The 109714-nt window shown below is 29.6% G+C and overlaps 8 protein-coding genes and 1 long non-coding RNA gene across 11 annotated transcripts; 3 read left to right on the forward strand and 6 right to left on the reverse strand.

Moving 5' to 3' along the window:
- Window positions 1-633: 633 nt before the first annotated feature.
- On the reverse strand, window positions 634-1838 carry LOC124935964 (transcription termination factor MTEF1, chloroplastic). Its single transcript, XM_047476409.1, has one exon. The coding sequence runs from the start codon at window positions 1768-1770 to the stop codon at window positions 814-816; it is 957 nt and encodes a 318-aa protein (XP_047332365.1). The 5' UTR covers window positions 1771-1838; the 3' UTR covers window positions 634-813.
- A 10579-nt stretch (window positions 1839-12417) lies between these two features.
- Window positions 12418-13249, reverse strand: LOC124935882 (NDR1/HIN1-like protein 1). Its single transcript, XM_047476315.1, has one exon. It carries the CDS (start codon window positions 13183-13185, stop codon window positions 12550-12552), a length of 636 nt encoding a protein of 211 aa, XP_047332271.1. The 5' UTR covers window positions 13186-13249; the 3' UTR covers window positions 12418-12549.
- Window positions 13250-17580: 4331 nt separating this feature from the next.
- Window positions 17581-30873, forward strand: LOC124933653 (trafficking protein particle complex subunit 8). Of its 2 annotated transcripts, none has more exons than XM_047474087.1 (28): window positions 17581-17932; window positions 18018-18112; window positions 18617-18716; window positions 18866-18970; window positions 19110-19272; window positions 20114-20231; window positions 20345-20407; window positions 20514-20594; window positions 20743-20837; window positions 20930-21080; window positions 21735-21821; window positions 22214-22333; window positions 22408-22536; window positions 22619-22716; window positions 22806-22929; window positions 23397-23504; window positions 23774-23915; window positions 24360-24467; window positions 24610-24670; window positions 24781-24856; window positions 26117-26302; window positions 26424-26534; window positions 27107-27271; window positions 27422-27580; window positions 28113-28346; window positions 28844-29005; window positions 29408-29532; window positions 30102-30873. In XM_047474087.1, the coding sequence occupies exons 1-28, from the start codon at window positions 17770-17772 to the stop codon at window positions 30658-30660; spliced, it is 3888 nt and encodes a 1295-aa protein (XP_047330043.1). In that variant the 5' UTR covers window positions 17581-17769; the 3' UTR covers window positions 30661-30873. The 2 variants fall into 2 exon arrangements, with proteins under 2 accessions (XP_047330043.1, XP_047330044.1); XM_047474088.1 differs by having other exon boundaries at window positions 17582-17932; window positions 30105-30873.
- Window positions 30874-36509: 5636 nt separating this feature from the next.
- On the reverse strand, window positions 36510-37023 carry LOC124933630. Its single transcript, XR_007099022.1, has 2 exons — window positions 36916-37023; window positions 36510-36835 (listed from the first exon to the last, which is right to left on the reverse strand). It is a non-coding gene; the product is annotated as an uncharacterized LOC124933630 (long non-coding RNA).
- Window positions 37024-49219: 12196 nt separating this feature from the next.
- LOC124935691 (glutathione reductase, cytosolic-like) lies at window positions 49220-55899 on the reverse strand. Its single transcript, XM_047476109.1, has 18 exons — window positions 55821-55899; window positions 55640-55708; window positions 55298-55495; window positions 54693-54757; window positions 54204-54273; window positions 53674-53745; window positions 52800-53003; window positions 52493-52566; window positions 52321-52404; window positions 51635-51722; window positions 51425-51506; window positions 51193-51266; window positions 50768-50875; window positions 50604-50668; window positions 49878-49991; window positions 49682-49781; window positions 49545-49598; window positions 49220-49468 (listed from the first exon to the last, which is right to left on the reverse strand). The coding sequence occupies exons 3-18, from the start codon at window positions 55436-55438 to the stop codon at window positions 49382-49384; spliced, it is 1482 nt and encodes a 493-aa protein (XP_047332065.1). The 5' UTR covers window positions 55439-55495; window positions 55640-55708; window positions 55821-55899; the 3' UTR covers window positions 49220-49381.
- Window positions 55900-61850: 5951 nt separating this feature from the next.
- On the forward strand, window positions 61851-66339 carry LOC124933971 (folate-biopterin transporter 1, chloroplastic). The gene is made up of 9 exons (XM_047474425.1): window positions 61851-62129; window positions 62859-63097; window positions 63875-63939; window positions 64017-64179; window positions 64589-64737; window positions 64836-65078; window positions 65162-65330; window positions 65421-65513; window positions 65882-66339. The coding sequence occupies exons 1-9, from the start codon at window positions 61889-61891 to the stop codon at window positions 66179-66181; spliced, it is 1662 nt and encodes a 553-aa protein (XP_047330381.1). The 5' UTR covers window positions 61851-61888; the 3' UTR covers window positions 66182-66339.
- Window positions 66340-72928: 6589 nt separating this feature from the next.
- On the forward strand, window positions 72929-75391 carry LOC124934244 (pentatricopeptide repeat-containing protein At4g14850). Its single transcript, XM_047474745.1, has 2 exons — window positions 72929-74538; window positions 74874-75391. The coding sequence occupies exons 1-2, from the start codon at window positions 72959-72961 to the stop codon at window positions 75337-75339; spliced, it is 2046 nt and encodes a 681-aa protein (XP_047330701.1). The 5' UTR covers window positions 72929-72958; the 3' UTR covers window positions 75340-75391.
- A 1-nt stretch (window position 75392) lies between these two features.
- Window positions 75393-78551, reverse strand: LOC124934245 (probable serine/threonine-protein kinase WNK9). Its single transcript, XM_047474746.1, has 7 exons — window positions 78231-78551; window positions 78106-78143; window positions 77559-77786; window positions 77251-77471; window positions 76709-76866; window positions 76337-76631; window positions 75393-76237 (listed from the first exon to the last, which is right to left on the reverse strand). The coding sequence occupies exons 1-7, from the start codon at window positions 78294-78296 to the stop codon at window positions 75585-75587; spliced, it is 1659 nt and encodes a 552-aa protein (XP_047330702.1). The 5' UTR covers window positions 78297-78551; the 3' UTR covers window positions 75393-75584.
- A 12038-nt stretch (window positions 78552-90589) lies between these two features.
- Window positions 90590-96765, reverse strand: LOC124936643 (protein TIME FOR COFFEE-like). Of its 2 annotated transcripts, none has more exons than XM_047477155.1 (13): window positions 96628-96765; window positions 96392-96539; window positions 95856-96308; window positions 95575-95750; window positions 95209-95485; window positions 94752-95124; window positions 94620-94680; window positions 94438-94536; window positions 94017-94356; window positions 93871-93937; window positions 93716-93782; window positions 93246-93635; window positions 90590-93154 (listed from the first exon to the last, which is right to left on the reverse strand). In XM_047477155.1, exons 2-13 carry the CDS (start codon window positions 96489-96491, stop codon window positions 90842-90844), a joined length of 4716 nt encoding a protein of 1571 aa, XP_047333111.1. In that variant the 5' UTR covers window positions 96492-96539; window positions 96628-96765; the 3' UTR covers window positions 90590-90841. The 2 variants fall into 2 exon arrangements, with proteins under 2 accessions (XP_047333111.1, XP_047333112.1); XM_047477156.1 differs by having other exon boundaries at window positions 96392-96483; window positions 96628-96723.
- Window positions 96766-109714: the final 12949 nt, after the last annotated feature.

Below are 109714 nucleotides of genomic sequence, written 5' to 3' on the forward strand. Positions count from 1 at the left end.
AGATAAAATTTTGTAACCCAAATTTTCTGGTAAAAAAATATAATGATTCACTCAGAAAGACTTAGATAAAACTTTGTAACACCCTTTCATCATATAGCTAAAATCCTCTAGTAAAATTATGATGATTCATTGAGAATAGTCGAAACTCCAAAGTTTAGATAAAACTTTGAGATACCATTTTATCACATAGCCAAAATTCTCCGGTAAAATTATGATGATTCATCGGGAATAATCGAGAAAATTTAATACCGAAACTTCAAGGTCTAGATAAAATTTTCTGTTCCATCACATACCCCAAATCCTCATTGTGATGATTCATGGAGATAGCCATCACATACCCCCAAATCCTCATTGTGATGATTCATGGAGATAGCTTAGCTGGTAGAGCATAAAATCCTCATGTCATCGGTTCAAATCTGGTTCCTAATCCGAATTCTTTCAGGTTAAAGATTCTGAAAATAAGATATTACATTTTTGACGACAACATCATATTGGGTGACGATTATAACACAAACTAAACTTGGGATTTCATTATTATAAGCTCATTGGTTTAAACATTTTGTTATTTGAATTATATGTGATGTACAAAAAACAAACAGATTGTTAGGGTTTGGTATATAAAAATGAATGATCTAATATGCTTAAAATCCATCTTGAAAAAACAAGAAAAGGAGAAAAAAGAAGGATAAGATGAACACTACTATCTCTTCAATCAATCTTCATTCAAGAATTCATAACATATCACAATCCATTCTGATTCTTCTTCATAAAGATCAATCATTTCATCCTCAAAAAAAGGTTGATTTCTTTTCCTCACCGAAATTGATGAACCCTAGAAGAGCATGTCAGCAATCTACATTGAAATATCTCCTCCTTGGTCGTCAACATCACAGGCAAAGAAAGAACCACACCATGCTGAATACATTGTTGATGCCTAACCATGATTCTATTCTCTAAACTGAATGAGAAATACTGTGGAAACTCAACAAGTTCCTTCAATTCCCTTCCCATTTCAACAACAAGATAATCAAATTTCGGTTCTAGGTTAAACTCAATACTATAACAAAACAAAGCAGGAAATCTTCTAAACATCGACATAGCTTCCCTATAAGATATTCCAATTTTCAAAAGATAACTAATTCTCGGTACAAGTTTATCCTCCACAGAACATGAAAGTAGAGAAGTATGTTTACTAATTTCAGGTATACCAATGCTTTGAAGAAAGTAAAGCGTAGGTCTGAGCCGCGTATCAACGCCGCAAGCCAGTAGACGCGGTCGCCGGTGAATTACGCGGCGGATATCAGTTCGATTCACGCGGACTTCACGGAGGAGGAAAGTGAAGACGGTGAGGATGGAGGAAACCTCTCTGGATAAGATTTCTGGACACATTGAAGCGGCGCGGCGGAGATCTTGTCTTGTGAGACCGATTGATTGGAGGAAATCGACGGTTTCTCTTAGGTCGGAGATTGCGGTGGCGGCTATTTGTGGATGTGTGGAGATGAATGAAGCGAAATCTATGCCGATTGAATCGAGGAAGAGCATTTTTTCGGGGAAATCTGAACGGGCGTTGGGTGAAGATGGTGAAAGGGAGGGAATAGGTTTACGTTCGGATGGAATGGTGTTGGTTGTGGATAGGGATGGAAATTGAAGGTTTGTTGGACGTGGATTTGGTGTGAGAATTGGACGTTTAAGGGGGAAATCTGGATAATTTGGTAATGAAGATGGTGTTCTTGAGGTTGAAGATGATGATAGATGGAGTGCAATTTCCATTGTTACGTAGTAGAGAGAAATGAAACAAGTTCTTCAGCTTAGCTTGAAGATAAACAAAATCTGGGTTTAAAATAAATAAATAAAACGTCTCATGAAGTGCGAGTTATATACATAAACACACTTTGGGATGTGAGATATCTAACCTACTGAACTTAATTTCAACTCGAAAACAATACTTTAAAGAGGCTAGATATCTAACTCATTCAGCTTAATTTAAAGAGGAGTGGAAATTTGACGAAATGACCCTTATAACTTAGCCTCAAAATTTCTTGCAAAATGACCTTTTGTGCCTAACAAATGACATATTTGCCCTTAATGTTTTTTCTTCTTCCCCCTCCCCGCGACTATCCTCAACTCCTCGAGCAAGCAACATAGCAACTCAATGCAACTATCCCGACTCTCCAAGCAAGCAACGCCGGACGCTTCCCCTCCCCCGACGATGTCTTCAACATTCATCAGCATTCAACCGACGTCTTCAACGCATTCTATGCAGCAACTGTAGCAAGGCAATCTCTCCCCGATGACACCATCAAATCAGATCTCCAACAAACGCCGAATCAATCAATGAGTATGTTATTAAATGATATTACTTTGTTTGGTATAGCTGAAAATACAATGTATAATCAATTGAAATCGTTGAAAACATAATATAATGACGCAAACTGTATTTTGCGTTGACGCAAACGGTACATTGCGTTGAAACAAACAATAATTTGTGTCAACGCAATGTACTGTTTGTGTCAACGCAATTTACTGTTTGCTTCAACGCAATCTACAGATTCCAAACTATATATGTAAACACACTTGTTAGTACTTTCTACTCACTTTTGTGAATTTTTATCAATTGCAAATCACAATATATTTGTTAGTACTTTTGTCCTCTATGATGGAGAGTGGAAAATTAATGATGGTGTTAGTTTTTTTGTTTCAAGTTAATGCGAATGTGTGACTCTACCCTAAAATATTAAATATGCCGAATTAGTTGACATCGTAGATGATGCTATGGGTGTGGACAAATTGAGATATGATTTAGTGGTCAAAATGGCATATTAGTAAACCATGCAGAAGAAGGAGAACGAGGCCCATGTTTGCGTCTAAGTCATGGGGCTAGTGAATTGGTTGCTAGTACCGGAGTAACTCCTTCTCTTACACCCCGGGAACCAATCACTTCTCATACCAGGAAAATATCCAACCATACTAAGTGGCTTGGTTCATATGAACCAATCAAGATTGAAACACCTGTACAATTAACCCTTGAAAGCGGATTGGAATTGAGTACATTTTTTTAGATCAACAAAAAAAACTTCAATTGAGGTTGCATAGACATGCGATGACTAATTATTTTAAATTCAAAGTGGAGAAGTCAACAAAAGATCTTTGTTTTGTGAAATGTCTGGATGAGAACTGCAAATGGAGATTGCGTGCTTTGAAGGAAAATTCTCTAAGATGTTTAAGATTTAGAAATTAGTAAAAGAACACACATGCTCAATTTTGACGAGGCAAGAGGATGTGAGGCAAGCACCATCATGACTAATTGGAGAGTGCATCAAATATAATTACATGAACCATCTACCACATGCCTAAGAAAATAATAGAAGACATGCAGACAAGTTATGAGTTAAATCTGACATATAATAAGGCTTGGAGGTCCAGGGAAAAACCCTTAATGGCGGTGTGAGGAACTGTGGAGGATTCCTATGGTAAATTGTCATCATACCTGTTAATGTTGCAGAAGAATAACCCAGGTACCATAATTGACATCCAGACGGATGAACAAGGTCACTTCAGGTACAGGTACATGTTCATGTTCATGTCCCTAGGCATCTCAATTAGGGGTTTCAGAAGTTGTTGTCGTCATTTATTGTGCGTCGATGCTAGTTTTCTTAAGCACAATGTTGGAGATCAACTATAACATTGAATGCGAATGAACAATTATATCTCGTTGTTTTTAGCATCATTTTTTAGAGAATAATAACTACTGGACATATTTCATGCAACAACTAAGAGTGGCAATTGGATCATTCTCGGATCTCGTCTTCGTATCCGATAGACACCCAAGTATTGTCAATGCCTTATCCGCGGTTTTTCCAGAAGCACATCACAGTGCATTCACATAACACATCAAAATGAATATTATGACCAAATTTAAAACTGATAATGGTCACGTTGAGTTTGATTTTGCTTCTCGTGCATACATCGTGTCAAAGTTTCATTAACACTTTGACAAGATCGGGGCTAAAGACCTGCCTATTTGGATGAAATTGGGTTGAAAAGATGGAGTCGTGTTTTTTTCTCCGGTTTGCGATACAATCAATTGACAAACAATTACACCAAGAGCTTTAATAGTCAGAGCATGAATGCTAGAAAATATCTCATAACAACATTAACTGATTATTTAAGATTCACAATATAAGAATAGTTTCATAATAGAAGAGAAAAAACTTCCAATCACACATAATGTTTATCTTCATATTATGAAAAGTTCTTACGTGAGCAAGCTGAGAAGGCCAAATTCTACAATATTAATCCGCTTAACCGATTTCAATTCCATGTGCATGGCGGTGAATTTTATTTTCAAGTTGACTTTCAAGCTCGAACTTGCACTTGTAGGGTATTTGATGTATCTAGTCCTCCTTGTACGTATGCCCTGACTGTTGCCCATTCCCGGAAATCGGTTCCGTGTGAGTTTTGCGCAATGTTAGAGAATTTAACCAATTGATTGCATGTTGAATTTATATAACTTAAATTATATTTTTTTAAGTTTTACTCAAATGAAGCGTGGTGCGATGCATATACGGAGACATGTTCTCCAACTCTTCCTCATTAAGGATGTTCAATATTTTATCTGAACCGAATATCCGACCGAATTCGAATTCATCGAATTTGAATTTCATTTTCGGTTTTCGAATCGAATCAAACCAATTCGAATTCAAATATGGTTTTCAAATTGGTTTTCGAGTTGGGGTTCAACTTGAAAACTAAACTGAAAACCGAATTCATTTTTTATTATTTATTATATATAATATACAATTTATTATAATATATAATAATTTATTTATTTTATTATATATAATAATTACTCATTAATTCTCTAAACTTAATTTCTCAGTAGCACTTCACCTCGTCTATATTCTCTAACCCTAGCCGCAGTCCACCTTATCTTTATTCGCTAAACATAATTTCTCAGTCGCCCACCTCTTATATATTCTCTAAATCTAATCCATTTTTATTCTTTAACCTAATTAAATAATCTATCTAGTCTCCTTATCTCTATTCTCTTAACATAATCTGAAGTCGTCATCTCCCTCTTTCATCTCCATAGATGTCACTTCTCTCTTTCATCCTTATTCTCATATGAAAGAGCTTCAAGCTTCAACTGCATTTATTCTCCATTCTCATATGAAAGAGTCTTCAACTACATCTTTGAGCTTCAATCTATCTAATCTCGATATCTCTTAGCTTTTTCTTTGTCAAAACTCTTAAATCTTTATCTATCTCTATGTCGTTTAACACCTATTTCGAAGTCAAGATCTATCTCCGCCGTTCAACATCTTAATTAAAATTCTGTTTTGAATTAGAATAATCTGAATTAAGATTTTACAATAAAAGAAAAAAAGAAAAGTAAATTCAGTTCGAATTCAAATTATTCGAATCGAATATCAAATTCGAATTCGGTTCGATTTTATTAGAATTTATTCGAATTCGGTTTCGAATTTGCCAAAAACCGAACCGATGAACCCCTACTCCTCATCATCCTTCTTCTTAAACTCTAGCCTCTTCTTCTCCAACTCCTCATCCTCAGCCTCCGACTCCAGCCTCTCCACTAAATCAACATTCATATATTCTTTTATTTTCTCCAATAATGTGATTATTTGGTTGAACATAAGATGTTGATTCTTTTTGATGAGTTTCATTTCAGTTTTAAGCTCATTTACATCCCCTATCAGTTCTTTTACATCCTTTGTCAGCTCATCAAGTTTGGCATCAGTCTAGGCTTGAGTCACTCGATTAAGTGCACTAGATGGAGAAGAGGAGTCACCAGAATTGTCTTAGTTAGTTTGAGGAGTCGTCGTAGAAGGGACTCGCCGAGATGACCGAGAAGCGTATTGGCTAGTTTCATTAGTAAATGATCGAGAGGTATCTTGGCTAGTTTCATCAGTAAATGACTGAGAGGTCCTCTTGGCTAGTGCGGTTTTGGAGGGTTGGGGATTAAGTAGTCTCCTCTGGGCTGGTTTGGGAATCATTTCATCTTCATTTTTTCTCTTCCTCACATCCACTTCAAAGAATTCATCATAAATGTAGTCTCTCATATATATATTCAAAGTCCTCCCCAAAGTACTTTCTCTTCTCCTCCTTAGACTCATCAATCTTGGTGAAAACATTGCACTTAGGAGGACAGTGACTACCTCTTGGACGGAGTTATTCCTAGAGGTTCTATAGAGCAATATCCTTGGACATATAGGCTCTTGCCGCTCCGTCTTATCCGCAAATTTGGGGACAAATGTCTTCATAACCTCATAGGTCCACACTTGGAAGGCTAGTGTGAACTCATTTATAGTATAAATGACATGAAAATCGCTTTTCCCCTTCCAGGTTTCCCTCTTGGCCAAATATACCTCCCCGAGGTGTTTCATATTTTTGTCAATACCCTTCAGGGTTGCTCTGAAGGACACATTTCCCCATGGAAATTGAAGGAACATCTCCATGTCCTCCATCATATGGAAGATTTCCATAAATATCATCCTCTTATTATCAGTTGCGAAGAGATACTAGTAAATTAGGTATATGAGTCACATCTTCCATGCATCCTCCTTATTGGAGCATTGGAGGAAACTTGCCTCAACCTTTGTCACTAACCATTATTTTACCCCCAAAATATTTGCGGACTAGGGGTGGAGATTCTTCAACATCCCTGTTTTCCACCATAGGAAATTTGTCAAAGTTGAGGCCTATCACTAAGGCATAATCCTTCATGCCCCAACAGACCTCCTCGCCATTGACTAGGAAGCTTATCTCATTCGAATTTGAGCTACTTTTCCTGATCAACATTTGATGGAGTATTGTTCCTGAGAAAAATACGGTCGGGACTTTGAATAGATTTGGAATTGGGTCTGCAATCCCTATCCAAAAGATCAAGGTGAGTAAATCTCTCATTTATCCTTGTTAAGCTGGTGCTAATGGATTTCTATGAAACACGGCCAGAAAACTTCTCAATAATAATTTTAGTTTTGGTTGGTGTCATCTGCAAAGAAAATTTTTGTTAGATTAATGAAAACACAGAAGTGCACCAATGATTATATACACAGATTCAAATGTCATACGCAAACTGACGCAAAGTGCGCAAAGTGTAATTTGCGCAAATGCACAAGTGCGTAAAGTGCAGTTTGCGCCGATACAAAGTACGCAATGTGCAGTTTACGCCGACGCAAAGTGCGCAAAGTGCAGTTTGTGCCGACACAAAGTGCAGTTTGCGCCGACGTAATATACAGATTCATAGCATTTCAAATCATTCACACAAACTATTCTTCACCCTAAAATTCTAAAACCCTAAAACCATTCATACTTAGTATGCAAGAGGAAAACGATGAAAAAACAAAAATTCACCTAAATATAGGATGCATTGAAGACATCGGCTGAATGATGATGAATGTTGAAGACGTCGTCAGGGAAGGGGAATCGTCTAGCGTTGCTTGAGGAGTCGGGGAGGGGAAGCATTGCTTGGGGAGTTGGGGCTCGCGGGGAGGGGTATCGTCTAGCGTTGCTTGCTTGGGGAGTGGGGGATAGTCGCGGGAAGGGGAAGCCCAATGGTCGGGGAGAAGAAGAGCGAAGAATGGGGAAACGAAGAAAAAGAAAAATATATTAAGGGTAAATGGGTAATTTGATGGGCTCAAAATGTTATTTTGCAAATATTAATTGGCCTAGGTTATTTTTGCAATAATGGTTCTTTTGAGGGTCATTTCGTCAAATTCCCTACTGAAAAAAAAAAGATAAAATATAAAGAGAGAAGAGAAAAAAATTTTTGTTAATTTTCAGCGAATTATATTAGGAACGTAATTTTCTCTCCCAAATTTCATTTTCCAGATATTTCTCTAATTTAGATAATTTAAATGGGAAGTAAAGTTTAGTTTTTATTACAAAATATATTTATTATTATTAAATTAATTAATAATTATTAAGCTAGAACTAAAACAGTTAGATTATTAAAAAAAAAAAATTATATAAAAAGATAAAAGAATAAGTTTTAAAAATTAATTATTATTTTTTAAAATTGAAAAATAACAAAAAATTAATTAAATTTGTTTTTAAAAATAAAATGAATTAGAAATTAATAAATTATCATATTTATTTAAACTATTAAATTTTAAAGGTAATGAAGGATATATTTAAAAATATATATATTAATATAAATATTAAAATCAAAATTGAAGAAAAAAATATTATTGGACTCTAATATTGGGTCTATTTTTATTATTTTGAAAAAAAAAAATCGATCTGCTTGATGGCATAGGTCTTGGACTCTAATATTGGGCCTATTTATTAAACTTTTTAAAAGAAATTAATCCATCTGGAGAAAACAACTCATTTGCATTAATTCAGATCATTAAATAAATTATTAAATAGGATGTGTTTGGAACTATGAAATTAAAATTGGGAGCGTAATTTTAATTATTAAATTTGGTAGATCATTTAAGATTAAAATTTAATTGTGTTTTTTATAATTCTTAGTTTCACTTTTTTATAACTCGGAATTATAATCTTAAATATTTTTTTTTATATATTTTCTAAATAAAAATATCTTATTTTTTATTAATTATAAAAAAAAATTAACGTGTTGAATCGATAATTTGTTTTAATTTGGGAAGTTATAATTTTAAATAAATATTTTTTTTTAAAATTTAGTAATTTAACATTTAGAACTAATATATATATATATATATATATATATATATATATATATATATATATAATTTAAAAATTTTAATGTATGATATTTAATTTTTTTTAATTTGAAAAATTAATCTGCTGAATATTTTTTTTTATTTTGTAAATTAACCTCTAGACCGACATTTAGACAAAAATTCTTGACTGTTAATATTCTAATAGGTTTTGTCAAACCAATATTTTAATAATGAGGAGTGATAGAGTGAGGAAATTTAGTGAGAGAATTTGGTGAGGGAATGACAGTGGCATCTAGGGTTGTAAACGAATCGAATCGAAGCGAATATTACTATATTCGATTCGTATTCGTGAAACTATTCGAATATTAGTATCCGTATTCGAAATTTTTTCGAATAATTAATGTGATTCGTATTCGATTTGAAATTGATATACGTATTATTCGATCCGATTCGAGTATTCGATTCTATTTTTTTAAAACATATTTTACAATATGTACTAGGGTTTAGAATAAATAATATTTATAAAATTAAAATTAATAAAACGGTATATATATATATATATATATATAATATATATATATAATCGAATATTTAATCGAATATTAGCGAATACCGAATCGAATATCTTGATTTTGTATTCGTATTCGTTTATTAGTCGAATCGAATCGAATATTTTTATTCGAATTCGAATCACAAAATTACGAATACGAATATTAAAATTCGAATACGAATACCGAATCGAATCAAAAGTATTTGATTCATTTACAACCCTAGTGGCATCACCTTCATTGGTTGGAAAATGTAAAAGTGGGAGGAAAGAGAGAAAAGAGAGAAATTATTTAATTTTTTCAGCGAATAAGATTATGCCACATCATTCCCTCACCAAATTCCCTCACCTAATAATTTCTCTTTAATAATATAGATAATGTATATTTAAATTGTTTGGAGAATTTAAATTGAATTATAACTTTATCATTTTTCCAAATTAAATTATAATTTATTATCAATTATAGTGAAATTATATTTAAAATTTTAATATTAATTTTAATTTCACTTCTCCAAACATACCATAATATCACATAGTACAAGTTTTTAAAATGATTTTTTTTATACTATTCTAAAATAAGTCATATTAAATTAATTATCACTTTTTAAATAATTTAAATTATTAATTAAAATGTTTTTTTAACTCTAATTTGTAAATGTAAAACAATTATTGATATATTATCATGTAAGAGTGAGCATTCAAATCCTTAAACAACCTTTTCCATAAAAAAAGAAAGGACCGATAAAGGAATAGCAATTTAGAAAATATCAAATCCCTTCAATATAGAGTTAATAGAGTTTCATATAATAAAAAATAATATATTATAATAAGATATGTTTTATTTAAATAATGATCAAATTTGATTAACATTAGAAATATTTTAGTTAAATTTATTATGTATTAAAAAAAGTTATAAATATATCAACTTTATTTTATTAATGTTTTTATAATTGATTAACTGATATTCAAAACATTAGTAAATCTGACTTAATATTTGATACATCAAATCCGTTGAATATAAAATTAAATTTAAAATGATATGATAAAATATAACTAACATAATAGAACCTACTCTAAATATATTATAAAACCGACTTGGTTACATTTATTATTTATGATTTACCAATTGATATTAAAATTGATAAAATAATTGATTATGCAAATATTCCTTACCTAAAGTAAGTATTTGCATACATTGTCAAGAAAGTGACGAAACTACCATTTGTTACAAATTAAAAAGAAAAAAAAGGTTACACATCCGAAAACGAAACAAAGAAAATGACATTATAACTAACATATATTAGTATCATGCACACCCACATGGAATTTTCCACTCCAAACAAATAATTGTCCATTATCTCCATAAATATATATGGAAACAAACTTTACCAGTTTCTAAACTTATAACTTTTATATATTCATGGCTAAGAGTTATTTTTAAAACGTGTTTTTAAAATAAATATTGAATTATTTAAAAAAATTAATTGGTATTAATTTTGAAGATTCAATTTTAAAACAAATTTAAAAGTTATTAATATATAATGATTTTATAGTGTGTTTAAAAATAAAAGACATTTTAGTGTGTTTAAAATAAATTGAGATATAATATTAAACATTATAAAAATATTAATAGAATTTTAGTGTGTTAAAAAAAAAAACTTAGAGAGTCTTAGAGTCTGTATTCAAATTCACTAAGTAATTATTTTCTTAAAACAAATTGAAGAGGAATTGAGTTTCCATTTTAGCACGATTGAGAATTGTGACCATCCATTTTAAGATGATTTATTTTTTAAGAATATTAAAAATCTTAATTTGTAGTAATGTCTTTGTTGGTTTCTATTATTTGCATTATTTTGACAGTGCTTGTTCTCGACTTCTTCACCTTCCACCTGCTATGTGGTTAATTTGTGTTTGCGATGTTATTTAATATAAACAAATTATCAAATTATGGCTCATTATCGGTAGTTAACTGAATTTCAAACATATTTTTTCATCTACATAATTTGAGGTTTTTTTTGAACGATTTCAAACGTTGTTATCTTATTATCGACATGATATTTGTAAATAAATAAATAAATAAAAATAATTTAACTACGGAATTTCAGCAAATATAGAGTTTTAATTATTAATTCTTTGCAATTCCGTAGTCAAACTCATCATTATGCTGAAATTCGGTAGTTAAATTATTTATATTTATTTAATTATAAATGTCACATGATAATAAGTTAACGGTATTTGAAGTTGTTTAGATTTATTTTGTATATCGTAAAAAATTGAAAAATTGATATTCAAAATACTGATTGAGAATTCGATTTTTAATATATATGTTAATTTATTAAAAAAAATGGCCTTATTTTTATTTTAATGTTAGGAGTATTTAAGTTTTAACTATTTATTTTAGAAAAGTCAGAATCATATTATTTATTGCCACCTTGACCCGTCTATTTGAATATGTCGGATTTTATTTTGAAATAAAATCCTTAACTTAATTAAAATATTCAATTAATTATCATAGTACTCAGCAAACAAAGGGATTAACAGTGACAATAAGTTTTTTAAAATTTTGATATATCACTATAGATCCACCAATATTTTTTTAACAAAATTAAACATATAAACAAATCAATCAGTCTTAATATTTATTTTAACATATTGAGACTCAACCATAAAAAAAAAAACCTTTTCTCTTACTCTAATAAATTTATTTTCTGAAAAGATTTGTTGTTAATTTATTTATAAAAATTTATTTAAAATAATCAAATCAAAATAGAAAGTATTAACTATATAATATAAATATCTTACTGAAATCTAGGTAGGTAATTAATATTAAGTTATTTATAAGGTGTAACTGTGTAAGTAACTGTTTAAATCGTTTAAACCAAACTGAATTCATTAAGGTTTCTTTTTATCTAACCGAGCCGAGCATAATGGTTCGATTAGTCGGTTCAATGCCGTTGAGTCAAATCGTCCAAACCAACAGTTTGAAACTTAATAAATCGATGTAAATAATTTAGATGTTTATTTCGGTCAATAAACCAACCAAATCAAACCGCTTGCACATTTAGTTATGTGTATTATACCGAGATTTTGGTATTAAAAAAACAGTTACGATTTTTACCTACGAAAACATTCGGTAAAGTATACAGATAACAAAGTTATAATATAACGAACTGCACTAATCATATTATTTATTTTAAACTTACCCGTTTATTTGAATATATTGGATCATTATTTTCAAATAAAATCCTTAACTTAATTAAAATATACAATTAATAATCACGTATTAAGTAAAAGAAAGGAATTAACAGAACCACCGGAGAAACCAAATTCCGATCAAACGCCGACGCTGCATCTCCTCTGAATCTGATACTTCTCAACAGAGGAGACGAAGATTCCTTCATTAGCACTACTTCCGAAATTTATATACGCCAAACAACGAACATGAATATTATACTTCAACGTCGTGATTTCTCCAACTTTCCAACGAACACGTCCATCCAATTTAATCAAAAGTTCAATCCTACCTGTAGACTGATCCTCTTTAAGTGCAAATCCATTATTCTCATAGATCGGAACATCAACGCCATACAGAAACGGCGACCAAACATTCGTATCCTTATGACCTTGATAAACAGGAGAAATTGAACTGTAATAAGTAATTTGTTGATTCTGATACACAGCGTACGCATCTAGCTTATCGTAATAGATCCCGATCTTATCGTTAGGGTTATGAGATATAACCGTGATTTGAAGATTCGATGAGAGGAGATTCGGAGCAGAGACGTTGAAATTGAAGATCGTTGCATCTTGGATTATGAATTGAGGTTTATGAGGTTGAAGAACGGCTAATATGATGAGGAAGATTACGAGGATTATGAAACAGAAGATTAGGAAGCCGGAGAAGATTCGCCGGAATTTCTTGTTTCTGTTTCCTTTGTGGTGGCTGCACTCCTTCTCGCCGGCGGACATTTTTTGACGGTTATTTTTATTTTCCGGCGAGCGGTGGTGGTGGTGGTAGTGGTATTGGATTTTTGAGAGTTGTATTTAAAAGGGAGTGGATTAGAGTTTATGCATGTATGTAATCCTTTTTGGACGGCTAACGTAAATTTTGGTTTTGTTTTTTTAATTTTTTTGAAAATGACAATTATTCATGAAATGGCTATTGTTGACTTTGTTTGTTTGTAGAACTAACCATAGAGTATTAAAGTGGTAGGGTTAGGGTTATATCATTCACACACACAAATTAAAATCCGCGTTTATATGTTTTCCTTCGGAAGCGATATTTTGATGTTTCTTCGTAAGACGAATTGGACTCAAAACGAGTGATGTAATTCGATTAGGGTTTATTTTTCGTCGGCGACGCTTTGAGAAGTGACAAATTTTAGATTTATCGATAATGTTATCGAGTGTTGTGTTAATTTTATAAATTAAAATATATTATTTATTAATTATTTTTATAGTTAATTAATAATATTTTTCTTTTTTTATTTAAATATATAAAGTTAAACATTTCACATGATCTCGTCTAGTAAAGATTTTAAGATTTGGTTGCTTAAGTGGATTTTTTTATATATATTTTATGTTATATTAGATAAATATAATGAGTTTGTATTATTTTTAATAAACATAACATAATTTAGTAGGTTAAATGTTAATATAATTTTCTGGGAGAGCTGGCTCTGGCCTTACCTAGGGACAGCTTAATCTCGTTTAAATTTGATTTTTTTTAGTAAGTATTAGTAAGTCATTTCGATTGAAAATTGAACTCTCACTTTAACCTAAGGTTACCTTTAAATTTTTAGACACTTTTTTTCAATTTTTATCTTTTTTCAATCCTTTATTCGATTCTTGGAATATTTTTCACTTATATAATGAATTCACATTCATGCACTATGTTGTATTTGTAAAAGAAAACTTGTATAAACTAGCTAGTTATAATACTTATTTATTACCATGGTCCCAAAAATATATATTTAGACCAAGTGTGAAAGGTTGATATACTTTTACTCTATTACTAGTTATAGAAAAAAATGACCACTATTATTTATGCAATATTTAACTATAAAAAAATGTATTTTTTTTCTTACAAAATTGAGGAGAGTTTAGACGTCAATGGCATGATGCAGAAGGTAAGGTGGGGGTCCCATTAGAACTTGAAGTGTATTAATATTGGACGACACTTTATCTACCTTCTACATATTGAACATAGAAATTTGAAAGCATTGGTGCAAACTTTCCATTTCCTTGTACCTTTTTTTCTAGAATATATTGGTTTGGTATAGAAATTTTAAAGTGTGATTCATTGACCAAATGCTATTATTTTGTGTCCAACATACATTATACTAATATTGCAAATTAAGTAATATATTGATCAGAAACATGTCCACATTCACATTATAAGTTAGATCGGATTGAGGGTGAGGCGAGTTAGACATCCTCCTATAGCCTCTCCGACCCCCTAAAAAAACAATAGTAAAACTCACAACTTTAATAGCACTGTTAAAACATTTAACCAATTAAACTATATTAACTTGGTTTCAATATAACATAAAGTTAAACAAACAAAAAAAATAAGAATTTTACTTTTCGGACTAGGGCCCCAAATTTCGGTGTCGATCTTACTTACGAGACAATATTCTATAGATAACTTCGTAACACATTGAGATTTGAACCATGTTCTCCAAAGCAAGTGAGAATCAACACCAAAATGATCAATGTGATTAGTCAATCTATGTATATATGTTTTTTCTATTCATCACAAATAGTTGTGATCATTTTGAATGTTTATCTTGAGTTATATCAGACAATTTTTGACAAATTTTGTTGCAACTTAAAATGAATTATATATTTTTTTTAATGAAATTTTAGCGGTATTGTACCCTATTTTATATTTTAGAGAAATCAACTCTATTTCTTTCAACGATTCCCTCAAACACATGTTCTTGTGTAAACATTCTTTCCAACACAGAAACATTATATACAATAATCTCAAAAGAAAAATCTTATAATAAATATAATTAAAACTTAAAACAGAAAAAGTTTATAACTACATGTGTATTTTGTGGTGATTAATTACCTAACCACTTTATTTAGACACTTGTTTTCCACTAAGTACCTTATGATGGCCCTTACGTTTGTATCTTTTTCCATCCATGAAAACTACAATCACTAGAATCCATATTCATATCATCATCAATCAACTCATAGGAAATTTCTCCATTACAATACTACAGACAAAATATTATAGATGTGAAAAAAGAATAATGTTGTTACATTTTTCAATTTTATAATTATTCATAACCATTATATTAATAATTACGATTAAATTTTCACTGAAAATGTTTTAAATTAAAGTGAAAAACATTACTTTGAGATATTCTTTCTTTAAATGATAAAATTTTATTTTAAATATTCATAAACATAGCCCATGTTCAATGAAATTGAACCTAAAATCTTAAATTTTTTAAATGTAATAAAAACGTTGTGAGGTGTTTAACAATAATCTCAAAACTGATGAAGAAATATACAAAACTTTGTTGCAAAAATGGAACAATTTTTTTTATATGATGACTTAATTAGTTGTTTAATTTAAAAATTGAGATAACAATAATCGACTTCCAAGACTTTTAGAAGTAAAAATTAAGAAAATTGAAGATGGTTGATTGTCTATGTATGGTCTATTTTATATCAACATTTGTGTGTTTTAATCCAAACTTGAAGTCTTAATATTTAAATTAATGCTACCATTCATTAAAATTGAAAACCACATTAATTTTAAGCCTTTGATTGAATGTTAGACAAACAACAAATAATAATATTCCTTCTGATCGGAAATCTTAATAATAATATATAATTTAAATATATTCTTAAAATTATAATGATAGTTTAAGGGATAATATTCTTGTCTTGCTTAAGATACTTGTACAGATTTTGATTTTATTATTATAATTTATTAAAAATACCTTAAATTAAATTAAAATATGAGACCTATAAATTTGATGGAATTTTCTAAATAAAAATACCAATAACAAATTATATAGATATGAGATATAAATAGAGTATAAATTGTAAGAAATATAAGTAAATGATATAAATAAAAAGGTATTATAGAATAAATTATTGTTGATTGTTTTGAATTATAAAAATGATACAGTAGTATATGTTTTTATAATTGTGTGTCATATACTATATAATCTAAAAATGTAGAATAAGGATAAAAAATAATTTTAATTTTTTAATTACTTAAAAATAAAATTATGAATTTGATATTTTTAATATCATTAATATTTATTTATTATTTTAATTAATTTATTATTATAAATGATTGTATCATTATTTTTATTTAAAAATATTATATAAAAAAATCAATATTTTAATTATTATATTTAATAACTAATAAAATTTAAATTAAATTATAAAATTAATTATAATATAAACTTTTATGTGAATTATATTTATTTAGTTTAAATGTTATTTTTTTATATATTTATTTTAGTTTAAATGTTATTGATTGGTTGTAATAAAATAATTATATATATATATAAATACTATTATTTATAATTTAATTAAATTTTAGAAAAATGATAATAATTAATAAATTATTATATTATATATATAATAATATTAAATATATTTATATGTTTAATATATTAAAGTGTAAAATTAAAATATAAAAAAGTCTGGTATCTAAAGCCATATTTTTGATAAAGTTTTTGAATTTTGATTGGGCCTTCAAAGAGGCTAAGGCCACACCCATTCCTATTCCAAATCACCCTGGTATATTTTAGAAAGAATATTATTATAGTTAAAAAAAATATTATATATTTTCAATAAACAAATAAAATATAATAAATTAAATAAAAATAATTTTATTTAAATACGAACAATCCCTTAATATAAAAAAGATAGAAAATGTAACAAATTTACACATTGGAATAGATGAACACAACCAATTCTTCAATAAATCCATGATTTTTTTTTTTAATTATTGTGTAAAATTAACTAAAATAATAATTTATAAGTTATTCTTTTATAAAAAAAAGTTGTAATCCATTTTAAAATATTTAATTGGGTTTTCATTATCGGAAAAAATAAAGACCTGTTTGTTTTTTTATCATTTTTTTCTTAGAAGAACAACTAATATTATGATAAAATTTTAATTTTGATTTATCCTTTTATAATGAACAATTAATTTTTCAAATATAAAATCATGCTAAATTAATCTAAAAGTGTATACTTAAAAAAAAAAAAAAAAGTCGTTTCAAGAGTTAACAAAATTGAGACGTTAGTACTTAACGGCAAAGGAAACGGAAACGGAAACGCTTCGGGTTCGGATTCGGGTCGATCTTGTTCCTGAAAATGGTTATGTGAAAATACTGAGATTCAGAGAAGAGATTATCAGTAAATCTGCGATTGTTTGCTCTTCGGAGGTAGAAACTCCGATCGATTCTGAAAGTCTTCTAGTTGACCTTGTGATTGAGTGCGGTTCAGGCAGCTCTTGCTGTTCGCCGCCGCACGGAGGCGGCGTTGATTGTGCAATTGGAGATAGAAGAAATGATGGATCCGGCCAACTCGCCTCTAGGACAGATGCTATTGGACCAGATTACTCCGGTGGTTATGGTTCTTCGAACCGACCTTGTTGAAGAGAGCTTTCAAAAGAATGATCTCAGTTTAATCGAAACGCTTAGTCCTTTCTGTAATTTCAGTAACATTGATGGTAAATCATCTATTTCTATTGCTATGCCTAAAATCTTCATATTTCATTTAGATATCTTATTGACTTCTCCATTTTTTGAAATCAGTACCTGTGAGGACAGCGAATGATCAACCGTATAGACTTCATAAATTCAAACTGCGGCTGTTCTATGCCTCCGACATTCGTCAGCCTGATATAGAGGTATCTCTCTCGCTCTGTCTATCTGTGAGCATAGTGAATGATCGATTTAGGAGTGAATGATCAAGATGAACAATGTGGTAGTCAAATATTTTTCTCTGTTTGGAATTAAGATGATTGTCATGGATGGTGCACCAATTTGGAAATATATTTAAATTCCATGTTAAACTGTATGATAATCCTGTCAATAGTATTTTTCAACGAAATGAGCTAGATTTTAAGTGTTCCTTAGTAAGAGGGCATTACATAACCTATAACGACTTCTATATTAGCATGTCATAATTTCCTAGGAACTGTTCATGATAGGTTTCTCACAATCAGGCCTATAGAATTGTTACAATTGTATGCTTTTTCAAGTGAGATCGTTGAATTAGCAAGTGATAATAGAAGTAGATATGTTGTGTATACCAATGTGGATATAGAGATGATCTCTACATTCCACTGGGTCACATTGTTCTTTCTGTTGCAAACCAAGTTTCTTATTGCTGAAAAATGGTTTTGAATTAGGCGGCTAAAGAGCAATTGAGACAAACTATTACTAATGCCGGGGAAAAAGAATCTTCCAACTTGTTCTCAGATCCATTGCAACTTGAAACTATACTCACGAGTAAGTGACATGCCCGCTCCAGTTCAATATATATATATAATAGTAAGACAATGGTTCTAAGGAATTCACCCCTTTCATCTTGGAAGTGGAGGTGATGTAGTTTGTATATTTTGCATTACTGTGACCTCAAAAGTTTTGCTTCTATGCAGCCCCGGAAAATGATTTGATGCCAGCATGGTTTGAATTTTTCAATAAAGAGCTAGTACAGATTGTCTCTTTTTCTGACCACGAAGCTTTTGACTATCCTGTTGCATGTAAGCGCATATACTACTCCATTCTCTTGCTCTTTCTCAGGCCATCTACGTAACTTGGAGCTTGTTTCATAAAGCCTTGTTATAAGGTCCTTTTATTTTGTATAATCCCGTTGCATCACATTGTCAAATTGATTTGCAGGTCTTGTGGTTGTGTCTTCAAATGATAAAGATCCTATCAAAAAATTTGCTGACCTCTTTTCCTCCGATAAGTTGCCTTCTCTTCTTGGTAATGGTGCTATGGATCCAAGGATTCCGAAGCATTACGTATTACTGCATGATAACCAAGATGGCACACAAGAGAAGTATATTGACTAATTCCTTTCTTGTCATCTAATGATCATGCTATGATATAAACTAACAAGCTTGGGGAGTTTGATATATTTATATTCTTGAAAACACTGTCAATTAGTAAAATGACTCTAGATGTTAACTGCTAGTTTGAAGTTACATTGTCTTTCGGATTTGTTCCACAAATAACTCTTCCAAGGAATCAATGTCAGCAATGCTGGTAATGGAGGAGAATTTTTTGTAGGGGATGGAACATGTCCAGTTGATAATTTACCATGGGCCCAGTTCTAGCTTTGCAACAAAATTAATGTTTCAAGAATCATGTCATGTGAGCATTTTTGGGCATTATTTGAAGTACCCAAAGGTTCTCAAAATTAAAATTATATCTCTCACATATGTTAACATTAAGTAATAGCCGTTTTCATATTCAAATTAAAGCACTCACATACAAGTGTATCCTGCTGCACCACACTTTCTTGTATACCGTTATGGAATGGACTCACTGTATTCCCTGTTTTTAGTCTTGAACTATGTACTGTTTCTAATATGAGATTCAATTACAGTTCTTCCACAAATTATATTTTGTTGAGTTTTTGTCACTTTGGCAAACTGGCTACCATTTTGTTTTGATACCATCCTGTTGCCAGAAAGGTGGCAACCTGTATAAAATATGCAACAATTTATGAAAATATTAATTTCTAGATTCTTTGGAATAAATTTGAATGCATAAACAAAAAAAATATTTGTGTGGTCATTTCCCATAAGGTGATTGTGTATTTTGCTATCATATTTTTTTTTGTGCTTTATAATAGATCCATCTGCTGTTTGCTTGACCTATTTTTTTTCCATTTGCAGTGCTGTCAAAATTTTGGCAGAAATGAGGACTGCATTTGATTCTAATTATTGTAGATTGCTGTGCATTAACTCCTCCCAGGAAAAGTTACCAGTACAACAAAACCTTTGGCCATATAATGTAGACTGTCTTCTCCACCTTCCCTTTTTTATCCCTTCTCTCGCATGATCTTTAAACTTTTACATGTCTGCATTGCTAGATGACGTGAAAATTATTTATTTGTTGTATAACAGAAAGCAAATCCATCACCTGGTGAGGCTCATGCTTGCTTCCTCGGTCCTGAAGATATGGATGAGGTTCTTTGTTAACTTTTTCATGTTGGAGAAGAACTGAATCATATGCATGCTCATTTTCTAGCAAATGTTTGAGACCAATTTATTAACTTTATGTGGTTTGAAACAGTTAAGGAGTATGATGCACGACCTTTCATCGAAGCACATCATTCCTCAAATGGAGCAAACGATTCGTATACTTAATCAGCAGGTATTATTTTCTGGATTTGATGTTTCAGTTTTAACAATAGATACTGGCAAACCCTTGTAAAAGATAAAGAGAAAGTTAGTTGTGCACATCCATAAGAATGTTCACGTTCATTCCCATTTGTTATTCTAAATTGATATTGTTGTCTAAGGTCTCTACTACAAGGAGAGGTTTTAGAAATCAAATAAAAAATTTATGGTGGAGGAAAGGCAAAGATGAAACAGAAGACAACCTAAATGGTCCAATGTATGTTATTGCAACTGTATACATCTTAGTGTTGCTAATTAATATCTTTCTCCACTCTGTTTTTTTATTTATTTCTGCAATTATGATTGAAGGTACACTCCTAGCTCCACGGAATCTCAAATCAGAGTATTGGGTGATTACGCATTCATGTTACGGGATTATGAACTCGCTTTGTCAAACTACCGGCTACTCTCTACAGATTACAAGCTTGACAAAGCATGGAAACGTTATGCTGGTGTACAGGTTGGTTGATATGCATCTTCAATTGCTTTGTTAAAGCTTAACTTTTTTAGATTTCAGGATTTGTTTTGCATTTTTGTAGCTGGAGTGATTATGATGTTTATAGTAAATAACCTTTCCCAAACACTTATTCCTGACTAATGCTACCATAAACATGTTCTCTTTTCTAGAAATTCATTTTCCAGATTCTAATTGATACACATCTTACAAATGATGGGTTTCATTGAGCAGTGTCGAATATAGTAAGCAACTCTATTCTAAGAAATGTCTGATTATATCGAAATTCATTTTATGCAACATTTATCTAGGATGACCCTGCTTTTTCACCTCTAAGATAGCATAATGTCTTATGGAAGATCAGATAATGTGTGGAGTAAGTTAAAGTTTTCAAGTCAAAAGTATCTGTTTTTCCTTCATTTATGTGGGTGGTATTTGTGGAATGTGTACTGGATCTCCTTACAGATTCCTGGTGAAACTCAAAAGACTATATGCTAGTTTATAAGTATTTTATTGTAATCCTTTGTCACCATCTATGAAATCATGTTGTTCCACTGCATTTATTTGAGTATTACTACCCTTTTTCTTATTGATTTGTGCTATATTCCTGTGCTTATTACAATATTGTTAGCAACTTGCATGTCTTATTTTCTATTATAGGAAATGATGGGGCTTTCATACTTCATGTTGGATCAATCGAGAAAGGATGCAGAGTATTGCATGGAGACTGCGTTCAACACATACCTAGTAAGTGGTACTATTTTTTAGTAACTTTTGCGCATATCCTTTACCTCAGTACTTTTAAACATTTGGTCTATTCAGTAAATATTTATGTGAGCTCTAACATCTTTGTCAAATCCATTCCCGTGTCTTGGCATATGACTTGATTAAAGTTTGTCAGCTCTGCAGAACCTTTTGTGTGACTTCAGATAAAGATCCATGAATACGAACATGGTGACCAGTTCATTTTCTAACTAGCTGGACAATTGTCAGAAATTGAAAGAATATTCTTTTGTGTGATAAATAGTTTTGCACCCTAATTACTTGACTGCATCTTTTGTTTGTATCCTCCTCTTATATCCTATACTTGTCACAGTTGAATAGGTTATTCACCAAATTCTCATTTATTATTTATGCAGAAAATAGTTGTATCTGGTCACCGAAATGCTACCAGGTGTGGTATTTGGTGGATCGAGATGCTGAAGACAAGGGATCAGTATAAAGAGGCCGCTACCATTTATTTCCGTATTTCTGGTGATGTAATACCCTAGTTTTCTCTGTCATGCACAAATGAGCATCTCTTATTTTTTTCCTGACATTTGATTCCTCTTAGGAGCCTCTGCATTCTGCTGTGATGCTTGAGCAAGCATCTTATTGCTATTTGTTTGCAAAGCCACCCATGCTGCGGAAGTATGGATTTCATCTTGTTCTTTCAGGCGATCTGTATAAAAAATCTGACCAGGTACCTATCCCTTCTTAATTAAGAACACATTTCTCCACAGTTTCTGTCATCTTTGTAATCTTTTGTAAATCATTATCATCAGGTAAAACATGCAATTCGGACATATAGATGTGCTCTAACTGTACTCAGAGGAACTACTTGGAGCCATATAAGAGATCATATTTATTTTCATATTGGAAAGTAAGTAAAATATAACCTGCTGCAGAATGGGACAAATGATGAACATGTTGGCAATGTAGGTGCCTAAACATATGTAATACATGAAACAGGTGGTATGCATTCCTTGGGCTGTTTGATGCAGCAGTTGAACATATGCTGGAAGTCTTGGCATGTAGCCATCAGTCAAAGTCCACTCAAGAATTGATCCTGAGGGATTTTTTTCAAATTGTCCAGGTAAACCAGAATGACAGTTTTCTGCTCACCGTCCTTGTTTTCTTTGAACTGTCACGGGGGTTGAATGCAATTTATTACATTAAATGTTTTCTTTTGAATCCTACAGTAAGCAGAGTTATATATTCTGAACTTCCATGCAGTATCAATTGAGTGACATTGTCTTACACAAATGGATTACTGAAGATGTCCTGCTTTATTTCTTTTGAATCTCCTTGAAGAAGTTTTTTATGAGTAATTTATACAGAAAATGACTAATAAATAATTTACAACTAATTGAAGGACATTTCACTTTATAGATGAGGTAAAACTTGCAAATGAATTTAAATACCTTAGTGTATAATCAAACAAAGAACTCGAGATTTGAGCTTATGTATCATTTCATCTTGGAGCAGGACTTTGTTAATTTGTTATTTGATCAGTTGTGGTGCTGAATTAAAAACCTTTTTTCTTTTCTTTGTTTGACACAGAAAACAGGGAAAACTTTTAATGTACCAAGGCTTCAGTTGCCTGTCATTGATGTTACATCACTTAAGGTGGTTTTTGAGGATCACCGAACTTTTGCCTCACCTGATGCTGTAAGTTGAATTTATTTTAAATGGCATCTTCTGACAGCAGTTAGTGACACTTTGCTGCTTTAACTTTTACCTTGCAACATATTATGACTGCCCTTTGATTTTACTTTGGTATTTCCTTTTATTTCTTTGCAATATCTCTTGCTCTGTGGCATGTTTTGTTAAGTGGCTGTGTTTCCCTTCTCTACCATACTCAATATCTCATGTTTTTGGTTAATTGTGCGTCATGAAAGCTTTTGACTATGGATCCAATTTGATTCTGGAAATTCCAGGTCTCTGTGAAAGAGTCTATCTGGCAGTCTATGGAGGAGGCCCTTGTTCCATCATTGTCTACAACTAAAACTAATTGGCTTAACTTACAATCAAAGACCATATCAAAAAAGCTCAAGGAATCAAGCATCTGCGTAGTAGGGGGTATGAACTTGTTTGATTCATTTTATGGTTTAACTAGTTATATGTTCATTGGATGTCGTCTAATGTAAGCAACATTTTGTTTCATATCCTCATAATAGTCCTTTGAATATCAAACTGTAGGGATTCTTGTATAAGATATTTCATTATCATGACACAAATCAACCGCATCTGATACAGCAAACAAAAAACCCCACTGAAAAGATGAAACATCAAATTTCACATAGATGATGAGATCACAATTTGTCATACAAAACTGAAATCAGAACAGAACTATGAAAGTAGTATTACTAATTAATAGCAACACATGTTCATCTTGTTTCTAGGAAATTATTTGATGTTCACATGTTATTTATTTTGCATGTTCACACGCTCGAATTATCTTCTAACATTTTCATTGAGTGTATTATATAAGAGAGATTACATGCCTTTTTCATTCCCTTGCAGAACCAATCAAGGTCGTGATTAGATTAAGCAATCCACTTTTTATACCAATTTCCATCTCTAGTGTGTCCCTTATATGCAAGCATTTGTCATCTGAAGAAACAGAATCAGGTAAACTATTTAATTTTATTTTGAGTTGACATATTTTTTAGTTGCTCTTCTGATTCAAAAGCATTTTGTAGCCATGTTTGTGAATTTGTCATTTCTCTTTTTCACCATATTTCAATGTTTAATTTTCTTCTATGCTATGCAGATGATAAGACCTCAACTAATGAGCAGGAAAATGATAATTTTGGGCAGTCAGAGACTAGTGGGTGTGTAGTTTCCTTGATTAGATTCTTCATTAGTTTTAGAGATGTCTCTGTGTTGTGATTTCATATTTTACTTGCACATTTTTAAGAAGATAACTGATTTCAAATTTCAGGGAGCCCGGGTCAGGGAATCTTCCATTTACAGCATCTGAAGTTGACATTTTACTTGGGGAAGGTGAAACTACTGAGGTGAACACTAAGTTCTGCTTGATGTATATTTTAGTGTCATTCTTTTGTTGTGCACTTTATTTTTTGAAAAAATGTCAACTTTTCATTGAAATCGAGAGTGAAATGCAAGAAATGTTCCTAATCAGTTTGCAGAAAACAAAAGGGGTGAAGAATAAAAAAAGAAAATACAAGAAAGTTAGATTCCGATAAGCTCGAACTAGTTCCATCCGGTGCACATTCCCTTCTTCTTGATTATTTTGTTTTGCTCTTTTAAACATGAAGCTTCTTCTTTTAGCGTTTACATTGTCATTAGATTCACTTTCACTGGGAAACTGTAACAACCACTAGGAGAGCCACACCTTAAAAGCTAGCTGTAAAGGTGGGAGAACCCAAGAACTAGGATTCAAGTCCCATTCCTTAACCATTAGATCATTACAATCCTCCACGTTTAGCCGCCCGACGTCCACAATGCTATCTCTCATTAAGGTGGATAATATAACAGCTTATATCTAACCCCCACTCCTTACAAAGTAACCAATTGGGAAACTGTAACAACCACTAGGAGAGCCACACCTTAAAACCTAACTGTTAAGGTGGGAGAACCCAAGAACTAGGATTCAAGTCCCATTCCTTAACCATTAGATCATTACAATCCTTCACGTTTAGCCGCCCGACATCCACAATGCTATCTCTCATTAAGGTGTTAAGGTGGGAGAACCCAAGAACTAGGATTCAAGTCCCATTCCTTAACCATTAGATCGTTACAATCTTCCAAGTTTAGCCGCCCGACGTCCATGCAGGCAAGGTCCCCGGCAATCTCCAATATTCTGGGCAACTCCCCCGCTCAGATACCAATGTAACAACTCCTAGGAGATCCACACCTTAAAAGCTAGTTGTTAAGGTGGGAGAACCCAAGAGCTATTAAACCATACATAGGAACCCCATAATTCCAATGTGGGATTCAAGTCCCATTTCTTAACCATTAGATCGTTACAGAAACTTACCCCAAATTCCCACTCTGTAAATGGTAACAATAGATGACAACCTTCCAAACTTATTATCTTTTCTTCCCAAATAATGCATATGTTGAGCGACCCAATTGCCGAGTTTCTGTCATCATGTTCAAAAGACAGAACAGACCAAACTGGGAGATATGGTATAGTTGTGTAAGGACTTTGTGTTCAAGTTAAGTTGTAATTGAACACTAAGTAATATAGTCAATTGGTACATAGTGTCTAGGCTAATTGCACAAAATCTCATATCCTTGTTCTCTATTCTCAGGCAGAGCTTACTGTTACCCCAAAAGTTAGAGGCACCCTAAAAGTAATTGGCGTCAGGTGGAAACTCTCAGGTTCCGTAGTTGGCTATTATAACCTGGAAAATGAGTTAGCAAGGAAGAAACCTAAAAAGAGAAGAGGGAAATCTGGGCAGGCAACAGGCAATAACCTAGAGTTCCTAGTAATTAAGGTATGTGCTTTAACTTTTCTCTCTAGAATCTGGACCATGGTTTTTGATTTCCATAGTTTTATTTTATTTTTATATGTAATTTTGACAATTTTAATTATTATACATGTTATCCAATGTTCAGAGCCTACCCAAACTTGAGGGCTTCATTCGGAACCTACCTAAGACAGTTTACGCTGGAGACATAAGGCATCTTTCTTTGGTATTAACCAACACATCAGAAATTCCTGTTAAGGTACAAACTCTAAGCTATATAGACTAGTCATCATTGTCATTATCATCATACTGTAGCTTATTCAGACCACTATGGATCACAAGCTCATTTGGTTTCCATTTATGCGAACATCTGTTTTCTGGGTGAATAGGAGTATTTACCTTCTAGAAAACAAAGGCTTGTTCATGCATAATTAATCTGTTTTGTTTCCTATTTGGTGGTTGGCAACACATACGATTTTTTATTTCCAAGGAAATTTGTGACCATAATGCCGGAGGTTACTTGGTACTAGAATTAATAAAGGTTCAAATACCACTTAATCACCATACCCAGTCATTGATGCAAGCATAAGTTCTCCAATAACCTTAACAACACATTCTTTGTATGACACTACACTACAATAACACATCTACTATGAACAACCAATTTAGTCTAATACGTCTCATCTGACTATGGAACTCATTCCTCTTGTACTAACTTACATATGCATACACAAAACAAGTTTATTCATTCAAGATCTCATTTTAAAGCATGTAATGGTTAGAATGACCTGGTTGACATACTTATTGTCTTCTATTTCTTACCTTTGCCAGAGCTTGAAGGTGAAAATCAGTCATCCAAGATTTCTCATTGTAGGGAATCGGGAAGATATGGATGTGGAATACCCCGCTTGCCTAGAGAAGAATGCTGGTCCTGGTGAAAGTGATCCACCATCTAAAAGTAATAAGACATTGGATTCAGTGTTTGTGTTTCCTGAGGTTTGTACCAATTTTTGTTTGGAATTTTACTTTCAAAACTTAGCCTGCTGTAGATTAGGAATAAATATGTTTGATATTTGTGTGGATACAGAGAGAAGGAAGATACTAATGTTGTCAGATAATTATTATCTTCCTTTGATTACATATCAGGATTCAAAAATTTATGGGACGACTCCATTCCTATGGCCTATTTGGCTTCGGGCTGCTGCACCTGGGAAGATTTCCTTGTATATAACAATATATTATGAGACGGAGGATTCATCAAGTATCATGAGATATCGTACTTTACGCATGCATCATATTTTGGAGGTAATATTTATTTTTTCCTTTTAGATGTGGAATTATATATTACAGTACATAATTGTGTATAATATGCCATGATTTTGGGCTAAGATTTATTTTTTCCTTTTATTATTATTGTATTCTTGCTTTGAAAAACATTACTTTGCTTCCTCATTTACCATTGAACGTTTCTTGCGCACTTTTTATCTGATGAAAGTTGACCTTTTTTAAAATAAATTACTTTGCTTCCTCCTATGATTTCTTTTTTAACTGTTTAGTACTAATATGACAATTACTACTCTCCATTTTATTTATTTATTGTTACGTGTCTTGATTTTGTTTAGATGAATTATTTTAGCTTTTCTTTGCTTCATATACCTCATATATATATATATGTGTCTGTGTATGTATTTCTTAACGAAGGATGATTCACAATAATGGAGCTTTAAATAATATTGTTGATTTCAAAATTTTCAGTTGAAATGTAGAATTTTTCATGAACTGGAGTGTTAGCTTTGATATTGTATGCTTACCACTTTAACACATCTAACTTTGATAGGTATTACCTTCATTGGACCTATCATTCCAAATAAGCCCTTGCCCATCAAGGTTACAAGAACTTCTTGTTCGGATGGATGTTGTCAACAGGACCAGTTCACAGAGTTTTGGGTTTCATCAATTGTCATCAGTTGGAAATCAATGGGAGATCAATTTACTTCAACCGGTTGATAGAATCTTCCCATCAGAGACTTTATATGCTGGCCAAGCACTATCATGTTTTTTCAAGCTTAAGGTAAGTTTCAGGAACTGAACTTCCCAATATTGTATTCTCTTATTAGCAATGCCCTGGATCCTTAGTGAGATAACTCACATCTCTTTCCCCTTGTGTTATATAACCAGTCTTAATACTCTACATCTCACATGACTAGTTTTAGAAATAACCAATAAATTTTTTATTATTTTTTTCAAGGAAACAGATTATTTCAGAAATGTATCTGAAATAATATGCTTACGCGTTGAAATAGTAAACAAACAAAAAATAAAGTGTTTTCCAAACTTGGAGACACAAAAATAAAAGTGTTTCCAATGAGGCTAGTATTTTCTTTTCCTAGCATGACAATTTTCTTTTTTGCTTTTACGCTTTTAATTACCTCATCCAATCCATCAAGTGTTGAAAATGTTTTAGTTTCCATGGATACCTTTTTTTCTTTCTTTTATCTATAAAAGCTGTAAATTTCATAAGCTTTTTGCATTTTATACACGTCTGCTAAATATAGCTTTATGTTTCAGGATAGAAGGGGACCTGTTGACTCCAAAGAAATCTCTTCATCTGAAAAGGCTGATGTCAGATTAAGCCAAAGCAGCAACAAAGCTCTGTTCAACATTTCCAAGTCGCCATTACTTGATTTCCATCATCATGAGAGGATGCACCACCAGCAAATCTCTGATCAGGTTGATCATCACTTTTTTTTTTTTTTTTTTTATGTCATGTAGGTTTACTACCCCCATTTGATCCATTGCAAAGGAAACACCAGGCTTTGGATGATATGGGTTATTTGAGATTATTTCCAAATAATCCACTATCTAATCAACAATCACTCATCAATCACATTATTCAAATTATCAACCAATATACTTTTTATTTAAAAAAAATGAAAATGATTTATTCATGATACATTTATACCCTTAATGTCATTTCATTACTCAAATTAACCCTAGATCAAACAAGGCCCAACTCAGTCTACAGTTTTAACTAGTGATATTCTTTAACTTACTATGAAAGTCTTGCCATGACAAAGACTTTTCAAGTTTGTTTGTATTGGGGCTAATTTTCCTAACTTAATTCTTGGCCAGGATAAATCAAACGCGGTTGACTTCATATTGATCTCTTTGCCACAATGGAATGAAAGTGGTCCCAATGATCCCAATGAACCAGACTCATCATCCATTCTCTTCTCTCACCATGCATGTCATAGCAGGCAAGATCTGTTTTTTCTGCATAATTTAAAAATAAAAATAAAAATTAAATTGTTCTATTGGTCCGTTCTAGGTGATTTGGACATCTGCCCACACTCTTTCTAGGGGGTGGGTAGGTTTGAATCTGTTGGCCAGCATGCTAGGAAGTTTTTTAACTCTTTAATTTTATTTGTGACTTGTTTGTTATCAAAGGTTGTTTCATTGCACATTCTAACTTTTATTACATTTTGGTTTGGCAACAATATCTTAAGCTAGGAGCTCAGTCATAGGAAATTCAAGGCTTTCTAGTTTTCTTTCATTTAGAGCATGTTTGATCTAGGTTGTAGAAAATCTTGTTTGACGTAAAAAAAAAAGTGGTTTATTTGGATTATCTAGGACAAATCACCATTTCTTTTGCTAGGAAGATATTGATTTTATTTATTTATCAGCAACAAACAGGGAATACATGAATGGGGGTAAAAGAGATTCTGAAAGATCCCCGTAAACTTAGAAACCTGAGCTCTTTTATTACTTAATATTATAAAGAATAAAGTAAGGGTATTTGACAATGCCTTGATTTGTATGTTTACAGCAGTATGAATGATGCAAGCCCTATATGTTGGCTAATGGAAGGCCCTCGAACGATAACCCACAACTTCTTCTCATCATCGGGTTCCTTTTGTCAAATAGACCTAAAGATGACCATAAACAATTCCTCCACAGACGGTATTGCCTCAGTTCACATCAACACATTGGATGTGAACTCCAACAACACATTGGACGACGCAGCAAATTCCGGTTCTTCTACAGAAGGAGGGTGGCACGACATCTCCCTGGGTCTACTCAACGAAGCTAATAAAGTCACGAGTTCTGATGTTTTAGGAACCGTAGGTGTAGGAGGAGAAGGGAAACCGTTGCGAGAATGTGTTCCGCCTATACTCTGGTCAGGGACGAGTTCAACGTTGATAAAACTGGAACCGATGTCTCGATCTGAAGTGCCTCTTCAGGTGTGTGTGTTCTCTCCAGGGACGTATGATCTTTCAAACTATGTTTTGAGATGGAAGATATTGAAATCATCATCCGATGCTGAAGGTCCTTCCGGGACATGCCAAGGCTATCCTTATTATCTAACGGTATTGCAATCTTCTTGATATTCTTTTTGCTGTGTTATTTTCTATTTGATTTGTTTCTGTTTTGTTTAGTCATTTTGTGTTATTGAAGTCAGTCAGTGTGTGTGTTTTAAGACAAATATAAGAATTAGAAAAAATAAAAAAAGAAGGAAACTTTAAATATAGAAAACCTTGTTATTAGGAAAACAGATTAAATTATTATATCTATTATTTATGTTTCTTCTCTTATAAATAGTTATAATGACTTGAAAAATATTATCTTTATTGGGAACACTAAAGTGGAGACGTGATTGTTTATCATTTTTATTTAGATTTAAGTTCTGATTAAATTAAAATTAATCAAATAAAAATATATTTCAATTTTTTATATTAGATTTTACTTTAGTTTTTTTACATAAAATTAAAAGCTTTAAATTTAAAACTATATTTTTAATTAAGTATATATATATTTTTTTAAAAGAGTAAATAAAAAACAATCTAATGTATAATCATTATAGATACTAATAAATCATCATTTCTGTTAAAATAACTTTTTGTTTTATTTTTGTAAATGTTTAGAAATACTCATTAATATTTCTTTTAAATAGATTTTAAAATAATTAAACGAGTCAAAATATAATAAATTTATATTTACTAAAATTCTAGAAAATAAATATATAAAATATATACTATTAAGATATTTAATAAAAAATACATAATAAAATATTATATATATATATATTATATTATATTATATTATATTATATTATATTATATTATATTATATTATATTATATTATGTAAGGCACCAAATTAATAATTTTGGATATATTAATAATATTTTAGATAATATTATATACAAATATTTTAAATCAATTATAGCTTTAAAATTAATATTTTTTTAAAACATATTATTTAAAAACTTATAAATTAACAATATTAAATTTACTTCTTCTTTTTTTAATTACATTATTTTATTTATATATATTATTATATATTAAAGTTATAAATCTTTAAAAATATAATTATTATTTTTATAAAATGTTATTAATTTATTATCTTTTTAAACCTTAATTTTAATACTAATAAATAAATAAATATATTAATATTTTTAAATAATTTAAAAACATTTTAAATAATTTACATTTAAATATATGAAAGTAAAAAAATTATAAAAAATTAAATAAAATCATGTTTATAAATATTATTTTAATTAAAAATAATAATCAAATTATAATGTAAATACACATATTTATAAAAAAAAACTAAATTAAATTAAAAATAATTTTTTCAACCTAAAATTTATCTAAAACAAAAATATAAAAAGATTTTTAAAGTATAATTAATTTTTTTTTATATATTTATATAATAAATTTAAATTTAAGATTTTAAATATATAAGATAAAATTATTATTATATTAATATTTTTTTCATAAATAAATTTTAATATTTTTTTATAATATTTATATGTTTAATAAAAAAATTATTAATTTAAAAAAATTAAATAATTTAATATTAATAAAAAACAAATAAATTTATAAAATGTGTTAAATGATAAATCTTATAATTTAATATAATAAATATTTTAAATATAAATATTAATTTTATAATATAATTTAATTAATTTTAATATTATTTTATTTATTCTCGTATTTATTGTTATTTTATAATTATTAAATAAAATATTTCTTATTTATATTAGATTTATAATAGATTTATTTAAATATATATATATATATATATAATTATAATTTGAAATAATAAAAATATGCTGATTATTTTATATTTTTATTTTACATAAATATTTATTAATGTAATAGCTTAATTTATTCTAAATTAATCCGCTTTCACGTAATAACGTAGTCTTATCGCCTCCGCTTGTAGTCTCATCGCCTCCGCTTGTTTTCTACAGAGATCTTGATTATAAATCAGCCATTCTTAATAATAATTTTAAAATAAATTAAATAATATAAATAAATTTAAAAATAAAATAAAAATATTATATAAAATGATATTAAATACAAATTTATTTATAATTTATTTGAAATATAGAAATTAAAAAAATATGAATATATATAAATATTTATAAAAAATTTAAAATTAAATTAAAAATAAAATATTAAATAAATATATATCTTATAACCGATCTCCAATGAATCGTTAATATATATCTTATTTATTTTATTTGATAAATTAATATAAATTTTATAATTTATTTGAAATATTAAAAATAATATGAATTTACAAACAATTTTTCCATAATAAATTTACCAAAAACTTTTCAACAATTTAAAATTTTTTATTTAAAATTTTATTTTTAATTTTAATTTTTTTTAAAAAAAATTAATTAAGTAACACAATAATATTGAAAAATTATTTAAATAAAATAAATATATATGTTATGAAATATATCCAAAAAAAACATTTGAAAAATATTTAATATTTGATATATATATATATATATATATATTTATAATATTTTAATCCATATTTATTTTTTACATATATATTTTTTTATATATAAATTAAAAAAAATTAAAAAATTATTATTTAAAATTATTATTTTTTCAAAATAACTTGATATAATGCATATTAATAAGTATAATATATTTTCTTTTAAATTATATTAGTTATTTTTTATCATAAAAAGTTAATACAATGTATACACAATAAACTATAAACTTAGAACTTTAATCTAATCCCAAATAACTTATTTCTTTTTTTTTAATAAAATAAATCAAATTTCAGTTTAATATTTAATTTAATATTTTTTTCTATAGCATGTATTTTAAATATAATTGCTGTTAATTTTAATTTAATTTTATACATATAAAAAAAGTATTGTAAAATTTATTTATGTATAAAATAAATATTATATTTTATTAATTTCACATTTTCATATTATATTAAGTGTTAAGTAATGAATTAATAAAGATTACAGTAAAGTTATGATATAATATATATATATATATATATATATATATATATATATATATATATATATATATATATATATATATATATATATATATATATATATATATATATGAACAAAAATGCATGGTGCTTAATTTTTTCTAATTGAATAATAATAAAACATTTATGTCACAATTATCTATTTTATCACTTTCTGATATATAATAATAAATATTTATGCTTACTAACATTATAAGTCAAAGTTTTAAAATAAAGTTTAATTTTCAAGGAAAAAGCCAATTAAAAAATATCCTTAAATTTTTTAATTTACTAAAGCAGAAATTTACAATTTAAGTGTTCAATTTGTTTTAAAAATGATTTTATATAATAATATTATAAAAAATATATATAAGACAACCAGTAAAGTAAATAGAAATCTCTTCATTTTGAATTTTCTTATAAAAAAAAAGAAAAAAGAGAGAAGATGTTATATTTCCAAGATTGAATTTCCTTATGAAACTCATATATAATATATATATATATATATATATATATTTATTTATTTATTTATATTTAAATATAAAGTTAGATAAGATAAATATATTTAATTTTATAAAGTTTAAATAAATATAAGTATGTTTAATTATTTTAGACATGAAAACTTATTAGATGAAAATAAACAAATTAGTAGTCAAAACAAAATAAGTAAAAAGAATAAGAGACAAATATAATTTAAAGAAATTCAAGGTTTAAGATTATTATTTACCATTGAATATAGTTCACTCCTTAATTAACCAATAATAGATTTTGTTTTGTCATTTGTCATAGATAAACGAAATTCAGATAAGTCACAATTACCCAAAATTAAGATATGCCTAAAAGATGTTAAATAAATTTTGTTATATTTTTGCAAAAAAATGACTAAGTAAGAAATCAACTTATAAAAAATGATAACATGAAATATTGAAGAGTTTAATTAATAAAAAAAATATATGTTTTTATTTAATATATATATATATATATATAATAAATAATTTAAGAGTTTAAATTTAAAATATAATTTTCAAAATTTCTATATTAATAAATCTTATACTAAATTTATCTATTTTTTCAAAAGAACAAAAATTACAATTTGATTGTAATAATTTAATATTGAATTATTAAAACTAATATTGAATAAGATACAATTGTAAAGGAAAAGCATAGTTATTAGCCAAAAACAATATTATGATTTAATTTGAAAACAAACATTATTTATTTGCTATTAGTTAAAAAAATGGAATCTTAATAATTTTATTAATTTTAATATCAAGCTATAAACTTTGATTTCTTTAACTAAGATATTAAAAACATTATATATGTTTGAATTTAATTATCAACAATCAGATTATGAATAAAATAGTAACAATATTTGGAATAATAACTAATATAATTAGATTTTAAATTAGGGTTTGAACATATGACACTTTAATTAAATTGAATATATATATATATATATAAATAAATGTTTAATTTTTTTAATAATAATTTATTTTTATTTTTTTAATAAAATTTATTTACATATTTATAAATATAATTTTATATTTGACATTTGTTTTTTATTCTTTGATCCTTCGTGAGGCACAATGTTGTGTCAGGTCGGAAGTATTGAATGAAAGTTATTTATGTGTCAATTCCTTTATGGTTGACAGTTCGAATAGAAGACGAAGAAGACTCTTGTATTATACTTGTTTTCCCAACTTTAACGGGATCTGATTGTTAACAAAACGGAGTCTCAGAAACGAAATTGTCGTATTTAAAAAAAAAGGTCTTAAAAAAAACTGACTCTTCACGCTTGTCTTTTAAAGTTTTTACACGCAACTAAGCTAATATGCGCCGCCTAAATGGACTAGACAAACAGTCTCTAGTTATTCTTATTTTTTTCCGTAGAACTTGGAAGTGTGTCTGCGTCGTCATCTCGTAAGCTCATGATTATTTTTCAACTATAATTTATTTTATTTCAAAATTTAATTATATTATTATAATGTATCAACAATAATCTTAAATGAGCATGAAAGAACATTGTATAAAATAACATATATTAGATTGAGAACATTAGGGGAAATACCAACAACGTTTTTTAACTATTTATGGAAAAATCAGACAAAATCAAAAGATGAACTATAAAAAATTAAGACAAAAATTATACTTAAGTGTTGTTTAGTACATTTGCACCTAAAAATCATATGTACTAGGCATCAAATATTTTTAAGTGGGTTGGATTTTTTTTAACTTTTATATATATATATATATATATATATATATATATATATATATATATATATATATATATATATATATATATATATATATATATATATATATATATATATATATATATATATATATATATATATATATATATATATATATATATATATATATATATATATATTATTCATTTTACAAAAACAGACTTAACTTTCTTTATAATGAGTTAAAAGAGATAAAAGCTTTTCAAAGAAACTACAGTTGGTAAAAGAAAATTCGGTGGAGTTTGCAAAATATTGTTTGATGTAAAAATTAGTGGTTTATTTTTGGATAAAAAAAAATATTGTTAATATTTTAAAATGTTACAAAGAATAAAATGATTAATATTTTTAAAATATCCTTGAAATAAGAGTGATTCAAATAAATCTTAATCACTTAATATTTTTAAAATATCCTTGAAATAAGTGATTCAAAACAATTGGAGTGGGTAAATTTTAAAAAAAAATTATGAACGAAACATCTAAATTAGAGTAAGTTTTATTTTTTGAGAATTAAAAAAATAAATAGTGATTTATTTTTATTTATTTTTTTAAATAGAAAATTAAGTTATTGTATCACATTTTTAGCATTAATTTTTTTTTTGAGCTTAAATCCACCTTATCCCTAACTTATATCTGTCCATGGTTAGGTTATATAAATAAGATAATATAAAAAAGGTCTTTACCCAATTATAAGATATCTTTAAGAAATGTAAAATTAATACCGAATATAAGTCACAACCAATTCAAGAAGACCATTCTAGATATTACTATATATAATTGTATTATGAATTATTTAGGTTGTTTACTTACTATAGTCCTTGTCACATGTCACGTATAGTTACAAATTCCTCTGCCGCAGAAGGGTGAATTCCTCCTACCGCCTGTTACACAAATACAGATCATTATTCGACATCCATCCAATGGCCGAAAACCATAGTAAGAAAACATCTTACAATGCTATCAAATTGTCTATTTGTTGCTCCACACTTCAATATTGCAACAGCAATACCCTGCAAAATGTAATTTTGCAAACAAGAAAATATCCATTATTTGAACAAATTGAACAAAATCAATCAACATAAAAGCGTACCCGCATGATCTGAGAGGCATCTGGCCCGCACATTGATGCTTCAATAAGGCAATAACTTTATATGTCTCAGCATCAACTACCAGCTTCATAACTGTCCTCTTTTGTCGCCTTCACGTTCACGTGCAAGAACATTAGGTGTCAAAAAAATCATTTTTCCATAAACGAAAAAGAAAAAGAAAAGGGAGCTGCCAGCCTGCCACTGTTAGCTTTGAGATATGATTGCATGTCCTGAGATAGTGTTCTTTATAGGATTAAATGTTGATGTAAAAACCTTTATATCACCTTTTGTTTGCTCTTGTTCTTCGCTAAATCCGGATGAGTGTTTCTTACCGCTGTGATTGAGTTTTAACTTTTCGGTAAGTAAATGAGTCAAAGTTTTCTATTATGAAAACGGGTTAGGGGTATAAATACATCTTTTAGTATTTTTCTCTTAAGGCACGGTAAGGTTGAGAGATAGTGAATTATGAACAGATCTAGGATTTTTCTAGTTCCTTCTTGTTCTTTGGCTAATCTAGAGAGAGGTTGGGAGAGCTTTTGATAGTGGAGTATCTCAATCATTCCTAGTGTAATCACTTATTTTATTTGAGAGCAGAGTATGTAAGTTTCTACTGTTGTCATTTTTTTTATTTAGTAAAACTTATCCCTCCCATGTACGTAGATCGATTTTGACTGAACCACGTATATTGTGTTGTTATTGTTAATAAATATAATATAATATATCTTACAGATATATTATTTTTATATTATATTTCCAATATATTATATTATTTATATTTATTAATTGTTTTATGCTATTTCAGTATTGGTAAATCTGTTGTTCGTTATAGACAATTTGTAAATTGATTTGTTACATGTTTTATTTCTAAGAAGATTCGTGGTTTTGCAACAACAAAACCAAACAGTGGTAACAAAGCAATATTGATTGGTTACGTGATTTAACATTGGAGTACAGTGCTCTATTGGTTACCCAACGAAATTTAAAGTGGACATTAACTAGTTTCTTTGTTGGGGTTTTCGTTAGTTGTTAAGACAATAATAATGAGGAAATCTAGACCTGATATATTGAGAATGAATGGTACAAATTATAGGCAATGGAAACTGATGATTACTGATTTATTAGTTTCAGATGATTTGAATGAAGCAATTGAAAATGAGGGTGTTAGACCTGAGAGTACAAAAGAGGCTGATTGGAAAAAGACAAATAAAAATGCGTCTAGCTTTATTCGTTCGTGGGTTGATGTAACTGTTTTGCACCATGTTGAGAATGAGACTACGGTGTATGGTATGTGGAGCAAACTTGGAGCTCTCTACACCGGGAGGTCAGTAGAGAATAAAACAACACTAATATGAAGGCTGGTGAAGCTTAAATACATTGATAATAAATCAATTGCTGATCACTTGAATGAATTTCAAAATATTTTGATACAACTGAGTAATATGAAGATAAACGTTGATGATGAGGTGCAAGTACTTTTAGTCCTCGACTCTTTGCCAACAAGTTAGGAGACATCATCAACTCATCACCAATTGGTAAAGTCAACATGACATTTGTCACCAGTTCTTTATTTGATGAGGAAAATCGGAAGGGGATAAAACCTCTAACTTTAATATGTTGGTGATTGATAGGGGAAGATCAAAGGATAATATAAGTGATTCGAGTATGATCAAGTTTAGAGCTCTGAAGTATGATAGTTCTTGTCATTACTATGACAAAATGAGTTATTGAAAAAACGAGTGCTGGAAATTTAAAAATGATAAAGCAAAGGGTACGGTGAAGCCTGAGAAAAGGAAAAAAGTGCATATACATCTACTTATGCTTCGGATGGTGAACTAACATATGCTTCTAAATGTTAATACTCATGTCTTAGAACGTCTTCAAATGAAACAATATGGATTGTTAACACAGGTGTCTCATTCAATATTACTCCATACAAAGGTTACTTCTAGTCCTACAAAGTTAGTGATCATGGTGAGGTTCGAATGGGTAACAGTGGTGTGTCCAAGATAGTTGGTCTTGGTGATGTTAGAATCGAGACAAACATGAGTTGTTTCCTGACTTTGAGAGATGTAAGACATGTTCATGACTTGAGAATGAATTTGATTTCCGTAGGTAAGCTTGATGATGGAGGCTACCATAATGTTTTTAGTGGTGGAGCATGGAAGCTAAGAAAATGTTCATTAATTATTGCACGAGGTAATAAATGTTGTTCCTTATACAAGAAAAATTTGAAAATTGTCAATGATGCAACGTATTCAGTCGTGATGGGGTCATCTTGTGAGTTATGGCACAATAGACTAGGTCACATTAGTGAAAAAGGGCTGAATGTTTTGATCAAGAGAAATGATTTGTCGAATCTCAAGGATGCTCATCTTGAAAGTTGCGAACATTGCTTGAAGGGTAAAAAACACAGAGTATCCTTCACTAAGTTGAAGGTGGAACTAAAAAAGAATGTCCTGGAGCTGATCCATACAGATGTCTGTGGTCCTGTGAAGATTAAATTCATAGGTGATGCTTCTTAATTGTAACATTCATAGACGATGCATCTATAAAAAATTGTGATTATGCTATAAAGTCCAAGGATGAGATCACATCAAGATTCAAGGTCTTTCACAAGTTGATTGAAAGAAAGACAAACATAAAATTGATGAGGGTGTGGTTAGATAACGAGGAAGAGTACATATGCTCATTTGATGATTATTATAAAGACCAAGATATTCGACATGAACAGACTATGCCCAAGACTTCACATCAATATGGAGTGGCATAGAAGATGAACAAAACAATGTTAGAACGAATGAGGAGTATGCTCTCCCATGCCAAGTTGGCTAAACATATTACGGCTGAAGCCATGGGCATTGTAGTGTATGTGAGCAACCATTCTCCCTCCAATACAAAGCGTCTGGTTAGGTAAATATGTTAGTTATGACTATTTACGTGTTTTTGGTTGTAGATCCTTTGTGCATGTTCCAAAATATGAGAGGTCTAAGCTAGATGTAAAAACCAAGCAATGCATATTTTTGGGTTATGGTGATAAAAAGTGGGGATACAAGTGTTATAACCCAGTGGACAATAAGGTTTTGAGAAGCCGAGATGTGTTATTTCTTGAAGATTAAACTATTGAGAATTTTGAAAATGGTGACAAACTTGATGCGCACATACGTGATCATCCTAGTCTTGAGATGTCTCATAATATTGAGAAGACAATGCCACATTTAGCTTCAGACTCGGATAGTGATGATGATGTTCCTCAGGGTCAAGTTGTAGGCCATGAAAATGATATAGAAGATGATCTTGGTGATAATATTGAGGTTGACTTTGAAGTTCAACAAGAAGATGGAAATCAACAAACAGAGGTACTTAGGAGGTCTACTAGGGTGAAAATATCAAGTTCTAAGTACTCAGCTATAGAGTATGTCCTTCTAATTGATTGTGGAGAGCTTGTATGATATACAGAGGCTCTTGAGGATACTCACAAGGAATAATGACTAGCTATCATGGATTAAGAGATGAAGTCATTGCTGAAAAATGGCACATATGAACTGGTGGAAAGACCAAAAAACAGAAAAATATTACAAAATAAATGGGCGTACAAGATCAAACAAGATGGTGATGATAGTAAGCCAAAATACAGTACTAGACTAATTTTCAAAGGTTTTGGTCAGAGATATGGAATCGATTATGATGAGATTTTATCACCGGTAGTGAAGATGACTTATATTCAGGTAGTGTTAGGTGTAGTTGCTTGTATGTATCTTGAGGTTGAACAGCTAAATGTCAAGACTACATCTCTCTATGGTGATTTGAATGAAGATGTTTATATGGAGCACCCTGAAAGTTACAATAAAAAAGGTGAGGAAATTAAGGTATGCAAGTTTATCAAAAGTTTGTACGGTTTGAAGCAAACACCAATGTAGTGGTATCTTAAGTTTGAGTCATTCATGACCATTCATGGGTACATAAAGACGTCAACAGATCACAATCTGTATCTTTGTGCAAAAGTTTGTTTCATGATTTTATTATACTTCTCCTATATGTTGATGACATGCTAATTGTAGGGAGAGACAAGCTCAAGATTGTTTCATGATTTGACCAAGTCTTTTGAGATTAAAGAATTGGGTCAAGCAAGACAAATTCTTGGAATGCAGGTCATTCGTGATTGGGTGAAGAAAAGGTTATGACTGTCTTAAGAGAGATATATTGAGAAGATTCTAAAAAGATTTTGTATGGACAAGGAAAAGCCAATTGTTTGTTCATTGGTTACACACTTGAAAATAAACAAGACAATGTCTCTCAAGGATGACGAGAAAAGACAAAAATGTACAAGGTTCCATATGTTTCAGCAATAGGCAGTCTAATGTATGCAATGGTTTACACAAGACCGGATATAGCTAACGTGGTTGGAGTAGTTAGTCATTTATGTGTAATTGAGCATAGGGTTTTGATGCCCAATTTAGTGTGGCTCAATGTTAAGTACAAAAGAATGAAATAATTCATGTATATTATATTATAATGGAGAGAGAATGATATATATAGAGAGAGAATGATTATTTCATAATAATTAATTCTAAAAGTCTATATATATATTTACATTGTAAACGAGTTGTAGAGAGTGGTGAGACTAAAACCTACAAGATACAAAGAGTTAGAATTTGTAATTATAACTTTATTGAATTAATTCTCCGAAAGTAGGACGTAGGACATTGATGGTCCGAACCTGGGTAAAACTCTTGTGTCGTTATTTTGTTTATTCTTTACTTTTACATTATTGTTCTACATCTATTACGATTGTTATATTTCTTCTTTTCATTCTTCGGGTGATAGTTTTCACAACAAACTAGTATCAAAGCGAGGTTGATCTAAGGCGGTCGCGGTTCGATTTCTTTGACTTGAGATGGGGTCGACTTCTAAGGTGGATATCGAGAATTTTGATGGGACGGAGGATTTTGGGTTATGGAAGATGAAGATAAGGTACACCTAGGCAACATGGGAGTCGCTAAAGCACTCGTGAGGGAATTGAAATTACCAGCCTTGATGGACGCGGAGAAAAAAAGATGGAGGTGTTGGAAAAGGCCTATAACACCTTGATTCTTAGTCTCAGTGACAATGTACTGTCATTCCAAACTTCTTATAGTGTCTTGCATTCCAATTCCTTAGATGGAAAACGATTGATAAGATAAGTCGCATTATTAACCGCCTTACCCAAAACCGCTTTGGTAGACCAGCCTCACACAACATACACCGGACACGCTCAAGTAGCGTTATGTTCTTTTGCTCCGTCAAGCCATTCTCGTCCATACGTTGATGGTTCATAACGATTTTGTGAGAAGCAATTTCGATAGTTGTATCTATGTCAAGTGGGTTGATGGTTGCAGGGTCTTCCTATTGTTATATGTGGATGATGTGTTGATCGCATCAAGAAACAAGGCAGAGGTTCGCAAGGTCAAGAGTTTGTTAGGGAGTGAAGAGCAATTTCTATAGTTGTGTCTATGTCAAGTGGGTTGATGGTTGCAGGGCTTCCTATTGTTATATGTGGATGATATGTTGATCGCATCAAGAAACAAGGAAGAGGTTCGCAATGTTAAGAGTTTGTTAGGGAGTGAGTTTGAGATGAAGGATATGGGACCGACAAAGAAAATTTTGGGGATGGTGATTGAGTGGGATCGGAAGAAAGGCTCCATGTTCTTGTCTCAAAGTGACTACCTCCAAAAAGTGGTCGCCAAGTTCAGGATGTCTAATGCCAAGGCAGTTCAAACGCCGTTAGCTACTCATTTCAAACTCTCCTCAAAGATATCACCGAGTACCGAAGAGGAAAGGTGAGAATGACAAACACCCCATATGCGAGTGTCGTCTAGAGCCTAATGTATTCCATAGTATGTACGCGACCATTGTCACTGAGACTAAGAATCAAGATGTTATAGGCCCTTTCCAACACCTCCATCTTTTTCTCCGCGTTCATCAAGGATGGTAATTTCGATTCCCCCTCGAGTGTTTTAGCGACTCCTATGTTTCCTAGGTGTGCCCTCATCTTCATCTTCCATAACCCAAAATCCTTCGTCCCATCGAACTTCTCAATATCCACCCTAGAAGTCGACCCCATCTCAAGTCAAAGAAATTGAACCGCGACCGCCTTAAACCAACCTCGCTCTAATACCAGTTGTTGTGAAAACTACCACCCGAAGAATAAAAAACGGAAATATAATAATCGTAATGGATGTAGAACAATAACGTAAAAGTAAAGAATAAACAAAATAACGACACAAGAGTTTTACCCAGGTTCGGACCAATAACATCTTACGTCCTGCTTTCAGATAATCGATTCAATAAAGTTATAATTACAAATTATAACTCTCTATATGTTCTAAGTTTTAGTCTCATCACTCTCTACAACTCGTTTACAATGTAAATATATATAGGCTTTTAGAATTCATAATTATGAAAGAATCATTCTCTTATATATTATATTATATTATATGTATTCTTTTTTCCTTTTAGAATATATAATTCTTTCTCCATATAATATAATATATATGAATTTTTCCTTCTTTTTTACATAACATTGAAGCACACTAAATTGAGTCTCAAAACCCTAGGCCCAATTCCACAGTTTCTTTTCAAATCTCAGTAAGGCACACTTGGAAGCGGTTAAGTGGCTTATAAGATATTTTCGAGGGACTCCAAGTATGCTTTGTGTTATGGTACTGGAAAAAGCCACAAGTTGAAGGTTTACTGATTCATATATGAGTGGTGATATTGACACAATGAGATCAACTTCAGGGTACTTATTTACCTTTGGAGGAGGAGTTGTATCATGTCAGTCTCGTCTATAGAAATGTGTTGTTTTGTCTACTACAGAAGCTGAATATATTGTCATTACTGAATGTTGTAAGGAAATGAGATGTATGAATGAATTATTGAAATAAACGGGTATAGCACAAGACAATTTTTTGGTGTTTAGTGACTCACAAAGTTCTATACATGTGAGAAAGAATCCAAGTTTTCATTCACGTTCAAAACACATCAAAAGAAGGTAGCATTGAATATGTGAAGTGCTCGAGAAGAAAGAGTTACACTTAGAGAAAGTGCATACGGATGAGAACAGTTCATATATGATGACAAAGGGTTTACCAAGAGGCAAACATAAGATATGTTGTGCCAAATTCGGAATGGTTCTGGCTCACGATGATGAATGTTTATAACAACATTCTCTCATGGCTCGGAAGGGAGAGAATTGTTGAAGTGTTCCTTGCCATTTTGGTCGGGTTTTAACTTCTGGGTAAGTAAACGGGTCATGGTTTTCTATTATGAAAATAAGTTATGGGTATAAATATATTTTTTGGTATTTTTCTCTTAAGACACAGTAATATTGAGAGAGAGTGAACAAATTTAGAGTTTTTCTAGTTCCTTCTTGTTGTTTAGTTGATCTAGAGAGAGGTTGGGGGAGCTCTTTATTGTGGAGTATCCCAATAATTCCTATTATAATCACTTATTTCATTTAAGATCAGGGTATGTAAGTTTCTACTATTGACATTTCTTTGATTTAGTGAAACTTATCCCTCCCGTGAAAGTAGACCGATTTTGATCGAATCACGTATACTGTGTTGTTATTATTTTGTGCTATTTTACTTTTGATAAATTTGTTGTTCGTCATAGACAATTTGGAAACTAATTTGTCACAGGTTTAATTTTTAAGAAGATCCATGGTTTTGTTGTTGCAAAACCTAACAAGTCCCACAACAGAAAGAGGTGGTATGATGTCACAAAACAAAATATAAAGGATGTCATGGATCATCCTACTAAAAGAGTTTAAACTTTGAAGTTTCGTATACTACATTAGTAAAACGAATTATTGTCTATCAATAATATCAAAAGCAATAGTATATCTTGTCACATTATTTTCAAGAGTTGGAAGCATTCTTTCTTATACCAATAGTATTCATGCAACTTCTCATATTATTTACACATTTGGATTATGATGTAGAAAACGATTTGTATACCAAATGAAGTAGCAAAATATACATGGACCATTTTCAATATATATAGATCATTTTTTTTTTTAAAAAGGTTAACTTTAATTAAATAAAAGAGTAAAAAAAGCGTTCAATAGAAGATAACTGGAAGGAGGAGAAAAAGAAAACAGAACAAAACAAAAGACAAAACAAGGGGATAAATACCAATAAGGTCAAAAAATTCTCATCATGTATAAAAACATTTCTTCCGAATAGAGACAAACGCATGAAGCATAAACCATTTTAATCTTTCGGTGTCATAACTCCCTCTCTTTAAAGTTGTTTTGTTCTTTTCTTTCCAAATCGTCCACCACCAGATGAGGGGTATGGACTTCCATTCATCGTCAAATACTATTACTCTTTCCCCAACTAATCAATTTCTCCCAGAAGTTAGTAACTTTGAGATGATCATCCCATTGAATGTTGAGCAAGCTCGGTAAGAGGGTTCATATGTCTCTAGCAAGAATGTATTGGAGAAAGATGTGATTGATGGTTTCCTCACTCCTCCCGTAAATACAACACCTAATAGTTAGGTGCATCCCTTTCTTTTGAAACTTAATAGTAGTGAGAACCTCTCCGTGAAGTGCTTCCCAAGAAAGTGGAATATCTTAGTAGGGGTTTTAGTTTTTTACACATCTTTCCAAGGAAAACGTGTTGGGCCCCGAGAAGAATTGCGTGATAGATGGTGCTAGCTTTGAAATCAGTGAATCTTTTTTGAATAAACTTGTTATCCGACTCTAAATTGATATGAATATGTGCAAGTGAGTTAATAAGCGTATATAGTCTTCCCTCTTCTTCATCGTGAGAGAGTCTACGTTGAAAAGAATCTTTCAGTCAAGATTTTCATAGATGAATATGAAACAGTTCGCTACTCTAACTTTTTTTGTTGGCGAGTTTAAAGAGATCCCTACAAGAAACATCCAATTTTTTCGTTGGTAAACAAGGCTGGCTCCAAAATTCGTTTTTTTTTATTTTATTTTTTTTTATTGTTACCCTCCGAATGAATTAAAATTATTCAAATCAAAATACATTCTTCATTTTTTCATATTGGATTTTACTTTATCAAAACAATTTTTTTTTCTAAATTCTTTTCTTTTTTATTAGAGTTAAAAATATAAAAAAAAAAATACTTATAATTAATTTTTTTAATTAATACTATACTTTTCATTTTTGAATTAAGTGATTTTTAAAGGAAGAGAGTGTAAATAAAAAACAATATAATATGTCAATTTTAGAAATAAAATAAATATAAAAATAATCACCTTCTTCAAAAATAATTGTAAATTTTAGAAATAGTCATTAATATTTATTTTAAGAATATATTTCAAAATAATTAAATAAGTCAAAATATAATAAATTTATATTTACTAACCTTTTAAAAAATAAAAATAAATTATTATTATTATTATATATATATGAAATATGTATTAATTTTATAATAATTTAAAATACATAATTTATATCAAACTTTAATTAAATTTTAAAATTAAATAACATGTAAAATATATAATATATTATTATATATATATTATTAATTATTTTAATAAATTTTAATTTTTATATAAGATTTGTAATAAATAAATATATTTTTAAAATTTAATAGATATATACTATTTCATGTAACAAATTAATAATTTTAAAGATATTAATAAAATTTAAGATAATTTTATATAAAATTATTTATTTTTAATTAAAAATATATTTTAAATACATTATAACTTGAAAAATAAATATGTTTATAAAATATATTATATAAACAATTATAACTTAACAATATTAAATATTTTACTTGTTTTTTCTTTCTTTTTTTAATTACACCATTTTATTTATATATATTATTATATATTAAAGATTAAAAAAACTTAACACTATAATTATTATTTTTATAAAATATTATTAATTTATTATCTCTTTAAACATTATTTTTAATAATAATAAACAAAATAAAAAAACCCTATAAAATTTGATTATAACAGTTGTTTAAATATATTATATAAAATAATATTAATATAAATTTAATTTTTCAAATTTTATTATTTTTTTAAACAATTTGAAATTAAAATTTAAAAATATAAATGATATTACTAATAATAAATTTAATTACTATAATATAATTTAAAAATATAAATATTTAAATAAAATTTTATAATTTAAAAATATATATTTATATAATAAGTTTAAAGTTAAGATTTTAATAGATAAATATAAATATTATTCATATATTAATACTTTTTTATATTTCTTATTATATATATATATAATTGTTTTATATATAAAATTTTAAACCTATTTATTTATTTATATAATTTATATAATATTTATATTTTTAATAAAAACAATATTATTTTAAATATAATAAATAATTTAATATTAATAAAAACACAAATAAAATTATTTTAATTTTTAAAACAATTAATATTAATAAAATATGTGATTATTTAAGTTTAAATTTATTATAAATAAAATATAATTTTAATTATAAAAGGTGTTAAATGATAAATTTTATAATTTAAAACTTAAAATATTTTAAAAACAACTGTTAATTTTTATAATATAATTAAATTAATTTTTAATATTAAATATTTTTTCCCATTATTATTAAATAAAATTTTGTATTTATACTAAAGTTAAAATTAAATTTATTTAAATATACTAATTTTAAATGAAATTTGAAAATTTAAATAAAATAAAATACAATTGACACTACAAGAAGAGAGGAGAAAAGAGAGGTGATATAAAAAAAAATTTAAATAGATTTGATTGTTATAAAATATTTACAAATATAATATTCATGTAATAATTTTAATTACTAAATTATAATAGATAAATACTATTCATATTTATTATTATATATATAATTTATTATTTTTATTTTTACAAATAAAATTTTAAATTAATTTATTATATTTTAGTTTATTAAAAATTAAAATTAAATGTTTTATTTATTTAAAAAAATATTAATATCAATAAAAAACAAATAATTTTTTATTATATATTTGTAAAAAAATATTTATTATTTAAAACAAAATATAAAAAGAATTATATTTTTTTTGTTAAATATATTATAAAATTATTTTAACAGAAGAAAGGAAAAATATTATTCATAAATTAATATTTTTTTTAGATTTTTTATTATTAAATGTATATAATTTATTATTATTATTCTTATAAAAAAAATTAAATTATTTTAATATATTCTATTTTATTAAAATTTAAAAATTAAATGGTTTATTTATTTTTATAAAAATTATATTAATTTAATATTAATAAAAAAACAAATATATGTGTACATTTTTATATTTTTAATTTAATGAAAAATAATATAAAAATATTTGTTTATTAATAGAAATTTGATTATTATAATATAATTTTAAAATATATATATTTAAACAGTATTTTAAGATTTTAATATATGAAATAAATATTTATTATTTTTAAATGTATATAATTGTTTTATAATAAAAAAATTAATTAAATTATTTTATTTATTTTTATAATAAAAAATTATAGTATTTAAATATAATCAATAATTTAATATTAATAAAAAACAGATTCATTAAGATAATTTAAATTTATTATAATTTAGAAAAATAAATAAATATGGGATTATATGAGATTAAATTTATTTAAATTATAAAATTAAATTAAAAAATAATAAAGTTGAAAATTTTATTATAATCAACAATCATACAATATAATTTTTTTTAAAATTATAAAATGTGATAAATGATATATTTTAAAATTTAAAACTTTTAATAATTTTATATAAATATTAATTTTTATAATATAACATAATTAATTTTTAGTATTAGATATTTTTCTCATATAAACTCGTAATATTATTTTATAAATATTAAAATAAATTAAGTTTAAAAATAATATTACTGAAATCATTTATTATTAATATGAAATTTATAATTAAATTTATTTTAATATAGATATATAATTATAATTTAAAATTATAAAAATATACAAATTATTTTTATTTTCAGTTATTTGCTTCTCATTTTTTAGTATAATAGCTTAATTTATTATAAATTATTTACTTATAATCAAATTTATATTTTAAATTAAATATTTATATTTTTAATAATAATTATAATTAAAAATATAAGCTTATAAATTGAATTTATTAAAAAATACATTTTTTAATTTCATTTCAAACTATCTTAGTGTATATTTAATGAATACTCTTTAATGACCATTAACAATCTTATACCTATTTTCCATTAAGCTATCTTAAGAAAAGGGGTTAGGTCATGCTTTTCTCTTAATAAACTACAAATAAGATAAAAAAAATTAAAAAAAAGTCTTTACCCAACTATTAGGCATGTTTAAGAAATGTCAAATTAATACCAAATATATAAGTCACAACCAATTCAAGATATTACTATAATTGTTTTCAGGAAATATACCATCCATTCTTGATATGCAATCATATTATATTATGATTTATTCTTTAAAGCTTAGGTTGTTTACTTACTATAGTCCTTGTCACATCACGCATAGTTACAAATTCCTCGGCCGCAGAAGGGTGAATTCCCACCTGTTACACAAAAACAGATCATTTATTCGATAATCCATTCAATTGCCGAATTCGATCATAAGAAAATATCTCTTACAGTGCTATCAAATTGTCTCTTTGTTGCTCCACACTTCAATGCAACAGCAATACCCTGCAAAACGAAATTTTGCAAACAAAATAAAATGATCAATTTTTCGATCAAATTGGACAAAATCAATCAACAGAAAAGCATACCTGCATGATCTCAGGGGCATCTGGTCCGCACATTGATGCTCCAATAACCTTATCTGTCTCAGCATCAACCACCAGCTTCATAACTGTCTTCTCTTGTCGCCTTCACATCACATGCAAGAACATTAGGTGTCAAAAAAATCATTTTTCCATGAAAAAAAGGATCTGCCACTATTAGCTTTGAGATATGATTGCATACCCTGAGATAGTGTTCTTCATAGGATTAAATGTCGATGTAAAAACCTTTATATCACCTTTTGCTTGCTCTAGAGCTTGTTCTTCGCTAAGTCCCACCACAGAAAGAGGTGGTATGCTGTCAACGAAACAAAAGAGTTTAACTATTAAGTTTCATATGCTACAATAGAAGAACAGATTATATAGTCCATCCATAATATCAAAAGCAATAGTATTCATGTATCTTGCCATATTTTTTTCACGACTAAAACCAAAAGATGGAAGCATTCTCTCTTATACCAATAATATTCATGTAGCTTAACATATTATTTACACATTTGGATTATCATGTAGAAAACGATTTGTTTACCAAATCAAGCAACAAAAATCACAATATAGTATGGATCATGATCCAAATGTGTCATGAAAATTAATCTCTTGGTTTTTCTGATGTCATGCTTAGTTTCATTGTTAAACGACTCTCATTTTTCATAATTCATGGACCATTTTCAATATAAAAACATCATTTTCAATTTTAATTTTGGCAATTTTCTAATGATATCATGATAAAGATTATGACAAAAAAATAGTTTCCAAATATCTCAAACAAGAAAGTATCTAAACAAGTCTCTCACTACAAATAAAGGTCCGAGGAAGGTCCTGATACATGCAGCACTAAATGAAAAGGCCTATTTTATTATTGGATGCCCAACAACATCAATAATGTGATAGTTAGAAAAGAAAGACGTACCAGAAGACAGCAAAGGGTATGTTTGTGTAGTCCGGTTTGGTAGGATTCCCACCAAAAACAGTGTTCTAAATACAAAAGAAAACAAAACTCAAGTCATTTGACAACGCTAACAAGAACTTGAAATGAAAAACTACAAACTCATTTTTATCAGATGGGATACTTACTGCAAAAAACATTCCTTCCATCAAGGCCACAGGGGTAAGGTTCATTCTGTTTGTAACATCGCCAACAGCCCATATACTTGGAATGTTTGTTTGGGAGTATTCATCTACCTGAAATAAGAAAGTTTTTTCAAGCTTAAAGAATGATAAAATAAAAATAAAAATATTAAAAATCCTGGATATCTAAAGGAACTCTAAATTATTCACCTTAAGCAGTAACAAAAACTTATAAGTTTAAACGTAAGTTATCTCATCTTTGCAGATTGCTAGATGCTTCTACCAAGAAAATGTCTTTAACTGAACCAAGCTACAGTTTAGACAAAACTATGTGTATAACTGAAATTGTGTTTTCCTAAAATAAAATAGAAGTTTTTGTGGCGCTATAAAGAGAAAACAAGGCCTATTAAGGTGATAGGAAGTTCAGTGACCTTTATAGCTCCTGTATTGTCAAGCTCAACACCTGCAACTTTCAAGTTCAGCCTTTCTGTGTTGGGTTTTCTTCCTGCAATAAACCAAAAAACAAGAGTCAAAGTCAGTATCGAAAATGAAAATTAAGACAAATGAGGAAATAATAGAAAGACATGTTATTGTTGAGGTGCATTGACAAAATAATTATACATTTTTTCATTTTCTTTCTTTAGTTTACAGTTACAGAATTACCAGTGGCAAATAGTACAACATCTGCTGTCAATTCTTCACCATGGTCTGTGATAGCTTTTATCCCATCATCTGTTTTAATTAACTGAAGGCAAAAGCCAAGATTGTCATAAAAAAATATATAACACTGAAATTTGACAGAAAAAAAATAAAATACAATTTTGAATGGTCCTTTAGAAGGTATAAGAATCATTTCAAACTGTAAAATAATACCTCTGTCAAACTTGTCCTAGGATGCAAATTAATTCCCCTTCCTTCCAGGTTTCTTGCAACAACTGCTCTCATTTCATCATCAAAACCTCTGTATTTTAAAGTCATCATAACACGATGTTTAGTACACTCGGAGTTCAAAGAAAAAATGTATGTATGGCTAGCACACTTGTAATAGAATCTCCTTCTTATAACAATAAGAAGAAGATGGAAGATAACTCAAGGTTAACTCATTTCCACGTAGGCCCTTGGTGGAATTTCATATTCATGGACCTACAGATCTTCTCTAGATTTTAATAAACATGTTTAATGTTTAACATCATTAGCATTTTATAAAGACAAAATGTTGTTTGTGGAAAAGGGGAGCAGAGGTGTTATCTAGTTTCTGAACACGCGATTAAAAACATATTATTGCTTGCACCTCTGAAGTACCAATCATACCAGTGAAGGAAAACACGATTCCTTATTATTAGATTGGTCCATACCTTAGAAACTAGCTAGAATACACTGAAGCTTGTATCGCTATAACTTATCAAAACCGTTAATCAAGCACATTGATTTTTCTTTTATAATCCAGAAGAACTATTTGTTAGCACATTGATTTACTTTAACACAAATAAAATTCGATGACAAATATTTTTATACATCACTTTGAAGTTAAGAAAAGATTATTAGAACTCAAAGATTACCTTAATGGAAGTTCTTTTCTGAAACAGAGGTCAACTGTAGCACCCATGCCTCGCCATATAGAAGCAAATTCAACAGCAATGTATCTAAATAATAAGAGAACAATAGTTACTTCAGAATTCATATGAATGACATTCAAACAGCCAATGGAAATGGATGAGATAGATAGACAACCCTCCCCCAAGTATAACCACACGCTTTGGTAACTCGTCCAAGCTCAGAGCTTCATCCGAGGTAATAGCCAACTCCTAGTAACCGGACCGCCAGTGATAATATAAGATATAGTCAGAAGAAAAAACTTAGAAATGTCAAAAAAAAAAAAGAGAGAATAGTTGTGATATATTCATTTTAGAACAATAGCAAAACATAAAAAAAAATAATAATAATAATAATAAATAAATAAAATTCTACAAGATGATAGAGAGGCAGTTTTAAAAGATCAGACACTGCATTTACCCAGATGAAGAAGTAGAGGATCTACCTGCCCCGGAATAGCTGGTCGTTGAGCTCTACTTCCTGTTGCAACAAGTACATGTTTTGCTGAAAAACTCAATTTGGTTCCATCAAGTTGTGTCACCTCAACCTCATTAGGACCAACAAGCTTTCCCTCCCCTTCAAACAATTTCACTCCATTACTTGAAAGAATCCTCTTGTAAACACCATTAAGTCTGATTATTTCTTCAGTCTGCCACAAGATGAAAGAAAAATCAGTTTCCCAAGAAAGCTAAAATGTCAAAATGTGCCAAGACTTTCTGATGGCTAGTTTATTTCTAGTGACTGTGAAGTATAAATCAGTCATAAATCATAACATCTCAGAACTGGAAAAAAGTTTTTTTGATCAGGGTGTGTGGCAGCTTGCGAGCATCTTAACTAAGGCTAGCACAACAACCAACCGTCATGACCCGAACTCCAATCAAGGTACTTCCAACGAGAATCAAACTTGAGACCTAAGGGTGGTAAGCCTCTTAGTCGAAGTCTCTTGCCACTGAGATATCTAGGGTGGGTCTGAATAAGAAAATTATATAACTTTGGTGATACAACAGGTATTTCAATGATGAGAGAATGAAAATTGTGTACATCTAAATATAGGTCTGACAGATCAATATGAAATTTTTTAGTCGATAACATTTTAATTAGCAACTTTTTGCTTCAACCACCAATTGAAATGAATTATCATGCAAAATGAATTTAAGATTGAGAACAACTAGCAAGTAGTCAATACGAATGCTTCAGCAGTGTGAACATCCAATATTACTTCCTCTAGGTATCACTTAAGTAACGTGAGCCTTGATTAACAATAACAGATAACTGTCACATGCTGAAAGGGCATCATGCTCAATAAAATGAATACTGGCCTTCTTTTGCAAGAGCTTTTTCCAGTTGAAGTCAACTTTTTCATTCAGCTCCCATCCATAATTTCTGGCATCCTGCGAAATTGTAACAGGTCTAGGATTAAGGGATCTGATTATTCTTCTCGTGTATATATTCAAATTCCATTAGTGAAATAATGCATAAAGTTTTCCACAAATTGAACATTGGCAATGGTAATGATAATAAATGGCATATACACATAGATATGGACATGTCATTTTACACTTATACCACACCTCAATACTGTTAACAAACTCTATGAAGTAGTTTCCTAAAAATACTCTGTAACTAATAAGAAGTACTTGACCATTCTAGGCTCTAGCTAATGAAAAGTACTTAGAAATAGGTCTTGATCTTTCACCTGATAAAATTATCTGATTTCCTTTAATAAAAAGTTCATTACTGAAATTTTGGAAAAACATTGTAAGATGGCTCAATTTCTTCACAAAATGCACATAAAAATTATGACCCTTTGTCAAAGCACTAAAGCAAGTCAGAGTTCTTTAAAGTGTACCTCTAGATCAGGACCATATGATGCTCCATAAACTAAAATCTTTTTAGGAACACAACCCCGAATCACACACCTGCAAAAATGAGAACCAACAATACAATGTGTTAATCCTATAATCCATCTTGACAATAAATACAAAAATTGATTGCTGATGAAAACAAACAAATCAATCAATATATGTTTATGGACATTCCATTCATAATATTTACAGGGAAAAAAGTGATAATACTTATTTAACCAATTAATCTGCTTTCGAACATGAAATAATTTTCAACCAGACTGTTTCATAGAAAAAGTGATCATTGAGCATATTTATCTGAGCTAATGTTTTGAACCCTGGTTTTTAGGATTTTTCCCTAATGAAAATGAGTATCCCAAACTTGAGAAGCCCACATTGCCATAGATAATTTTGTATCAAGAAAGACCTGAAGGAATAAAAACAAATGGAACATAACATTGAGAAGACAAGGGAGTTACACTACACAAACTTACGTCCCACCAACTCCTCCAATAACTTCAGAGCTGATTGGATGGAATGGAAGCTCACAAATGCCAACCTATCAACATAGCGGAGGTCTTTTTTAGTAAAACGACATCTTCAACTCCTTATAACAAAGAAACAAAAAATGAGACAAAAGGCCAAGGTTTGACTTTGTTCCATATTGAAGCAAGAGAAAGTGAAAAAGGAGAAAAAAATCATTGCCAAAAAAGAAAAGCAACTAAACACAATCAATCTAAAAGGAAAAATATACATATATAAAAATCAACCAATTATATTGAGACACAGAATATGGCCTTGCAGCCACATCTCTTTTAAAGTGCAAAAGTGAAGATATGAATATGGATAACTTCCTAACAACTATTAGCAGACTGTTTCTCATACATTGAACTCCATTGTAGAGATAATAATATTAAAATCAAATTCCTACCACTTACAAACAGATTAGTTGTATATAAGTTCAAAGAGAAACAATTTGAGTTCTTCAAATCTCCCAACCAAAAAATATTTCAACTGAAAACTAGTATACAATTCATGTCATGTTCTTCAAGTTGACAGATAACAAAAATGCTAAATGATTTCATTTGAAGTATTATACCTTAGCACCATGTCTTGCAGACATTCTTGATGCACGTACGCCAGCACTTCCAGCACCAATCACAAACAAATCAAAGTCATAATGGACCTCATCTTCATTAGGTTTGCTTAGCTCACCGTCAAGTAACATCTTTCTTGCCATGAGAAACAAACTGAACTCCAATACAATGTAAAACAAACACTAATGTATTAACAACACCTACATACAGTAACATACTCATCTATCAAGCAAAATCTAGCTTAATAAAAATGGAAATTCCAATTCTGGAAAGCGTTATGCATTTTTCCTTCAATCGAGTTTCTAGTCAACCAAAGAGAAAAGAAAAATATATTACAAAATAACCTGAAGTGTTCTGATGTTCTTATTCTCCTCGATCTACTTAACTTCAGTTGTTGCTCGAGATTAAGGTTTCTGCAAACAAATAAGTAATTGTAAGAGATCTTCAACAAATACGGGAGCAACGAACTCAGAGAGAAAGAAGTTGTGTAGTGTAGTTCACGATTTTTGTTCGGAAAATTCTTACCGCTTCAGTTGCCGTTGATCATCGGAAATGATCGCCGGTAAAGACGTCGGAATGTGCAGAAAGCGGGAGGAAGAACAGTTGTTTTGGAGTTAGCAAAATCATTATTATCCACTTTCTGGGAAGAATACCAAATAAACCCAAAACTTAGACCTACAGATCATATAAACCCTTCAACTTTTAGAATATTAATTTAATCAGATTAGTTAAAACTCTTATTTTATTTTATCAGCCCAATTGAAATTTCGGACATCTTATTTTAAATTCTTGACTCTTTATTATTAATGTTATACAAAATAATGTTTTGTCTTAAAACTTTAAACAATATATTTATTATATATGTGACATTTATAAATAAATAAAATATTTATTTTACTTATTTATCTACTAAATTTTAGTGAATCAAAAATTTTAATTATCAAATCTTTAAATAATTTTAATTATCAAATCTTTGAATTTGGTAGTAAAAGATCTTAAATAAGATCATATTTGAAAGTTAAATTAGTTATATAAATGTCTGGTACATAATTAACGAAATTTGAAACTGTTCAAATGAAATATTATTATTTTTTATATAACTTTGATATTAAATCACCTAAGTTTGAAAAAATATGTCTAAAATTAACCCAAAAAGTTCTAATTTGAATTTAACCTTAATTCAAAAAATATATATATAATTTAAGGGGCTATTTGTTTTTATCCTTATTTGAAATTAATATTATATCAAAATTGTAAAAATCATAAATTTGGCACAAAAAATGAAATAGATTTTTTACATTTTTTTTAATACATTCACTTAAAAAATATTTCATCTTATATAATTATAATTTTTATAAAAAAATATTTTTAATTTTTCTTATGATTCTTAAAAATAATTGTAATTGTGATTATAATTATAATTATAATAAAATGGTACTTCTCAAATAAGAAATTATTATCATTCTTTAATTAATTTCAAAAATTATTTAATCATTTGAATGTATTAATGAAATTTGAAATTTAATATTATATCTAGGTAAGAAATTAAAGTGTTATGAATCATAAGTTATATAATATGTTCATTTTTTATCAATATTTTATAATTTGAAATATATTTAAAACATATAATCTGAAATTCAAGTCAGTATTGTGAAAATTACACATATGATTTGAATTATAATTTTTTAAAACATATATTTCTCAATAATTATAATAATGTAGGTAATAACCGGTGGTAAAATAAAAAGGAATTTAATTTGAATCACAATATATAAAAAATAATATTTATATAATAAAACGACTCTTACTTAAAAGTTTATGGACCATAATAACATATTATAAAACTGTAGGTACTATTCTAAAAACATGAGACTGTCCATGTTCAATGAATTTAATTGTTATGCAGACTCACCGACTTTTTTAGGGTCCTAGCCCTAAGAAATATACATATTCCATTATCCTTGGAAAGTATATTATTAATATTATGTGGTTAAATTATTAATTTAATTTCATCATATTATTCATTATTTAATATGATATTTTGTGAACATTTTAAATTACAATATTTTTTACAAAAAAAAATTGTAGTAAATTTCTTAACTCATATTCCACCCCTTAAAGTGAAAGACCTTATTTATTTATTTTATAAAATATCACCTTGAGCGTGATCACGTGGAGAATTTGTATCCTTCCATTACTATCCCAATAGAATGAAAGTTGGCCGACATGCTGGTAAATAAAAAAAACAAATTTAGTATTTTTATTAAATAAAATTTAAATTTTCATAATCCATTAAAAATTAATTGAATAATAACTCAAATATGTATGTGTATGTCTATCATATGAGTCTCATTAATCTAAACTTCTCAGTAATTATTAAAATTCGGGCATCATTCAATGAATCTCAGTAATATCTACAAAAGGCTTCATATACTAGACACACATCGATAATGTAAAAGTAAGTGAGTTGTTGATTCAACATTCTCGTGATTCATACGACTAACCATAATACAATTTTTTTTCATTCACATATCATCCGTAAAAATTCCACCATGAATAACGCTCCATCTAAAAAATGAGATATTTGATGGAATCTTTGACTCTCAAAGTTTATCCCAACAAAAATTATATGAAATCATCTTAGCGAATAACTTATAGCAATGTCTAACATGGAAACTATCAATGTTTTGCAAACGCATAACGTCTTGTTTAGACAATGACACTTGTGTTCACCAAAAGTGAAACTCCATTATGAGTGAACTCTCCAAAATGTTTAATCTCCTTCTATATCTAATTCAGCTAGTAAAACCACTAAACCGATGATCAAACATATTTTAACTATGACATTTCTATGTATAGTAATAGAAACAAGTTCATGATACGTTGTAACTAAACTTTTGACACTACACCAAATGTCGTCTCAAAAACTGATCGAAAAACTATCCTCCACAATTAATCTAGAATGCTCGCGAAAACATTTTCATATAAATAATTTCTCTTTCAAATGCTACACATGTCTGAATAAATAGAAATTTTTGTGAACTAACTAGATCATTCATGACCATACTAACATCTGATCATCGATGTCCAATGACTATTCAACTCCGTTGCAAATCTACTACACAATTTTGATAGAAGAGTTTTATTAAAAGAAATAACATCATAAATATCTAAAGCTCCTTGATATTTAAAACATTTAATTTTATCTCAACTAACTAGATGACAAAACGCTGAGTTAAAAAATCTCAATAAAAATTTACACATTATTCTCTCAATTTTCACCGTCACACTTTTGAGAAAAATGAATAAAAATATCATATATGTGAGCATATATGACAATACACTTAATGAGGATTAACCGACTCCTTTCAAGATTATTTAACTTTTTATTTAGATAGTTTACATTTCATTTTAGTGATAATCAGGTTCCAAGAGACTTTGAATCGTAATTTAGCACACAGTGGCATATCAAGATATGTTGACAAAAAATCACAAATTATGACCCAACATATCTGCTAACCTCATCATTTTTATATCCGATACATAATTTGAGAAAAACATATATGACTTATTAAGATTAACTCAAAAATCGGAGCATACACCAAATAACCATAACATATCCCAAAAATGTTTAAAATTTTTGTAGATAGCTTAAACCATGTCGAGCGTGTCATCAATGAAAGACAAATGTGATATGACAAAAAAATATTTTCTTGACTCACAACTCATATCATAGTTGAGTCTAGAATTTTCTAGGAAAGACATAATATTTAAAGAACTTCCATAACAATAACAAAAAAAAAAAAAAGAGTGGATCATTATATCTGATTCCTTAGGAGCTCTCGAAAATTTTATGAGAACTCCCATTAGCAATAACAGAAAACTTAGGTTGATTGACAAAATTTAATATAACCAATCAATTTCACTCTCATTCCCATTTTATCCATTATATTAAATAAAAAATTTCACGTTACGTGATTATAAATTTTTCGATATCTAATTTAAAAAAAATACATTTAAATTTTGTCACCTGTTATACCTTTTTAAAGCACTTAAATCACATATGCCATCTTAAAATGCTTAAATTAAAAAAAAAAAAATTTTAAAATCAAATAAGTTCAAAATGATATATTGTACACAAAGATGTATTAAAATTTATCATTTTTAAATTTTCTCAAATCAGATTCAAAATTTTAAATGACTAAATAAATAAAAGTACTTTATTTTTTAGAAAAATATATTTAAAATGTATGTAAATATTCTTTTATTTACACACGAAGTAACTTAATTAAAAAAACAAATCAAATAAAAATCAAATAATTAAAATTATGATAATTTCATCTTCTTATTATATAATTTAAAGTTAAAACTTTGTTAGGTGAAAATGAATAAGTTAGAGTCAAGTAATAATAGAAGAAAATAAAAAAATATATTTAAATATATATTTATATAACTAACTCATTTATATATATATAAATAATTATTAAAAATCTATCTAAACATATATATTATTAAAAATTAATTAATTTAACATATTATTTAAGATTATTTAAGAGAAGTAATAAAAATAGAGAATAACTGACACCCCCACATAAATGAAAAAAATAAAAGACAAAAGATAAGAAGATCAACAAATTTTTTCTCTCAAATTATCTCTTCACAATTCTCATTATTTAATTTGTATATTCTTTTGGATTAATTTATTATTCTTCATCTCTCCTATCTGTTCTCTATTCTCATCTATTTTTTATTAAAATGAATTTATATTATATATATATATATATAAATATAAATAAAATTTTATCTTTCAATTAAAAATGGTTAATCACATATTTATAAATTATTTCATTTTAAATATTATTTCAATTAATATTATAAAATATTTTAATAAATTATAAACAATTAATTCTTTAGTGAAATATGTGTTCATCACAATTAAAAAAAATTAATACATTAATTATTATGTTTAAATTTATTTTATTATATTCTCTTATTAATTAATTTTTTAATTATTATTTATTTATTATTCATTTTCTCAGTTATATAAATAATTTAAAATTATATATATAAATTATTAATAATATATATACACATAATTTATATAACTTTAAAATATAATTTTTATTTATATAATATAGACAAAATTATATAAAAAATAATAATATTATTATTTATATAAATTTTTTTTATTTCAAATATACATATAGACTTATTTATCTTAAAATTTTATACTAATTATTAAATATATATAATTTTTAATTTTTAGTTGGATTCAAATTAAGTGTGAACTAATTTATTTTTTAAAATATTTTATAATATTGAATAAATAATATTTAAAATATAAATTTATTTAAAATTAAATAATTTTAGATGAAAAAAGCTTTTTTATATTAAAAATATATAAAAAATTATAAATTTATTTTGATAAAAAAAATTGAACTAATTTTAATAATCAAAAATATATATACAATGAAACAGTTAGGGTTTTAACCTAGAAGCCCTTTTTTTCATGAGGTGACCCTCTATTACACGTGAACCAACTCGTTACTTGACTAGCTCAATAATTATGTTCCAAAGAATAATAATGCAATTAAATATTATTATTATTATATATATATATATGGATTATTTAAAATTTAAATGATTAGAGAGTTGAACTCTATAGTAGGTCATCCAACACCAACTATTAGGGTATTAGGGCATTGAAAAAAAAATAAAAAAACCGATAACATCGAACCATATTTTGCAGGTTTATTTGCAACTATGTATTACTATAAAACTATGCATTAGTATTTGAATAAAAGCCCAACTAAATAAAAGAAGCCAAGTAACATCAATATTCAAAAGCTCCCAATGTAACAATGAAGAATAAGTTATAAATAATAAAAAAATAAATAAGACTTTTGAGAAGTTTGTACAAATTTATGATATAATTATTTTTCATAATTATATATATATATATATGTTCACAGTCACCTAGTCATGTACGGATCTATATATTTCGCCTACCTAAAAAAAATATAAATTTATTTTTACGTTAAAACTTTGACATTACTCTTTAATTTCTTAAAAAAACAATTTAATTCACTATTTGTTTATCTAATTTAAAAAAATTACAAAATTTATTTTTTATCCACTTGTTTATCCAAAATTTTATCGTTATCTTTCAAGTCACTATAATTTTTTTTCAAATTCGCCTGATTTAAAATTCTGGATTCGTCCCTCACATAGTTACATCTTTTAGGTAACTGATGATAAAATCGATCCAATAAATTCTTCAATCATTATTAAAAAAAACTTAAGCAATGAAATATTTTCTGAAAAATGTAAATGAAAGAATTTTTATATAATTGATATAAGATGCATCTTAAAATATAGCTTTGTTAACAATCAATCAAATTAACAGACGTTTATAGTAAGAATCTAAGGAAAGATTTGTTCACTTAATAAACAAGATAGATTTATTATCTTTTGTATTTTAAAGTTATATAAATACGAAACAATGATATTTTTATGGTAAGATAAAAGAAAATAAATGAAGGCTTATATTAAATAATATAATATAACAGAAAAACAGAAACCAGCATTCTTTAATGGCGTCCTTAATTTCCACCACAGTTTCAATCTTACCCTTCCAATCTCTAACTTTCTCCTCCTTTTCCCCTACTTTCTCTCAGTTTAACCGCTCATCACGGTACACACTCGCCAGTCTCCGTCGCGGTAGAGTGCCTGGTCGGCCGCCGGAAACCGCCATGTCCTCCGCCATTCAGATGCCTATGATGCAGTCTCAACGACGCGATGGTGAAACCGAATCCTTTCAGGACTCTTTGAATCGTAAATACACATCTTAAAACTTTCATCACATGGATTCTGCTTATTTAGCTTGATTTCTCATCGCGCTTATTAGAATTGAGATTATCTTTATACGTTTAGTAGTTAGCAATCGTATTGCTTTAGTTTTTTTTATTTCCTTCTGTGAACTATATTTATGTTTAGTGCTTTGAATAAGGTAATACTAGTGATTATGACTCTGCAATCTGGATTAGCTGCGCCAAATTGCAATAATGCTTAGTGTTAAAGATAGTGCTGGCAAAATCGGAAAATTGAATTCAAGATATTTCCATATTTGGCAGGTTAAATGTGTATATATATAAGTAAATACACATTATGCTATCGAATTTATCATATATAAATACACCTCTGCCATGTTCTTATCGTACTCAATCTTCAGTATTCTTATTTCTAAGTGAAGAAGGCGAGCAATTTTACCAGCTCCTGGCTAATGGTTTGATGGCCAATGAGTAACAGAATGACTAATTATAGCACAAAATTTGGCAGCAGGTGTATATGATATGTTTTTGAACATGATACTTCCACAATTCTTTCATGAATAGAGAGAGCAATTGGATGTTGCCTTATAATAATATCAATTATATCTGCATATGGGATGTAACAACATGCTAATGCATGTTGAAGACATGTTATTCTCTGTTATCATACCTTGCTTTGTATTTTTCATGGCAGCTGTTGTTCGTCTCTCATTTTTATGCTAATCTAACATAGGGGCCGGAGATAGGGATCTGCTAACCAGTGATAGAGAAGACGAAGAAGCATGCTCCTCTAGTAAAACTTTTCCACCTAAGAATAGGAATGCTAGGAGTCCCATACGGTTCTTTGGTGTAGACCTTGTTGCCGATAATATTGCTGTTGCTATGGTGTACTTTGTACAAGGTGTCCTAGGTTTATCTAGACTTGCAGTCAGCTTTTACTTGAAAGATGATCTTCACCTGGATCCTTCCGAGGTAACACATCTTTATAACCTCTTACTAGAGCTTAATTGATGGGGTCTCTTCCTATTTTTTTTACATCCTTAGCACTAACTTTTTGTGAACACCTTTGATAGAAAATCATATATAGATTTCTTCCCTTGCAATCTGTAATTATTAAATTCAACTCACCTCAACTCGTGTTCCTTTTTCTAATCATTAATACAAAAAGTTTACCCTTTTTCAAAAAGAAAGAGAAAGGAATTATAATCATTAATACAAAAGTTTACCCTTTTTCAAAAAGAAATAGAAAAGAAAATCACATATAGATTTGGTCAAATTGATAACCTGAAGTGTATGAATGAGATACTTTCCTTCCTGATACTTGGAGGAGTAAATCGTTAAAATAGTCTTGAAAACTCAAGTCAGCCTCTCTTAGAATCTACCATGTCAATTCTATATCCATTGATCTCGATCATGGGTTTATTAAGTTAACCATTATTAAACAGTTGTGTCGTATTCCAAATATTTCCATTGTGTTTCTAACTTTGCATTCTCTTATTAATTATTTATGTTGTTTCAGCATGAAGAACATTGTGAATGAAAAAGCTCATTTATTCATATTAATAATTTGTTTGATGAACTCTTCTTGATTAGTTTCCTTTGCAACTCACATTTGTAATACTAAATTGTTTAGTTAGTGTTAAAGAAAAAATCCATTATAAAACGAGTCCTTTCAAACTAAGGCTTCTCTCCCACTCTGTTCCTCCTTCTACATGTAAAACAACTGACGTGTCATTTCTATCTTTCTAGACAGCTGTCATATCTGGTTTCTCAGCGTTGCCATGGTTGATCAAACCTCTCTATGGCTTTATTAGGTGTGTTTTGAATCCAAATTTGGTTTATGCTGTCGTATATGCAATGGCTTATGGTTTTAGTGGTTTTTGCCTTGTAGTGATTCGATCCCCCTATTTGGATATCGGAGGCGCTCATATTTAGTTCTTTCTGGCCTTCTTGGAGCATTTTCTTGGACTTTGATGGCTACCTTCGTTGACAGCAAGTATGATGCTGCTTTATGCATACTTCTTGGATCTCTTTCTGTTGCCTTCTCTGATGTTGTAAGTGTGTTTAATGTCTTGTCGCTATAAACAAAATCTTTCATGCGTATGCTGTCTACTTCCACAAATGGAAAAGTGTAGTTAACATTGTGCATTACATCTGTTATTATTCTATATTTTTCTATTTGTGGCTCTGAAAGAGCGCAATAAGTAGTATTACAACCATCGTTTGAAAGATTTCACAACCAAAACCAATTTGAAAAATGTTCGCACTACAAATGGTGTAATTGGCAATTTGCCAAAATCTGATGCATTTTTGTCCAGAAATATTAAATCAAAACTATCAATGGCTCGTGGCTAGAATAATATGGACTTGATTGATAACATCCTAATTCTTTTAAGCATTTCTAGCCACTTGAGTTTGCTGATTTCACCAAGATGTATACAAAATAACTGAAGTATGTTATAGGTTGTAGATTCCATGGTTGTAGAAAGAGCTCGTGGTGAGTCACAAAGTATGTCAGGATCACTTCAGTCCTTGTGTTGGGGCTCGTCAGCCTTTGGAGGGATCGTGAGTTCATATTTTAGTGGGTCTTTGGTTGATGCCTATGGTGTGAGGTATGTTTGATTGCAAATTTGCAGACATGAAATGGTAGTTACTAGTTAGTACCCCATGTTTACTATATCATCTAAGGATGTTCTGATTATACATACAGGTTTGTATTTGGTTGTACCGCCTTGCTCCCACTAATAACTTCTGCTGTTGCTGCACTTGTCAACGAACAGCCAGTGTTAGCCACCACAAAAGGGGGTCCTAGTCTTAACTTTTTTCAAAACTCAAAACAAAACATTTTTCAGTTATGGATTGCTGTCAGGCAACCACACGTGTTTCTTCCCACTTTATTTATTTTTCTTTGGCAAGCAACGCCACATTCGGAATCTGCCATGTTTTACTTCACGTGAGCGCCGCCTATATCCTTCTCTTAAGTGTTCCTAACAAAAACTCTTCCCTCGTTTGTCATGCTGATACCTTTTTTTTCAGCACCAATAAACTTGGTTTCACCCCGGAATTTCTTGGACGTGTTAAGCTCGTAACTTCAGTTGCATCACTTCTTGGTGTTGGACTTTATAATGGGTTTCTCAAGAATGTTCCATTACGCAAGATTTTTCTTGTGACAACATTCTTCGGTTCAGCCCTTGGAATGACTCAGGTTTTCTCCATGATACTAGATTTTTTCTCTTTTATTTGTTTTCATTCATTTGGTGTCGATAAACAGACTTATATGGATGGGCTATCTCAGGTTTTCTTGGTCACTGGTCTGAATCGACAGCTTGGCATAAGTGATGAATGGTTTGCAATTGGGGATTCTTTGATTATCACAGTTCTTGGTCAGGTAACTTCACAATATCATGGCTCTGGGAACAACCTTTTCATTGATCCTATAGGAACCTGATATTTTGTCACAATTGAATGTTATTCTTTATGTTTGGTATATAATATTTTTTTTAGATTCTAGATCATGATCCAAATTATAGTTTATTTTTGTACTTCATTTGGTATAAAGACTGGCTCTGTTTGAATGAAAAAAACTCAATAAATTTCTGTAGAACCACTATGGGATATTGAATCATGGCAAGATTATTGGGTGATTTAGGCTTTATATACATATTATTTTCTAGATGAAAGATCATTGTGATTTATTTTTATGTAAACATAACAAACTTAGAAACAATATTTAACCTGATTTATTCCCTTTTGCAGGCTTCTTTCATGCCGGTGCTTGTGTTGGCAGCAAGACTGTGTCCAGAAGGAATGGAAGCAACACTTTTTGCGACCTTAATGTCGATATCAAACGGAGGGAGTGTTTTGGGGGGTCTTCTTGGTGCGGGTTTGACAGAATTTTTTGGTGTAACGAGGGAAAGATTTGACAACTTGGCCACCCTTATTGTTCTTTGCAATCTCAGTTCTTTGTTGCCTTTGCCATTACTTGGCCTCCTCCCTCGAGACAATCCTCCACAAGATTCCGATCAAATCGACGACATTGAGATGAAAATTAACTGATTTTTGTTTATTGCCTTGTGTAAAAAGATTTCCATGCAGAATAGATAAGTGTAAGATACTAACATTAGGTGTAACACAATTCAACAATAAGTTAATAATGTCTGCATTCCACTCACTATTCACAACAACTTTTTATTTATTAAAATATTTATTTTCAAGTAAGTTGTCAAAATTAAATTTAGGGATGACATATTTAATATTTGTCACCTTAAATGAAGGTGGTTGGGGGTGATGTGGGTCTATCTTCTTGGAAATTAATACAGAGGAATATATATATTTAAAATTTGAATTTAATATAAAATTTATAATATAAAATTTGAATTTAATAGCAAATTTATTCATCACCTCCTTAGTTAAAGTCTAATAAATAAAAGATGGGAAGTATGTCAATTTTCTGTAACAAGGTGTAGGAAGGGATTAAATTTAGTTATTAAATATTAAAATTCTATTTATATAAATATATATATATATATATATATTAATTTATCAAAAAGTTTCAAATTTGTTTAAAATAACGAAAATATAAAACGTTGTCAAAAAAATAAATTTTCCCTTGTAATACCTATTTTTTTTAATTTGACACTATTTTAATTATTTTCCTATTCCAAGAAAATATAAAATTTTCTTTTATTTATTTTTTTCTCTCTCTACTCCCAATTCTCTATTTTCTTCTAACTATTCCTCTGTATCTCTTCATTTTAATATGAGTCATTTTTATAAAATGAAAGGTTGAAATCCAGTGGAATCTCGTTAATTCTGCCATTAATCATATCCGATGAAAAACTTTGTTATCAGCTCATCTATCATATTTGGAAAAAAAGTATAACAATTATCTTTGTTTTCAATTTTTTCTAACTATTCTCCAAATCACACTTCTTCACGGCATTTAGATCATACTCGACAATTTGAAACGCGTATATCTCGAAAAAATATTCAATTTAAAATATAAATACGTTTAAATTTATAAATTTTACATAAAGTTATATAGGTCTGAAATTAAATAAAAATTAAATATCAAATTTAACTCTTTTCAAATTTATCAAATTATTCTTGATATCACACATTTTTAGTCACTAAAGCTACTTTGGACAAATAAAATGTTTATGTCGAAAAACTATTTAATTTAAAAAGTAATACATCAAAAAGTTTGTAAATATAATCAGATAAACACGTAACAAATTAATTTAAACAACAAAAATAATATGTTAAAATAAAAGACATGTTATTCATTTGAAAAAAAAACTTCAAATAGCTAAAATTATGATAGTTCAAACATCACATATCACAATTCAAAATCGAAATTCATTTTCTCATTCCCTTGTTTCGTCGTGGCACCCCAAACACCCCGGCTCAGGGGACCAGAAAACCCCCTTCGCTTTCCCCCTTGGTCGGCCTGTGCCGCCTTCCTTAACAAGCCCTCGAGCCTCCTTTGCGCATTAGGGTTGACCCCGAAGACCGAATTCTATGATTTCGAAGGCTATAATAATAATTGGGCCATGAGACACTTTTTTAAGTATTGCAAAGAAATGGCCTGCTAATAAAGCTGGGCGGGGAGGCGATACTAATTATTAGGCCTCATTAACTCCAAATAACATTTGGCCATATATATATATTAATTAGGCCTCAGTTAACTCCAAATAACATTTGGCCATATATATATATTAATCTTTGTTAGTTACATATTATTTTAAAGTTATTTAAAAATATTATTTTAGTTATTAATCAATTTAATATATATATATATATATTAAAAAGTTAAAATAGTATATATAAATTTATTCTAATAGAATATTATAAATATTTTATTTTAAAATATTTATTTTATAATTTTTAATAAACTAATAAATTATTTAAAAATGTCACAATTAAGGAGACGTTTGATCATCAATTTAGTGATTTCGCTAGCCGAATTAGATATAGAAGAAGATTAAACATTAAAGAAAACTTTTCCCATAATAAAGTTTACTTTTAGTATAACGCAAATAAGGGTCCTCGTTGACAAAACATGAATAGTTTTCATATAGAGTATTAATACAATTTGATTGCTGAGATGATTCTATATGATTTTTGTTAAAAAAGTTTTGAGAGTAAATTTTTTTATCAAATATCTCGTTTATTGTATGAAGAGCTATTCGCGATGGGATTATTACATATGCTATTTACATAAAAAAATGTGTATTATGGTAAGTCGTATGTGTCACGAGAATGTGACTAGTATCTGAAGTCTTTAAAGAGTATTATTGGGATTCACTAGGTAATGTCCGAGTTTTTGGGTATTTATTGAGAAGTTTGGATTAATTCGGATGATATGACAAACATATATATTTGAGTTATCATTTAAATTATTTTCTGATGGATTATCTAATTAGAGAGAAATGATTGACCATTCAATGATCGTAGTTGTTCGATGCATATCATTCATAATTAGATATGACAATTATAATATACTTCGCGGTTTCCGATCCAAATTATCCCGTTAGGGTCAGTTTTTCTCTAATTTGATCGATAGTTGACCGGTGATAGGATGATGATGGTATTTGTGTCTCACATCTCTACCCCGAACATTAATAAACTCAATTGAATATATAAGATCATTAATATATTTATTTATTTATTTTTATTTTATAAGAGTTTTATTTTTTATAAGAATATAAATTTTTAATATATTAGAATATTGTAACCCCTAGGAATCGCCCCCATCGTACCTTAGTATGTGTAGTTTCCATATAGAGTATTAATGCAATTTGATTGCTGAGATGATTCTATATGATTTTTGTTAGAAAAGTTTTGAGAGTAAAAAATTTCATCAAATATCTCGTTTATTTTATGAAGAGTTATTCGCGATGGGAGTATTACATATGCTATTTATATAAAAAAAAATGTGTATTATGGTAAGTCGTATGTGTCATGAGAATATTGAATTGATAATTCACTTACTTTTGTATTGTCGATACGTGAGTAGTATCTGAAGTCTTTTATAGAGTATTATTGAGATTCACTAGGTGATGTCCGAGTTATTGGGTATTTATTGAGAAGTTTGGATTGATTCGGATGATATAACAAACATACATATTTGAGTTATCATTTAAATTATTTTCTGATGGACTATCTAATTAGAGAGAAATGGTTGACCCTTCAATGATTGTAGTTGTTCAATGCATATCATTCATAATTAGATATGACAATTATAATATACTTCGCGGTTTCCGATCTAAATTACCCTGTTAGGGTAGTTTTTCTCTAATTTGATCGATAGTTGACCAGTGATAGGACGATGATGGTATTTGTGTCTCACGTCTCTATCCCAAACATTAATAAACTCAATTGAATATATAAGATCATTAATATATTTATTTATTTATTTATTTTTTTAATTTTTATTTTATAAGAGTTTTATTTTTTATAAGAATATAAATTTTTAATATATTAGAATATTGTAACCCCTAGGAATCGCCCCCATCGTACCTTAGTATGTGACGTTGACACGTAGAAATACGGGAGAATATCACGGGGTGGATCGAGATTTGATGCGTTTTAACATTGGTTGTGTGTCATAATTCTTTTAAAAAAAACATTATTTTAAAAGATTTTTTAAATAATACCTACGAACTTTTGGAATTAATCATGTAAAAATAATTAATCTTGTTCAAATTTTAATAATCTGGGGACCAAATAACAATTTGGTTAAAACGCGGTTTAAATTAATTAAACATAACTAATTTAAAAAATTATTTTTTTGAAATTAGAGTTGCCAAATAATTTTATGAAAATCAATAAAATGATATGTGTATAAACGTATTTATACCGAAATTTATGTAAGGGGTTCATATTTTTTGTTACGCTCGAGAAAGGCTTTCGTGCTATGTCCTCCGCGCCCGTCAAAGGACGGTTTTAAATTTTTTTAAATAAATAAAGTCTGGTTATTTAAAATTTATTTATAACATTTATTTTCTTTAATTAGTAGTCTAAGGTTCCTAAACAAGGATAGATTTATATTGCGTAAATAATTGTACAATATTATTTAGAATGACGTACATGCGATTGTGTTGATATAATACTGAGTAAAAATTCTAAAAAGTATCAGAAGTGATAGAATTTAAAAATAAATTCCAAACAAGACCTTAGCCAAAATATTGGTTTAGGAATTATTTATAGAATATTTAAATATCATTTTTTGACCTTTTAGGATTATTTGAAAATAGATTCGTGTTCCAAAACTACAAAAATAATTTTGAATATTGAAAAGTGGAACCAAACAGGTCTTAAGACCCGAGTCCTAGGATCTGGTTTCGGTTTTAGTGATCTGGGCTCGAACGGGCTTGGTCTAGACTGGGGTGGTCTAGACTAGGGCTCGGGAGTATGGGTCAAGGGACCATAAAGCTCGGTCCTAGGTTCAGGAGGCTCAGTCCTGAACTCGGACTGCTTGGTCGAGGGACTAGAGGGCTTGGTCCTAGGGTTCAAGGGGTTTGGTCCTAAGGCTGCTCGGTCCTAGGTCTGGGAGGCTCGGTCCCAAGTCTAGATTTCTTCAGTCGTGGAACTGGGAGACTCAGTCCCAAGTCGGACTTCTCGGTCCGAGGTTAAAAAATCTCGGTCAGATTCATCGATCCTTGCTCAAGAACACCGATCTTGAGTCTTAGTCCTAGCTCAAGAACATCGATCCTTAGTTTCGGTCCTGACTCAAGAACACTGGTCCTTGGTCTCAGTCCGGATTGAGGATTCTCAGTCTTGTTTCTTGGTCCTGGTCCTATAGGACTCGGTCCTAGAACTGAGTATTCTTCATTTCGTATGAAGAAATTGCAGGTCTTATAACTTTTGATATATATCATGGAATCATGATCGGTAAGTTGCAGATGATTCATATGATTACGGAGAACAAAAGATCCAACCTAAATTACGATCATTAGATCTTTACAAAGATCAATTTCTAAAACTATTTTTAGGTCAAAATTTGAGATTTTTCAAATTAAGTCATTTTAAGGTCTGGTTTTGTTCTATTAGCTTTGAAATGATGAATATATTTGAACACAACCAAAACAAGAACATCATTTAAACTTTATAACGATTTTGTAAGATGTAATCAAAATCCAAAATTTTCAAAAACACAGTTTGATCAAACATGATCAAAATAATGTTATAGTCATTGGGAAATCATCTAACATGTTATGAAACTATTTGAATCAAAATTCAAGAACACCGATTTCAAAAAATATAGATTTTCAAACTAATTTTTCGAAATTCTTGTTTTAAGTTGATTTGATCAATTCTCTTTCAACATAAAGTTCATAAAATATAGGGAATGATTATAAACATAGAAATCACATAATTAAGCCCTAGAACAAATTAAACCGATCAAAATTGAAAATTTTGAAAAAATTTAAATCTTTAATCACCAATTGAATTACAGAGGTTCTGGATTCATACCAACATTTGGAGAACACTCTTAGAAGTTGTTGAAAGTTTTCTAGAAGCCTGAATCAAAGTTGGGATCGCCGAAGATGGTTTTCACAAAAACTAGTTCTTGACCGGAATTTGAAACTTTGATTTCTACTGCAATGTGAGTGAATTGTTTGATCATCTAGTGGAGGAACGATAAGGGACTATTTATATTAGGTTTAGGTCGGTTGGGGAGGAGCAATTCAAGTCGAATTTGATGATCGACGAACTTATCCATAATTCTTTCCTAATCGTGGCAACCTAGTTCTAGGGCAAGGTGGCCATCCTAGGTATAAGGTTAATGATTATGATGATAAGGCGAGGATAATGGTGGAAAAATCATTGGATAAGGTTAAGAAATGAATGCGCTAGACCTTTTGGAAAAAACACACCGATCAATCGCGATTTTGGCGAGTGTCTGACTTGGTGAAGAAGACGACCCAAAAACGGTGTCGTTACATGGCGTCGTTAGGCCTTCCGTCCGCATTTAGCGATTTCAGCTAACGGGGTTAGTCAATCCCGTTAGTTGATCCGGTGGAGCGGTCTGACTTTGTTATATCCAGCTATGTGGCGCGTTCTTGAGCGTTGGATGAAAATTCAGCGTTGATCCGATGACTAAGAATCTGGCTGCATCAATTAAAAACAATTTCGGCTGCACCTGATTATCAGTTTTATTTTTAATAAAAAAAAAGTTATTTGAAATCTAATTTTAATCCCTTTCTTGCGTTTTTTTTCAACATAAATTTCAAAAAAATATTTTTGAAAATATAATAAAAATTATGTTCATATTTTTATTTTTGAATATTTTGGAGTATTTATTTAATTGTTTTAAGTCATAAATTATATATAATTTATGTTTAAAATTATAATTAAATAATTTCAACCTCTTCTTGAGTTTAATTTGAGTAAAATAAATATAATATTTTAACCTCAAATTATTTTTAAATTTTTATTTAATTTTTCTAATTAAGATTTAATTACCACAATAATTAATCCTTAATTTGGTTTTGGTTCTTTCTTTGGATCATATTAAGGACGGTTTTTCTCGGGTTTGACTGGAAGTTGATCGGGAATAGAGCGCGAATGTTATTTGTGTCATCCGCCTCGTTTCAAAACGGAGGAAGAACCGTAATAATAAATAATAAAAAAACTCAAAGTTTGCCCCCAATGTTATCACTATTCAGAATTGGGTTTTTCCTAACCTAAGGTGAGGAAGGTTTGGACATAATAAATAAATTAAGACTATAGTTTAATGAATATATTAGATATTTAACCCAAATTTCAATATGAAATATGAAAATATGTATACTTAGACATCAGCAATGAGCCGCTTTTCTGGAGAAAATGCAGTTCCGAATGCCAAACGGACTGGCTTCCCTCATCGAAGCTGCCGTTCAAACGCGCTCCGTCGCCGCCGGTCGAGCTACCCACGGCCAAATAGTAAAGACCCTGACCAATCCCTTACCTTCATTCATCTCCAACCATCTAATCAACATGTACTCAAAGCTCGACCTTCCAAACTCTGCTTTACTCGTCCTCACTCTCACTCCTTCCCGCTCCGTCGTCTCCTGGACAGCCCTCATCGCCGGTTCTGTTCAGAACGGTGGGTTTTCCACCGCCTTACTCCGGTTCATCGATATGCTACGGGAAGGTATACAGCCTAATGATTTCACTTTCCCCTGCGCATTCAAGGCTTCTGGGTCACTTCGGATACCGCAATCTGGAAAACAGGTTCATGGGTTAGCTATTAAAATGGGTTTATTATATGATGTATTTGTTGGATGCAGTGCTTTTGATATGTATTCGAAAACGGGTTTGATTGATGATGCTCTTAAGATGTTCGACGAAATGCCTGATAGAAATTTAGCTACTTGGAATGCTTATATTTCAAACTCTGTTCTTTGTGGACGACCGAGAAATGCTATATTGGGTTTTATTGAGTTAAGACGTATTGGTGGAGAACCGAATTCCATTACTTTTTGTGCATTCCTCAATGCTTGTTCGGATGGTTTGTATTTGCAACTCGGCCAGCAGTTGCACGGATTCGTTATTCGATACGGGTACGAATCCGATGTCTCCGTTTCGAATGGGATGATTGATTTCTACGGAAAATGCAGCCAATTCGCCTCTTCGGAGAAGATTTTCGCGCGAATTTCCGAGCCGAACGATGTCTCGTGGTGCTCGATGATGGTCGTGTACGAGCAGAACGACGAGAGCGAGAAGGCTTGCGGGTTTTTCATTGAAGCGAGAAAAGAAGGAATTAAACCGACGGATTTCATGGTTTCGAGCGTCTTGAGTGCCTGCGCGGCGATCGCGAGCCTTGAATTGGGAAGGTCGATTCACGCGATCGCGACGAAGGCTTGTATCGACGAGAACGTTTACGTTGGGAGCGCTCTTGTGGACATGTATGGAAAATGCGGTAGCATAGAGGATTGCGAAGCTTCCTTTCACGAACTACCTGAAAAGAATTTAGTCACTTGTAACTCTCTTTTGAGCGGTTATGCTCATCAAGGACACGCGGATATGGCTCTTTCGTTGTTTCGTGAAATGACGTTTGATTTGGCTCCGAATTATGTCACCCTCGTTTGTGTATTATCGGCTTGTAGTCGAGGCGGGGAGATAGAAATGGGAATGGAGATATTTGACTCGATGGTTACGAAGTATGGGATTCGACCGGGAGTTGAGCATTACGCTTGTGTTGTCGATATGTTGGGACGATGTGGAAAAGTTGAGCAAGCTTTCGAGTTCATAAAGAAGATGCCTATTCGTCCTACGGTTGCGGTTTGGGGGGCACTTCTCGGGGCTTGTAGAGTTTATGGGAAACCGGAACTTGGGAAGATCGCAGCTGAAAAGCTGTTTGAACTTGATCCTCATGACTCTGGCAATCATGTCGTCCTCTCGAATACGTTTGCAGCTGCCGGAAGGTACTAAATTTTAAGTCGGAATAGGATTAGTTCGGTCGATACAATTTAAAAGATTTTACATAACATATTTAAATGTCTCGAATTTGATTCCCACTATGACCAAGTAGTTATCAGAAGCTACTAAATTTTAAGAAGAAATAGGTTTAATTCAGTGGGAACATCCAAATGACAGCTTTAAACCTTAAAAGTTTGAGTTTAGTTTCGAGTTTGATTCTCATTGATATCGTATTGATTTTAAACTAGGGTAGCATTCTTCTTATAAGGATAAAATAGTCTGGTGACACTAATTTTATATTTTATCAAATAAACTTACACACTTTCATGAAACCATGTAGGTGGGAAGAGGCTGATCTTGTGAGGAGAAAAATGAAGGAGGTGGGCATCAAGAAAGGAATAGGAAGAAGTTGGATATACGTGAATAACACGATTCACATATTCCAAGCAAAGGACACATCTCACGATCGAAACATCGAGATTCAGGCCATGTTAGGGGAATTTAAGAGAGTAATGAAGTCTGCTGGCTATACATCCGACACAAAAGTGTCACTATACGATCTCGAGGAAGAAGAGAAAGAATCGGAAGTGTGGCACCACAGCGAGAAGTTGGCTCTCGCGTTTGGACTTGTGGCTCTTCAACCTGGAGTTCCGGTGAGAATAACTAAGAATTTGAGAATTTGCGTGGATTGTCATAGCACGTTCAAATTTATCTCTGGAATCTTTGGGCGAGAAATCGTTGTAAGAGATAACCATCGTTTTCATAGGTTCGAAAACCACCAATGCTCTTGTAGAGATTATTGGTGAGATTCAAACTATTTAACCATTTACATAAAGTTTTATAGAATATTTATATTTTCCAATTTGTAGAAAATCAGTCTCTACAAATTCCAAACCATAAAACAAAAAAACCCTCATACAACTTAAGATTATGAACTTAGTTTTTTTTATTTGGCTAGAGAATGTTTCTCAAGATATTATCACAGAAATGTACATTGCTAAAACTCAAAGGTGGTTAGTTTGTTCCCAAAACTTCGAAAATTATTTAGAACTCAACCGAGAGAGAAGTAGCCATGCCTAGCAAGCAATGCTGCCCCGTTATAGAACATCTTCTTGGCGCTGCGATTCTTCTTGCCCTTCATCTTCGGGTTGCATGAACCATAGACAGTCCCATGAATAGGAAACATTTGATCTTCTGGATAGGGACCGGTTGCCACTTCCGGGTTTGAAACCAACATAGAATTCAAAGGATTGGATGGTAAAACTCCCAATTGTTGATCTTGTTGTCCATTATTGTCTTTAGATCCCATTTCCTTCTTTCCTTTAGTATCTCCCTCGTGTCCTCCATCTTGCATCCCCCATAGATCGTTATTCTGAAGTACATTCAATCCTTCAAATTGGTATGTAATCTCCTCGAACCGACCATAAACAGTCGCACACCCCTGTTTGGAGCATTGAAGAACCTTATCCTCGTTCTTCGAATATTGGTTGTTTGAACATACATGGCAAAGGCTTGAGTCAGAGTCTTTCAGTAGTAAACCTAATTTCCAACTGGGTTCTAAAGAAGAAACAGCACCATCAATCATGTCAGCTATTCTAGTCACGTCGTGGTCCATAAGATCCAGTTCGGACACCATTTCCTCAGCCACGGCCAATGCAGTGTCGATCTCCACGTCGAAATGGAAATATATGTTTCTCACAAGCCCTGCACACAACATATCATTCAGGATCTAAGTCGGAATCTGGATAATAAATGGTCAATAAATTTTGTTGAAACCATTTTTTTTTCAGTTCAAGTTCACACCTTCGTTGTCTTCAATTCTGAGACATAAGTAGATGTCATCGCCTTCTTTCCTTCCATTGATGGAAATATCGAAGTCTTCCAACTCCAAATGATCCTCTTCTCGGCCATTGAAGAGTAAAATATCATCATACCGTTTTATCGTTGACTTGAGATTTGATTCATAGTCGAATTGGAGAAAAGGGTCCTCTAGAAGCTCCTTGGCAGAAAGCCTAGTAGAGGCCGTGGCCAGGCATTTCTCAATGAATCGTCTCACTTCTGCATCTTCCACTTTATACAAAGAATCCGGTTTTTTCCCCTGTATAGAATAAGAGGGATTAAAGATGGCAGTAAATTTCAATTTGAGAAAGAAAAAAATGATTAATTTCTACTTACAGAGACAACTTTCTTGTAGATTTGAGCTGGATGAGTACATTCAGTATAAGGGTACTCAAAAGTAACCATTTCAAGTAAACACATCCCAAACGAGTAAATATCAACCAATTCATTATAGTCCTCTGCGTAAACCTCGGGTGCCATAAATTCCGGCGTCCCTGAGACAACATAATCGATTTGATTTTAAGGAAAGAACAAATGTTTTTTAAAACAAATGAACAAAAACTCCTAAATTTCATACAACTATGAGATTGAATAATTATTAATACTCAAAATAGAATATGAAATATAATAGGCGTTACTTTGTATGAAACGGAGAATTGACACTTCAAAATGATGATTGGTTATTTGTCGGCATCTAGGGTTGGGTAGTCCTATTCCGATCTCAATGTTTTTCTTCTTTTTTTGATTATTATTTTTTATTCAATGGTCTATGCATGCAAGTTGTGAACATTATTAGGTCTCGAGTTGGCTTTTTAGGCTCATACTCGAATGTTTAGCTTGATTTATTTGAAAAATGTAACTACTAATAGTGAACTCACCAACGCATGGATTAGATTGAGACTTGTGAAGGATTGCAGCCAAACCGAGATCTCCAATCTTAACCTCTCCTTGATTTCCATTAATGAAAATATTATCACATTTCAGATCTCTATGAATTATAGGCGGATCATGACTATGAAGATAAAGAAGGCCTTCCAGTATTTGTCTGCACCAATGCTTTATAACCCTAAGGTTTACCCTCTTATGTTTCAGCCTATACCTATCCTCGGTTAAAACCAATAATAAAAATCAAAATTATGATCGAAAACAGATTAAATCTCTTAATACCCGTTTATCAAAAACTTACTGTCTTAGTGTCCCCGATGTGAACATCTCAGTCACGAAATTAATGTTCCTGTTGACAGTGTCAACCCATGAAGAGAAGAACTTCATGATATTGTCATGTTTCAATGTCTTCAAAAGATGAATCTCATAAGAAAGCCTCTCGAGATCTTCAGAGTTTTGTAGGAAATCATTTAACTTCACCTGATTCCAAGCCACTTCAATTCCTTCATATTCATCAAAAGCTCTGTATCTGAAAAGATCAAACCAATAATCAATTCCTCATAAGGATTTGATCATATAAATGATCAAAATTCATCTCAGAGAATGAATTATTACTCACCCAACTCATAAAAGTGATGATTAGCTAGTAGATGAGTTTGCATGTCTTAATTTCATTGAGAAATTTCATATAAATGAAAAAAAAAAACTTTGTACAAATGTTCATTTCTAACCCAACTCAGAAACACAACAATTAGCTAGTAAATGTGTTTGCATGTCTTAGTTTCATTGAGAAATTTCATCTGTTATGAAAATATGAACTAGAAATGAACAAATTTGATATAACTTACACAATCTTAGATGATCCTTTGCCAAGAATTTCATTGTACTGCAAAAAAATAAGATAGATTCAAATCAAAATGAATTAGTAACATCAAAAAATCAGAAAAACAGATTAGATTAAATTAGGGCATACTCTGCCATATCTTCCGGTGGGATCGATTTCGACAAAATCTGAGAAATTTGGGGAAAACCCACTCATTACTTTTAGACTAGGGTTTAGGTTACAGAGTAGAAATTATGAAGAAAAGAAGTAAAAGGATCGTCAATGGGGGTTTCAACAGAGTGGAAAATCGGTCCCAAACAGACATGCAAACAAAAATTTCTTAAGGATGTGAACTCATGACAGACAAAAGTGGAGTCAAATGAAGACAAAGCAACTTTTTTTTTCTCTTCACTTTTTATCTGTTCACGAGGTGTAAAGTTATAGCCAACGCACTCCCTTCCATCTCTCTCACACTTTATTTTTCGACCCTGCGATATGCAACGGGGAAGAAGAAGAAGAAACATTGTACAAGTGTTTGGTTTTTTACATAAAAAGAAGACAAATTATCTTAAATGTCTTTATGGAAGAGTTGGTGATAAACATGTCTAACAAAATTTATTAAAATTGGTTTATGGATTGAAATTAGAGTTGTGTTAATATGAATAGAATTTGAAATTTTAATTGTTTGAATGAAATCTTAAATCCAATTGAAACTTGGATGTGTATTTTTTTTTTTAGTCTAATTGTAAAATTGAGACTATTTATTAGGTTCAATTGGGATTTTAATTGGAATTTTGTATTTCTTTTATCTGATCTCACCATTTGAAATTCTCTATAGCTTGGAACATTGTTAACTTATTATTTACGTGACATTTTTAAATAAAAAAAATTATGTCCTTTAATTAAGAAATTTTAACAAATTTAGAGCTTTTATTACTAATTTTTCGAAATTCAATAGTGAAAACACTTTATTCGCTGAAATTCGGTAATTAAATTAGTAACATAAATTTTTTATTTATTTATAAATATTAAGTAAATAATAAATTAACTATATTTGAAATTATTTAGAAATATTTATAAAATTTTACAAAATTATTACTATAATCATTTGGTTATTTGAATGAAATCAAGGTATTATTTATTTGTCTTTGATATTTATGTGGTCTATTTAGAGTTTTTGTTTTTATTGAATATTTAAAATGTCAAGATTGATAATCAATTTTCATTCCAACATCTTAAAAATTAAATTAAAGTATAAAATAATTATATTAAAATATTAAATATTTTAATGACACATGACATATTCAAGTCACATTTTTAAAATAAGTATAAAATTACTCACATTTCTTTATTAAAATAAATAAAAAGTAACCGTCTTAAATATTTAAATTGAGACAATCTCTCGTACTTTGACCCAATATAAAGTAATCTTTTGAAACTTTTTATACTTATCTTGGCCTTGTTTGATTAAGGGTTTATCCACATCATCTATTCAAATAAATATAAAATTATTCTTAACTTTATATATTTTAGTAACATGAACTAAATAATTTATTTATTATGTACCAAAATAGATTTTCAAAGTATAACATAATTTTATGAAAAAATTCCAAGATCAAACAAGGCCCAAATGCTATGCTGAATATTCATAGACCAAACAAGCCCTTAAAGGTGTTGGAACAAATGAAGACATGCCACATGGGTAGTTATCAGATGTACTAATGGATGTTTGCATGGGCACAACCGTACGGTTTGGTGCACGGAATTTATTATTATTTTGAGTTTTTTATTAATTTAATTAATATTTAAATAAAATAAATAAATATATTTTATTATCATAATTGAGCAGACAAAGACTAATCCCCACCAATAACTATTGCCATGATTGACTGAATCATTACAAATTAATCACGCCTTTTTTTTCAAATTACAATTTCAATAATATTTTAATAAATTAAAAAATTTTAATTGAACTTTATTTTATAAATATAAATAAATTGACAAAAAAAAATTAATTTTTACTATATTTGTCAAACCAAAAAAGGCTATGAATTTGAAATAAAGATTTTAATAATTTATGATGTTAATAGAGATAAGTTACTTTTTTTTTAAAAAAAAGTAAGGATAAGTTAGAAACAAAATCAAGAAAGTGATACTTATCAAAGCAAAAAAGCAGATCCACAAAATCTAAAATTGATTTTTATTTTTTATCAATTTAATATAGACCGATAATTGAACCTAAAATAATTAGCAAACCAATGGTTAAAGCCCATTTTAAAATCAGCCCAATATTGTCAAATACTTTTAACTCTTAAAAAAAATTATATCATACAAAATAAGAATTCTTAAAATGATTATTTATTTATAAAATTTATAAAATTTATAAAATCAATAATTTATTTTAAAAAAATATTATTTATATATATTATTATTATTAAAAAAATAAATCTTTAAATATAGAGAACTATAATGACTTCTACTTTTCTAGTGACTTTCTACCCCCGGGTATATATATTATCATTTATATATAATTAAAATTAATAATAAATTATAAGAGTAATTAATATATATTTTTAAAATACATAAATATAAATTATTTTATTTTTATAAAATTATATAAAATTGTAAAATTAAATTTAGAAATTTAATTAATTTAAAATTTTATCAATATGATATCTCATATTTAAAATTGTAAAATTTTAAATAATAATATCTAGATTTTAACATTATCTTATCAAAACATATAATATATTAATTTTTTATTACATAATAAAGGCAATCTCGTCAGTCTGAAAGGCGTGTGGACGTGGCTCGAATATCTCCCCAAAAAATATATTTTTTAAATTATCTTTAACTCCAAATAGATAAAGAAAACAAATCTTAACCTTTAATTATATTTCTATTAAATAATTTAAGTGTAGTACTACGTAATATTATTAATTTATTATTATTAACCATGAGAGAAAGCCCCACCACATTAGATTGTCTCAAATCCATGACATAATTTAATTATTAATATATTTAAGATCATAATAAGTTGATATAGTCTGGTCTCCACTTTGTTAGAATCATATAAATATAATATTCAACTCATATTTAATATTCAAAAAATTATATATATATATATATAAATTATAATCCACCAAAAATAACTCCACTCTCAAATATGAAATAAGGTTTTCAATTTCCACTAACAATATAAAACAAAATTCACCATTATAAATTATTTAATGTATAAAGTTAGGCATCCAATCCATTCAGCCAATTTAAATTTATTTTTAAGAAAAGATTAAATTTGAACTCCAAATAATAATGCAAAACTTATCCAATATCTAATATATTCAATTTGCTATACCAAAATAATGTGCGGATTTAAATTTATATAAAACAAAATTATTTAATTTCATCTGCAATCACCCTTATTAAACTTAACTTATACCTAGTTTAATATTTTTTTTAAACCAGTGATTACAAAATTTAAAAACCCAGTTTTTTTTATTTTGTTAATTAAAGACCAAAATACCCTTAATTTTTTTAATCTCTCTTCAATGATAAATTAATTTAAAATAATTAAATAAATGATATTTTATATATTTTAATACATAAAAAGAGTGATTAAATTAATAAAGTGATGGTTAAATTTAAGATAAAAAAAATTAAAAATCTAAAAAACAAACAAGCTCTTAGTCATATTCTTGGTACAAGAACAAATAATTTAGTAAGTACAATAACATTATATTGTTATTTGGTATAAATAAATAATAGGCTTTATTCTAATAAAATAATGAAGATTTGGATGCTATATGTCTAATAAGCCCTAAAATTGCGGCCTATTCAATATTATTGACAAAAAGAAGTCATAGTTAGGCAGATCTATAAAAAGAATTCTCTTTCTTCCTTATTTATTTCAAAAATATAATTCAAATTTGTAATAATGGTCGTGAGGTCAATGAGAAAAAAAAAACAGTATGACTAAAAATTCATGATTTTCACTCATAAAGAAAATAATAATTTTAATTTGTGTGGTTATAATAAACTGTAAAAATATAAATAAAAAAAAATTAATAAAAAAAATTATAATAATATGTATTCAATATTTTAATTTTTTTAATAAATCACTAATAATATATTAAAATAAAAAAATATAACACTCTCATTCCATATTTTATTTATATCCATAAAATAACCCATCACATACTTTTTTCTAATGAACCTCTCATCTTGTAATCTTACACTCTTACTTTAGTCAAATAAAAATTTTCACAACATTATCAATCTCTTTTTACACTCACTTTAGCCCATCAATGCTCAATCGACCTCTTATTTTGTGACATTAAAGCATTTTGACTGACCAACCATCTCATTTCACATTTATCTACCAATTCAAATCGAACCTCTCATTTCGTGATATTAAATTCATTTCGGTCAAACAACTAATCTTCTTGCGTATTTTAACCATCAATATCATTTTCTTTACCAATCGACCTCTATCTCTTTACCTTAATTTCACTTCGACAAATAAAACATTATTTATTATATACTTCTCCACCAATCACAATCGACCTCTATTTTCTCGAAAACCTTACTTTCACTTAAACAAATAACTCATCTCATATATTTTATAATATATAACCTGACATTCTTATCCTCACTTCGGCTAATCATACATCTCATTCAACATTTATCCACCTCAATTGACCTCTCATCTCGTTACATTACTTTCACTTTGACAAATTAACCATCTCATTCTACATTTATCCATCAATTCACAATCGACTTCTCATCTCGAGACATTGTTTTCACTTCGTCAAACAACTGATCTCCCAACATATTTTATAATATAAAACTCGACCTTCTTTATCATAATTTCGACTAACCATCCATCTCATTCCACATTTATCCACCCCTATAATCGACCTCTCATATGTGACCTTACACTTTCACTTCGGTCAAATCAATCAACTCCAACTGACCTCTTATCTCATGACTCATCTCCTCACATATCTTAAAATATACAGCATAACTTTTTTTCTCATTTTAGATAACTAACAATCTCATTCCATAATTATCCGGACTTTAATCTACCTCTCATATTGTGTGACCTTACACAATTTCATTTTGGTCAAATCAACCATCTCTAACGTTACTAATCTCTTTTACCCTCACTTTGACTCATCAATTCCTCAATCGACCTCTCATAGCGTGACCTTATTTACATCGATTAATCAAAATCATCTCATTCCACATTTTTATCCCACTAATCTCAATCGACCTCTCATCTAGAGACTTTACTTTTATTTCAGTCAAACAATTCATCTCCTTACATATTTTACAATAAACAACCCAATTTACTTATACTCACTTCGATTCACCAGTCCATCTCATTTCACATTTATCCACCTTAATCGGATATCTCATATTATGACCTTAAACTTTTACTCTAGTACATTACCAATCTCTTTTACCCTCACTTTGGTCCACCAATCCCAAATCGACCACTAATCGCGTGGCATTCTCACTTCGACTAACCAACCATCTCATTCCATATTTTTATCCACCTCACTTGACATATAATCTTGTGACCTTACACTTTCACTTCGGTTTAGTCAATCTCATTTCACATTTATCCACCCTAATCGGACATCTCATACTGTGATCATAAACTTTCACTTTGGTACATTACCAATCTCTTTTACCATCATTTTGGCTCACCAATCCTCAATCAATCTCTCATCGTGTGGCATACTCACTTTGACTAACCAATCATCTCATTCTATATTTTTATCCACCTCAATTGACCTCTAATCTTATGACATTACAATTTCACTTCGGTCAAATCAACAAACAACAAACCATCTCTTTCCATATCGTGAATGTCATTTACTTAACCACCAATTTCATTGCATATTTTAACCATTCAACCTAATCGACCTCTAATTTTGTGAATATCATTTACCCAACAACTAATTTCATCGTAAATTTTATCAAATATCATTTGCATCCAAGCATCTCCTCACTTCAATAAACAATGTTTTTATTTATATATTAACCATTAATGTTTTTTAATAGTTTAAAACATTGTCTAACGGGATTTAAACCATAATCTCTATTATGTAGTATTAACACTTTAACCACTAGACCATTTAAGTTTGTTAATTTATATTTATAATTTTTTGTATGCATATATAATTTGTATGATTAACAATTAAAAAATATTTATATATATACATAATATTTGTATATATATTTAAATTAAATTTTATTTTAAAATTTATTAATTTTTTCAGTAAGATTTATTATATATATATATATATATATATATATTATATATATTATTATACTATAAATGTTGATTTTTATTATTGTTTTAAATAAATTTTGAATTATTAATTTTATTTATTTAAATTTATTAAATAAATTAATAATAAAAAAAATGTGTCAATTTTTTTTATAATTAACTAAACTTTTTTTACTATTAAGGTTTAATATATATATATACTATTGATTTTGTAATACTATTTTAAATAAATTTTAAATTTTATTTATTTAAATTTATTATTAAAATAAAAAATAAAATAAAAATATGTTAGTTACTTTTCTTAATTAACTAAATTCTCTTTTTCATTCATATTATATATATATATATATATATATTTCTCGAAAAATCAACTACCAACCATCAACCTCAATCACAGTTTTACACCTCTCGTATATTTTACATAATCAACCACCAATCTCAATAAACCTCTAATTTTGTAACCTCACGATCTTTTGTTACCAACATCTTATCGCTCGATAAACTACATCTCAATCACACTTTAAGACATCTTTTATCCCTAAGAAACAAACACCAATCTCAATTGACATTTAGGATCTTGACCTTACACTTTAATTAAATATTAATTTTTTAACCATTTTTAATTGTTACCTATCTATTATCCCTTGAAAGACCATGTCAATCTCACACTTGGCTAAAGAGTTGTACTTGTTTTGTTATGTTTCAAGTTCGAAACATATGTATATAGGAAATTTATTTTTATTTTTAACCGATTTAAGTTTATGGATGGGTCAACCCACAATCCGACCTAAATATTCATTATTCTCATTTATAATTTCAAATTAACCACAGCTCTCGACCCCACAATCCGAACATTTTGAAATTAAACATTATTATATATATATATATATATATATATATATATATTAGTTAGTTAAAAAGTTGAACTTATATTGTTAAAAATGTCTCACGTTCATTAAATTGAGTGTTAAATGTCCCACATTCATTAAATTGAGTGTTGAATTTAAAATTTAAAGTCTTATTAACCTAGTTTGTTAAATGGTTGTACTTTATTTTTGTTATGTTATAAATTCAAAACATACATATAACATTTTTAATTTTATTTTTAACTATTTGAAGTTTATGGGCCAAGTATTCATTTACTCTCACAAATATATCCAAATTAAGAATGTCTCACGTTCATCAAATTTGATGTTTAATTTAAAATATAAAGTCTTATTAGTCTAGTTTGTGAAATAATTGTACTTGTTTTTGTTATATTACAAATTTGAAGCATACGTATAGTATTTTTAATTTTATTGTTTACCGTTTTAAGTTTATAAATGGGTTAACCCAAAATCCGAACCAAGTATCAATTTATTAGTAAATATATATTCAAATTAACCACAACTCTCGACCCAACAATTCGAACATTTTGAAATTAAGCATTATTATATATATATATATATATATCCAAATTAATCACAATTCTCGACACGACAATTCGGACACTTTGAAATTAAATATTATATATATATTAGTTAGTTAAAAAGTTAAACTTATATTGTTAAGAATGTTTCACGTTAATCAAATTTGGTGTTTAATTTAAAATATAATTTTTTTTAGCTTATTTGGTTAAATGATTGTATTTGTTTTGTAAGGTTGCAAATCGAAACATACGTATATCATTTTTTATTTTATTTTTAACCGTTTTAAGTTTATGGGCAGGTCAACCCACAATTCGACACAAGTATACATTATTAACACACACACATATATATATATATATATATATATATATATATATATATATATATATATATATATATATATATATATCCATGTTAGATAAAATCAGACCGGTTCAAATAAACCTAACTTAAATAAACTTTCCATGCAGGAACAAGGAACCGGACCGGATAAACAAAATAACCGGCTAAGAAAACTAGCCGGTCAAGCTACTAAACCGACCAAGAATACTCGAAACATGACCGCACAAAGAAAGGATCGGCCAAAGCTTAAAACCGGAATCATCAAACAGCCGATCAGCCACAAGGCAGAGGAATAACCGGAAGAAGTCCGGTTTCATCACTCATACCAAAAGTCATTCGGCTAAGTCAAGCGGCCGACCAGTACAAGAAGACAATTTGGGTATCTGTTGAGAATGATACCAAAGGAATAGACTGAATACTTCCATATCCATGCAAGTCTAAGGCAAAGACTGTAGGTTGCAGAAGACAGTACTACCGGATCCTTCCACTTCGGGATAAGCCAGAAAGGAAATCTTCCAAGTACAGACAACTGTCCAACAGACAGTGTCTACATTGAGTAAAAGACAAACCCAGCAGGTTTGTCTTACAAACCGGAAGAACAGACTGCCAAGTCTGAGACAGAATACCAGGTCTGAGGAAACGATCGCAGGTCTGAATCTCTGAAACACTGAATCACTGCACCTCTGTTCAGCCAATCGGATTCAAGGCAGTGAAATATGACCGTTGGCATATTTCACCTATAAAAAGGGGCAGTTGAAGAAGAGTAAATGCGGGACACTCAGTGAGACAAGTGAAGCGCTAAGAGCATTTACTACAAGTGATAAAATTGTGTTATTCTAAGAAAGTCTAAGTGCTAAAGTTAAAGTGTGTATTACAATTTCGGTGTAAATTGTAAGAGTATTATCGAGCAGGAAATAAGTCTCGATCGGATTGTACTTGTATTCCTTAGTGAATATCCTTCTCGCGGTTTCGAGAGGAAGGGGTGACGTAGGAGTTTTATCTCCGAACATCCATAAAATCTGTCTTGTTATTTACTTTCTGCCGGCTTCATTATCTAACCGATTAACTCAACTACACCACTCTAAACCGACTCTATACCATCCATACCGAATTTCCAGATTACCGAAACCGACCCACCATTTTCAAATCTCCATCATCCGAAACCGGCCTTGTCTATCAAACAAGTGTGCTGCTTCAACCTGAAAGCAAACCTCTTCCGCGTTTGAACCTAGTTTAAGGGTTTGTGACAGGTTGTGTAGTATTGAAACCCCGGTGTTAATCTCTAACCGGATTAACCACCACCCTTCGAGTGAGAACCGCTAACCGGTCCAACCCCCGGTCCTCCAGCGGCTACCTAGATCCTAACAATCCAAATTAACCCCAACTCTCAAACCTGAAATTAAGCATTATTATAATATATATTAGTTAGTTAAAAAGTTGAACTTATATGGCTAAGAATGTATCACGTTCATTAAATTTAGTGTTTAATTTAAAATATAAAATCTTATTAGTCTATTTGGTTAAATGATTTTACTTGTTTTTGTTAGGTTGCAAGCATTTTTAATTTTATTTTTAACCCTTATAAATTTATGGGTATGTCAACCCAAAATTCGACTCAAATATTCATTTACTCTCACATATATATCCAAATTAACCACAGCTTTCGACCCGGCAATTCGAACACTTTCAAATTAAACATTATTATATATATATATATTTATATATATATATATATATATATATATATATATATATATATATATATTAGTTAGTTAAAAAATTGAACTTATATTGTTAACAATGTTTTACATTCATCAAATTTAGTGTTGAAGGTATGATATAAAGTCTTGTTAGTCTAGTTGGTTAAATTGTTATACTTATTTTGTTATGTTCATACATATAATATTTTTATTTTATTTTTAACTGTTTAGTTTATAGGCGAGTCAACCCACACTTCAACTCAAGTATTCATTATTTTCACATATATATTCCATTTAATCACAGCTCTCGACCCACAATATAAACATTTTGAAATTAGGCATTATTATTATTTTATATATATATATATATATATATTATTATATTATGTAATTAATTAAATAAATGTCAATAAAACTTTGAATTGGTTTTTGATAAATATTTGTTTCAACCAGATTTAAAAAAAAAATTAAATTATACATGATAAATAAAGTATTGACACATATCTATATAAACAATAAGAAAAACATTTGTTTCATTATTATAATAACGATTTCAATTCACATTCATTCCTTAGTTGAATATAAGTTGAATTTAGTGTAAATTTCACTATAAAAGAAGGGTAATTGGTTAGTTTATCAATGGTCAATCTTGCTAAACCAATTCTCTGAAACTTAAATCATGTATATGATTTTTTTTTTATTTTGATATTAGTGAAAACTAACTTGCCTAGAGTAAAAAATGTATTTCTTAATTTGTTATGTGGTCAATGTTTTTAAATTTTGCTTTTTATTAAACAAACATATATAAAGATGGATTAGAAAACTAAAAGAAATCTAATTTAGAAACAAAAGATTTAAAGGGAAGAAAAAGATGAAAATAAAGTGTGAAAATAAAGAAAAGTTGAAAAGCAAGTGCATTTTAAGATTATAGTTTGTCTTATCGCAATTTCCAGAAAGTAACACAACATTGGGAGGAATCAAACAAGGCCTAAACAAAAGTTTTATCTTAAAAAAAAATTAAAGAGAAAGGAATATATTCTCACTCATGTCCCCATCTATAGGCCACGTCATGTGCCTTTCATTATTGAGTGATTAATCTAGCTAAATATCTAGGTCTACTTATTTCCTTTTTCATTTATAGATTGTTTTAAAGGTTATTTTTTCTATTAAATTTAATTAAAAAAATAACATACATTGCAAGTACATTTATTAGGCCTTTATTGACTATACCTTTTTATTTTAAATTTTTTAATATATATATTAACTAAAATGACCCTCTTTTAATTTAAATTTTTTTAATAAAATATAATTTTGTAAGATTTTGAAAACTAGTACAAATTTCACCTTTATTGTTTTAACTTCATTTTAAACTTTTTTATAATAAAAATCCAACTTATAATATTAACTAATAGGGTATAAGAATTAAAAGTGAAATATTTAATCTTTTGAAAAAAAAATATTTTTTTTATTTAAGTTAACTTATCATATTTTATTAAAATATTTTTTCTTTAGATTAAAAAATAAAATTTTGTTCAATTAAAAAAAATAATATTATATGACATTCAAATGTGACTTCTTAATTCAAGTGAGATAAAATTTTAAATATATTTATTTTTATTAAATTCTTTTTAACTTAGAATTATCATATTTGATTACAAAATAAAATTTAAACATCTAAGGTAGATATATTATCTCAATATTTTTTTTAATAATTTCTAAAACTTCCAAATAAGACATAATCTTTTTTTCTAATATTGTTTTCACTTTTAAGAAAATAATTTTATATAATTTACACTTATTAAAATAGTTCAGCTATAAAAAAAAAATTAATTAAAAAATTAATTTTAAGTTTAATTCTTATTCCTAACTAATTAATTTAATGTGTGAGGTTATAAATTAACTTTCTAAAAAAATAAATTAGAAATAAAGAAAATGTTAAATGTGTTAGCTATTTAATTGTCAAAAAAGGAATAAAAGATAAAGTAAAAAATAGATCACCATCGGGCACACGTGTAGGGTTGTGACAGGTGGTAAGAGGGTCCCACATCTGCTTTCAGACATGTGCTCACGGGCCTTGTCTTCTCTTGTCTTCTCTAACCGAACTGTTTTATTTAAATAAATGGTGGGTCCCATTTATTACTTTCTCAAATAAAATATACCTAATAATTAATTTTATCCATTCTATTTTTTTTATAATGGTATAATAGAAAAAAGTTATCGGTTTATATATATATATAAATATATATATATTATTTGAAATTTATTTAAATCACGTTAATGGAACAAATAAATAATAGTATTTTAAAATAAAGATGGGTAAGAGAAAAGACATCAAATTGGAATTGGCATCTAATTTGCTTTTACATTATGAATCTACTATATTGTGGTTAAAATTACTAGAATTAAGTGGGGTACGACAAAAACTTGAGTAGTTGAATTGGTCGGTCCTTTAACTTAAAGGAATTGTAAAAATTTATGTGATCGTTGTTCTCCAATTCGCTGTATTATAACAATCGATAATTTGTTTAATACATAATTCTATTAATAGAACAATTAAAAAGTTTAGGTCATTAAACAATCATCATGACACCCTTTTATAAGATTAAATCTAGCTTAATTTTATTTTAATCATCATGACACCCTTTTATAAGATTAAATCTAGCTTAATTTTGTTTTAATTATTGTTAGCTCTATATATAGTAAACTATGTTAAAAATGATAGAGAAATAAATAAATTTAATATGATATGAAAAAGAAATATTAACCAAAACCTTTAAGAGATTGAATTTGACAGTAATATTTTGAACCCAAAAATTAAAAAAAAAGAGAACTTAAAAAGAAAAAAAACTAATCAAATGTTTTTTTTACTATTTTATGAAGATGAAACCTAGCTAAACTAAGCTGACTTCTTCTTCATCACCTTCTTCTTCTTCATCTTCCTCATGATCATCATCAAAATAAACAAAAGTCACCATTTATCGATCAACCAAACAAAACCCGAAATCTTCCATCTTACTTTCCACCTGCTTGTTGTTGTTTCTGCTCCGGCGGCTTAACCTGAATAGCAGAAGGTATTGTATGACCATAAAACCCAGGTGGTATTAGAGGATGTGGATTCCCACCTACCACAGACTGTGCTGTGAACTGCCCTGCCGCAGCCCCACCGCCTTTCGCATTGTTTGTATTCGACCCCGCAGATGTCGCCCCCTTCGTGTCCGAACTAACAGGGCAGAGTGACAGCATCCCGGATGTAGATGGCGAAGAACAGTTTTGCGTCTGTTGGTTTGGCTGATCTGGTCGCCGTTTCGGTATATAATAGCCTCCGGGTGCAGGCGAGGAGGTGGGGGGTGGTGCACCTGCGGGATGAGCCGCTGCTTGTGCTGCCTGCATATACGCCGGGTTGAAGAACAGATGCGGTTGCAACATCTGTTGCTTCGCGGATAGATTTTGGGTTTTGGAATTTATGGTTGATTGAGATGAAGAACTCAAGTGATGTGCGGTATTATTATGTGGATTCCCTAAAACAGACTGTCCTGAAAGGGAAGATGTCTTCTGGCTAGGACTTGCTGAAGAGTTTTTAGATTGTTGAGATGACAATGTCGATGGCTGGACGGTTTTGTTGCTGGCGGAATTCGAATTCGTCGTTCTCGGACTGCCGCTTGCACCTTTGGAAAGAGATGATGTGGTCGGAGAACCGACCATTACTGGAGGACATTGGGCTGAGGCGGCTGCTACAGCCTGGTGGTTGTTGATAGGAGCTTGCTGCTGAACCGTCTGAGGTGCCATCGATGATTTCGAGTTCGCACTGAATGATATCTGAGTTTGAGTTTGCGGATGATTTCGACCCTGAACCTGCTGTTGTTGTTGTTGAGATATGTTTTTCATTGACGAAGAATTCGATGATCCGAGAGAAGACGGAACTTGGGGAGAACCGGCTCGTGTATTCTTCCACTGGGGAGAATGAACCGGGCTATCGCCACCTCCTCCACTATTTCCGGATTGCACTAGGTTCTGAGGGTGAGGGTATGGCGTCAGTGTATTATTCGGAAACTTGTTTGACCGGTCGGAGGTATACGAAGCCGAATTGCCACCGCCTTTGTTTCTGGCAGCTGCCGCCGCGGCGACTAACTGATGCGGTTGTTGCTGCTGCATTAACTGCTGTTGCTGTTTATGTAACTGCATCAACTGCTGCTGCTGTTGAAACTGAATTTGCGCTTGTCTTTGAGGAATCGAAGTTGGTCCAGTCGAACCAACTGACCGTGAAGCATCGGCCATTTCGGGCCTTGAGAATGCAATGGTCTGTCCGCCACCACTCACTACTCCACCTTTTACCATTAACCCTTTCTTCTCTTCGTCCATATTATTCGAAGAATCGCTCTTTCCTTCTTCATGAATCCGAAAATTCTTCATCTGCTGTACTCCCTGCGACATCATCTGGTAGCCGTGTCTAGTTGCTTCCGGAAGGTTATGAAGAACGGCATGATTTTGCGCGGATGAAATATCAAGACCGGATGCCCCGTTATTGGGGGCTCCGTTCATGGAAGCGAAGGAGATTGCAAAGTTTTGAGGTAAAGATTCAACTGTACCCTTCAAGATCTGTTGTTGATGGGAGGATTGTTGTTTCTTGTCAGTTGATGGCGGCGGGTTCATCAAAGCAAAGTTCTGGTGATGAACCGGTACAGAAAGATTCTGTCCATACCCACGAGCAACACGATTCTCAGGACCATCGTCACCGCCCACGTCTTGTCTTTGCTGCTGTTGAACCGACGATTGAGATTGCGATCGATCTTTCGCAGATTGAGGAAAGCTAATGAAGTTTCCACTCACAACCCCGACATTCGCATTATTATTGTTATTAACCGGCCTTGGTTGTTGCTGGCCCTGCAAATGTTTCTGAGACGAAGAAGACGAACAGTTCGGTTGTTGTTGCACTACAACAGGTTGTTGTTGTTGTTGTTGAGGTTGTTGCTGAAATTGGGAAGGATGAATCATTTGCGATGAATAGAAAGGTCCATTGAAGTAAGCCATGGATTGAGGGTGGGGTGTTCCTCTATAAGCAGGTCCTCCCCCAACAGTCGGGATAGGAAAAGGATAACCGTTTTGAAGTATAGCCAAATACTGAGTCTCGTTCCCAGACATGTTCGGATAATTGAAACTTAAACCATTGGCTGGACCCGGTAGGGGCGGAGTGGAACCGCTTACTGAGGAAGCAGTTGAGGCTCCGGTGGAATGCATGGAGGAAGAAGACTTAACTGAGCCAGGTCGAACTGAAGCTCCTGCTTGTGAGTGTTGTTGGCTTAACGGAAATATGAAAGCAGGACCAGGCTGTGAGAGGAGAAATGAATAAGAGGTTAAATTTTCAAAGAAAGATGAGTATTTTTTTGATTTTCCATTTTCAAATAAAGAAAGAACTTACGAGAACATTGTTAGGAGGGGGTGGTTGGGGCATGGCTTGTTGAAGAAGGACTTGTTGCTGTTGCATTTTACTACTGCTACTGCTGCTTCTCTGGTTGGCATCGTTCATATTGACGGAAACTTTGTTTTCAGAACCACCAACAGGGAACATGGTCAATCCTTGGCTTTTATCCTGCTGCTGTTGAACAACATTTCTTCTATGCATATCGGGTGGAGGAGGAACAACACCTAGATTACAAGGTTTAGCCCCAAAGATCGATGCAGTTCCAGCTGCGGCTGCAGCAGCAGGCCAGAAAGGATTCATCTTCGCAAGCTGTTGAAAATAGTTTATGTTGCGTGCCACGTAGCAATGTGTTGCACATCTTTTCGGCCTTGGTTGAGAAAACAAATGCTGAAAATGAAAAAAAAATCATTAAAAAGAAGGAATTCACTATCGAAAGGCAATACAATACACAATACACAATACAATACCTGCATTGGTGCAGTGGCTACACCGCTTCCATCCATTGAAACAACTCCTTGCAGGGGCGCCATGTATCTGAATTACAATTTCAAGAACAGATTCATCAAAATCGAGTCAAAGAAGAACTGGGATTTGGGAGGGCGTGAGAGAAAGAGAGATTTACCCCATCGGAGGAAGGCCACCGGGCCAACCAGCCATGGAAATCGGGATGGGAAGAGAGTTGGATTGAGCTGTGAAAAGAATCAATAATGAAAAACACCTCAAGAATCAAGAAAAATAAACGAGGGAAGAAAAAGAAAGGCACTTTACCAGTTTTCTCTGAAAAGGTAGACTCGTCTCTAACAGGCTTAAGAATCTGGTTAGAAGCTGGTTGTTGCTTAAGAGGAGTTGAAGAAGAAGAAGGGTGAAGCTTATTATTATTAGCAGTAGAAGCTGATGTTTCTCTTTCGGGATTCTCCAAATCAAACTGTAGATCCACCACGTTCCTAACCCTGTTTGCCACTACCCCTCTTTCTGACTCACCTTCTTCAGCTTTTACTTTCTTTCCAGTAGGACCCGCATCCTCTTCCTCACCTTCAGCAAGTCCTGCCTTTCCGCTTTTTATGGCCTTATCGTCTTCCTTATCCTTCAAGGACAATAGTCTCTGGTCCTGCACAGGATCAAGATTCAGAACGCCATACAATACTTTTCAAGATATTATTTTTTTAATATACATAAATAAATTCAGTACATTTCTCTTTTCTGTATTAGGAGTTGTTGAAGAAAATTCCATTACTCCTTCCGACGACCTCTCCGCCGGCGACGATTTCATCTGAGAAGGAGGAGGAGCCTATAACAATTCGATTCAATTAAAAACTTTTCCGGGTTAATTATATATACGAAATTGAAGATCAAAATCATATCGTCTCTCACCATCAGATCTATCTGAAATTTCTTTTCTTGATGGGTTCCCATTTCAGATGCAGTTAAATCTCTGCAAATAACGAAAAAGATAAGATATATAGATATTTGAGAAGAAAAAAAATAAAAAATAAAAATACTTACGATTTAGAAGAAGTGAGATCTTCACGATGATTTTCCGGTGGTGGTCTAATTGAAGATGTTTCTTTCTTCGGTGAAGTAGAACCCGCCGCCGCCGCCTCATCATCTGCACCTTGCTTTAAGGATTTCATCAAATCCAATAAAGAACTGGAGCCATCGGGTCTGGCCGGTTCTGACTCCGATGGGTTTATACCGACTGGATAAATGCCCAAATCTTGTGAAACACCACCATTTTCAGGTGTAGATCCGTGATTCTTCTCCAAGGTTGGTGACAAAGTTTCTTTCTTTGATGCCTGATCCATTTCCACCTTTGAATTTATGGGACTTCTACGACCCAGATCGTCTGAAACTTGTCGAGGTCGCTTCCTCTTAGGGGCTGCGGATTAACATGAAAAATGAGATAATGGTGTACAAACGGAAGAGAATCGTATTGAACCAGGACAAGTCGTCGGAAACGAACCGACTGCAGTTATAGGTGCAAGGGAGCTGGAATTATGTGGCAAAACAGAAGCTGACGGGTGAGTTGACGAAGGAGAGTTGGAGATCGGAGAAGAAACTCTGGATTTTGCATCTCCGCTTGTTTTGTTCAGTTCGAACTTACCCAAATCGCTGGGAGGTACCTGGGATTGAGTCATGAGTCCATAAAGAACTTCAGCGATCTCAATCTCCAGCTCCTCTGGGTTTGAAGATGGCTTGGATGATGATTTTGGTGGACGTAGTTTCGCACCATTTGACTTCTAAAAACAGGAAAAAGATAGCATATGAGTGGAAGAGAAAAGTAAAGAAATGGTAGAAAAAGAGAAAAAAAAGTGAGAGAACATAATACCATCTTCTTCCTCATAGAAGCATTTGAAGAAGACGGAGAAACAGGTGCCGGTGAAGGCGTCGACGTTGACGCCAGATTCTGTCTAACCGGAGAAGTTGAAGCTTGCCGGTGAATTTGGTCTTCAACAACCCCACCACCGCCGGTAGTCCAACAGTCATGCGACCTCTTGGTAGATGCTATAACAATGAAAAAAAAAACAAATCACAATCACAAATCTGGTCAAAGAAATCCAAAAAATCGGCACTGATTCAGCAGATGATAACTCCACTAATTTTGTTTACCTGACCGAGCTTTTCTCGGAACCGACACACCTATCATTTCATCGGCCGCTTTCCAAGCAGGCGGTGCTCTAAACACCTTGTTAGTTGTCGTAGTAGTAGTAGTTGACGGAGGAAAGATCTTCCTATGATTGGTACTGTTATGGTTATGATTCGAAATCGACGGCGATATAGACTGAGTCGGCGGATTCGGCGATAACATCCGAACGGATCCGGTGCCGGTTCCGTTGCCAGCTCCGGCACTTCCATCGTCATCATCATCGTCATCTTCTCCGTTGACGCTCTCCTCCGAACTATCATCCATACCTTCCTCTCTCGTACTCCCTTGCATCAATCTCTCCGCTCTTCTCCTCTTACTACTCCGACTAGATCGATCCCGTTCTCGATCCCGTTCCTTCTTCATCCCTCTATCTCGTAACCTATTTGATTCTGGCAACTCAACCGGTCCATCTTCATCTGTAATCACATCAATAAATCATTTAGATGTAGATCGATTCTGAAATCAATAGATCTGAAAATGATAAAAAGTTAAAACAAACCTGGCGAATCTCTTAAACTTCCGCTTCTATGTTGTCTTCTCCTTGTTAATCCGTTCACCGCTGTCATCCCTGCTCTTCTCGCGTCTCTGTTCCTATCCATACGTTTTCCTTAACCTCTTTAGAACTAGAAAATGAAGAATCTGAAAACCTGTATCACAGTTCTCGCCGCATAATTAGCCGGAACTACTGATACATCTTACCGGAAAATCAATATCCGGCGACAAATAATCACTTACTGATAAGATTTCTCCTTTCTTCCTTTCCTCACCAATTTCGCCTTCTCTCTCTCTCTCTAATCTCTCTCCTCTCTTCTGTCTATCTCAACTTCTTCCAGCTGCAGCCCCTTTTCTACTTCTTCTCTATCTCATCTTTATGGTGATAAATCTCGCTACGCTAACATCCACTTTAAGACATTATCAAAGGCTCTGATTAACCGATATTGACGGGAAAATACATCACAGCTGTCCATTTTTTAACTCATCCAATGGCTGAGATTTAATAAGTCCAACATGGCATAAAGATGGCCGTCCGATTATACATCTCGTCTATTTAACTGGCACGTGTTCTTTTTTTTACGTCTTGTCACAGACTAGTGTGACCGGGTAGGGTTAGATACATCATACCCTTGGTAATAAAAGTAATATTATTTTACATTTATATTTAATTTAATAATTTATTTAGAAACTTAATTATTTTATTACCATGTTGCTCCACTTTCTTATTGAGTAATATATATTTAAATTTTTTTTGTCTAAATATAATTAAATATTATTTTAATTAATTAAAATATTTATTTTAAATAATTTCCTAAGATTTAAATTTTATATAATAATACTCAAATAAAACTGAAATATTTTTAAAGAATAAGTTGAACTAAAAAAAATGAGTATAAATTAAATAAAGTTGTAGTTAGTCAAATTGAATAAAAGTAAATATTCTAGATTTTCTTTTATTACTTTATGAGATTTGAGTGATAAAAATGTGTTTTTTTTATTAAAGAATATTATGTTATAAGAGTAAATATTTATCCATATATAAAAAAATATGAAATTTACATGTTATTTTTTACTGTTTTAGGATGTCAACAAAATCAACAAATGAGATTTTTTTTTTATTATTACTAAGGACTTGTTTGGTTATTTTATAAATAAAGAATATGTAGAGAGAGAGAGGAGGAGAAAAATATCGAAGAATTCGGTCAAAATCAATTAATATGGTATTTAATTAATAATATTTATTTATTATTTAAGTGATTAGAGAGGGGGCCGTATGATATGTCCGAAAGGGGACCACTAAATTAATTTGGTTTGAACGGACAAGATGAATGATGGTGAGATAGGGAAACATTGAGAACCGTTAGATATGATTCTGACGTGGCGATGTGAGATTATGTTATTAATAAAAGTGCCACCAGGGTTACACGTAGGTTTGTAAGGGCCAGTCCTAGCTGGCAATGAGGAAGAATCTAGACCGTTGAAAAAATGAAGGGTGGAGATGGAGAGTGAGATTGGGGGAGGAGACATTTTCGGGTGACGGTCACAGTCACGAAGCTTTCGAGAAAAGTGATGGGTCCCACTTAAAATGCCGATCGAGAAAATTATTATTATTGGGTCCAGTTGCGCCTAAATTGAAGCAAGTGGTGACGTGGCATGGGACCCACCCACTGCCTCCGTGGTTGTAAATGGTGTGATAATATAAATTATTTAAATTATATTTTAATATTTTTATTTTTTATTAATATTTTTTTATTATTAGTATAATTATTAGTTTTTCTTTGTACCATTTCTCTCTCTTCCATATGCCTTTTGGAATTGCAAGCTATTCTCTCTCTTCCCAATCCAAGTTTCAAGAGAAGCATAGCAAAATCCGGTGAGTACTCTATCTATAATATTATTGTCGCCGGTGATTTTTCCGGCGAGATCTCCGGCGCCCCGCCGTCTTGTTTATCTTTCTCTCTCCCATTCTTTATAAAAATGGGGAATGGCTGGCTTTGAATCCAAACTGAGACTAAAACCCATTAATGGTATTTAAGAAGATTAAATTGAATTATAGATCACTTCATAAATAAGATTATTCAAATTTTGAATAAAAGTAGCTAAATTTCTTTGTGGAAGAAATATTTCATGTTTTATATATTTATACATTTTTTAAAACATAATTTATTTTTAATTACTAACCCATTAACAAGGATAATTTGTATTTTTTAATTAATTTGAATTATTAATTTAAATATTAAATAAAATTTTATTTTTAAAATATTTATTTGTTTTTATTATACTTATTTTTAAAAATTTTAAAATTTTCTAATTAACTTATTTCTTTAATAATTAAAATAAACAATATATAATTAAAAACTATCAACTAAATTGTTATTCTTTTTTAAATCATGAATTAAACTATTTTTTTTTTTTTTTAGAATATTATTTTCATTATATTTACAATCCAATATTTTACTCAAATAACAAATTTTCATACAATTATTTAATATATTGACTTGACTTATATTATAATATTATATTGTACCTTATTTAAAAATAAATTTGACAAAGTAAATAATATATATTATAAGAAAATAATTGATAACTTTTTATATATTTTAAAACTTTGTTCATATTTTTACTTTTATTTTTGACCAATATTAAATATAATTGCAATATTGTAAAAATATCATTTTTAAAAAAGAAATTGTAATATTTTTCTTACAATCTTCTAATTATAATTATTTAAATAATTAATTATCATTACATCTAAATTCCTTTTCAATTAAATAATTAATTAAAATATTATATATATTTTTTTAATTAAATATTAATACACTTTAAACATAATTGCAATATTGTAAAAAAAATAACCTTTTAAAAATATTTTTGTAATTATTTTTTACAATCTTCTAAAGATGTTATAGATATAATTATTTAAATAATTCATTATTATTACACCTAATTTTATTGATTAATTTTTTATTTAAAATATTATATATTTATTTTTTAATTAAATATTAATATACTCTAACTTTATTTTTTAACTCAGTTACCTAACTATATTATTTAAATAATTCAAATTCAAATCAGAAATAAACAAATATTTTATAAAAATTAGAAAGTATAAATTATTGAATTTCATGTCCTTAGTCAGTAAGTAACTTTTTCGCAGTAATTGTTGAAAACTGATGTGTATATCTAAACAGCTGTGATGTTTGTGAGAATCACAGAACAACCTTATAGTGACACGTCATCAAGAATTGGTAAAATGATATCTAACTATGCGGTTCGTGAAGTAGAGAGGATGAAGACTGCTGTCACGTTAACTTAACACTCTCCAACTAAAAAGTAAAAATGTATATATCCAGTGGCCACGTAAGAACCATCTTGTGGGGACCACAAAGAGATTTTTTTTTAAACTTTTTGTTTTTTATCGTGAAAATCTCGGAGCAAAGCCACGTGAGCAAGATAATTTGCCACGTGGACAAATCTTAATCGTCCGATATTTGAACGCGGAGGGAGAAGGCCCGTCATTTCACCATTACTTCGAAAAGGTAAATTTGCCCTGATTGCTTCTATCAGTCTTTATTCATTCCTTTTACAGTTTAAATTTTACCATTATTCAATTATTTACTGTAAGTTCATTAATTTTTTATAAATAAATAATATATCCTTCTAAAAATAGAACCATTAAAAACATTATGCTGCCTTTTATAGCATGGACCACTTTTTTTTTTTTTGTCCGTTTCATTTTTTCAATTTATTAATTAAAATAAATAAATAATAATGCACACAACAACACTCCACGTCTCAGGCTTTCTAGTTACTGATACACTAAAATTGAGATGGCTTATATCTGGTTATTTGGGGAATTGTTTTTTTATAAATAAAAAAGTTATTTGAATTTTAGTTTGTTCAATTATTAATTATTTTCAAAATATATTTTTATGTGGTTGTATAATTGTAAATAAGATATAATTAATAAAATTTTAATTAAAACAATTGTTTTTAAAATATTTTATCCTTATAATCTAATACTCATCTATCACGAAAATATATATAATTATCTAAAGTAATTTGAATAAATTTTTTTATAATATAACAATATAAATGAAAATTACAAATATGGAACTAGATCTAACAAAGACAAAAAAAAAAAATTTGTAAGTGCCGGTCCCAAAGTTATGGGTGTGTTATATGGAAAAAAAAATTTATTTTTATCTATTTTTGTTTAGTTTTATATTTGAATATATATAAAATAGTTTTGTATTATAATTATTAAAATTAGTTCAATATAATGGGTTAAATAATATTTATTGTTCAATATGGTCAGCTATTCTCATACACATAATTATATATTTGATTTTTACTTAAAAAATTATTTATTCTACACGTTAAGAATGTTATAAATAATAAATTAATAAGATGTTTTATTTATTAAAAAAATAACAAAATTATAATTCATACTTAAAAATTGATTTGAGAATTAAAAAATAACAGTTAGTTTAAAATACCATATTTTCATAATCAAAATATTATTTAAAGACATTTAATTAACTATCTTTGATTGAATCATAAAATATTAATAATGTCAATAAAAATCATAAGGTGTTACTCAATAGAATTTAAAAAATTTCTTATAATAAATTATTTGCTAAACCCTTACATTTAGCTTGGCCATAATTCTACATTGCAAAGAATATGATAAACGTAAAATATATATATGCATAATTTTGATTAATAAACACACCTCTAAATCATTATTGATTTTCTAATGACATCATTAATGATCAACTCACAATTAACATTATTATAATATTTTTAATCTCTATTTTGAACCAAGAATTCGCCACACCCTTAATGATATCTTAATGATAGTGGAGTCTAGACTTTTTTAAATCATTATTCATTCAACAATATTAATATTTTTATTAGCACTGACAAATTAATCACACACACACACAAAAAAAATCCAATACCTACATAAAACAATTTGATTATAATTCTTTATTTATTTTAAATTACCTTAAATAATCTAACCCAATACTAATAAAATAACATAATTTTCAATATTTAATATTTTAATTTTAAAATGTGATTTCCAAAATAATTAAATCAATAAAATTAATATTTGAATATTATTTTTAAACAAAACTTAATTAATAAATTTCATTATTTTATACAAGATACAAATGAAAGCAACAAAAAGATAACAAAACAAATGATTTTTTAAAAAAATTATTTAAACAAAATGTTTTAAACTATTTTAAATATTAAATTAAATTACACTAACTAAAGAGTTTCACGCTTACTATTTTTATGAATTTATTTTAAAATTTAGATTTTTATAAATTTAATTCACAAATATTATAACTAATTATCCAATGTAAAATCAACTAACCTAACATTTATCAAATTAATTGAACCATTTGATTGTAGATTTCATTATAATAAATATCAATTTGTATACTTGAATTACTTTTTCAATTACTAAATCATAAAATAATTAGTTTTAAAATTTTATATTAATATATGTAACTAGAAAACAAGTTTAGTTAATTTGTTCCAATTTTATTCTATTACTCAAAAAAATATGTTACTATATTCATTTTATAATAGATGTGAAAATTATAGTCAAATAAAAAATACTCATATATTATTTATATATTTTTAAATTTTAGAATTTAAATAAATAGGTTAAAAAGACATTACTTAATAAGTTATATTTGATTTTTACTTTAAAAAAATCATTTATTCGGCAAGCTAAGAGTGTTATAAATAATTAATTAATAAGATATTTTATTTATTAAAAAGAATATCAAATTTGTAATTCATACATAAAAATTGATTTGAGAATTAAAAAATAACCGTTAACTTAAAATATAATATTTACATAATCAAAATATTATTTAAAGACATTTAATTAACTATCTTTGATTGTATCATAAAATATTAATAATGTCAATAAAAATAATAAGGTGTTACTCAATAGAATTAAAAAAAATTCTTATAATAAATTCTTTGCTAAACCCTTACATTTAGCTTGGCCATAATTCACATTGCAAAAGAATATGAAAAACATAAAATATATTGCATAATTTTGATTAATAAACACACCTCTAGAGCATTATTAATTTCTAATGACATCATTAATGATAAACCCACAATTAACATTATTATAATATTTTTAATCTCTATTTTGAACCAAGAATTCGCCACACCCAATGATACCTTAATGATAGTGGAGTCTAGACTTTTTTAAATCATTATTCATTCAACAATATTAGTATTTTTATGAGCACTGTCAAATTAATCACACACAAAAAAAATTCAATACCTACATAAAACAATTTGATTATAATTCTTTATTTATTTTAAATTACCTTAAATAATCTAACCCAATACTAATAAAAAAAAACATAATTTTCAATATTAAAATTTTAATTTTAATATGTGATTTCCAAAATAATTAAATCAATAAAATTAATATTTGAATATTATTTTTAAACAAAACTTAATTAATAAATTTCATTATTTTATATAAGATACAAATGAAAGAAACAAAAAGATAACAAAACAAATGATTTTTTTAAAAATTATTTAAACAAAATGTTTTAAACTAGTTTAAATATTAAATTAAATTACACTAACTAAAGAGTTTCACGCTTACTATTTTTATAAATTTATTTTAAAATTTAGATTTTTACAAATTTAATTCACAAATATTATAACTAATTATCCAATGTAAAATCAACTAACCTAACATTTATCAAATTAATTGAACCATTTGATTGTAGATTTCATTATAATAAATATCAATTTGTATAATCGAATTACTTTGTCAATTACTAAATCATAAAATAATTAGTTTTAAAATTTTATATTAATATATGTAACTAGAAAACATGTTTAGTTAATTTGTTCCAATTTTATTCTATTACTCAAAAAAATATGTTACTATATATATTCATTTTATAATAGATGTGAAAATTATAGTCAAATGAAAATTACTCATATATTATTTATATATTTTTAAATTTTAGAATTTAAAATAAGTAGGTTAAAAAGACATTACTTAATAAGTTATTAAGCTCGTAAATCTTTTTTCATTACTGATCTAAAAAAAATAATAGTATTAATAATGATATGCACCGAACGACTACGATCATTGAAAGTTCGACGATGAAGAAATCCGTTTTTCTTAATGGAAGAAGTCTCTCCAACTAGATAGTCTATCAAAGAATAATTGGGATGATAACTCAAATATGTAAGCATGTCATATCAGTCACATCAATCCAAATTTCTCAGCAACTATCTAAAGACTCGGACATCGTCCGATGAATCTCAATAATACTCCACAAAATATTTCAAATAATAGTTATTCATTACAATGCAAAAATAAGTGAGTTGTCGATTCAATCTTTTCTTGACACTTACGACAACGACTATTAATAATACAATTTTTTTCATGTGATCCATTATTAGAAAATACGTCGCCATGATGACATGAAAAAATAAAAAATAAAATAAAAAGACACAAAAACATAAAAATAAGAAAAAAATACGTTGTCGAATATATTATTAATAAAATCCTAAATACATGAAAATAAGAATTAACTATCTAATCTAATTCACATATTTTGTATAACGAATTTAGAAAAATGTCATCCAAAATTTTTAATATAAAATAATAAAGTTTATTACTATATCCTAAATTAAATATTGGTTTAGAATTTGGTGATAAATTATTATAAGTGTTGTGGGCCATCACTATCTATTTATTTAAGGTGAAAATGCACTGGCAGCCAAGAACTTAGAAATTGATGGAGAGAAAGAAGATTAAATAAAATTGATTAGATTCTTATATTTGAAAATAACAAATTGACATTAAATAAATATTTTTCCATTGAAAAGTAGTAAAAGGGTCCACAAAGTTCGACAAAGCGTGTAATGTCTGACCTTTTGCACATACTTGCACTCTAAGATCCATTTTAATTTCTCTCTTTTTTTTTACAAATAAATAGACATTATTTTAATTAAAAGTGTAATTTATATGAATGAAAGTCTCATTTATTTAAATGAATTAGTGGTTGTAATATAATTATTTTACAATATATATTATTTAGTGTAAAAATGTGTTTTGGTTAACAATAAACTAAGAAAAAGCTCCTCCAAAACAAATATTTCATGAATTTTTTATTTGAGGTAGATTCATATTACTGTAATTATTGGATTCCTTAAATATTTTATTTTTTATGGGACATAGTTTATATTATAAGATGTTCTGCATAATTATTTTTAATAACATAATTTATAATATAAATTAAATTAAATAATAATTTAAATATGTTCTAATCTCCTAGATTTATGTGATTATGAAGTTCAAGTGCTATTTTATCTGATTAGACTCTATGCTTATTCCTCTATTTTTTTTTATTGGTATAAGTTTTCTTTTATTTGGTTGTTTATATTAAGTATTTTTAATAATTTATGAAAATGTATATCATAACTTCAACAAATATATAAATATACTACCTAGGCTGATAAGGAATAAACAGAAATGGGAAAGAAAACATCAATAGCCAAATTGATGTCGAATTTGACTTCAATAATACTCTTTAAGCATTCTTCTTCCAATTCATCGAACAAACTTCGACCATTACAGTCTGATTGAAGAACTTCAAAGAATTTTTGGCGACTGTTTTTTCTAAAACTTCTCCGACGATCTAAGCTTTGATCCAAGGATTATGAAAGCTTCATATACATCATTGGAGTGTTCTCCAATCAATAGTAAGCTCGCAGTTCATATGTGATTCGAATTGTGATTCAAAATTGGATTTTCCCAAGTTCAATCGGGTTGATCATTTTTAGGGCTCAATTTTGTTCTTTCTATATTCGAAATCAATCCATAAATGTTTTCGAAAGATATTTCATCAATTCAACCTTAATCAAAAAAACGAAATTTGATTTAAAAATCTGAAAATTTTGAATTTTATATTCTTGAGCTTTAAGCTTTATTTTTTATTCAAATAGTTTCTTAGCATGTTTGTAAACATGTTACAACGATTTCCAGATCATATTACATCCATCCCAATCATATTTAATTATATTACTATAAGTCATGTTATTTTCATAAGCATCTGTTTTTATTTTACAAAATTTGTAATACTTCTCTCTTTTACAATCGTAGTCTCCAACCATGTCCATGTTAACGGATGTCGCATTGGTCCCTAGATCGATAATTTTCACGTTAATGAATGGAATTATCGACCTTATGGCCTCATCCCTATTATGAGATTCAAAAAATTCAAAGCAAACTCCCATTATGGAGATGCAGCAAAGGTGGAACCATGTCAAAAGAGCTTACTTTCTCGGTGAAAGATCTATATCCCCAACCATAGAGGAATTTCGGGCTATTCTTATGACAGACAATAAAAATGTTTTACATTTAAGGTCGTTCATAGACTCAATTCCCATCGGAAAACTCTTACAAGAAGAGTACGAATACTACAAAGTTACTTCCAATACTATCATCGCGAAGACATACATCAATTTCCAGACTTGGACCAAGACAGAGATAAGAAATGAAGAGATCCCTCTGACATTAAGATCATATATGATTACGATGTCAGTCTTACTGGCTCATTTCTTTCTAACTCCATTAGATGGTAATCCCTCTTAGAGAATAATTGAGATAGAACACGAAATGCGAAGAGGCAACAAAGATCCTTTTAGTATTATTCTAGCAGAAACACTAATGGGTTTAAACAACTCGTATAGGTCTTCTACTATGAGTAAAGGGGGTTCCCCTTGATCCTCTATATCTAGCTACTTGAGAAGTTCAAGCGCCTACCGCCATTTTTTCCTAATGGAATTCATGTCCCCTTTTATCCAATATCGGAGAATGAAGGAAGCCTTGTCTAGCTTCCGATATAGAAAAATAATGAATTCTAGGACATTCTCCCATGATATCCCATCAAGAAAATGACTTTCATGATGGATGACAAGCCACTAATCATGCTTATGAGTTTGGAATGGGTTACCTATTACTATACTTATAGTCTGTTCAAGAGTTTCAATTACAACTTTACCAAAGCTGCATTCTCTATGGATAAACACATAGATCGTATGGCCCATGCAGGATATCTCGAAAAATGGAATAACGCATTTTAAATGAATATCCTATCAAAGTGAATGAAATATCTGGATCACATCCTCAACTAGTACGAGAAAGTTCAAGAAATATCGGAACAAACTACAACTGGACTTAAAGTTTTTAATTTTCGTCAAACACGTTTTCCCTTTTAGACTCTCTCTTGTAAAATATCAACAAAAGATTCTTGTCCATAACAAACTTTGTGAGTATGTTTATATACGACTATATTTGTTTTAATCGAATCACAAAAAGAGATCATCATTCTCTAAAGATTCATTGCATGTGAATTTGCATTTGTACTTTGTTACATCTACAAACATTCACCTCTTTTTCTTTGCAATTGCAGTCCACGACTACAATAAGCAGTACGGCCCCACAAAGAAGAGACCCAAAAACTGGACATTTTATGCGCCAAGAAATGACCGTGGGTACTCCGAAAACTAATAAGAATACGGTAACTCCGCCTGAGTTTGTCGAAATGAAGGCTACTCTTCAACAAGTAACAGAACAATTGACAATATTAACAAGTTTAATGTCCAAGCCTGCTATTCCTGTTTCGGATCAGTTGTCCTCGTCACGACAGCCACAATCTGTCACACTTATCATCACACTGATCAGGATAAACTTTCAAACTCGTCATAACGTGGATGAAGCATCTCTTTATGATGAAGATGGGGATAATAGATCAACAAGAACCCATGCGCAAGTTGTTGATGTTGACCTTAACGCCCAAAAGGGCGCAAACTCTACGATTCTCCTCCTACGGAGTACGAGGTACAAATAGATCAGTTAAATGTCAATCAAGCCAAAATCCAAGATCAGTTAAATTAGATGACCAAAGGTCGCATTGATGAACACTATGATTGGAAAAATGCTATGAAAACTATTGAACGAGCAATCATTCTATTTGGTGTAAAACTACCATCTTTATCAAAGTACGTATGCAAGAGTGACCTGGTCGCTTTCTTCCAGATATATATAATGGCTATGAAACTTTTATACCTGGGAGAATCGACAATCCTCCATTTATTCTCACAATACTTAGTTGATGCAACCTTGCGTTGGTATCACCAAAAGAAGGTAGCATGCCTTCAAACTTTTGATGAACTCGCATCAACCTTTTTAGAACGGTTCAGCATGCATCTCACCTTAGAACGTCCTAAGAAGAAGTTCAAAATGTGAAACAATGCGAGAACGAGAAGATTAATTATCATCCCTAAACCTGAGATCGCGAAAAATCCATTACCCGATCAACGGGTGAATATGATCTCTGTGGATGAACCTATTGACCATCTTGAAGTTAATATGGTCAATCCATGGCCTAAAAAGGAGGATCGAAGAATTCCACTTCTGTCGATAATCCTAACACTAATTCTCCAAAAAGAGATTTGTGACAAAAAATCTTAGCGACCCGAAGCGGATCTGACTTCCAACCCAATTTTATGAAAACAGTGCCTATCAATATGGTTAATCTTCTTGAACCATCTAATGGCCTAAGAAAGGAAAATGAGCCCAAAGCTCATAATCCGGCTGATAGTCTCATACTCAAATAAAGAATATAGCGTGATAACTTTTTTCGAGTATCACCAAATATTAAAATTAATAAAAAATTTAGATAAAATTACGTTTATACATATAAAAATATTTTTTCTCATTTTTTTTAAAAAAAACAAGGGGCGTCTCTTCCATCAAAATGAGTCATACTTTTTTAATTATATTTATAAAAAAATCAAATTTATAATTCATATCCCTCCTATTTTTTTTAGATTCAACAGGTATGTTTTGAATTTGGATGGTTATCCTTTAAATTGATTATAATTAATTATTTTTAATTAATCATCTTTAAAAAAATTGTAACTAAAATCTAAACAAATCAGATATGCGGGTTTTATTAAATTTAAATTTTGAGTATAAATATAAAAGGGCAATTAATAATTAAATCAATTAAAAATCTAAATAATTTATATTTTTATCAATCAATATTTAAAAAGGAATTGAAACAAACAAGTTTATACTAATCAATAGAATAATGAATTTATTTGATTAAATTTTTACTTATAACGTTTTCAGTTAAAATAATGATAATAATTTTGAACTTAGACTAACTTTTCAATATTAAAAATAAAATAATAAAATTTTGGTTCAAAACTGTAGCATTAAAGCAAAGACCTCAAATCACTAACAAGTGGATTTTTTTTTCTCCAAATAGATGATAAAACCTTCTTTCTTTATTGGCTTTTTTAATTTCAAAAATGTCAAAATATTACCATTTGGACAAATTATATATATATGACACTTGAAATAATTAATTATATATCACACTTTGAAGTAATTAATTATTTTCAAACTCACCTACCTACATTGAATTGTAAGTAATATTTAAAAAAAAGTTACAAATATTTAAAAATAAGAATTATAAAGTATAACTAGCATTTAGCCCGTGCATTTGCACGAGTAATAATATAAAAAACCGTGAAAAAAATTACGGATAACATTTTTAATTTTATTTTTAACCGTTTTAAATTTATGGGTGGGTCAACACGTAATCCGACCCAAGTATCCATTTACTCAACATTATTATATATTAGTTAGTTAAAAAGTTGAACTTATATTAATATTAAAACGTCCCGCATTTATCAAATTTGGTGTTTGAATTTAATATATAAAGTCTTTGTACCCTAGTTGGTTAAAGATTTTGTTAGGTTGCAAGTTCGAAACATACCTCTAGCATTTTTAATTTTATTTTTAACCGTTTTAAATTTAAAAACGGGTAAACCCACAATCCGACCCAAATATCCAAATTAACCACAGCTCTCGACCCGGCAATCCGGACACTTTAAAAATTAAGCATCATTATATATATATATATAGATTAGTTAGTTAAAAAGTTGAACTTATATTAATGTTAAAACGTCCCGCGTTTATCAAATTTGGTGTTGAATTTAAAATATAAAGTCTTTGTAGCATAGTTGGTTAAAGAGTTGTACTTGTTTTGTTAAGTTGCAAGTTCGAAACATACCTCTAGCATTTTTAATTTTATTTTTAACCGTTTTAAATTTAAAAACGGGTAAACCCACAATCCGACCCAAGTATCCAAATTAATCACAGCTCTCGACCCGGCAATCCGGACACTTTAAAAATTAAGCATCATTATATATATATATATATATATATATAGATTAGTTA

The sequence above is a fragment of the Impatiens glandulifera genome, chromosome 4 (assembly GCF_907164915.1).
Source record: "Impatiens glandulifera chromosome 4, dImpGla2.1, whole genome shotgun sequence".
Classification (NCBI taxonomy): domain Eukaryota; kingdom Viridiplantae; phylum Streptophyta; class Magnoliopsida; order Ericales; family Balsaminaceae; genus Impatiens; species Impatiens glandulifera.

Bases quoted from the DNA above. Each gene is read 5' to 3' on its own strand.
- LOC124935882 (XM_047476315.1), bottom strand. From the start codon at position 13,185: ATGTCCGCCGGCGAGAAGGAGTGCAGCCACCACAAAGGAAACAGAAAC.
- LOC124936643 (XM_047477155.1), bottom strand. From the start codon at position 96,491: ATGGATAGGAACAGAGACGCGAGAAGAGCAGGGATGACAGCGGTGAAC. The intron at 95,751-95,855 runs GTAAACAAAATT...TCATTGTTATAG, and splicing joins TCCGAGAAAAGCTCGGTCAG to CATCTACCAAGAGGTCGCAT. The intron at 94,357-94,437 runs GTACTGAATTTA...GATCCTGTGCAG, and splicing joins CTAATACAGAAAAGAGAAAT to GACCAGAGACTATTGTCCTT.
- LOC124934244 (XM_047474745.1), top strand. From the start codon at position 72,959: ATGCAGTTCCGAATGCCAAACGGACTGGCTTCCCTCATCGAAGCTGCC. The intron at 74,539-74,873 runs GTACTAAATTTT...GAAACCATGTAG, and splicing joins ACGTTTGCAGCTGCCGGAAG to GTGGGAAGAGGCTGATCTTG.
- LOC124933653 (XM_047474087.1), top strand. From the start codon at position 17,770: ATGATGGATCCGGCCAACTCGCCTCTAGGACAGATGCTATTGGACCAG. The intron at 23,505-23,773 runs GTAAGTTGAATT...TGGAAATTCCAG, and splicing joins CTTTTGCCTCACCTGATGCT to GTCTCTGTGAAAGAGTCTAT. The intron at 24,671-24,780 runs GTGTGTAGTTTC...TTCAAATTTCAG, and splicing joins GGGCAGTCAGAGACTAGTGG to GGAGCCCGGGTCAGGGAATC.
- LOC124933971 (XM_047474425.1), top strand. From the start codon at position 61,889: ATGGCGTCCTTAATTTCCACCACAGTTTCAATCTTACCCTTCCAATCT. The intron at 62,130-62,858 runs GTAAATACACAT...AATCTAACATAG, and splicing joins CTTTCAGGACTCTTTGAATC to GGGCCGGAGATAGGGATCTG. The intron at 64,180-64,588 runs GTAAGTGTGTTT...AGTATGTTATAG, and splicing joins CTGTTGCCTTCTCTGATGTT to GTTGTAGATTCCATGGTTGT.
- LOC124935964 (XM_047476409.1), bottom strand. From the start codon at position 1,770: ATGGAAATTGCACTCCATCTATCATCATCTTCAACCTCAAGAACACCA.
- LOC124935691 (XM_047476109.1), bottom strand. From the start codon at position 55,438: ATGGCAAGAAAGATGTTACTTGACGGTGAGCTAAGCAAACCTAATGAA. The intron at 53,004-53,673 runs GCCAGTATTCAT...ATCTTGTGGCAG, and splicing joins AAAAGCTCTTGCAAAAGAAG to ACTGAAGAAATAATCAGACT. The intron at 49,992-50,603 runs GTACGTCTTTCT...TTTCGTTGACAG, and splicing joins ATACCCTTTGCTGTCTTCTG to CATACCACCTCTTTCTGTGG.
- LOC124934245 (XM_047474746.1), bottom strand. From the start codon at position 78,296: ATGAGTGGGTTTTCCCCAAATTTCTCAGATTTTGTCGAAATCGATCCC. The intron at 77,787-78,105 runs GTAAGTTATATC...TGATCTTTTCAG, and splicing joins AAAGGATCATCTAAGATTGT to ATACAGAGCTTTTGATGAAT. The intron at 76,867-77,250 runs GTGAGTTCACTA...ATGTTGTCTCAG, and splicing joins TCAATCTAATCCATGCGTTG to GGACGCCGGAATTTATGGCA.